This window comes from Phoenix dactylifera, chromosome 4 (assembly GCF_051530095.1).
Source record: "Phoenix dactylifera cultivar Ajwa chromosome 4, Ajwa_hap1_PhDact_Kaust_v1.1, whole genome shotgun sequence".
NCBI lineage: Eukaryota > Viridiplantae > Streptophyta > Magnoliopsida > Arecales > Arecaceae > Phoenix > Phoenix dactylifera.
The window spans coordinates 40098554-40242732 of NC_143193.1; the positions used below are offsets into that span (position 1 = coordinate 40098554).

The 144179-nt window shown below is 41.5% G+C and overlaps 2 protein-coding genes and 2 long non-coding RNA genes across 8 annotated transcripts; 2 read left to right on the forward strand and 2 right to left on the reverse strand.

Moving 5' to 3' along the window:
• The first annotated feature begins 42074 nt into the window (after positions 1–42074).
• Positions 42075–46041, forward strand: FRO8 (ferric reduction oxidase 8). 2 transcript variants are annotated; one of them, XM_008778975.5, is made up of 8 exons: positions 42075–42323; positions 42419–42512; positions 42597–42782; positions 42879–43116; positions 43918–44245; positions 44348–44606; positions 44685–45361; positions 45511–46041. In XM_008778975.5, the coding sequence occupies exons 1-8, from the start codon at positions 42164–42166 to the stop codon at positions 45690–45692; spliced, it is 2124 nt and encodes a 707-aa protein (XP_008777197.3). In that variant the 5' UTR covers positions 42075–42163; the 3' UTR covers positions 45693–46041. The 2 variants fall into 2 exon arrangements, with proteins under 2 accessions (XP_008777197.3, XP_026656948.3); XM_026801147.4 differs by having other exon boundaries at positions 42083–42323; positions 42594–42782.
• A 14009-nt stretch (positions 46042–60050) lies between these two features.
• On the forward strand, positions 60051–102714 carry LOC103697170 (uncharacterized). Of its 4 annotated transcripts, XM_039133890.2 has the most exons (3): positions 60051–62078; positions 87656–87714; positions 92024–92303. In XM_039133890.2, exons 1-3 carry the CDS (start codon positions 60243–60245, stop codon positions 92046–92048), a joined length of 1920 nt encoding a protein of 639 aa, XP_038989818.2. In that variant the 5' UTR covers positions 60051–60242; the 3' UTR covers positions 92049–92303. The 4 variants fall into 4 exon arrangements, with proteins under 4 accessions (XP_038989818.2, XP_038989819.2, XP_038989820.2 ...); XM_039133891.3 differs by lacking the exons at positions 87656–87714; positions 92024–92303 and adding an exon at positions 102099–102714; XM_039133892.2 differs by lacking the exons at positions 87656–87714; positions 92024–92303 and adding an exon at positions 76801–80904.
• LOC148714066 (uncharacterized) lies at positions 97170–97794 on the reverse strand. The gene is made up of 2 exons (XR_016400235.1): positions 97679–97794; positions 97170–97576 (listed from the first exon to the last, which is right to left on the reverse strand). It is a non-coding gene; the product is annotated as an uncharacterized LOC148714066 (long non-coding RNA).
• A 10315-nt stretch (positions 102715–113029) lies between the features above and the next one.
• Positions 113030–121501, reverse strand: LOC103702494 (uncharacterized). The gene is made up of 3 exons (XR_603317.5): positions 121232–121501; positions 115339–115517; positions 113030–113800 (listed from the first exon to the last, which is right to left on the reverse strand). It is a non-coding gene; the product is annotated as an uncharacterized LOC103702494 (long non-coding RNA).
• Between the last annotated feature and the right edge of the window lie 22678 nt (positions 121502–144179).

Below are 144179 nucleotides of genomic sequence, written 5' to 3' on the forward strand. Positions count from 1 at the left end.
CTGGCGGTGTCCTCCGGGGGGGCCTGTGAGCGAGAACGGTGGGCGGTGGATCGTCGGCGTGCGGCTCCTTCCGGGGGAACCTGCAAGAAGCCGGTGGCCGGGTTTTTTCGGCGCCGGCCCTCCGATGCCTAAGTCAGAGGGGGGCTTAATTTTGGAGAAGAGAGAGGGACTGTATGTGAAGTCCGAAAAATCCCCTTGGGAGGAAGAAGCCTCCTGCCCCCTTTTTAGAGGGAGAAGCTCCCCTTTTATAGGAAGAGTAGCAGGGTTACCTGTGATGTGACCGGGCGAATTAATGGGTTACCGCCACGATTGGACGTGGGCGTGTGAAGTAATGAGTTGCCGTGGATGGCCCGTTCCCATCATGGGAGGAGGTTGCGTGCAGCAAGAGCTTGCTTGTGGCGTGCAATGCAGTACATTCTTGGGAATGGTGAGGTGTTGACAGTCGTAGCAGGGTATGGTCCCTGATTGATATGTCGTGGCGTGGCCGGCAAGTAAAGCATGGTGCGGTAAGGCTGCTGCAGGGCATGGCCGCAGCATATAGACGATGAGGTCGGCCTTCTGAAGTCAGCTCAGCCTTCTGGTCTCGTTCTGCTGGTCTTAGCCTTCTGTGCTCGGCCTTCTGTGCTCGGCCTTCTGTGCTCGGCCTGCTGTGCTCGGCCTTCTGGTCTCGGCCTGCTGTGCTCGGCCTTCTGGTCTCGGCCTGCTGTGCTCGGCCTTCTGTGCTCGGCCTTCTGGTCTCGGCCTGCTGTGCTCGGCCTTCTGTGCTCGGCCTTCTGGTCTCGGCCTGCTGTGCTCGGCCTTCTGTCCTCGGCCTGCTGTGCTCGGCAGCCTTCTGAGCTCGGCTTGCATGAGCTCGGCTCGGCTTTCTGAGCTCGGCCTGCATGATGAGCTCGGCCTGCATGATGAGCTCGGCTCGGCCTTCTGAGCTCGGCCTGCATGATGAGCTCAGGCTTGTTGTCAGATTTGGGTGCTTTAATTGTACGAGTGGGGTGGTCTATTTTTTCCCCCAACACTACCCCCCGACTTCCGAGTTCGAGCAGCTTTTTGGCTCGGGCGAAGGAAGTAGTCTAGTCGTCGATCATCCTGTAACATAGCCAAATATATATGGAGATGTGCGTGCCAAGTAGGGTGTACCTCTCATGCAGTTGGAGTTAAGTGCTCCAGGTTGACTCAGCGGCCTTCTTTGGCCTTGTCTATTGACGATCAAGCCGAAATCGAGCCGAGCTCGATAGTCGATGGAGATCGAGCCGAGCTCGATTAGTCGATGGAGATCGAGCCGAGCTCGATTAGTCGATGGAGATCGAGCCGAGCTCGGATAGTCGATGGAGATCGAGCCGAGCTCGGATAGTCGATGGAGATCGAGCCGAGCTCGGATAGTCGATGGAGATCGAGTCGAGCTCGATTAGTCGATGGAGATCGAGCCGAGCTCGATTAGTCGATGGAGATCGAGCCGAGCTCGATTAGTCGATGTAACATGACGTTAATCCTTTAACTGGGGGATCCGAGCTTGGTCGGGAATCCGATCTTGGAGACATACGGGAGATGGACTTCATTCGTTGGCGATCGTGCGCCCTTATTCGGAGCGGGGCGACGTTGGAGATAGAGATACCCGTAGGTCATTTTTTGGATTCTCCAACCTGAAAATAGATAAAATATTGAAATTATTTGAAGCCAATGTGGCGTCCTGTACCTTTTGGAGATATTTTGATGGCTCCTGAGCTCCAAAGTCCCTCAGGACTTGGCTCAGCACCAGCCTTTTTTGGCTCAATTTTCTGGGAGGTGTTCTGCGCTCGGGCTTCTGAGCTCGCGCTTATGAGCTCAGCAGCCTTCTGGTCTCGGCCTTCTGAGCTCGGCCTGCATGAGCTCGGCCTGGATGAGACTGCTGCAGGTCGTGGCTGCAGCATGTGGATGACGAGCTCGGCCTTCTGAGCTCGGCTCGGCCTGCATGAGCTCGGCCTGGATGAGCTCGGCAGCCCTCTGTGCACGGCCGGGGCTTCGGCGATGGCGACGCTCTGAAGGAGAGCAACGTCACGAGCGCAGTCGTAAGGACTTACACCCATGAGGAGGGAGTACATAACTCTCCTTCTCCAGACCTCAGCTTTTATTTCTCTTTCCCTCCAACTCGTTGATGTGAGACTTGGGCTACTACTTCTCACTAGTTGCCCCCACGTACGTCGTTGTAGCGGGAGCCATGCCTGATTCGAGATGGCTCGGGAGAAAGTTTCTTCCTCTGCTTAACATGAACCCGTGGAGGCGGCACAGGAGGAGCCTCCACTTGTTGCAGGCTTTGGGCTGCAATGGCTAGCGCTTGGACTTGCTGCACTAGCGCGTCGAAGTGCTCGGGTTGGACTTGTGGAGCTTGATCTGCCGGAGGTCTTGGTGGTGGATTCTGGACTGAGCGCCCGGGGCTTGGAGCATGATGCCGGGAGGTATCAGAGACTCCTCTGCTCCTTAGTTTCATGGCCACAACTCGGGCCCTTCCTCTAGCGCCAACTGTTGCTGGAAATTGGACCCGGGGGCAATCTTCGGTCGAGGAGAGGGAACAGCAGGTCCTCACAGGGGAGCGGCGATCCGTCGGCGAGCGGCGTCCTCCGTCCGGGTGCCTGCAGACAAACCGGTGGCCGGGTTTTCCGGCGCCAGCCCTCCGACGCTCAAGTTAGAAGGGGGGCAAAGTGTATAAAGAGAAGAAGAACAGTGTTTGTAGAGTGTCGAATTTTCCCAACCCCCCTCTGAGGAGCAAAGGTCCCCTTTTATAGGAGGGTCGGTTTACCTGTGATGTGATGGGACGAGGCCATTGTACGGCTCGGCATGTTGCTCAAATCGGCGCACGATCGTGTGAATTATTGCGTTGATGTCGGAGGTGAAGTCGTCGTACGACCCGAGCTGGCACGCAATCGGGCGAATTATTGCATTGGTGTCGGGAGTAAGGCCGAGATCGGGAACTTATCATAGCTGATTGGACTCCACTAGGCTGACTTGCCGTGGAGAGCTGTGAGTCCATAGATAACAGGAGCCACGCGCATTAATTGTGGAGTAAGCCGGAGATCCGCATTAATTGTGGAGTAAGCCGGAGATCCGCATTAATTATGGAGTAAGCCGGAGATCCGCATTAATTGTGGAGTAAGCCGGAGATCCGCATTAATTGTGGAGTGAACTAGAGGTTTGTAGGGGTTGTGCGCAATAAATGCCAGGGCAATGGCAGGATATGGCCCTTGGCCGGACCTCGGAGGGGTATGGCCGTGGTAGGTGGCTGACAGGAGTAGACCTCGGGTGTCAGGAATTTTTCGGGTCGGGAGTTCTGAGGTCGGATGTTTCGAGGTCGGACGTTCCGAGGTCGGACGTCGGCTTCGGCTATCCGGGGTTGGCGATTGTGCGACTTTTTTGGGGTACTTGCGTCGCTGGGGGGGGGGAAATCTTATTCCCCCAACACGTCGGCTCGATTTCGGCTTGATCGTCAATAGACAAGGCCAAAGAAGGCCGCTGAGTCAAACTGGAGCACTTAACTCCAACTGCATGAGAGGTACACCCTACTTGGCACGCACATCTCCATATATATTTGGCTATGTTACAGGATGATCGACGACTAGACTACTTCCTTCGCCCGAGCCAAAAAGCTGCTCGAACTCGGAAGTCGGGGGGTAGTGTTGGGGAAAAAAATAGACCACCCCACTCGTACAATTAAAGCACCCAAATCTGACAACAAGCCTGAGCTCATCATGCAGGCCGAGCTTAGAAGGCCGAGCCGAGCTCATTATGCAGGCCGAGCTCATCATGCAGGCCGAGCTCAGAAAGCCGAGCCGAGCTCATGCCAGCCAAGCTCAGAAGGCTGCCGAGCACAGCAGGCCGAGGACAGAAGGCCGAGCACAGCAGGCCGAGACCAGAAGGCCGAGCACAGCAGGCCGAGACCAGAAGGCCGAGCACAGAAGGCCGAGCACAGCAGGCCGAGCACAGAAGGCCGAGCACAGCAGGCCGAGACCAGAAGGCCGAGCACAGAAGGCCGAGCACAGCAGGCCGAGACCAGAAGGCCGAGCACAGCAGGCCGAGCACAGAAGGCTAAGACTAGTAGGACGAGACCAGAAGGCTGAGCTGACCTCAGAAGGCCGACCTCGTCGTCTATATGCTGCGGCCATGCCCTGCAGCAGCCTTACCGCACCATGCTTTACTTGCCGGCCACGCCACGACATATCAATCAGGGACCATACCCTGCTACGACTATCAACACCTCACCATTCCCAAGAATGTACTGCACTGCACACCACAAGCAAGCTCTTGCTGCACGCAACCTCCTCCCATGATGGGAATGGGCCATCCACGGCAACTCATTACTTCACACGCCCACGTCCAATCGTGACGGTAACCCATTAATTCGCCCGGTCACATCACAGGTAACCCTGCTACTCTTCCTATAAAAGGGGAGCTTCTTCCTCTAAAAAGGGGGCAGGAGGCTTCTTCCTCCCAAGGAGATTTTTCGGACTTCACATACAGTCCCTCTCTCTTCTCCAAAATTAAGCCCCCCTCTGACTTAGGCATCGGAGGGCCGGCGCCGGAAAAGCCCGGCCACCGGCTTCTTGCAGGTTCTCCCGGAAGGAGCCGCACGCCGACGATCCACCGCCCACCGTTCTCGCTCACAGGCCCCCCCGGAGGACACCGCCAGACGACGAACCGCCGTCCGCCGATTCTCCCACCGGAGCTCCTCCTCCTCGGTTCGCGGCCGCCCCCGGGTCCAATTTCCAGCAACAATTTCAAATAACAAAACCAATGTCTCAACTGTTAGGATAATTGATCCATCAAAAATGGTCAGTTGTGGGGGCTTCCAAGAGGCTGCGCTAGTCTTAGGCTTGGCCTTTTTAACTTGACCTGGATTGAAAGAATACATATTAACTTATATCAAATAATGTTATAAATCTTTTTATATATTTCTATTTTTAATAAAATTAAAATAAAAAGTATAAAAATGAATAGGATAGGAACTCTAGGTCTCTTTTCCCGCTTCGCCTCTCTCTTAATACCACCCCATGCAAATTCGACATGTGCACAAGAAATGGGATGAAGAGGAAAGCAATGCCGCGTCTCCTAGGCCTCTTTTTGAAATTTCATTGCAATCTATATCTCAGATGACAGCTCAGTTGGTTTTTGGGTTCACAACCAAACCCAGTTGATTATTTCAGGTCAATCAACCAAAATCTTTACTGATTATTTTCTGCATTCACAATCAACCTTGTTGATTTTTCAGGCCAATCAACTAAAACCTACCCCGAGCCAATTCTAAGCTCAACACAATCTAATTATAGGTTTGGATGGACCTTTCCTCCAAGTTTCAAATTTGAAACTTATTACAATAAAGAATAGAAAGAATTAAAGCACAATAAGTATTGCTCTGAAATAAATACACAAGGTGTTCCCATGCATTTATACTCTTTGGAGAATGTTAGAATGCTCTTCTAGCTATTAGATAGTTAATAGAACCGTAGAGAGGAGAAAGAACCATTTAGATGCATGGAAAAACTAGCCGTTACAGTTATCAGGCGCAGAGGGGTCGACTCGCAGTTTTCTGAGATCGACTTGAGATTTTTAAGAGTCGACTTATGATCTTCATGAGTCAGCTCGAGCTTGCTTCTGTTTCTATTGCACTCTGTCTTTCGTCTGTGGCATTCTAGAGTCGGCTCTCTCAGTTCAAGGATTGAATCGAGATTTTTAAGAGTCGACTCATTGATTTCCGGGGTTGACACTTCAACAGACTATCTTTCGCTGCTTTCTATTTTTTCATTGTGTTTGTTCTCAGGTCAACTTGAGTATTTCTGGGGTCCAGTCGACTCGTGAGTTCCTTGGGTTGACTTGCCAATGCAGTAATTTCTTTGGCTCTCTATCTTTTTTTTGTTTCATTTTAGGGCCGACTCGTGCTAAGCTAGAGTCAGCTCAAGTTCTTCATGGGTCGACTCATTGATGTGATGAAATTATTGACTTTTCGTTTGTGTACTAAGATTGTTCTGGGGTTGACTGCAATTTGTTGGAGTCAGCTTGTGAAGGTGCATCAGTCAGCGACAGTGTTCCGGGGTCGACTCGTTACAGGCTTAGGGTCAATTCTTGAGGTAGCTTAGGATGAAATCTTCTGTGCTTGTTTGTGAGCTTCCAAAGAATATTTTATGGCCTTTTAGAGTTTGCTTCTTTGTTGACCCCCTAATGGATTTTGATGAATACAAAACACTAGAGTATAATTCCATTTATCTTAACAATTTACTTGAGAATTTTAGGTGATTAATTAAGAATATTGTTAAGAAATGTCTAGGCAAGTTCCCATAATTTTTATGAATTTATTGAAGAATTTTTTGAGTTGAAGAAAACAGATTAGGGACAGCCGACACGTCTCCGGTTTGTCCCAAAGACGTCTCTGGCACAAACAGGAAGAACTGGCACGTTTGGAGACGTCCCCGACACCTGGCGAGGCGTCTCGCAGGGTCGGAGTCGACTCTCTCAGTAGCGGAGTCGACTCTCTCAGTGGCGGCAGAAAGGCTGATTTCAAGAGATGCGCGCGAACCGTCTCCACAGGACGCGGAGTCGTCCCCGCAAGTAAAAAGCAGACTTCCCGAGTCGTCCCCGAGGTAGCGGAGTCGACTCTCTCAGGGTTTGCCAGAGGATGTCTTTTTCGGTGATAAGGCAGCGGAGACGTCCCCTGAAAGAGCGGAGTTGACTCTCTCAGAGAATTCCAGAAGACTTGTTTTTCGGAGATATAACGGCGGAGTCGTCCCCAAGGCAGCGGAGTCGTCCCCATGCAAAAAGTGCAAACAAGCCGAGACGTCCCCGTAAAGTGCCGAGGCGACCCTCTCAGAAAAACAGAAAAACAAGTATTCAAACGACTCATTTCCAGAGTCGTCCCCGTAAAGCGCCGAGTCGACCCCAAACATCGTCAAAAGTAAAATCTTACAGCCGAGACGTCTCGCGATGAAGCGGAGACGTCACCGGAGCACCTGGGACGCGACTGACAACTTTTGCAGGTTTGGTTTGAATTTCAAATCTCTTTAACTTTATCTCTAATGGCTATATTTGCTTTTTGGGCTATAAAAGGGAGCTCTTAAGTGCTTTCCAACAACTTCTCACCAACCCAACACAAGATCATTCAAGAGAGAAGAAAGAAAAAGAGGTTCAAGGGAGTCAGTGCATTCAAGTGAAGAAATCAAGTGCCTTCAATTTTTCCAACTGATTTCGTGCTCAACTACTCTCTTCCGTTCGGCATTCAAAGCTCACATTCAAGCCAACGCGATCCACATCGGAAGAACCACCATTTCCCACGCTTCCAACGGCTAAAAGGGTTCTTCCGGGTTTCATTGTTTATCAATGTTATATTTGCTTATTTAGAGCTTTCAAATCTTTTGTAAAACTTTTTCAATATTGTGCTTGTTCCAGTCAAGGAACTTGGAACAAGGGAAAGGCGTCCCAAGCCTAGGTGAAATTGGGGGTTATAGGGTTCGTTGTTAGCCCGGTGTAAAACAACGAGTTGGGTAGTGAACTCGCAAAACTACCATACTGTAATCTTGGATTATAGTGGAAATTCCCAAAGGTACTTTGGGGAGTGGATGTAGGAGCAGTGGAAGCTCCAAACCACTATAAAAGCTTGTGTTTGCGATTGTCTGTTTTCATACCTTTATTTTTACTTTAGCTCATACATTTGTGTGTTTTATTTTTAATTAGACAAAAAGTTTTAAAACACCCAATTCACCCCCCTCTTGGGTGACCATCTCTGGGCAACAAGTGGTATCAGAGCAGGTGCTCTATATATTTCTTGAAGACCTAACCGTCTTAGCTAAAGATCTAGATGGCAACACCCTTCAACAATGTTCCTGCTGAGGGGCAGACAACTAATAGACCTCCACTCTTCAATGGGACAAATTATACCTATTGGAAGACTAGGATGAGGATCTTTATTCAAGCACAAGATTATGCCTTGTGGAGGGTTATAGTTAAGGGACCACAAGAACCATTACACATGGTGAATGGCATTCAAGTTCCCAAACCTGAGGAGGATTGGGATGAGAATGATAATAGGATGGTTCAACTCAACTCTAGAGCCATGAACTCATTATTTTGTGCTCTAGATGTGAATGAGTTTAATAGAGTTTCAACCTGTACTTCCGCCAAGAAAATATGGGATAGACTTGAAGTTACCCACGAGGGTACAAATCAAGTCAAAGAATCTAAAGTGAACATTCTAGTTCACAAATATGAGCTATTTAAGATGGAACCTAATGAAACCATCACATGCATGTTTACACGCTTCACCGATATAATTAATGGTCTAAAGAGTTTGGGTAAATCTTATACTAATCCGGAACTTGTGAGTAAAATTCTCAGGTCTTTGCCGAAAGCATGGAAAGCAAAGGTCACGGCGATCGTAGAAGCCAAAGACCTCAACACTTTGGGACTAGAACAACTATTGGGCTCATTGATGACGCATGAGCTCACAATGAAGCAACATGAAGAAGAGTTGCCAAAGAAAAGGACAATCGCACTCAAGGCCACTTCGAGTGTGTGTGAAGAAGAAAGTAGTGAGAGCGAAGAAGAAAGTGAAGATGAGGATTTGGGTTTGATAGTGAGGAAGTTTAAGAAATTCATGAGAAGAAAGAAACCCTTCCCAAAGAAAAAGTTTGGAGGGAGAAATGATTGGAAAAAAGAAAAAGAAAAAGAAAGAGACCCAATCATATGCTATGATTGCAAAAGACCGGGACACATTCGTTCCGAATGCCCTCAACAAAAGAAGTACTTTGGGAAGAAGAAGAAGAAGGCATTAAAGGCAACTTGGGACGATAGTGACACATCCTCCTCCGAGGAAGAGAAGGAAGAGACCGCCAATTTGTGCTTCATGGCGTTCGAAGATGACGAGGTATGTCAAAACTCAACTATAAATTTTACTTTAGAAGAATTGTATGAAGCTTTTCAAGAACTTATGAGTGATTGTAGTATGTTAGGAGCAAAGAATAAAGAATTAAAAGCCTCCAATCTAAAACTAAAGGATGATATTAAAAATCTATTGATTGAGAAAGAGAGCGTTGAAAATGTTAACACCATTGATCTAGAAAATAAAAATTCAAAACTTAGCATTGAAAATGAAACGGCAAAAACACTAATTAAGGAATTAAATCTAAAAGTAAAATCCCTACTCGATAATAATACCTCACTTGCACAACATGTTGAATCCCTTAAAAAGGATAAGGAAGAACTAGTTAAAGAAAATTTGAATATTAAGAATGAGGTACATAAGTACAAACCAATTGTTGAAAAATTTACACAAAGCTCTGAAAAATTAAGTCTTATTCTTTCAAATCAAAGAGCTGTTTTTAATAAAGCCGGATTAGGATATAAAACTAACAAGCAACAACAGTATCTAAAGAATTTCTTTGTGAAAGCAAAAGATGTCAAAACTGAAAAACCTACATGCTTTCATTGTAGAAAAAGTGGACATAAAGCTTACTCTTGTATTCAAAGAAAGATCCAAACAAACAAGAGTACATTTTGTTGCTGGGGGTTCAAACCAAGAACGATTGGCACAGCGGTGTGAACGGGGTTCCCTTGGAATTGCTTCGGTTGCGCTCCGCCTTCCGCCGGAAAACCTGCAAGCAAGCCTCGCACCACCACCACCGGGGTAGTGGGGGCCCTCTGACGATCAAGTTAGGGAAGATCGAAGGAGAAGGAGAGGTAGCAGGTAAGATGATACTCTGGAAGATCTTGCTTACCCTCCCCCTTCCCCCCAGCCGCATATATATCAGGCTGGAGGGTTTTTTTAGGGATTGGTCATCGTGTGGCGCGATGGGGTTGCCACTGACATGGTCGTTACAGGGCGTCGTGGGGCAGCGCTGGGTACGGCTATGTCAGGGCGTAGTGGAGCTCCGCTTTGTACGGCTGTTACAGGGGATCGTGGAACAGCGCCGGATACGGTCGTTGCAGGGAGTAGTGGAGCAGGGGGCCGCGGCGTGCCTCAGGGGAACAGTCTGTTGTTGTCAGAGATTGCCGACTCGGGGTCGGATTGCTGGATCAAGGGGCAGCCGACTCGGGGTCGGGCTGCAGAGCCGAAGATATCCGACTCGGGGTCGGATCGCTCGATCAAGGGGCAGCCGACTCGGGGTCGGGCTGCGGAGCCGAAGATATCCGACCCGAGGTCGGATTGCTGGATCAAGGGGCAGCCGACTCGGGGTCGGGCTGCGGAGCCGAAGATATCCGACCCGAGGTCGGATTGCTGGATCAAGGGGCAGCCGTAGTCTTCCTGGGTGCGCGTGCCGGTCACGTGGGGCATGGTGGCTAAGTTCCCCCGTAACAGTAGCCCCCCACTTCCGAGCCTGGAACCAGGAGGGGAACGGGTGAAGGGAGTGACGCTTCGAGATTGCCGCCATCCCTCGGAAAGGCGCGCGCGCTTCGAGCTCCCCGCCTTCTTTATGGCGTATGGCGGTTGTCGCTGATCTGGCGGTCTGCGGATTTCGGCAGACATCCTTCCTTAATGGCGTCGATTCGCCTTTGGGGCGCGAACGAACCTTCGGCAGCCAGGCGTCCTCTGGCGTCACCGAGGCGTCACCCGCCTTTCCGCCTATTTAACTGGAGGCCCTCCCCCGTCCGCCTTTCTCTTCACAGGCATCCTCGAGTTTCTCCCTTGTGCTGCTGCCGTTGCCGTCGGACTGTTCGTTCGCTCCTCCTTTGACGCTCTTGGAGCCGTTCTTCCTTCCCTTCCGGTGAGTTGCCCCACTCTACAATTTAGGGCCCTCCGTACTTTCTCCTTTCATATTAGTGTACCCCAGTCGTTCCGGTCCCTTCTCCCCTCTTGACCCCGTCCTGACCGTAGATTCACTGGCCGTTAGGGATGGACGAAGTAAGAGCAGACCGCATTCAGTCGGAGCTGGTCTCCGAAGACCTAGATAGGTTCGTGGCCCGGTACCACCTTCCCGAAACCTGCAACGTTACGCTCCCGGGGCCCGAGGAGAGGATGTCCCATCCTCCTCCAGGGAAGGTCGCCATCAATGAGGACATCCTTCGGGCTGGGTTCCGCTTTCCCCTCTCGGACTTAGTCGTGCAGGTGCTTCGAGGTTTAAGAGTGGCGCCGACGCAACTGGTGCCAAACTCATGGCGTACCCTGACGGCCTTCCAGGTTCTCTGTCGCATGCACGAGGTTCCCGCCACCCTGAACGTCTTTTGGGAATGCTATGGCCTGAACGGCCACCCCCGGGACAGAGGGTGGTGGTGCTTTGCGGCGCGGCGAGGGTGCGGCCTCGTCAAGGAGGCTCCTTCCTCCATTCATGGCTGGAAGGAGCATTTCTTTTTCATCGACGTAGATCCCTCTTGGGGAATCGGGACAACCTGGGAGACGCCGATGAAGTCCCCGATCGGCCTATCGAGGTTGTCGAGGGAGGAGTCCGATGGCGTCGCCGTCTTGAGGGGGTTGGTTGCCGAGGGCCGGCTCCCCCCGGTGGCTAGCCTTATTTCCGAGGATGCCTTGGTGAACGTCGGTCTGAGCTCGGTCCCCGCCGACCGTGAGCCCGCCACCACTTCTTCTTTTTTAGCTCTTTTCTCCTCTTTCCTTTCTTCTTTCCATCGGTTTCTCAGTCTCTAACCATCTCGCCCTTTTTGCAGAAATCGACGACGTCATGCAGTCGGACAAGGCAATGGCTGTTAGTAGGGCGTCCCTACTGGAAGCGGTCCGGAGGAAGAAACGGACTCCTCCGAGCGGGGTCCCACCGGCGAAGAAGCCCCGCCAGCAGGCGACTCCGACGCCGACAGACGGGTCCGGGCCCACCGATCAGGGGGACGCCGCGGGCTCGGACCGACAGTTGACGCCGTATCAGCCCTCCGGTGATGAGACTATCGTTTTTCCGGAGGTGTCATCCGGGCGCGCCCGAGGCGGCCGGGTCGGACGTAGTCGGTCCCCAGCCCGACCTTCGACTCGGTCGGCTTCAGATGATACGAGAAGGAGGGGCGCGCCGAGGCCCCGGCCGAGCGGGACCCTGTCGATCTCTGGCGCGGCCCCTGCCCCGCGCACGGTCGGCATGACTCTCTCCCAAGCGATGGGTAAGGATAAGGCTGCAGAACCACCGTCCGGCTCCGGGGCGAAGTCGGGGTCGGCCTTCACTTTCGCCGGCGCCCGAAACCTCGTCGAGACGGTGCTGCTGGAGAGGGACCGTAGGCAGGTCCGGCAGATGAGCATCCCTGAAGTCGGAGCTGCCAGCTGCGTCTGTCTCATGTCGGTGAGTGTTCTTTTGGTCGCTTTCGTCGTTTATAGGCTCTGTTGGTTCCCGTCTGACGCTCTCATTTTTTCTATCTCTTAGCTCGCCCAGTACATGATCCGCCTGGAGGAGAGCCACGAGGAACAGGCGAGGTTTCTGGCGAGGACCGAGAGCCGACTGAAAGCTGTAGAGGAGGGAGGCCAGGCTGCGGCGGGGAGGACGACCAGGGACCTCGAAACGAGGCTCCAGGTGGCCGAAGAGCGGGCACTCGGCTTCGCCGTCCTCGAGAGGCAACTGTTGGATGCTCAGGAGCAACTCAAGGTTGCCTCGGGTCTCGAAAGCGAGATCAGGAAGGCGGAGGAGCGGGCCGAAAAGCAGTCCCGGAAGGCTGCCGACTTCCGGGAGAGGTGGGAGAAGGCCCAGTAGTCGGCCGACAACGCCCGCAACCGAACCCGATCTCTTGAAGCCAAGCTGGCCGAATTGGAGTCGGCCTTGGAGGGGACTCGTGCGAGCAACCAGGAGCTTCATTCGCGCCTGGAGGAGGCTGAGGCTGCTCGCGTCGCTGCCGAGGCGAGGCACATGGAGGCTCAGGCCGATCTGCTGAGGGTCTCCTCCGAGGCGGACGACCGGATTGTGGCGAAGGTCATGGAAGCGAAAGCTCAGATTACGGAGCGAGCGGAGGCGGCGCTGGCCGAGAAGAGCGCGGGAATCGGGCGTCAGGCGGTACAGGCCTATCGTCAGTCCGCCGAGTTCATCCGTGACATGTCGGACGCGGGGTCTGACTCCTTTGCCTTAGGCTTCGATGAAGGCCTGGCAAGGGTGTCCGCTAAATACCCCGGAATTGACCTGAGTGGGGTCTCCCTCCTCGACTCCCCTCCGATGCCATGGCCTGCCGATTCACCAACCGTCTCCCTACCCTTCGCGGACGTGCTCGCCGTTCCCGACCCAGGGGTTCCTCCAAGCTGACTCTCTGTACTTTTCTTTGTTCTTTTCTTTGTATGTTGGCGTTTTGCCATGTTGTATGGGTCTCGGCCCTGATGCAACGAAAGTTAATGCAAACAAAGTGTTTCCTCATTTCACTTTCGTCCTTCCTCTTTTTAACTCTTGGTAGCGTCTCGCCGACTCCTGACTCTTGAAGTTCCTCCGGCGCTAGGCCAGGCATCCGAGGGTTAGGCCTCAGGGAATTCTTCCGGCGCTAGGCCAGGCATCCGAGGGTTAGGCCTCAGAAAATTCTTCCGGCGCTAGGCCAGGCATCCGAGGGTTAGGCCTCAGGAAATTCTTCCGGCGCTAGGCCAGGCATCCGAGGGTTAGGCCTCAGGAAATTCTTCCGCTGGTCGGCCAAGGCTGGCGCAAGCCGAGGCGACCGGTCGGGGCTTCAGGCTAGTCTGCTCCCGGGATGATCATCGGGTTAGCCTGGCATCCGAGGGCCGAGCCTCGGGGAATTTCGCTCGTTGGTCGGCCAAGGCTGGCGCAAGCCGAGGCGACCGGTCGGGGCTTCAGGCTAGTCTGCTCCCGGGATGATCATCGGGTTAGCCTTGTTGGCGTCCGACCGCACCGGAACCCACTCACACCGGCACTGCCCACCAACGTCGGAAAACAAAGAGAGAATAACTCTCTCGCTACCTCGACACCGGACTCAAGGATCACCGCTTCGCTTATCCCTACGAAGGGCAAAAGATTACCCCGTGATATCAATAGGGTAAAACACTTGAGCACCGCAGCGGATTATCAAACCAAAGGAAGAAGAAATAGGAAGAAGATAGCAAAGCAAACACAAAGATGTAACGAGGTTCGGCTACAAATAGCCTACGTCCTCCACCGCTCCAAATCTCAACTAGGATGAATAGATTACAGAGATGGCACACACCCGAACGATCACACGAGATCGCTCTACAAGAGATTCACACAGAATTCTCTTTGCACAAGAAGTAGGATCCCAATCCTCTTCTTCTCTAGAACCCTAGCCTCACAAACAAGAGTCTCTCTCAAATATACGGCCAATCGCTATACCCTAGGGCTCTCATGAGTCCTATATATAGTCTCAAGACCTTCAGATGATCATAGCCGTCGAAACGCCAACAAAACATCAAAAGAAAACTCATCCGTATGATTTCCGCGAGCTCGAGTCGACTCGGCTTTAGTTCGAGTCGACTCGGGCACGTCTGGACAACTTCCAGTATGACTGGCACGATCTCGAGTCGACTCGACTGTGGCTCGAGTCGACTCGACGATGCTTCGAGTCGACTCGACTGTAGCTCGAGTCGACTCTGACAGTCCAGACAGAAACATGGTTTTTCGGCCTTTCTTCTCCCGGGTCGACTCGATGGACCTCGAGTCGACTCGACTGTTCCCGAGTCGACTCGACTGAAGCTCGAGTCGACTCCGACAGTCCGCCAGACAGAAAACTATGCAGAATTGATTTTTCTTCAATTCTCTTCATCACCAAAGGTCTCCACATACCCCAACAATCTCCCACTTGGAGACCTTAGGTATATCCTCTTGTTACTTGGCTCTCCTCTGTGCTCCCACTGAAACTGAATCATCCTAGTGAAATAGGTACGATGCCTCCTCAACGTCTTCAAGCATGAAGACCAGCAGAAGCTGAACAACTCCTCAGCTTCTCCACCGTGACGACCTTCGTCAGCATATCTGCAGGATTCTGACTTGTATGAATCTTCTCCAACTTGACGAGTCCCTGCTCGAGCAATGACCTCACGAAGTGGTACCGTATGTCAATATGCTTCGTCCTCGAATGGAAAGCTGAATTCTTCGCCAGATGAATTGCACTTTGACTATCTGAATATAACATGCAATCCTTCTGCTCCTTCCCAAGCTCCTTCATCAAGCCTTGAAGCCATATTAGTTCCTTGCACACCTCTGTGGCTGCCACATACTCCGCCTCCGTAGTCGACAATGCAACAACTGGTTGCAACCTGGAAATCCAACTGACGGCTCCACTGCCCAAGGTGAACAAGTACCCTGTCGTGCTTCTCCTGCCGTCCAAGTCCCCTGCCATGTCTGAGTCCACAAAGCCCTGTAACTGGATCTCAGAACCTCCATAGCACAATGACATGTGCTCCGTGCCCTTCAGATACCTCAGTATCCATTTGACCGCGCGCCAATGCTCCAAGCCTGGGCAGCTCATAAAGCGACTCACAACTCCCACTGCTTGAGCAATGTCTGGTCTTGTACATACCATAGCATACATCAAGCTCCCCACCGCCGATGCATACGGGATTTTTGACATATTGAGCTCCTCCACCCGCGTCTTCGGACTTTGCCCTTTGGAAAGCTTTAAGTGGGCACCCAACGGTGTGCCAACAGGTTTGGCACCCTCCATGCAGAATCTCCTGAGTACTCGGCTGATGTACTCCGCCTGAGATAGTCTGAGGATATGTTTAGACCTATCTCTGCTGATCCGCATTCCAAGGATCTGTTTCGCTGCTCCTAGATCCTTCATTGCAAATTTTCTTGACAGCTTCAGCTTCAATTTTGCAATCTCATGCATGCTAGCTCCTGCAACTAACATGTCATCAACATACAATAGCAAGATAATGTAAGATGTACCGAAGTCCCGGAAGTAGCAACAGTGATCCTCCTGACATCTCCTGTATCCTATCTTAAGCATGTAGCTATCGAACTTGAGATACCATTGCCTGGGTGCTTGTTTCAAACCATAGAGGCTTTTCTTTAATTTGCAAACCAAGTCACCCGTGCCAGCTGCAATGTATCCCTCCGGCTGCTGCATATATATCTCCTCATCGAGATCTCCGTGGAGAAAAGCCGTCTTCACATCAAGCTGCTCTAAGTGAAGATCCTCTTCTGCCACCATGCTCAGCACCGCCCGAATAGAACTCATCTTGACTACAGGAGAAAAGATCTCCGTGAAGTCGATACCTGCTCTCTGCTGAAACCCTTTTACAACCAGCCTGGCCTTGTATCGCTTCTTCCCATTCTGCTCTTCCTTCAGCCTGTAAACCCATTTGTTTGACAGTGCTTTCTTCCCCTTGGGCAGATCCACCAAATCCCACGTTTGATTCTGCTCCAATGACTTCATCTCATCATCCATGGCCAACTCCCACTCCTTCCTGGTATCAACCTCCAATGCCTCCGTGAAGCATTCAGGTTCGCCATTATCTGTGAGCAGCAAATAACTAAGAGTCCCATCATACCTTTGAGGAGGCTTCCCATGAGTACTACGAGTGGACCTTCTTAGTTGTGGAGGGGGTGCCAATACTTCAGGTTCTTGCTCTGACTGAGTCTTCTGACCAGAATTTGTAGACTCCTCTTCAGGATCCACAAAATACGGCTCAACAGGTTTTGTTTCTGATTCAGTGCTCTGCTGCATTTTCTCATTGAATACCACATCATTACTACGAATGATCTTCCTGTGTTCGGGATCCCAAAACCGATACCCAAACTGTTGACCTCCGTATCCAACGAAAATGCACTTCTTTGATTTGGCGTCTAGTTTGCTTCTTTGACTGGAATCAACATGGACATAACTGGTACAACCGAATACTCGTAAGTGCACCAAATCAATCTTCTTTGCTGTCCATGCTTCCTCAGGAATCCCAAATTCAAGTTTCTTTGATGGCCCTCTGTTGATCAAATAGGCAGCAGTGTTAACTGCTTCCGCCCAAAACTGCTGTGGCAATCCAGCATGTATCCTCATACTCCTGGCACGCTCATTAATTGTTCTGTTCATCCTTTCAGCAACTCCATTTTGTTGTGGTGTCCCTGGAACTGTCCTCTGCCTGACGATCCCAGCCTCTGCACAGTAGTCCTCAAACTCCCTGCTACAATACTCACCACCGTTGTCTGATCTCAGGCATTTTAACCTCCTTCCTGTCTCGAGTTCTACCATTGCCTGCCATCTCCTGAAGACCCCAAATACCTCTGACTTGTGCTTCAAGAAGAACACCCAAAGCTTCCTGGTAGCATCATCAATAAAAGTAACATAGTACTGAGATCCACCAATGGAAGAAACCGGTGCAGGCCCCCACACGTCCGTGTGCACGAGATCTAGCTTTTCTTGCTTCCGAGGTTTACCTTCTTTGTTGAATGAAACACGCTTCTGCTTTTCGAGAATACAATCCTCACAGAAGTCCATCTCAACACTCCTGAGATCCTGCAGCTTTCCCAACTGGTGCATCACCTCCAGTCCCTGATAACTCATGTGCCCAAGTCTGCAATGCCATAACTTGGCGTCCACATCTGCTGCAGCAACTCCAATAGAGTTTTCTGTGCCATTGGCGACATAAAGTGTCCCAATCTTCTTGCCACTAGCCACCGTCAACGAACCTCTGGATACCTTCCACTGATCAGCTGTGAAAGTAGTCTTGTACCCTTTGCTCGCCAACTGTCCAACAGAGATCAGATTCCTCTGCAGTTGAGGCACGTGCCGTACGTCCTCAAGCTCAAGTGAAGATCCAGAAATCAACTTCACTTCCGCGCTTTCCCTTCCTTGTATAGTGCAAGGCTCTCCATCCCCTAGGTAGACTTTGCCGAAGTCTCCCTTCTCATATCCTCCAAGAAGCTTCCATTGGGATGTAGCATGGAAGGACGCGCCCGAGTCTATCACCCATGACTCGTCACCGGTAGATAAAGATAGAACGAGGGCATCCATGTCACCGTATTCAGCAAGATTTGCCAGATCCTTGCTGACTCCTTCGGTGTGGTCGCCTTGCTTCCCTTTAGGAGATTTGCAGTCCCTCCTAAAGTGCCCCATCTTCCCGCAGTTCCAGCACTTCGCTCCCTTGTTCTGAGGTGCTCGAGACCTGCTGGATCTCGACTTCGAGTCGCTTCGAAATCGACCGTCCTTCTTTTGTCTTCCCCGGTCAGAGGTGTTTAGTGCACTTCCAGACGACTCCGCAGCTCCAGAAGATTTCCTTCTTGCTTCTTCACTCAGAAGCACTCCCACAACGTCATCAAAGATCAACTTCTCCGTTGCCGAAGAGTTGCTCACCGCCACCACCAGGCCCTCCCAGTTATCAGGTAATCCGGAGAGAATTAACAATGCCCGAATCTCATCGTCAAAACTAATCTCCACTGACTCCAACTGGGCCGTGAGTCCATTGAACTCGTTGAGGTATTCTGCTACGCTGCCGCCATTTTTCATACGAAGATTAAACAACCTCTTCATGAGAAATACCTTGTTTGATGCTGAGGGTTTCTCGTACATCCGCGACAATGTTGCCATCAACTCCATCGTCGTCTTCTCGTTTTTGATGTTGAATGCCACTTGGGATGCAAGTGACAATCTTATGGTGCCGAGCGTCTTCCGATCGAGGACCTCCCAGTCTTCATCGGACATCTTCTCTGGTTTCTTTGCTCTACCTCCAAGAGGTAAATAGAGATCCTTCTGGTAAAGGTAATCCTCTATTTGCATCTTCCAAAACCCGAAGTTCGTTCCATTGAACTTCTCAATTCGCAACTTCCCTTCATCCGCCATTGCAGAAAACCAATAGCTCTGATACCAATTGTTGGCGTCCGACCGCACCGGAACCCACTCACACCGGCACTGCCCACCAACGTCGGAAAACAAAGAGAGAATAACTCTCTCGCTCCCTCGACACCGGACTCAAGGATCACCGCTTTGCTTATCCCTACGAAGGGCAAAAGATTACCCCGTGATATCAATAGGGTAAAACACTTGAGCACCGCAGCGGATTATCAAACCAAAGGAAGAAGAAATAGGAAGAAGATAGCAAAGCAAACACAAAGATGTAACGAGGTTCGGCTACAAATAGCCTACGTCCTCCACCGCTCCAAATCTCAACTAGGATGAATAGATTACAGAGATGGCACACACCCGAACGATCACACGAGATCGCTCTACAAGAGATTCACACAGAATTTCCTTTGCACAAGAAGTAGGATCCCAATCCTCTTCTTCTCTAGAACCCTAGCCTCACAAACAAGAGTCTCTCTCAAATATACGGCCAATCGCTATACCCTAGGGCTCTCATGAGTCCTATATATAGTCTCAAGACCTTCAGATGATCATAGCCGTCGAAACGCCAACAAAACATCAAAAGAAAACTCATCCGTATGATTTCCGCGAGCTCGAGTCGACTCGGCTTTAGTTCGAGTCGACTCAGGCACGTCTGGACAACTTCCAGTATGACTAGCACGATCTCGAGTCGACTCGACTGTGGCTCGAGTCGACTCGACGATGCTTCGAGTCGACTCGACTGTAGCTCGAGTCGACTCTGACAGTCCAGACAGAAACATGGTTTTTCGGCCTTTCTTCTCCCGGGTCGACTCGATGGACCTCGAGTCGACTCGACTGTTCCCGAGTCGACTCGACTGAAGCTCGAGTCGACTCCGACAGTCCGCCAGACAGAAAACTATGCAGAATTGATTTTTCTTCAATTCTCTTCATCACCAAAGGTCTCCACATACCCCAACAAGCCTGGCATCCGAGGGCCGAGCCTCGGGGAATTCCGCTCGTTGGTCGGCCAAGGCTGGCGCACGCCGAGGCGACCGGTCGGGGCTTCAGGCTAGTTTGCTCCCGGGATGATCATCGGGTTAGCCTGGCATCCGAGGGCCGAGCCTCGGGGAATTCCGCTCGTTGGTCGGCCAAGGCTGGCGCAAGCCGAGGCGACCGGTCGGGGCTTCAGGCTAGTCTGCTCCCGGGATGATTATCGGGTTAGCCTGGCATCCGAGGGCCGAGCCTCGGGGAATTCCGCTCGTTGGTCGGCCAAGGCTGGCGCAAGCCGAGGCGACCGGTCGGGGCTTCAGGCTAGTCTGCTCCCGGGATGATCATCAGGTTAGCCTGGCATCCGAGGGCCGAGCCTCGGAGAATTCCGCTCGTTGGTCGGCCAAGGCTGGCGCAAGCCGAGGCGACCGGTCGGGGCTTCAGGCTAGTCTGCTCCCGGGATGATCATCGGGTTAGCCTGGCATCCGAGGGCCGAGCCTCGGGGAATTCCGCTCGTTGGTCGGCCAAGGCTGGCGCAAGCCGAGGCGACCGATCGGGGCTTCAGGCTAGTCTGCTCTCGGGATGATCATCGGGTTAGCCTGGCATCCGAGGGCCGAGCCTCGGGGAATTCCGCTCGTTGGCCACGCGCCTGTCACTTGCCGCTCGACGGGGTTTCTCCGTGGCCAGCTGCGATCGTGTTTCTCCTCCTCTCGAAGCGTCGCCTGGGGAACACCAGAAGGCCATTAAATGCTAATTAAGGCGTTACCTGGGAAATCGGACCGGCCAGTTGCTGCTTGCGAGGAGTGCCAGTTAAGCGGCCGCGATACGCGCGTTCTTCGAGGCGGATGCGGCCTGGGCGCGTGCGGAGATACGTGGGCCGCGGGATACACGCCGTCCGGAGTGTCCTGCACGAAGAATGCAATTAAGGAGAACGACGCTTAGGAGATCGTGGGGGGATAAACCTCGAGAGCCGAAACGGCTCCGGATTCGATGTGCCCGCATTTATTGGAGCCACCCGCATCGGAACGACCGGGGGGCCACAGTTTGGCTATAAATATAAGCGCAGGTGCGGTGGAGCCTGCCAAGCCGGAGCTGTTCAGGTTGCCATGGATCGTGGACCTCCTCTCCGGCGCATGGCTGGGAAATCCCTGCCGGAGGAACGGGAGGCGCGCCCCTCGCGACTTCCACCAACTAGCCGTTTCATCTGGGATCAACGGGAAGATTCTCCCCGGTGGAACTCCGCTCTAGGCGTTTCATCCGGGATCACATCCCCCCTCTTTTCAGTCCCACCTCCCCATGGAGCTCTGCGCTAGACGCTTCATCCGGGATCACGCCTCCTCGCGCTCTTCTCCCTTATATTCCTTTCCTCCCCTTCTCCTGGGGAGGACCGGAATATCCCTTGGAGGTGGCGTTCCTCTAGAAGCAGTGTGAACTTCTTCTTCGTCCGCGCCGGCTCTTCGTCTTTTGCGTGAGGCGTCGATGGCGCCTCCGGGGGGAAGCACCCACGGCCAGTGGGATTGCAGCTGCTTCGGGCGGAGGGTTCGGGATCCCAGATCTTCAGCTCCACGGAGTCCCCACCTCTTCCTTAGTTTCTTTACTCCCCAATCCCCCTCTGGGAATTCTTTGTAATCACACGAACACGCCATTGTAACCAGGAATTATTGAAATGAAAAGAACTATATATTTTTTTTGAACTGTCTTTCTGGCTTTGTCTTTCTACTGGTAATACACCCGCAGGTTAGCGGAATTCCAGCTCCTTAGAATTTCTCGACCATCTAGTGCCTCCAACTGGTAGGAGCCAGGTCGGTTTACCCAGCGAACCCTATACGGGCCTTCCCAATTTGGCGCCAGCTTCCCACCTTCCGCGGGTTGAGATGCTTTGGCCCGCCTTAGCACCAGATCTCCGATTCTGAAAAGTTTTGGTCGGACCTTGGAGTTATAATATCGGGCCACCCTCCGCTGATACATCGCCATCCGGACCTGCGCCATTTTCCTCGCTTCTTCCAAGAGGTCCAGGTTCCCTCGGAGCTGCTCCGAATTGGCCTCGGGTCGGTGCGCGGCCACCCGGGGCGAGGGGAGTCCGAGCTCCACGGGGACGACCGCTTCCGTGCCATAGGTTAGGCCGAAAGGCGTCTCCCCGGTAGAGGTCCGATGCGTGGTCCGATACGCCCAAAGGACGTTCTCGAGTTCTTCGACCCAAGCTTGCCTCGTCCGACCGATTCGCGCCTTAATTCCTTGGAGGATTGTCCGATTTGTCACCTCGGCCTCACCGTTGGTTTGGGGATGCGACACAGATGTGAACCGATGCTCGATCCCGAACTCCTCGCAGAAGTCACGGAAATGCTTGTTGTCGAACTGTCGACCATTATCCGAGATGAGGACCCGGGGTACCCCAAATCGGACAATGATGTTTTTCTTCACGAACTTCTGGACTTGCGCCTCCGTGATAGTGGCCAGCGGCTCTGCCTCCACCCACTTGGTGAAGTAGTCGATTGCAACAATCAAGAATTTCCGCTGGGCGGAAGCGACGGGGAATGGTCCGAGGATATCCATTCCCCACTGTGCGAAGGGCCAGGGTACGGTGATTGGTGCCAAGGGGACAGAAGGGACTCTCTGGACGTTGGCGTGGCGCTGGCAGGCGTCGCATTTCCGTACATGATCCTTTGAGTCCTCCAACAAGGTAGGCCAATAATAGCCTTGCCTCATGATCTTGTGCGCCAAGGACCTAGCCCCCGAGTGCGATCCGCAGACGCCCTCGTGGACTTCGCCGAGGATGTAGGCCGCCTCCAAGGGGCGGAGGCACCTTAAGAGGGGGGCGGTGAACGAGGTCCGATACAGCCTCCCTTCATAGAGTACGTAGTGGGCGGACTTCCTGACAAGTCGCCGAGCTTGATCTTCGTCTTCAGGGAGGATCCCTTCGGCGAGGTAGGCGACGAGCGGGTCCATCCAAGATGGCTCCGGATCAATCGCCATCACCGCCCCAGCCTCGCCGATGCTCGGGGCATCCAGGGTCTCCAGGTAGATTGCCCTCGACAGGTTGTGCGCCTCTGCGCCCACCAAGCGGGACAACCTGTCGGCCCTGGCATTTTCGCTTCTGGGGACCTGCTGGAGGTCGACGCTGCCGAGGTCGGGAATGAGTGCTTGCACCTTCCGGACGTAGTTCTGCATGGTCGGGCTTCGGGCCTCGAACTCCCCACGGACCTGCCCGACCACCAGCTGGGAGTCGGTGAAGACCTTCAAACGCCGGATGCCGAGCTCCCCGATGAGTTTGAGTCCCGCGACTAGGGCCTCGTACTCCGCCTCGTTGTTGGTCACTGGAAATCCAAACCTCAAGGCATACTCGGCTATCACTCCATCAAGACTGGTAAGGACCAGCCCGGCCCCTCCACCCTCGGGGTTCGACGACCCAACGATGTGAAGCGTCCAGGTCGGGAGGTCGAGGCTGGGCGTTTCCGGCGGTCTAGGTTCCGCCACCTGCACCGTGCACTCAGCGAGGAAGTCCGCGAGCACCTGGGCCTTGATGGCGGGTCGAGGCTGGTAGCGGATGTCGAACTCACCGAGTTCTACTGCCCACTTCACCAGCCGTCCCGCATTCTCGGGGTTGCTGAGGATCTGTCGTAGTGGTTGATCAGTTAAGAGAGTGACAGAATGGGCCTGGAAATAGGGGCGGAGCCTCCTGGTCGCGGTCAGCAGCGCGAAGGCGATCTTTTCAGCCTTCGTATACCGCGCCTCGGCATCCCGTAGGACCCGGCTGATGTAGTACACGGGCTTCTGGAGCTTTGCCTCTTCTCGAACCAGCACCGCACTGACCGCGGTTGGGGAGACCGCCAGATAGAGGTAGAGCATCTCCCCTTCTTGCGGCTTGGACAGCAGGGGAGGAGACGCCAGGTATTCCTTGAGCTGGTCGAATGCTGCATGACATTCGGCCGTCCAGAGGAAGTCTTTCGGGCGTTTTAACACCTTGAAGAATGGTTGGCAGCGTTCGGCCGATTTTGCCACAAATCGTCCGAGCGCGGCGACTCTTCCAACGAGCTCCTGAACCTCCTTCACTTTGGTCGGAGGGGACATACCTTAGATGGCCTTGATTTTGTCCGGGTTGGCTTCGATACCCCGCTGGTTGACAATGAAACCGAGGAACCTCCCGGCCGAAGCGCCAAAGGCGCACTTCGCTGGGTTCAGCTTCATGCGAAACTTCCGCAAGGTGGTGAAAGTCTCCTCCAGATCCACGATGTGCTGGTCTGCCTGGCGGCTCTTCACCAGCATATCGTCCACGTACACCTCCATGTTCCGGCCGATTTGCTCTTTGAAGATTTTGTTGACGAGGCGCTGGTAATTGGCGCCAGCATTCTTCAGACCGAAGGGCATTACCTTGTAGCAGTACAGCCCCCGGTCTGTTATAAAGGCAGTTTTCTCCTCGTCCTGTGGGGCCATCATTATCTGGTTGTAACCGGAGAAGGCGTCCATGAAAGACAGCAGCTGATGTCCGGAAGTCGCGTCGACCAGTTGGTCTATCCGCGGAAGCGGAAAGCTATCCTTAGGGCACGCCTTGTTCAGGTCGGTATAGTCGACGCACATCCTCCACTTCCCGCTCGCCTTCCGGACAAGTACGACATTTGCCAGCCACTCGGGGTAACTCACCTCCCTTATGAATCCTGCCTCCAAGAGTTTGTCTACCTCCTGGTCGACCACCCGGATCCGATCCGGGGCACAGTGTCTCTTCTTCTGCTTCACTGGCCGGTGGGTCGGGTCGACGTTGAGGGCGTGAGAGATGACCTCCGGGTCGATCCCAGGTACATCGGCCGCCGACCAGGCAAATACATCGGCATTGGCTCGGAGGAATTCCACCAACCGGGCCCGAGCTCCCGGGTCGAGATTGGCGCCGACCCGGACCGCCCGGTCCCGGCGGCCTTCCTCGAGGGGAACTTCGACCACACCCTCGGCCGGCTCCCCCTGCCGCAAGGCCACCTCGTCTCTGGCATCAAGGGACTCGACGCTTAGGGCTTCTGCGGGCTTCTTCCCTTTGAGGGTCGCTAAGAAACATTGCCGTGCGGTCGGTTGGTCACCTCGGACCTCCCCGATCCCGACCGTCGTGGGGAATCGCATGAGCAAGTGGTACGTGGAGACCACCGCATGAAGGGCGTTCAGCCCGGGTCGTCCGAGGATAGCGTTGTAAGCCGAGGGAACACGGACGACCAAGAATCCGAGTCGCACCGTGGCTTCTGCGGGTGCGACGCCCGCAGTCACAGGCATCTCAACGACACCTTCCACCGGGACAGCGTCACCGGTGAATCCTATGAGGGGGGTGGACATTTTGTGCAACAATTGTCTGGACAAGCCCAGCTTTTGGAAGGCCTCGTAAAACAAGATATCAGCTGAGCTTCCACTATCCACAAGAACACGCCTTACATCATAGTTTGCCATGGTGAGGGAGATCACCATGGCGTCATCGTGGGGGGTCTGAACCCCCTTTACATCCTCATCACAAAAAGTGATTACATTGCCGACCCTCTGCCTCTTTGCGACGGCCGCCCCTGACGCCTCCGTCGAGCCCCCTGCGTTCCTCACGGGCCGGGGGCAGCCCCCAGTGATAGTGTGGATCACGCCCGCAACGGGTCGATTCTGCTCCCGAGGCCCCGGAGGAGCCGGGTCGGCCGGACGCGGGTCTGCGGGGGGACGTCGGTCGCTCACATATCGACCGAGACGCCCCCGGCGGATGAGAGCCTCGATCTCGTCCCGAAGCTGGAAGCAGTCTTCTGTGTCGTGGCCGTGGTCTCGGTGGTACTCACAGTACGCCCGGGAGGGCCTCTTTCCAGGGATCTTCCGCATCTGTCTCGGGGCCGGGAGGTCCTCCCGCCCCTTGATCTCCATAAGGATCTTGGCCCGGAGAGTCAGGAGAGGGGTGTACCGGTTGAAACGTCGGGGCGGAGAACGAGGGCGTGGGGCGCCGTGGTTCTTCGCCGGCGACGGGCTTCTGCGCCGACGCTGGGGCGTCGGGCTCCTCCTCTGGCGTGCCTCTTTCCGCCTTTTCTTCCCAAGCTTTGGAGGGATCTCGGCGGCCTCCTTGCTCCGGTGGGCGGCCGCCTCCTCGGCGTCCGCATACTGGTTCGCCCGGGACAACAGCTCTGGGAAGCTGCGCGGCAGGCGTTTGTCCAGGGAGAAGGTGAGTCTGCCCTTCCGGAAGCCACGCTTCAGGGCTGAAAGAGCTACCTCCTGACTCAGGCTCCGGACCTCCAGCGTAGTCCTGTTGAAGCGGGTAAGATAATCCCGCAGGCTTTCTCCCTCGTTTTGCCGGACATCAAAGAGGGAGTCGGAGACCAGTCGCCGCCGGCTACTGACGGCGAAATGAGTGACGAAGAGGCGAGTGAACCGGTCGAAGGACCGGATTGAGTCAGCCTCCAGCCCGGTGAACCACGCCCTCGCCGGGCCACGGAGGGTTGCCGGGAAAGCCTTGCAGAGAAGGGGATCTGATGCTCCGTGGAGGAGCATAAGGGTCCTGAAACTCTCGACGTGATCCCGCGGGTCCGCCGCCCCGTCATAAGGCTCGATCGCCGGCATTTTGAACCCCGACGGATTCGGGGTCCGCAGGATCCTCGAGGCAAGCGCCGGCTGGGAGGAGATCTCTAAGTCGGCGAAGGGATCTTTGGAATGGCCCTTCAGGACCTGGAGTTGTCGGTGGAGATCGTCCACCCGCCGGTCCAGGAAGCGCGACCGGTGGGTGGGAGACAAGGAGCGGCGAGAGGGGGACCGACTGGAGCGCGGGTTCCTCGAGGACTGGGGGGTCTGGGAATGCGCCCGGGCCCGCCTCTCGGACCCCGCGCAGCTCCGGTGGGAAGGTCCCGGCAGAATGGAGCGTGCTCGAGAATCCTCCTTGCGCCGGCGCTCCTCCCCATGGGAGAGGAAGGAGCGCGGGTTGAGGAGGACAGGCGAACGCTCAGGCAGCGGCGGCTCCTGAGCCCGCTGCGGCGCCCGGGACATCGCACCCTGCAGATTCTGCACCGCCTCCGCGAGGGTGCGAACCTGCTGGGTTAGCTGGTCGAACTGGGCGGCTTCGACCGTCTGAACGGGCGGTGGGGAGGTGGAGTGTTGCTGAGAGTGTGTTGGAGATGCAGCGACCTTCCGGCCAGAGGCGCGAGAGGCCCCGCGACCGGAAGCATTGGAAGCTCCACGACCACCTCGCCGTGCCATTACGATCGCTCTGAGATCCAGGTGCCCTTCCTCTAGCGCCAACTGTTGCTGGGGGTTCAAACCAAGAACGATTGGCACAGTGGTGTGAACGGGGTTCCCTTGGAATTGCTTCGGTTGCGCTCCGCCTTCCGCCAGAAAACCTGCAAGCAAGCCTCGCACCACCACCGGGGTAGTGGGGGCCCTCCGACGATCAAGTTAGGGAAGATCGAAGGAGAAGGAGAGGTAGCAGGTAAGATGATACTCTGGAAGATCTTGCTTACCCTCCCCCTTCCCCCCAGCCGCATATATATCAGGCTGGGGGGTTTTTTTGGGGATTGGTCATCGTGTGGCGCGATGGGGTTGCCACTGACATGGTCGTTACAGGGCGTCGTGGGGCAGCGCTGGGTATGGCTATGTCAGGGCGTAGTGGAGCTCCGCTTTGTACGGCTGTTACAGGGGATCGTGGAACAGCGCCGGATACGACCGTTGTAGGGAGTAGTGGAGCAGGAGGCCGCGGCGTGCCTCAGGGGAACAGTCTGTTGTTGTCAGAGATTGCCGACTCGGGGTCGGATTGCTGGATCAAGGGGCAGCCGACTCGGGGTCGGGCTGCGGAGCCGAAGATATCCGACTCGGGGTCGGATCGCTGGATCAAGGGGCAGCCGACTCGGGGTCGGGCTGCGGAGCCGAAGATATCCGACCCGAGGTCGGATTGCTGGATCAAGGGGCAGCCGACTCGGGGTCGGGCTGCGGAGCCGAAGATATCCGACCCGAGGTCGGATTGCTGGATCAAGGGGCAGCCGTAGTCTTCCTGGGCGCGCATGCCGGTCATATGGGGCATGGTGGCTAAGTTCCCCCGTAACACATTTGTAAAAGCTAAAAACATAACTAAAGTATGGGTGCCTAAGGGAACCAACTACACTAACCACGAAGGACCCAAGAAAACTTGGGTACCTAAGAGCTTCACATAATCATTTTGCAGGTATGCCTTGCAGCCGAGAATAAAAAGAGAATGTGGTATCTTGATAGTGGTTGCTCAAGGCATATGACCGGTGACAAGAGTCTCTTCGTCACCTTGAAATCAAAAGAAGGAGGAGTAGTCACATTTGGAGACAATGCAAAAGGTCAAATCATTGGTGTTGGTAAAATCTCCATATCACCCTCCTCATTTATTGACAATGTATTGTTAGTTAATGGACTAAAACATAATTTATTAAGTATTAGTCAATTTTGTGACAAAAGTTTTAAAGTGTCATTTGAATCTTCACTATGCATAATTAGTAGTCCAGTTGACAATGAGATCATACTTACGGGACATAGGCATGGAAATGTTTACATGGTAGATCTTGATGATCTCACCATGAAGGATGGCCAATGTCTTGTAGCCATGGATCCCAAAGTTAATGAGACTAGTTGGTTATGGCATCATAGGTTAGGGCATGCTAGCATGGATTTAATTTCTAAATTGATTACAAAAGATCTAGTCAAAGGACTACCAAAAATAGACTTTGAAAAGAACAAAATTTGTGCTGCATGCCAATTAGGAAAACAAACAAGAAGTTCTTTCAAGTCTAAGAACATAGTCTCAACATCAAAACCCCTAGAACTAATTCACATGGATTTGTTTGGACCCACTAGAACTGCTAGTCTAGGGGGTAAGAAATTTGGTCTTGTAATTGTTGATGATTTTTCACGTTTTACATGGGTTTCATTTCTTGCACATAAAGATGAGTCCTTTTCCGCTTTTATCAAGTTTCATAATAGAGTTTCAAATGAACTCAATCTTAAACTAAAAGCAATTAGGAGTGATCATGGTACCGAGTTTGAAAATCAGTACTTTGAAAAGTTTTGTGACGAAAATGGTATCAATCACAATTTCTCGGCACCTAGGACACCCCAACAAAATGGGGTGGTAGAAAGGAAGAATCGCACACTAGCAGATATGGCTCGTACCATGTTGTGCGAATCGGATCTACCAAAGTACTTTTGGGCTGAAGCAATAAATACTTCATGTCATATTTTAAACCGTGCTTTAGTTAGATCCATCTTAAAGAAAACACCTTATGAGTTGATAAAAAGTAAGAAACCAAACATAAGCTATTTTCATGTTTTCGGTTGTCGATGCTTTATTTTAAACAATGGAAAGGACAATCTAAGCAAATTTAGTGCTAAATCAGATGAGGGGATCTTCTTAGGTTATTCCTCATCTAGTAGAGCATACAGGGTCTTCAACAAGAGAACTCTCATTGTTGAAGAATCCATTCATGTTGTTTTTGATGAAACTAATGGAGATTCTTCTAGAAAAGAAGAAGATAGTGATGCAGGTATACTTGAAGACAGAATGAAGGAATTCTCCATACAAGACAAGCAACTTGAAGATGAAGTCAAAGAAGATACAATTCAGCAAGATGAAGAAGATCAACTCCAAGCAAGAAATCAAGATCTTCCTAAGGAATGGAGGTATGCACATGGTCATTCAAGGGATCTAATCCTTGGTGATCCTTCGCAAGGGATAAGGACAAGATCCTCTCTAAGAAATACTAGTAATTATCTTGCTTTCGTTTCACAAATAGAGCCTAAATCACTAGAAGAAGCCGAAAAAGATGATAATTGGATGAATGCTATGCAAGAGGAATTAAACCAATTTGAAAGAAATGAAGTTTGGACTCTAATAAAAAGACCCCCTAATGTTTCAATTATAGGCACCAAATGGGTATATAGAAATAAACGAGATGAAGATGGAATAGTAATAAGAAACAAAGCTAGGCTAGTGGCCAAAGGATATAATCAGGAGAAAGGAATAGATTTTGATGAAACTTTTGCTCCTGTTGCTAGGTTAGAGGCTATTAGACTACTTTTGGCATATGCATGCTTCATGGATTTTAAACTCTATCAAATGGATGTAAAAAGTGCATTTTTAAATGATTATATAATGGAGGAAGTTTATGTAGGACAACCTCCAGGGTTTGAAAACCACTTACATCCAGATTACGTTTATAAATTGCATAAAGCATTGTATGGACTTAAGCAAGCCCCTAGAGCATGGTATGAAAGATTAAGTAATTTCCTAATTGAAAATAAATTTAAGAGAGGAAATGTAGACAAAACCCTCTTCATTAAAAGAAAAGAAAATGACTTATTGCTTGTACAAATTTATGTGGATGATATAATTTTTGGTGCTACTAATGATAGCCTTTGTCAAGAGTTTGCCAAGCTTATGCAGGGAGAATTTGAAATGAGCATGATGGGTGAGCTTAACTTCTTCCTTGGGCTACAAATAAAACAATCAGAGGAAGGCATCTTCATCAGTCAGTCCAAATATATCAAGGAAATGTTGGAAAAATTCAAGATGAAGAATGCAAAGGAAATCAGCACACCCATGGGCTCAAGTTGCAAGCTTGACAAAGATGAAAAAGGTAAAAGTATAGACTGCAAATTGTACAGAGGTATGATAGGCTCTTTACTTTATCTTACTGCTAGTAGACCAGATATATTATTCAGTGTTTGTATGTGTGCTAGATACCAAGCATGTCCTAAGGAATCACACCTGCAAGCTGTTAAAAGAATTTTTAGATATCTAGTAGGGACATCTAATGTAGGCTTATGGTATTCTAAATAATCTGACATAAATTTAATTGCTTATTCCGATGCTGATTTTGCCGGGTGCAAACTCGACAGAAAAAGCACAAGTGGCACATGTCAATTCTTGGGTGCTAATTTGATTTCTTGGTTTAGCAAGAAACAAAATTCAGTTGCCTTGTCCACAGCTGATGCTGAGTACATTGCAGCTGGAAGCTGTTGTGCCCAAGTTCTTTGGATTAAGCAACAACTTGAAGACCTCGGTATCAAAATGGATAATATACCAATTAAATGTGATAATACAAGTGCAATTAATTTAACAAAAAATCCTGTCCAACACTCTAAATCAAAGCACATAGAGATTAGGCATCACTTTATTAGGGATCATGTGCTGAAAAATGATGTGATGATTGAATATGTATGTACTGAAAATCAATTGGCCGATATCTTTACAAAGCCCCTTTGTAAAGATAGGTTCAACTTCTTAAGGAATGCTTTGAGCTTGTATGATCCTAGCAAATAAATTCAATTTGTATTGCAATGCTTGGCTACACAAACTAGTAATCCACCTCAAGGTCCATAAGTGAAAGCATGAATCCATCTAAGCTAAATGACGAACTGTTTGACTTTCCGGAGGATGGTTACCCTCCCTTGGACTCTTCATGGAGATATTTTCAGAGCCTATTTCATAGGTATTCGAAATTTGGTCAAACATTCCTCATTTCAATATTAATTATTCAAAAATCATTATCAAACTTTTATAGGATGTATTATTAAGGGGGAGGATCACAAACAAACTCACTCTGTATTCACCAAAAGAAATCATGTTGATTAATGTGGTTAAATAAAATAAATTGGGAAAAGGTTACAAATCAGTCTGAAATTTTTCAGTGCCGGAGACGTCTCTGGCAAATCGCAGAGACGTCCCCCCGGCGAGACGTCTCGCATCAGTCGCGGAGACGTCTTGGGGACCGAACGAGGGTTTTTAAAATAGGTCGAAACAGCTCGAGCCGACCCGAGCTATCCCTTTCATCCCCGACAAAAACAAAAACCCTAGCCTCCATTTTCTCTCCAACACAAACCCTAGCCTCTTTCTCCTCATTTCCCTAGGTTTTCCATTCAATGGCACCTAAAAGAGCTAGGAGGACTGGTGGGAGGCATCCTAGGGCAGCGACCGACGGTGAGGAACGGAGGGAAGAGCCTTCCGTGCCGTCTCCTTCGGTTGCTCCACCAACCGCGACCATTTCCTGTGCGAATCGCACAGTAACCACTGGAAGGTACATAGATTTTCATTTTCTAGATAGTGAGGGGTTCTCTATTGGAGAGAGACTCCGTGCCCAAGGTTGGGAACACCTTTGTACCCTCAATACATCGACCTACCCAGGCCTAGTTAGAGAACTATTTAGCAATATGGCCTTAGGGGACTTAGGGTACACTGCACATGTCCGGGAGACGTTGGTAGAGATTAATGAAGATGTCCTATCTAGCATTTTGCAAATCCCTAAGGACGGTGAGGCTCCTACCTCACATCCCCAAAGGAAAATAGCCCTAAACTTGCTTTTAGGACGAGAGGACTGCGGCCCTCTTGATGTAGTGAACTCACAAGACCTAAATGCCGAGATGAGACTACTTTTGAGTATTGTCAACCGGGTCTTGTTTCCAAAAACCGGTCGCTTCGATTTTGTTTCGGAGCGAGACCTAGTTATCATGCACCACATCCTACTAGGGATTCCCCTAAACCTCCCTAGACTTATGTTGAACTACATTGCTACATGTCATAGGTATTCTAGGTTTAGCATACCTTATGGGATGATCCTTACCCTACTCTTCAAACATTTCAAAGCAACCCATTCCAGAAAATGAACCTGCAAAACCCTTGAGAAACACCGACTATTATAATGAGAGCACAATGCGAAGAATGGAGTTTCACAAGGTAGATGGGTCATGGGTCAAGGTACCAAAGAGAAAAGCTCAAACCCTAGAGCCTGAGATCCCACTTCAGGAGCCTGACCACCACTCTCCTCCACATAGCCACATGGACTTTCCTGATGTACCCTCCAGCTCAGCTGGACCTTCCACATACATGCCACCACCTCCTCCAGTCAGTGGGCCCTACTCCCTATCAGAAGACCAGATGCGCACTTTAGCATCTGTAATTTGCCAGCAGATGAGGGAGGAGATGAGATCGATGATCTCTACTGAGTTGGCCCCCATCAGAGCCTCACATGAAGGGATTCTACAAGAGCTGAAGGAAATTAGAGCTCAGATAGAAGCTACAGCGCAAGAACTAGTTAGTGTGAATGCCACCCAAGCCTTCAGATCAATTGAGCTACAAGACAGCTTGAGGACCATTTCAAATAGCCTTCAAGAACTGACAAGCCCTGGAGGTAATGTGGGCACTGTGGTTGCCCAACTTCGAGGAAGAATTGAAAGGGCAAGCATTGAATTTGAAGCACTAGTGGCAGCCTTTCATCAGTCCCAGGAAGAGCAGATCAAAATATTATTAGATTCCATCAATGCATTTATAGATGCAGCTTGTAGGGCTTATGAGCAACGTCGCCGATGAGGGACATTTTGTAGACATCTAGGGTTCTTCTTTTGTAAACCCTAGGCTCATTTTGAAACACTTTTTGTATTAGAGATGAATACTTGTAATGATCTCCTCTTTTAACTTTGTAATGACTTCAAAGGTTTACAATGATATATGAATGACATACAATTTCTTTTGAAACCTTGTGTACATTTCTGACTCTGTGTATGTGACTCTATGATGTGCCTTAAAGATCTCATAACATACCTTAAGTGCTCAAATTTGACACAATTTATGAATGCATACAAAACAGGGGGAGCACAATTACTTTTACAAAGGTCTGAAATGAATTACTTTTACAGGGGGAGCACAACCTGAATATCAAAGGGGGAGTGAAATGAATTCTGAATTCATTAATAAAACAATAGATAGTGGGAGCATAACTTGAATATCTTTGAGTGATTCATTGTAATATGCTGAATTCCCCTAAGAATTGTGTTTTAAGTACCTACGTATAATTTGTCCCCTTCATTGTTGATGACAAAAAGGGGGAGTAGATATATAGAACTTATATATGGAGTAGAACCAATAGGGAATGCAAAATTGAAGAATATTGGCTTTAAGATAATTGCCCTTCTGGAAAAGAAAGGGGGAGTCAAAAAGAACTTAGCTTTCAATTATCTTTAGCATCAATATCTCATTTTAACTTGATTCAAATTCAGTTGATATGCTAAAATTGCTTAAGAGCTATTAAGATCAATCTTATGCATAAGGATAGAACTGAAAATTGACTATTTTGAATTATGCACACTGTATCTAGCTCTAATCAAAACATTATACTTGTACATCTGATCAAATACTGTGTATATGTTTAAATTTCAAATTTTGCATATACTCAGTGTTTTGTCATCATCAAAAAGGGGGAGATTGTTGACCCCCTAATGGATTTTGATGAATACAAAACACTAGAGTATAATTTCATTTATCTTAATAATTTACTTGAGAATTTTAGGTGATTAATTAAGAATATTGTTAAGAAATGTCTAGGCAAGTTCCCATAATTTTTATGAATTTATTGAAGAATTTTTTGAGTTGAAGAAAACAGATCAGGGACAGCCGAGACGTCTCCAGTTTGTCCCAGAGACGTCTCTGGCACAAACAGGAAGAACTGGCACGTTTGGAGACGTCCCCGGCACCTGGCGAGGCGTCTCGCAGGGTCGGAGTCGACTCTCTCAGTAGCGGAGTCGACTCTCTCAGTGGCGGCAGAAAGGCTGATTTCAAGAGATGCGCGCGAGCCGTCTCCACAGGACGCGGAGTCGTCCCCGCAAGTAAAAAGCAGACTTCCCGAGTCGTCCCCGAGGTAGCGGAGTCGACTCTCTCAGGGTTTTTCAGAGGATGTCTTTTTCGGTGATAAGGCAGCGGAGACGTCCCCAGAAAGAGCGGAGTCGACTCTCTCAGAGAATTCCAGAAGACTTGTTTTTCGGAGATATAACGGCGGAGTCGTCCCCAAGGCAGCGGAGTCGTCCTCATGCAAAAAGCGCAAACAAGCCGAGACGTCCCCGTAAAGTGCCGAGGCGACCCTCTCAGAAAAACAGAAAAACAAGTATTCAAACGGCTCATTTCCAGAGTCGTCCCCGAAAAGCGCCGAGTCGACCCCAAACATCGTCAAAAGTAAAATCTTACAGCCGAGACGTCTCGCGATGAAGCGGAGATGTCTCCGGAGCACCTGGGACGCGACTGACAACTTTTGCAGGTTTGGTTTGAATTTCAAATCTCTTTAACTTTATCTCTAACGGCTATATTTGCTTTTTGGGCTATAAAAGGGAGCTCTTAAGTGCTTTCCAACAACTTCTCACCAACCCAACACAAGATCATTCAAGAGAGAAGAAAGAAAAAGAGGTTCAAGGGAGTCAGTGCATTCAAGTGAAGAAATCAAGTGCCTTCAAGTTTTCCAACTGATTTCGTGCTCAACTACTCTCTCCCGTTCGGCATTCAAAGCTCACATTCAAGCCAACGCGATCCACATCGGAAGAACCACCATTTCCCACGCTTCCAACGGCTAAAAGGGTTCTTCCGGGTTTCATTGTTTATCAATGTTATATTTGCTTATTTAGAGCTTTCAAATCTTTTGTAAAACTTTTTCAATATTGTGCTTGTTCCAGTCAAGGGACTTGGAACAAGGAAAAGGCGTCCCAAGCCTAGGTGAAATTGGGGGTTATAGGGTTCGTTGTTAGCCCGGTGTAAAACAACGAGTTGGGTAGTGAACTCGCAAAACTACCGTACTGTAATCTTGGATTATAGTGGAAATTCCCAAAGGTGCTTTGGGGAGTGGATGTAGGAGCAGTGGAAGCTCCGAACCACTATAAAAGCTTGTGTTTGCGATTGTCTGTTTTCATACCTTTATTTTTACTTTAGCTCATACATTTGTGTGTTTTATTTTTAATTAGACAAAAAGTTTTAAAACACCCAATTCACCCCCCTCTTGGGTGACCATCTCTGGGCAACATTCTTGATGTAGGGCTTCAGATGGGTGATATTCTTTTGAGAGTGGCCAAAGGCTTTCTTCTTCTTTACTTTCTAAAATTTTATCACTTAAACTCAAAGCAAATGGATTAGTCAACTTTTAACTCAACTATTTTGCATCATCTAAATCAATCCTTTAGGTTCATCAACTACAATGACCACTATAAGGAGTACCAATGCCTCTATCCTCCTACCAGCAGTATATACATTTTCCATCATGTGTTGTTTGATGAAGGAGTTTATCCTTGCCAATTTCCATCTTCCTTGGACAAACTACTAGATCCTCAGGTGAGATTATTGAGTATAATAAATGGATAAATCCCTTAACTACTACTCACAATAATTATTCATCTTTGATTATTCATACTATTTCTAAAAACCACTTATCCAATAACCAAGTAACCATCACACATACTATTTTACGATTTCCGACCTCCAATGACTCCATTGGTGATGCCTTTGCCCTTATCTCCATACCAACATCTAGCTCTTTACTTGAAACTACAACGCAAGATGTAATAATTGTGTAGAGAATTTTTGGTTGCTCAGTGATGAGTCACCCATAACATTTGTCCTAAACCAAAGATTAAGCAATGATGATTGGTTGGGTTATTTCCTGAATGGCTTTTCAAATAAGTTAAGATATATAATACATTAGGTTTTTTATAATTTCGGTGGATATTTACATTGAATAATTAATCATCAGTTGTATCATGTTTTTTAGGTATCAATGATGATGGAGAGAAATTGTTCCGATAAATTAATAGTCATTGCTTGAGGTTCAAACAATATTGTCAACAGATATAATGAGTTTATTATCAATAATTTTTGATTTCATACTAAAGAGCGTGAGAAATAGTTATGGTGGAAGTAGATGGAAAATCTTATTATGGTGCCCTTACAAATATTTATAAGTTAGATTATTATAAAAATATTAAGGTAGTATTATTTTAATGTGATTGGGTAGATATAAACTCATCTAGAGGTTTGAGGCAAGACACAAATGGGTTCATATTTATAAATATTTAAAGGTTGATACATAATGGTGTGTTATTAAAGGATGACCCATTCATTTTTTCATATCAATCTCGACAAGTATTTTTTTGTGCAAGACTCAAAAGATAAAGAACGGCTTGTTATCATTAAAACTAAACCTAGGGACTTGTATGATATGAAAAAAGGGTTGGAACAAGAGGATGATGAGACTTATACTCACTGTATGCCTTATAATATTGTGCCAACTGATGAACTAAATACTATAATGAGTTTGGTTAGGACGGATGTTGAAGGAGAGAATAATAATGCTTGATATTGTCTTCTTTTATCATGTTCAGTTAATAAATATTATTTCTTATTAGCAATTCATTTAGTATTGATTTTTATTTAACTGATACTGATTTTTTTTTACACATACTAGATAACATCATGTGCCGAGAGAAACAATTCAGAGATATGGAGTTTCAATATTCTTAGGCTGGATCATTTTTTGATCAGTTCCTGCAGTCCCAGTAACCCTATGAGCCCCAGCAGCCCGATAAGCCCCAGCAGCATGAGCTCCAGTCCCAGCATGAGCCTCAGTCCCAGCATGAACCTCCTGCTGATTATCCAAGTGAGGAGATTATTATGGATGACTTATAGATCCAAAATAATTTAATTAAAATATTATATTTTAATTTCTATTATGATTTAAATATTTTATTATATTTGACTTTATTTTATTTAATGCATTTTTAATAGGTTTGAATATGGTTTTTCTTTTATGTATTTTTCATAGATGAATAGGGAAGAGTGAGGACAAGACAGAAATCCACTCAAGTAAGAGATGTGTGGCAGCTTTGTGAGGGTGAGAGGATCGTCATCCGATGCAACGAAATAGGGCAGCCCATTAATAGGGCTGGAAGTATATTAGCAAGCTTTCTAGGTTTAGTTGGGCAGAAAGGTCAGTTGTGTTCACTCATTTATGCAAATAGAAAAAATTTAAGAAAAAGTTGAAGATGGATTACAAAAGAGGGTATGATAGGGAAAGAAGTTGCTCGTAATTATCCTTCGATGTATACCCTCATTAGTGGATGGAGCTTTTTTACTACTGATTTTCTGAAAGAGGATAGATTGTGTATACTCTCTCAATACCTTATATTTTAATTATTATTAATATAGATTGCATATATACGCATCGAATATATTATATTATTTTTTTTTTTGGCAGACATATTTCGATATTGGTAAAGCTGCACGAGAATCTCAGGCAGTTTTTCACACATCAGGCTTTATGAGTATACTAGATGTAGAGATACATTCGTATGTTTCCTTGAAACTTTTTGTCATATTTCAAACTTCTTGTTATATTTATTTGTTTTTTATTGAAACACTTATGCTTCTTAATGAAACTATGAATTATGTATTGCGTACCATTTATCATGATACTTATGAGTCTTATTAAAACTCTCTGACTTCTTTACATCAAATTGAAACTTTAATCTTCATATTGAACTATCTATCATGTCTCATGTATCATATAATGTATATCATGATCCATATATTGTCTATCATATATCATGTATTGTGCATCGTATATTATATAACATATACTTTTTGTTGTAGATGCAAGAGCATGGGAGGGAGCCTAGTAAGGTGGAGTTCTACAAAATGACTCATATCCATCGAGATGACAACTTTGTTTGGAAGGAGTCAAGAAATATAGTCGTATGTATTGACAATCGATTTGTACAACAATTTATAATTTTATTTTTTAAAACATTAATATGTGACTTTTTTTCTTAAATATAGGAGAGAGCTACATCCCTTATTGCAAACACTGTTGGGGACTCATCATCATCTTAAGAGACTAGTCGCGTCAAAGCTCAGGTGTTCACCGAATTGATGGAATCGAAGCATTATGGTCGAGTGAGGGGTTATGGAGTTAGAGTTATCCCCACTCAATTATCTGGAGTGAGTAGATATACTCAGGATGCTAGACATAGTAGCAGCACTGTAGAGGTTCATACGCTGGAGGTAAAGATAGAGGAGATACAATCTTTGAGGGCTCAGGCTCGACTAGATTGCATCCTTGTTAACTACATCTATTTGAATATTTTACATAATTATCATGTATATTTTTGCATGAGCTTAATGATTTATAATACTTTGTGATTTTCATATTATCAACTTCTAAAGTTTCTATCTTTTTCTTATAGGTTTTTGATACTTCCAAAAGTCGTAGAGATGATGATGATGATGCCATGAACCCCTAATAACCCTTAGACTATTTTTTTAAGAATTTTATGTGTACATTTTTTATGTTTTTCGAAGCATAGAGTTGTAATAGACATTCAACATGTTTAACAATATAAATCTAATCATATTTGACAATATAAATATTTGCTATTTTTATATATGATACTTGTGTTATTATATGACTTCTGTTATATGTGTTTGGTGTATATTTTTGTGTATATATTTTTTAAAAATAATTAAGTAATTTTTTCAAAAAAATGGTTTATACTTATAATCAAAAGTGTCGTAAAATTATTTTTCTACGGCTGGACTTCCGACACTTATGCGGTGCTTTACAAAGCGTCGGAGATATTTCATGCGCACTTTTTGCATTAACAAATGGATTAAAAAAGTATCGGCAATTCCAAATATTCCTATAGTCACTACAGGAAAACCAATCTATGCTAGCTCAAAAGCGAGACAACATATTTGATTTTGCATCGTAATTTAGCATCAATAGGTAGATGCATCACATAATATATATATATATACACACACACACACATATGCATACATAAATATGATCTTTGTGATATGATGCATGCATCTATTTATTTATTTAGGTTTCCATCAGCTAACCTTATCTAATGGTGGAGCATCTATTTAGGTTTCCAAACAGGGGAAGGTTTCTATACATAACTTTTTCGACATTTCTGTATGTCCATCACTTCTCTGATCTTCTACATAGGGGTGGCAAAATATGACCCGACCCGCCAACCCGACCCGTGTTCGACCCGCCATAAACAAGTTTGGGTTTGGCCTAAACAGGTTCGGGTCGTAAACAGGTCGACCCGTTTAACCTGTTTATTAATTGGGTCGGATACGGGTTTTAGATGTCTGACCCGTTTAAACCGTTTAACCCGTTTAACTGTTGGGCAGGTTAAACAGGTCTAAACAGGTTAAACGGGTTCAACAGGTTAAATGGGTTAAACAGGTTAAACAGGTCTAAACAGGTTAAACGGGTCTAAACAGGTCTAAACAGGTCGGGTTGGGCAGGTTAAACAGGTTGGGTTGGACAGATTAAACAGGTCTAAACAGGTTAAACGGGTCAGGTTGGGCAAACAGGTTAAACAGGTCGGGTCGGGTTGGGTAAACAGGTTACCTGTTTATTAAACAGGTTAAACGGGTCGGGTCGGGTTATCTGTTTAATAAACAGGTCAGGTTCAGGTTTGTAATTCCTGATCCGTTTAATAAACAGGTCGGGTTCAGATTTATAGTTTTCTGACCCGACCTGTTTATGCCTGACCCGACCCGATTGCAACCCCTACTTCTACAGCATCTGATGCCTGTTTGGTTTGACATAAAGTAAGGTAAAGCGAATAATAAAAAAACAGAGCAAAAACATCAAAACATGATTTTTTTTTTTTTTTTTGGGATATCACAGTCGAACCATTCACCCTAATGATGTTGTTTGCTCCTTTGGGATCTCGCTAATCAAACGTTAAAGTGAAAAAAAAAAAATACCAACCTAAAAATTACACCCTCCTATTTAAGAGTTCCTATTGGCCCTTTTTCGGTAAAAAAGAAAAAGGAAAAGTGGAAACTGTCTGTGTGTGCGGAAACTGAACCATAAAGCAAAGAACAGAGAGGGATTCTTAGAATTTTTACACATAACCTGAATCAAGAAGTTTACACCCTGACAAAGAAAGTTCAACAATGTTTGAATAGTTCTCGGTCAGGATTGCCAAATCATTATTTGTCATCCATGGAGTTACCCACTCTAGCCTCAGTGACCTTAACATTGGCATGCTGGTCCAAAAGCTAAATGAAGTGAGTTCACCATAAAAACCCTAATCCAATCCCTTCTACGGATCCACAAAAACAAAAATCCAACAAAACATTTCTTCCCAAATGATCAAACACAAGAGGGATTCAATCAAACATACCAAGAAATTGATCAAACCGAACGCAAACAATGGAATCAAAAAAGGGGAAGAACAATCATACCTTCAAGGCTCTCTCGGTCGACGCCACAGAGGAGGGAGTAGGATAGGAGGTTGCGCCGCAAAGGAGGGAGGAGGAGAGAAGGTCACTTGGCGCCGGAGAGGAGAGAGAAGGACGGGACAAGGGTGGCGCCGGAGAGGAGGGAGGAGGAGGGAGAGGAGGGTCGGCTATTAGGGTTTGATATATCGATCGAGGATAGAGGAGGGGGGCGGACGTGGGTTTTGATGGGATTTCGGGTTTCAACGATGCGAATAAGCGCCGTCTTAGCCCAAGTCTACGACGATGCTAATAAATGTCGTATATTGCCGACGCTTTTAAAACGCGTCGGCTATTTTTGGCGCTATACGGAAAATTGCCGACGCTTGTAGAAAGCGTCGGCAAAAAAGCGTTGTTAAGACCCCTTTTTCCTATAGTGAGTGCGTTTTCAAGATTGTACTCAACATGGTTTGGCATCCTGCAACCATATAAAGACTAAAAACCTAAACTTTTGTAGTATTATAATGTCCACCCTATGAAACTATTATTAATTATTATAATAGTTATAATGGCTGATACTTGTCCCATAGAGCTACTTTTAAATTTTTGATATTAAAATGATTGCTAAAATAATAAATGGCTGTTATAATGGTGTCAAAACAGGAAATAACATGCATTACAGAAATAAAATGGTATTTTTTTAATTGCTCGTACAATCAATTTTGGAGATGATTTTGAAAAAATTAAAAGTTTAATAAAATATTATTTTATTGAAAAGATAGGACAAGAGAAAAAAAGCTGTTATTTGTGCTAAATGGTATCTTATAATGGTAAATAACGGGATCTAATGGAACATAACGGTGATGTTTTTTATGTTATTTATCTTAATTACGCAAACAAGAGTGCCCAAAACGTTAAAACATCTGTTATACTTTGTTTGACATTAGTCGTTTTTGCATTGGCTGTAACAAAGCTGGACTACTGGTATTGACTCAGATGTGATCATGAATAAACAAATATAAAAACATGCTTGCTATTTCTATATTTCTAACATGACCATTTATACTGCAACCTTTCTTTGTGAAGGTAAGATTTGATCAAGATTATCCATTAACCTACTCTTCCATTGTTTTCTGCCTTTCTAGAGAACCAAGCGAAAGTAGGCAAAAACATGAGCAAGCTTGCCTCTGCGGTCACTATTTTGATATATAGCATTGTGCCCACACGTAACCAGTTGACCGGCAGTAGTGGAGTGATAATATTATGTGGTGGATGTGGTGGTTTTGTTGATGCAATATCTCATCAAATAATTGCAAATGATGAAAACAAGACCAAAATATCATAGCATACAACGATAGCTCCATTGCCACCCACGGAAAGTGCGCACGGAAATGAAAGGAGGACACTTATCCCTTAGAATGTGCCCACAGCTCTTATCCCTTAGAACCCACTTACAGGCTTGCACCATCTTTCCATTTACGCTGACACTACTTAAAGGAGGGCTCAGCTATCATCTCCCTCATCTCTGCTAAAGGTTTTCCCAAGGTTTTGGAAAACATGGCTCCAAATTCCACCATTCTTTCTTCCCTCAAGCTAGCAATGATTCTGGTGCTCGCAGCCTGGATCTGCATGTGGATTCTCAGGCCAACGCAGTTGTGGAAGAAATCGTGGCACGTGGCGGAGGACCGGGCAAATGCCACAATCCTCGGGGACTATGGTGCTAATTTTATGTAGACTTGTCCAAAGCAGTTCAGCTATGTTTGAATTTGATCTATTTGTAAGGTCTAATGTTTATTTTAACCTGTTGTGCAGGTCTTAATGTGGTGGTCTTCTGTTTCCCAGTTTTAGCTGTGGCCACCCTTGGATACACCTACTTGCACCTGTGTGTTAGTAAGGGGAGACTAAGGTTTGCTTTCTCAGCTAGCTGCTATTGCTTATGAGCTCATTTACATTTCCTATTATTGTGTCGGTGATCGAATTATCTCAGCAGGCAGAGAATATCCTTGATGACCAACTTCTCAAGTCCACTTATTATTAGTCGTCCTGTAGGGATACTGTCAGGTCTTGAGCTTCTTTTCGCAGCTGTGTTTGTACTTTTCCTGGTATGGACCTATTACTCTAATGTCTCGGGCGACTTCAAGAAGATGCCACCATACAAGCCTCTGCAGTTGAATAGGTGATGTGATGATATACACAACAAGTGGATGATCACTGGATCAGTTGATGGTATTGTTTGTTTCATTCCATGATTATAGCTTCTTTTCTTTATCAGGTGGCAGCTGAAAATGATGCGCATGGGTGTTCGGATTGGTTCCCTAAGTGAGGCATGCCTTGCCCTCCTGCTTCTGCCAATTCTAAGAGGGATGGCAGTATTTAGGATAGTTGGAATTCAGTTTGAAGCTTCAGTTAGGTACCATATGTGGATCGGTAATGCGATGATACTGCTCTCGGTTTTACATGGCATCACTATCATGTCTGTGTGGGCAGTCAAGAGAAGTTTTTTAGAGGAGGTATGTGGCGACTTTTGTCTTTCAGACTTCCATTAGATTCTTTAACTTGAGATTTTCAGCAAAGGGGATACAGGTAAGATCAAGCACTAGGTTTTGAAAGTATTGCTGAATACTAAGAGCTGGTTCTCAGTAGCCAGGATTGCCCAAGGAATTCAAAGGCAATAGTAGCATGAAGGCTTGTCTAGCCCCATCTTACTAATTTAAAACTTCTCGTATGCCTTTTGAGCAGAAGATTATGCATTAAATGTACAATTTTTTTGACTTGGAAAATTTAGTTTTCCAGTTATTGTTTGCCACATGTTTTGCCAATGGTCCAAAATTGCTCATACACAAATTCTTTATACCCATATGCTGCATAGAATATTATCAGGCCTTTTTTTGCTAAATCCAAAGAAATGAAGGTTTACTTTCATCCATGGTTGCTCAAGTAAAGTGATGCTCCCCCCTCCATTGTAGACTGCGAAACTTCTCATCAAAAATTCTTGTAATGCGCCAAATGCTAATATAAGGCACGGGTTCGAACACATGAAACAAGAGAGCATATGATTAGTTAAACTTGAATTTGTGATCATATTGATGTCTTGTTTCCTGAACATATACAACTATATGAATTGAAATGGATTCTATGCTGAATTCGAAGCCACTAAAATTCCTACTTGGTACACGCACTGCATGGATCAGTATGTCAAATAAAGGAAAATTTTTCCCTGCTTTAAATATGTATCTTTATTATCACCTTTTAATTCATGCTTTACATGGCATAATTTGCTTTTCTCTATTGTTCCACCACTTCAAGGACAGATAACAAAATGGCAGAGAACAGGGCGTGTCTACATTGCAGGAGCAATTGCTCTGGTAACAGGAGTGATCATCTGGTTAACTTCACTTCCTCCAGTAAGAAGGAAGCAGTTTAAGCTTTTCTACCTAGCGCACCACTTATATATGGTTTTCATCCTGTTCTTCTTGCTGCATGCTGGAGCTGGGCATTTTTATTTGGTAATTGCTGGTGTTCTTCTATTTGCCCTCGACAAAATTCTACGTGTCATGCAGTCAAGGAGAGAAACATGTCTTATTTCTGCGTGCGTACTGCCATGCAAAGCAGTAGAACTCACTCTTCCAAAGCATCCAAGTAAGCCTGTGGCACAAATCCATACATCGCTGCACAGACTTCTTTTTGTATGAAATCTAATTTGAGTTTCTTTTGCTATCCATAATCACTCTTCTACCACAGGCATGAAGTACACACCGACAAGTTCGATCTTTATAAAGATACCAGCAATATCAAAATTCCAGTGGCATCCTTTCAGCATAATTTCAAGCTCCAACATGGATGACGATAGATTCTCAGTTCTAGTCAAATGCCAAGGACAGTGGACTAATGCACTCTTTGACATGGTAAACTCGATGGCAGATGCAGGATCTGGTAATATGAATAGCCTCTGTGTTGCAGTAGAAGGTCCCTATGGGCCTGCTACTTTCCCCCACCAAAGGTATGATCCGTCATAACAAAACAAATTCCTGTTTGCTTTATGCTTGTTAAAATACTGAAGATGAATCTCTTGAAGCAGGTATGATAGCTTAGTTTTAGTTGCTGGTGGATCTGGTATAACTCCATTTCTAAGCATTTTGCAAGATGCTGCGTCGAGAAATGGTAATATCAGCAAGTATCCTACAAAGATACAACTGATATATGTTGTGAAGCGACTGCAAGACCTCAGCATGCTGACCCCAATTTCTCCATTGCTGATTAACCAGTCTGGGGAGCTTGGACATCTGAAATTAAAAATATTTGTGACGCAAGAAGAGGGAACAACTACCATAGTCAGAGAAATGTTTAAGGATTTGCCTCAGGTGAAGACGATCGTCATGGATAGGAATTCGTCTGTAAACATCATGGCAAGACCAGAAGGGCTACTGTGGAAGGCGACAATTACAATGTTGTCCTTTCTTACTTTTCTTGCTTCTTTGGTATGTTTAAGCCATATTTTCATCCATCAAGGGAAGAAGTCCTCAGAGAGCATGCATCCCTCATGGGTCAACGACTTATTGGTGCTCTGTTCATTTGTAATTGCTACTAGTTTTTGTTCAGTGGCCACAGTTCTTTTAAGATGGAGGAAGTCAGCGAACAACGTCCAATTACTTTCTCGGAAGTACACCGAATCTGCTGAAATGCACTACTCTAGGCAACTAAAAGGTGCATTAGAGGAACATGAAATAAACTTTGGAAGGAGACCAAACCTCATAGGTAATGGATAATCATCGTCTTTTCTTAAAAGATTACGAAAAAAAACTGCAAGTGCAACAAAGTAAAGCTTTCAGCATCAGCTCAATCGTTATAGTTTACTTATTATACGTACTCAAAATTAAGCTAAATTTAAATGTTGAATTGTGCAGATATACTTTCAGAATTGTCCGCTGAAATAGAAGAATCAAAAGTAGGAGTCTTTGTTTGTGGTCCATATTCCATGCGGGAGTCAGTGGCTACATTCTGTAGAGCATACTTGCAAAAGTCCAATGGTGGTGATAGAAAGCAAAAATGTCACTTCAATTATCACTCAGTCAACTTCTCTCTTTAGCTATGCTTCCTCGCAGTGAAAGGTGATAGCCCGTGTATATATGTTTTACTATAGACTGGGAGATGCAAGGTTAGAAGGGCTTTCCCAAGTGTGTATGCCTGAAATGCCATGATCATATCTCAGGCCTTTCTGTTGGCCCCCGAGAAGAAATAGAGCAAGAAATGGACATGCATTACCGTTGCTATAATATTAGTGGTGATTGTATCAGTAAATTGGAGAACTTTAATTTCTTTGGTGGGTATACAGTTTATCAATGTCACATCAACTGATGTGGAGATGATTGACTCAGAAAGCTGAACGAATGACTATTCTGTGCAAATGGAATATGATTAGCATTATCACCGTTTAACAACTTCTACCAGTAAAAATTGTGAAACCATTGTATCTCCTATTACTTTGTGGAGCCAAATATTTTGGAGATCAGTAATATTGTCATGTTAACCTCTATACCATTTCAAATACCAAACGTCCACTTGTGCTCATTTACCATGCATGATATTTCTGGCATCTGTAACTCAGTTGATCTTATTCCATGAAACTTCTACCTCGACCTTTAATAGATTGCAACTGTTAGTCAAAGAACTTCAGCATTCACTAGACTTGAGGTCAAAAATTTTCAGCAGTCTGGCCCTTTTAACTGCAAAGTTTGTTCCCCATTACCAAAGCTTGAGCAGGCATTTTGAAAATAAAAGGTCCGGATCCTATCCAGTTCTGACCTGAGCTGGATAGTGCCAGTTCTCCAATCATGGCTGTCCACTATTGCCCACTATTGGAAAGTAAACCCGATTTTGTCTGCGTGGATAGTCCTACCTCTGATCCTATGGAGCGAAGTCAAATCTACCAGTCAATGGTAAAAAGTCACTTGGTAGCTGAAGTGTCGTATTAACTACCTAGTAGATAAAGAGTTGTAATTATTAGTGGAGAAGTTAAAGGTGTCCACTGAAGCCTATATGTAGTGCTGTATGTGGTCCAAAGTTTTCAAGTTGTGAAAGAAAAACTAAGATTCACCACCTACATTTGTCTCCTGCATTATTTCTGTTCCATTTCCACTCAAACACTTGACCCTTTGTTCTAACAAATTGGCGGCAAATGGGAAACTTATAACTATTCCTTAAAGGAATACTTTGAAAGATGCTAGAAAAGGACAAGAAAGTTCCCTATCTCATATATTGAAGCATGGAAAATGTAATCGGGAGGCTTAGCCTCCCTTTCAATCAAAAGAAAAGAAAAATATAAAAAATAAAACCAAAAAAACATTGAATCGTGGATGAAGCTACTTTCAAGAAACCAGATTGTACAATAACATCCAAGCAAGAAATAGAGATTCTCCAACAACAACAACAAAAAAAAAAAATCACAACATGAGAAGGTTTCGGAGCAGTACATATGAAGATTAGAAAGAGAAAGTTATACTTTGGATTGTTTTAAAGAAGAAGATGGAGAAGCTGCTTATCGAAAATCTTTCAAGAGTGGGATCAAAATATAAGCTTTGGAGGAGCTGCTTGAGAGGCATTACAGAGTCGAAAGAAAGAACATAAAACAAATAACGAACCATCATTTTTTTTTTTAATGGAAGGAATATTATAAAGTCATCCCAATCGGAACTCTCATCACCTAACTTTTGACTCTCGGCCATAAGTGAGTATTCTAAGGTGTGCATTCTATTTGTTCTCTCCTCTTCAAGGGGAAAGTTTTGTAGGGAAACAGGCCTTGCATGTACATCTGATTCCATTTTGATTTCTAGTACTGCTCTAATCTCTTTCAAGAGAGATGGCCCAAGGAAAGCTATAAACAGGTTTTTTCTTTTTTTTTTTTTTTTTTGTCATTGTTGTTATTGGAAGCGATCTGTGCTATCCTTGATTCCTTTTACATTCTTCGACTGTTCCAATGAGATATGTAGTGGATACATAGTTTACTACATTAACTATTCCAATGTTTTGTCCAAAAATTGGGTACAACTAGTTTTTTTTTTTTCTTTCCTACTAGATTAAAAAACCAAATTTTATATAATTATCATTGGGGAAACACACATTACCACCACGTATAAAATGCTATGTATAGATATGCATTGTATGGGTCAATAATGACGATTGGTAATTATAAAAAAAATTTAGTATTGTTGTTGATTTTCTTTATCTCATGGAAGGACAGAGGCTTACTTAGCAAAATGTGATTCTTTGGCAAAAGTACTAGTTGATGCTTCTATGAGAATGGCAGCATGCATGTTTTAAAAAGGCAAGAATGGCACCTACATTAAATAATTGGTTAAATTGATAAAGGGATGGGCTGCTTTTACTCAATTATTCTTGCAAGGATAAATTTTGACTCGTGTGGAGTGATTGATTAAAACCCTATTTGATTTTGATGAGCTCAAAGCATTTGAGTATATCTTTTGTTTACTAATGAATTCAATTGAGTGTTTCAGTGAAAATCTTGTCTAAGTGTTTCTAGACTTGGTTCAAGATATTTTGGATAAGTTAAGAAGTCAGTTTGAACCAAAGTCTGAGACTCGAGTCGACTCCGGGATATTACGAGTCGACTCCAAGCGTATCAGAATCACTGGCACGGGCTCGAGTCGACTCCGGATCATTACGAGTCGACTCCGACTGAGAACTGACAGACGAACAGAAAGACTCAACTCAAAACCTGTCAGCGAGTCGACTCCTGAAGTGCGCGAGTCGACTCCGATGATTACCGAGTCGACTCCGGAGTAGTATGAGTCGACTCCAAGGAGTTACAGACAGAAAAGTCAGAGATCGATTTTCGACCCTGAGATTCGAGTCGACTCCTGTGGAACGCGAGTCGACTCCGATGGTTGGCAGGTCGACTCTTAGTGGTACACAAGGCAAAAGTCAGAGAGCAGTTTTCGGACTCTGAGATCCGAGTCGACTCCCGCAATGCGCGAGTCGACTCCGAGACAGCGCGACCCCAAAAAGACAGAAGACCGAATTATTGTCTCTGGGAGCCGAGTCGACTCCCAGATAGCTCGAGTCGACTCCAAGGCAGCGCTACATCAAAAAGGCAGAAGGCTGTGTTTCGGAAACTGAGAGCCGAGTCGACTCCGGAACAGTTCGAGTCGACTCCAAGACTGGACGAGCCAAAAGACAGAAGATCGGGAGTTCGGGCTCTGAGCGCCGAGTCGACTCCCAGGATTGTCGAGTCGACTCGAGTGGGCCAAGTTGAAAAATTAGCTCCATGGACTTCATGGGATGAGCCGACTCCGAAAATGGCAAGTCAGCTCCAGAAGTTGGCGAGTCGACTCCGGGTTAAGTCGAGTCGACTCCCAGTCACGGAGGTCACTTTAATTCAAATCCGGAACAGTTGCCGAGCCGACTCCAGAAAAGTATGAGTCGACTCCCGCTACAGCCGAGTCGACTCCAGATCGCGCGAGTCGACTCCGACCCCAACGGACATATTGTCAGGATGTGCAGAGTGTGCAGAACGGGCAGAAAAAGGTGTCTAACGGCTAGTTTCCGTGGGGGATGGCTTAAATAGCCACAGAGGACTGTAGCAAGGCAGAGAAGCACTATTCCACTCAAAGAAATCAAGCATCCTATCTCTGCCAACTGGTTTTCAACAGAAAAGAAGGAAGAGCGCCATTAACTCCATCCAGCTACCTCTTCCCAGCATTTAAAGAAGTCTCCTCCTGCCTTCAAGTGGACCAGACATTCAAGAGGAGACTCACAGTTCAAGAAGCCCTACTCTACTCCAACTCAAACGTGTTTGAGGGCTCTTAACTTCTCTCTAGTTTATATTGCTGTATATCTGTTTTTTAGAAGCTCTGTTTTTCTGTTTGTCCTTGTTCTTTCCATCTTGTCTTTGCTTGATTCAATCAAGGGATTGAATCAAGAGTGTAGAGGTTGGTTGGTGAGCCGAGGGTAAAACCAACGTGTAAGGGTTCGATTGTGATCCCGGGAAAACAATCGGGGTGGTTCTAATCGGTGAGCCTGGGAAAACCGACCGAGTTCGTTGTGAGCTCGTAAAACAACAAGTTGGGTTGTGAGCTTGTAAAACAACCGGCTGTAATCCAAGGGGTTATAGTGAATTCCCAAGTGAGACTTGGGGAGTGGACGTAGGAGCAAGGGTTAGCTCCGAATCACTATAAACATTGTGTTTGTGATTGCTTGTGTGTCTCTCTCTCACTCTCATTTCACTCACAGCACATAGCAACTAATTAATCATCTTGCAAAAGTATTAATTAGTCATCCACAAACGTTTTAATTGCAAAATTATTTTAAAACCCAATTCACCCCCCCTCTTGGGTTGTCTATCTGGGCAACAACTCGTTTTGCAAATTTAACCAAATCTGCTACTCAAGCTTGAAAAGGATAAAATTCAAAATTAGATATCCCTTAATATTGACATCCTTATATTCATTTTTGGATCTAATTGACATCTTTTGAAGTTTTAAATGATTCAACTCAAAAGGTCGATGCAATAAACTTAATTAAATGGTAGAGCATTTGAAGTCTTCAATTGTGTAGAGGCTGCAACAAGTGCATTCCCCCCTTCTACCAAAATTTTGATGTATATTCTCTTGCTATGGAGGGGCTAAGGATACTCCTAGAAAGTGCAATACAAGTTACTGACTTAGGTTATGGTTCTTCTTGACCACCCAATGGTTTTCTTAAGTTTATTTGCTTCACCGTTATCCCAACTGTCCTTATTTATTCACTTCTTTATTTGCTATCCCTATTTCTGATATGGGATTATGCAATAACTAGTACTGCGTATGTATCATTCACACAGTGGCAGAGATAACACTTGGAAGGAGAGAATAAAATAAAGATCAATCACTAGATCCTCTCTCCTCTTATTCCCTTCCCTATTAATCATAATAACTAAACTTTATTTGAAAATAATAATTTAAAATAATTTGAAAAAAATAGATATGCAAATAATAAAATTTGTGATATTTTCAATACAATAGATTTTTTTTAAAATAAAAAATCATTCTTTGCACCTGAATCTAATTTAGTCAGCTAGCTCTGGTAGGTCTCTATAAGCAACTACCATCCAACTGATCATTTTTAAATTCTCATTAGCAAACACATATCTCCATGATTAATTATAATGCAGGTATATGATCATGAATGTGACATCTACACAATCCACTAGTTTATAACAAATTTAGATTCGCATTGCTTCATCACCTTCTTGTCCCTTCTAGATCTTTTTGTTTTCTAAGTTTCCAAATATAAAATGTACCTAGGAGATCTCTAAGGCTATGCTTGGTTCTTGGATAAACCTGTTTAAGTCCTAGTTATCCACTTAATTAGCTAAACAGCCCCATTTTTTGTATAGTTAACTTCAGTCAGTCAAAGCTATTTTTATTCCCAAACCACCTCTCAGTTGGTTAAAACCCATTCCTTGCTTTTTACCTTGGCTAGGGTAGGCTCGGTCCCTTTTTTTCTTCTTTAAAGCGGATGAATTATACAGTTCTAGTACGGATACATCCAATAAGGTCAGAAAAAAGCAAATTCCGAAGTACTCTAGGCAACTCTCCCTCTCCAACCCACAAAATACCCCAGGAGTGACTAGCACTAGGCTCAATCCCCATTAACTACAGACCTCTTCTTCCCCTTCTCCACTCTAAAGCAGTGTTGTGTTGTTTAAACCATCCTAGCCGGCTCCAAGTGACCAATATAATGTCACTAGTAATGCTGGCATAATTTTGCTTATTTTCTTTCTTTTCTTTCTTTTCTTCTTCCATTATTGTTTCTCATTTCCCTTTTCTCTCACTAGTTCCCTTCCCACCATCACTGGTAGCAAAACTGCCCTCTTTACCTCACTAAAAGTCGATTGGTGGGTCTGGGCTCCACCTTGGGGCTTAGCTTGAGGCCCACCTAATTGATCATCATGGTCTCTAGATTGACCACTGATGGAGTGATGGTGGTAGCTGGTGGCCTATTATGGATTCAAAACACTACAGAAAAATTTGTCTTTACTAACGCTTTTTAAAGCATATACCGACGCTTATAAGCATCGGTAATTTTATTGCCGATGCTTTCTAAAACATCGCAAAAGCGTCGGCAATGTGAGCATGCATGAAAATTTTATTTACCAATGCTTTTAAAAAGTGTCAACAATAACGAACGCTTTGCCGATGCTTATAAGCCTATTAAAAATCTTGGGGCTTGCCGATCTTGGTCACTTTGAACCCTAACTCCATCTCAACCAAAGTAGGGCTTCGAACCTAGCATACTTTGAGGTGCTCGCTTGCTTGTGCCAAGGACTCATTACTAGCTGGCACAGAATATGATGTTTTCTATGCTTTTGACTGTAACTAGCTAGCTTGATGGCGTAGCCATTTTCAATCAGTGGATGGATTTTCTTTGTACCATCTACCTAATTTTATGTTGGCATGCTTGAAATTCTTGTAGATTTGTGTAGGCTCGTGATTGATGTGCTCCCTATTTTCATGCCGGCATCCTCTTATTTTGGTCATTACAGGATCTTTATTAATTATTGTGATCAATTTGGTCGCCACTCTCAAATCCGTGGTTGATTAAGTTGTGAAAAAAGAAACAAAAGAAATCATATCATGATCTAGGGACTTGTGGAATTATTTCTTTGTCCTCTGATATTTGAGCTTGAAAATCATCCATCATGCTCCAAAAAATGTCTGGAAATAGAACATAATATTTGCTGAAAATGGTGATTCTATGATTTATGTGTTCTAATATTTGTCTAAAAGATCATTTATCATGATCCATGACTAGGTTGCTCAAATTAACATTATGGGTTGCTACCTATGGATTATGAATTGTTGATCCTGTGAATGACACGTTCCAATTTGTCATGTTTTGCTGGTTCTTGCTATTGTAGAAAATTTATCATGCATAATTGCTCGTTTTTGGTGTGGACAGATGCTTAAGAAAGAAGCTAAAGTCACTCCTAGAGGGAGAATTGGAGTCCATGGATGGAACATATGTTTCTTTAATTGTTGCAAGAAGAGTACATGTCATGCTCTGCTGAATACCTCGGTTGCTTACATCACATAGCCACATGCTCTTCAGAGAAAGTCTTAAAAATTTATTACAGCACTAATATTACTGAACAATAATGATCTCAATTCATAACAAATAATAAAACTTGTATAATTATAAAATTTAATCATCAGATTGGTATCAATGATAGTTTATCTATTCATTCTTTCACCTGTGATCCCAACCATATGCAAGTGCCAAGCATTCTTCAACTCTGAAAAGAAAGGAAAGACATGGTGTGAGCTTTACATCCCAAGAAGAATTTCCACACATCCACACCAACCAACAATATAAGTTTGAAAATAGTAAGTAATTATTACACAAATATCATGAAATCAAAAACCAACTATCAACAATGCTCAAATAAACGGTATACATATGTATATCAAATATCAATAAAGAATTTCCATATATCCACACCAACACAACAATAGAAGTTTGAAAATAGCAAGTAATCGTTACACAAACATCATGAAATCACAAAATAACTATCAAAAATATGCAACTAAATGGTATACGTATATACATCAAATATCAATAAAAATTCAATCACCCAAGAGTAATATATCGTACAATATCTTATAAATCTTCAAATAATATTTTCAAGTAGCTTATCATTCAGTTCCTTTTTAACCTAATCTGGATCCAAGATCAACTATTTTTTCAACTTTTGGCCAAATCTCGGTCATGTTTTACATTCGTAATGGGGCAATCAATAGTTGTCACGTGCCCCACCTATAATAGGCCAATCAATAGTACCACATTTTCAGCTAGTGACGAGGCAATGGATTATATAATGAGATCATCCCAGAGTCCTTATTCATTCAATCAAGTTTACATCCATATATCATTTTTTTTAATTTCCAACTTTAAACTGACCATGGTCATGTTTTCGGTCCATGACAAAGCAATCAATAAATGTCGCATTTTCCACCCATGACGAGGCAATCTATAAAATATGGCTAGTCTAGAGCATACATCTATTAGTCCAATTATTCAAATGTAAGTTATACTCATATATGCATACATCATGCTATCAATCATAAGCATATATGATCAAAACATAATTTAATTAAAAAACCATCATAAAAAAATTTTTCCATCTTACTCATATATGCTCTCTCTCTCTCTCTCTCCTTCCCAAACAGACGAACGTTGCCTCAGCCGGCAGTAGTCGTCGGTGGATGGCGACTCCCATTGGCCGGAGACCCTCCATGTCAACAGCGGCAAGCCACACCTGATGGTGGTTGGCAAAAACAAAAGGAAAAGAAATAAATAGAGGAGACCCTGTTCACTATTAATCCAGCAGCTCACCGTCCGAATTTAAAGCAGAAACAATGGCTCAAGAGTCGAAGAAGGAGAAGAGAAAGGTTTAGCAACCGAACTTACCTCCAATGAGCTCCCATGGCTGGATTGACGGCAAATACTCCAAGCAATCCCTACAAAAAATCTAGAGATCTATGGCTCGATTCAAAGATCCTCAAGGTGGGTTGCTAGAGAGGAACATGGAGGTCTCTTTTATAGATGTAATCATAGGTTTGGAAAAGAAAAGAAGAAGATGGGGAGAAGTCTTCTTCCTGCGCCCAACGGAATAGGGAGGAAAACATGCTCCTAGTAGGAGTCCTCTTTCCCTTTTTTTTTTCTTTCCATGTCAAGCTCATGAGTTCCCAACTCACGGTGGGGCTGGTGGGCCAAAAACACTAATGGGCTGGTCAAATGGACCAAGCCAAGGCTAAAAGGGGCCGGGTCTTACATTCACTCCCTAAAACACCCCACCCCCCCCCCCCCCCCCAAAAAAAAAATAATAATAATAATAATTTCATCCTTAAAATTAACTTATTTGAGGCCGGACCTTTGAAAGTACTTAACCCTCACGTCATCCTTGAGCTCCCAAATAGTCTTCCTCTTAGAGTGCTTGCTTCACAAGACCTTGTCATAAAGAATTATGACACACAAAATTATTGCATCTCAAACCTTAACCCTTATATGCATATCAAATTTTCTTGACTCTTTCAAAAGAACACTAACATCTCGACCTTAGATTAAAATATATAATTCTTTGCCCATGAAATTAATTGCTCTTGATTAATTCTGCATGAAAATCATAATCAACCGAATCCACTATTAACAAAAATAGAAGAAGGCTCCCGTATTAGATTCTCTTCATGATCTGCTATCTTTTTTCTTCCCATAACTTCCCCCCATGATTTAACAATTAAACTTTTATCCCCAAAGTTCTCCCTAAAATGATCAATAGTAGGAGAGCCCACTAGTAAAATTATATAACTATTCCCAATAGCCAAAGAATCAACAATATTCTCCTTCCCTAACTCAAACGTTCTATCATAATACCTTCCAGATCAAAGAATTAATGTTTCTAACCTGTTTCAAAATAATTCAAACCACCACATTTTTGTTGCATACTCTGATCTAAATTTACCAAATTCTCTAGATTCACTAAACAATTTCTAGCCAAAATATCACTCTGTGTTGGAATTAGAAAAAATCCAAAATTTAAAAAAAAAATTCAAGTAAAAAAGAGCAAAACTTTTGAGTCTCCTTATTCTAAATTTGCATCGAGCGTACTTATCACAATTAACCCCCAAGCTAACAACTGCATTAAGATCATTGCATGATCTCCACAACCCTTTAAGAACCCAATAAATCTGGAACTAATCTAAATTGAATTAACCCTAAGTTTCTTGACAATTCAATTAGACAATTCCAAATTGACTTTCCTCTTTGAAAGTTAACTCCAAACTTTAGCAAATTAGAAGACTTTAAGTGGCCAGCCTTATTGAGCTCATGTTGTAATATCCTTTAATCTACATGGGCTATGGGCCAGATCCACTCTAATACCTTTTGTAACAACCTAGGACTTCACCCAAAAAGGCTAGCTGGATTTGGATTCTTTAGTCCTGTATAAGTATCTAAGATCTCCTTGGCGAATAACCGATGTAGGTCTAAACAGACGCTCGCACGGGTCCTCATATGGTGGTCGGCAAAAACAAAAGGAATAGAAATAAAATAGGGAAGACCCTGTTCACTATTAATCCAGCAACTCGTTGACCAAATTCAAGGGAGAAACAATGGCTCAAGAGTTGAAGAAGGAGAAGAGAGAGGTTTAGCAATCAAACTACCTCCGGCAAGCTCCCATTGCTAGATTGATGGCGAAAACTCCAAGCAGTCCCCATGGAAAATCTAGAGATCTATAGCTTGATTCAAAGTTCCTTAAGATGAGTTGCTAGAGAGGAACATGGAGGTCTCTCTTATAGATGGAATCATGGGTTTGGAAAAGGAAAGAAGAAGATGGGGAGAAGTCTTCTTCCTCCGCCCCATGGAATAGGGAGGAAGATGGAGGAGCCCTCTTCCCCCCTCCCGCCACCCCGGTCTTATGGTCTTTTCTTTTGGTGATGTCCATTTTCACTTAACACACGGTTGGCACGAGCATGATTGTTATCTACAAAATTCTTCACTTTAAAGTGTGCAAAATTATCTTTTTTGAAGTAGGGCCCCCCTCGAAGTTAGGAGAGAAGGGTTTGGGGGAAATAGAGTCTCGTTCCCTGAATTGTGAAGAAGGTGCATGGTTGTCGAGCAGCCAGCTAAAAGAGAGAGACGTGATGACTCGATATCCCTAGCGAAAATAGTGGCTACTACTTTTTTGCTTTTTCAAAAAGGGTTTGCCTAGACCAAATGATTCGGTCAACAAGAAAATCTTTGCCTACTCGAACTGTTGGCGAGAGCTGCACCTCTCTTTCTTCGCTGAGCGAGACCAGCTAGAGTACATTTCAGCGTCACAAACTATTCTTTTCCACACCAGAATTCTCTTTCTAATATTTTTGTTATGATATATATATATATATATATATATATATATATATATTCCGAGTGAAGCTCATGAGTTCCCAACTCACGGTTGGGCTAGTGGGTCAAAAATACTGATGGGCTGGTCAAATGGACCAAGCCCTAGTGAAAGAAGCAGGGCCTCATAGTAAGTGTTGTCGGTTCCTAAATATCTGAGGTTTAGGCTTGAGTGGTGGAGGCTTTTAGGTTCTAGCCTAGTAGATGATGGAGAGAGAGCACTATTCAATAGGCTAAGAAACTTGAAGAAGTTGTTCAGTTTGTATCACAACCTCAACATATGCGGAGCAGTTAGAGCTATCATCTAGAAAAGAAAACAGCATATCCTGGAGATATTGCGGCCAAGATTGAGTTGATTTTTAAAATATTATATGATTTGCATTTGCAATGACAATGTGCAAATTAATATGAAGATAAGTTGTTTCCCAATTACGATGTTTTGGAGGAGCTATGTGCAAAGAACATTGCGGTGGGAAAGAAGGGGGGGGGGGGGGGGGGGGTGCATTACGAAGCATGGGAACCTAAATACTCTTGTTCCAATATCGGACAAGGACTTGCCATCTGATGACATCGAGGGCATATGGATGACCAAGGTCAGTAACGGGGATTCCGTGCATCGTCGTTCATTGTTAAAGCTTATGCCAGGAAGGTAATGGCTGAGTTCTCTGAGGTAGTAGATATTAGGTAGTATAGGTTAGAACTGTCACTTGAGTTTTTGATGTAGAGGCCCAAATCCTACACCCCGGAGGATAGCCTAGGGGAGTTGGCCGAGGAGATCGTTCTCACATGCTATGATCTCTTTGAGGATGAGGAGAAGAGGAGCACTTTCTACGAATATGGTGTAAGCTTATACCACGGTGGATTGCTCGATTATTTCGTGCATCCCCCCCTCGGAACATCGATCTGTTAGTCTGATGTTGTATTTGCTTGAGACTATTGAAGGTGGTACTCTTATCATTTGATTACTTCCTATTCATGCCATGATTATGATCATAGAGATAGAGACACATTCCATTTTGACCTTTTTTTTGTCATGGAGTGCATGTATGCTCCTTTTATCCATGACATATTATGATGCCTAGTATAGACTTCATTTGTTATATCATACCACCTTTGCTTGCAAATGGGCAGGTTGTGTTTTCCCTTACTGCAGCTCTATATGCCTAACATGTGCTTGTTCAAGATCATGTAACTATGCAGAGCCATGGATGAGATGGATTCCCTTACCGATCCCATGGCCATGTTGGATGAGGAGGATCAATTATGGGATCTTGGCCATTATCCTACAAAGGGGCATAGCCATTTACAGTACCTCCAACAGGACTAGACCATTCACAGGGTGGGTATGAACTAGTTTCTGACATACTGTGAGGACACCTAAACAAAGAATATCAAATAGTTTCGGATGACCACCACAAATTACCAAGTTATATATGTATACCCTAGATAGGAGGGTTCGCAGCTATCACATGCGAGTGCTGTGATGGCACATCGAAGAGGCAAGCTTCACCATTCCACATAGTGTATGCCTACTCTAGCAGTTTTTGTATGACATGCCTTGTTGCACTTTTCTCAGCATCATTATGCACAATTTCAGGAAAGGTACTATCGCCTTCGATTGTGCCTACATAGATAAGTTCATATAGCTCCCTATCAAGGGCTAAGGTACTATTTAGGTGAGTACCAATGACCACAGAATAGGATATATCAAAATGACAAAGATAGGTTCACTTGCATGCACAGCTCAAGAATGTTGTGGAGAAGGCAGGATCCTTCTCTTCGAAGCCCATTCAGCCTCTAAAACCGTAAAAAAAAAAGGAAAAAGAAAGAAGCCTCTCTCTCCGTGGACTGGACGACGATAACTAGGGACTAGACCAACTACTGAGAGTCTCGTTCGAAGGATGATATCAAGCGTTAATGATCCCTAGCTCAGCTCCTCTAAGAATCTTGAGGCTTCGAAGGCGCGAGCCCACAACCCCGGCATGGGGACGAGGAGCACCAAACAGGGACGAGGAGTCGCCTTCTAAAGATGATAATACCACGGTCTTTGAGCCGTTGAGGATAGGAGGAGGAGGACCGCTGAGATTTGTTGTTGAGCGGGTTCTCCATTAGGCAGTGGAGATCAGGTCAGGCACGTCCTTCGGAAGGCGAATTAAGCTTCTGACTGAGTCGCCTCCTTCGTTACTTATCATTCAAAAGAGTTTCTATGGATCCAGTAGACTCTAGTTCCTTCTGATTTTACTAGTATTCTTGTTAGTGATGTAGCTGTTGTGCTCGTGTAAGAGCAGTTTGAGTAGTCGAACAAAAAAAAAGAAGAAAAAAAGAAAGAAAGAAAGAAGAAAGAAGAAGAAGGAGAAGAAGGAGGAGGAAGAAGAAACACGAAAGATGATAAGGCCTTGTTGTTTTGTTTTTGTAACACCGCAGCATTGGGACGAGGAGCAACAACCCCAGCTAGCCTGCTTTTTTCTGGTATCAAGTCGGTTTCTACGTAATCTCGTCGTGTCTAAACCCTTCGAACTCTCGTACCTTTCTGACCCATCATTTATCTCCCAGCCTGTACATGACATATACAACTTCGGCCAATTGATGCAAAGATCTTTCTTTGTACATATTTACTTCAGTATTAAAATCCTCAAGACAAACACCTTTTCCCCTTTGCATTCAAAGGAAAAAAAAACAAAAGGAAAAGAAAAACTACAATTATTTGTTCCATTTTTTAACTTCTTGTCCAATTCTAGGGATCAGACTTCATATTATCCTATTATTTGATTGGACGACTTATTATTGCTCCCTTCGAGGTTGCCCCTCCTCCTAGCCATGGGCAAGGTGGAAATCCACGCGATGCTTATGCAAAATTTCATACTTGCAACTTCATGCTCTTCGTAGTGCAGGAATGTATTCATGGATAAGAATGGCAATGATGATATAAAAGTTAGTAGAGATCCATGTTAAAAATTGCGCTGCATTCTTGCGTCAGACAATTATATGAATACCGACGATGACCTTCAAAACTAAGCCATGGACATATTGAACATTTCCATAGACTTGCCTATCTATACACAATGTCTAGTATGCTACAAAAAATATATTTATAATGAAAAGAAGGAAAGCAATCATCGAATGCCACCTATTCATATCAACTTTACAGTCATATGTACTAGAAATTATTTTGATAATTTTTGGTGGATAAAACAATGTGGTGAGCAAGGATGTATTAGGCAATCAGTGTATAGTTCATGTGATGGATGAAGTCTTAAAACCATTTTCAGCCAAACATCGACAATGCACGAGAGCAATGTTGTCCATATAGCAAAAAATAAGGCTTCACAATATTTTTACTGCAACCAAACACCATTTCAATCATGGCAGCAAAACTTGTGGTTAACCAAGCGTCCAACAGTACTTAACCAGTCTCATAGTTACCTAATTAAATAGTGGTTATCGATGCTTAAATTTAACCACATCCCACTAAGCTATCCAGAGCCAAACGGTAGCCTGGATTTACCGATGCCTTTTTTTGTCAGCGAACTATTTACCTTTCAGCGTGGAAATGCAGAAGAAATGAAGAAGAGAGGAGAAATCTTTTCCAATTTTCGTTCTCCTTTCTCAGAAATAACAATGCAAATGACTCGCATGAAATGCGAATCCCTCCATCTCTGCTTCTTCTACTGCCGCTGCTGATAAGATCCAACAGGCAACGATGTCCCGGCGCAAACGTCCTCCTCCTCCTCCTCCTCCACGTAAAAAGAAGCCACAGCAGCAGAAGGAAAAAGAGGAGGACGATGACGAGGAGGAGGTCGCGGGTCTGGGCATGGGCAACTCCCTGTCTCGCGACCCCCAGGTGTGCCTGGCCCTCTACATCGCCATGGCGCACGCCGGCCTCGCCCTCTCCCTCGCCCTCCTCTACGGCCTCACTCGCCTCCTCCGCGACTACTGGCGCCCCATCCTGTGGGCCCTCCTCTGCTCCATGCCCCTCCGCGAGCTCCACACCGCCATCGTCTCCTTCTGGTCCCACCCCCTCCGCCTGGGCCTCCTCGAGACCCTCCTCGCCATCCCCCTCGCCGCCTTCCGCTCCGCCGCATCCTCCCTCATCGACTCCCACGCCGCCGTCCTCCGCCTCCTCCACCGCCGCGCCCCCCTCCTCCCCACCCCCACCGCCCCCGTCGGCTTCTCCAAGCTCATGCAGTGGCTCGTCTCCTTCGGCCTCTTCGTCCTCCTCCACGAGCGCGTCGGCCCCCTCTCCCTCCCCGTCTTCGCCGTCCCCGCTCTCCTCGCCTACGCCAACGGCTCCCGCCCGCCCCCCGTCGCCGCCACCCTCTCCCGCATCCACAGCCGCCGCCGACCCCGCCCCGCCCGCACCCCCGTCCTCAGCCGCCTCTCCCGCTACCTCACCTCCGGCCTCCTCTCCCGCCTCCACACTCTCGTCGCCATCAGCCTCATCATCTTCATGATCTTCGGCACCCTCTCCGGTTTCCTCTTCTTCTCCTACAAGATCGGCATCGAGGGCAGGGACGCGGTTATCTCCATCAAAACCCACCTCCAGCACCACAATTACTCGCAGTGGATCGGGTTTCAAAAGTGGATGGATGACAACGATGTCCCCGTGCTCATCGAGTCTTACACCTCCAAATTCTACGAGAGCATCTCCCAGTACATCGACTCCCTTGCCCTCCAATACAATGCCACTGAGATAGTGGATGGTTTCAGGCTCCACTTGCTCAAGCCATTGGAATCTTCCAATTCCTCGGCCATAGCTGAGCAACGAGAACATCATCATGCTTTCCCCAAGAAGCTGCAGATTTTCCTCCACAGGGTCAGGAACCAGGAGTGGAGGTTGATTTATGCCGAGTCGGATGGGGTTTTCAGAGAATTCCTGGCTGTGATTGCGAGGGACGACTTGATGGAGAAGATTAAGGCCATCGCTCTTCAGAGCATCGATGTCTCGAAGCGGGTGTTTGCTAGTACCACCATGGTTTTGGCAGGGAGTGCGAACATCTTGTTCTCTGTCACTCTTTCGCTTCTCTCTGGGGCTGTGGAATTGCTGAACTTTGTTTCCCAGCTCACACTTTTCTTCTGGCTTCTGTATTATCTGATCACTTTGGAATCAGGGGGTGTCATGGACCATGTTCTGGAGATGCTTCCCATCTCCAAGTCGACTCGTGTCCGATGTGCAGAGGTTCTCGACCATGCTGTCAGTAGTGTGTTGTTGGCCACTGCTAAGGTGGCCCTGTTCCAGGGGTGTTTTACTTATCTTTTGTTCCGGTTCTACCGCATACATTTCCTCTATGTCTCGACTTCCCTTGCATGGATGAGTGCTGTTTTCCCGATAACCCCATTTTGGCTTTCGTCCATCCCTGCAGCAGCTCAGTTGGTTATGGAAGCTAGATATGTTGAAGCTGTTGGATTAACAGCGGTTCATCTTGTACTTTTGGATTATGGTACATGTGCCATCCAAGATGAGATACCTGGGCAGAGCTCTTACCTGACAGGGCTTAGCATTATTGGTGGCATTGCATTGTTCCCATCTGTCTTGGAGGTATGCATTTATTCTGTTCTTTCCTTGAGTGCTTTTTCTCAATCAAACTATTAAAAATTTCAGTTTGCTGAAAAATTTATGTTCTCAACTTTGATATAGTCTAGCAAATCATCGCCCTTGAATTCTTTCATATGACTGGCATATCGGACTGGGGATCCTCAGCTTTCATGATGATTCTTTTTCCATGACTGGCCTGTCTAATTAAGCTGAACCTTTAGAAGAGAGAGAGAGAAAGTGAGAAAAGAAAGCTATTGCACTCCAGCTTCACCATAAATATGCTGTTTTTTTCTTCTGCTCCTGTTTATGCAATAACACTCTTATGGTTTGTGAATTTTAATTATTGAAGCATATTCCAAAATATTATGATGGTAATATAGAAAACCAGACAAACTAAGAAATTTAGGAATGACAAAAAGGTAGTTAGAAGCTATTGATTTACATAATGTTACACCTGCTAATAAAGCTTTTTCGAGAAGGGACACATTGATTTGAAGAACTTTGCCTGTTAGGAGGTAGGCCTTTAAGGATTTGCAAAGAAGGATTCTTAAAGCCAGCAGTGAGTTTTTAGTGTAAGTTTGTTGTCTTCATTATTGACATGTCAAGGAAATTATTGATTTTGTATGCTGTACCATAGTATAGAGTTTGCATGTTCAATTATATCATAATGAGGATCGTCAACATATTTATCAAAGGGGAAACTTCGATAAGATTTTTTCTTACTCAAAATATCAGATTGGCGGAGAAGGATATGACACAAAGATTGGTAGTTATGGGGAAGGACATGAAGCTCATGAATTAAGCTAAGTTTTGATATTTGGATTCTGTTCTATACTTTGCAAGGTGGGACAAGGGCTTGCTTTTAAGAGCTTCACAAATTCAAGTTTCCTTTAAGAAATATGCATTAACAACCAGTATATTGCCAATAATTTTGTTGGCTGAAGGGGCATATGAGTTTTGAACTCTAGGGATGGCCTTTACAAGTCAAAGCACATGCCGCCAGGATAGGTTGAACACAGTAGTTCAGTCAACAAGCCTAACGAACCTCGCTAAAAAGTATGAGAAAAATGTCGAAGGACCTAATGATCTGGATTAGCACACTTTAGACCAAAATTAGTAATCGGTTTTAGATAATATGATATTTGCCTCACAATGGTGCAATACACTTTAGTTGGTCCATTATAAGTTCATAAATTTTATGAACTAGAAAGTAAGTTTTGACCAGCTAATTGTGATTGCCAGAATGCTCACTTAGACTATGACATAAAGTAACATCTGATTGCCCAATTCATGCATTACATGTTTCTTCCTAAAACACCAATCTTGTAGTGGAAACTTGGTTGGTGTGACATACCTCACTTCCAGTGTAATTTTTAGTGTCTGGACAAAATGAATTAAAACTGATTTCTACTGTATTAAGTAGTAGGTAGTCATAAAAGATCAGGACATTTTAACTATCTCCATAATTGATCTTGAAGAAACTCTCAAAATATAAAACATGATTCTTGCATGGCTACTATGAATTGCCATTGCGAGTTCTATCTTATGTTCCTTCAAATTCAAATACAGACTGTAATGTATTAAATTCCGGAAGCCATAAAATTTCATTAAAATGAGGCTTTAAATCCTAATTTAAATGCATACAATCATAAATCTTAAGCTAGGTGCTTGTCATGCATTACCTACAATCTTAGGATTAATCTGGTAGTTCACTTTTATTGAAAAGTCATCTGATCTTGAAATTTCATCAAGCCACTAGATCAGCCTTAAGCGTTTTAAAGATCTCTTTACCCTAGAAGAGCCATGGATCCTACCCTGACCTACATTACATTTTGTTGTGGGAGTGCCTTCAATTTATGCCTGGTTCAGAAATAGTAAGATGATTACAAGATTGTTGGTATGTAGTTGTAAGATGGTCACAAGTTATTTTATCAATACTTAATGAGTCTTTGGTGAGTGTTGGAAGTCACGGAATTGTTTGCTTGTTGAATTCTGCTAAGTATTAGTTGTTCAAGAATTAATGATTTGCTATTTGAAAAGGCTAATATGAGAAGTGATCTAGATTTGCTATTGTTGGTTTTGAAGTGCCTGTGTTTTTTCTTTATTTAATGGCATAAATTACATTAAAAATTATTAAGAATATATTTTAGTTTGTGAACTTTATCTTATACATCTAATGTTGCATTTAAGGCTGCCCTTTCCACCTTCTTTCTTTCCATTTTGTATTCAAGATCAACTAAGTTATGGAGGCCATATCCTTGGGTGCATTGGCATCATTTCAAATTGCACAAACAAGCTAATTGAATCATAAATGAATTCCAAGGTGGCATTTGGATGCGAAATAGCTAACCACCCTTTGAATAACTTTAACCATTGGTGTTGACACCCTAAACAGCTAACAAGCGAATAACTTTATTTGCTCCATGGTTAGTGGGATAAAGTTGTGGAAAACGTAAAAAGGTAGGGGGGAGAGCTTTGGTTTGTTAAAGTTATTTTGCTCTCACTCCAAAAATAAGTTTAAAGTGGTTAAATACTGATATGGCCTAAATCTGATCCGCCCATCATGGGTCGACACATGGCGAGCATTTTGAAAAGATTTGAATTTCAAATCAATTTGAATTCTTGGCAGGGTCTAAACAAGGAAAGAGATTACAACAAATTTGAATTTAGATAAGAAAGTTACGACAAACCCTTGATTTTCACCTCCAAATCATGATGGATCCATGCTCCCTCCTCATTATAAACAAAGCCAAGGGATTCCAAAGAAAAGGGAGGAGCAAGCAGAGGCTCCCAAGCACAGATGGTGAGAAGCTCCCAAGGAGAGGCACCCAAGCTTTCATCGCGACAAGATCCAATGGCGAGAGGCTCCTACAAAGAGGCTTTCAAGCTCTCGTAGCAACCTCTGCACGTGACTCCTCTTCCACGGCCATTCCCGCACACTATTTCATCTTCAAATGGGATACACGTCCCTGTAGACTAGGGATGTGCATCCCTGAAGGGCACCCATCCTTGCCAGCCGAGATCCAAGCACTATGCGTACAGGATCCGCATCTTTAGACACCAGGATGTGGGTCCCTGGAGGCCACCCTTCCATGCCAGCCGAGTTTCGAGCACTGTGTACAGGATCTGCATCCTCAGAGACCAGGATGCAAGTCCCTGGAGGCCACTCTTCCATGCCAACCAAGATCCGAGCACCATGCATACAGAACCCATGTCCCTGGAGACCGGGATGCGGGTCCTTGGAGACTTTCCTTTCATGCCAGTCGAGATTCGAGCACCGTGCGTATAGGACCTGCATCCTTGGAGACTGGAATGCGAGTTCTTGGAGGCCGCCCTTTTGTGCTAGCTGAGATCTGAGCATCATGCATACAGGACCCATCTTTGGAGACAAGGATGCGAGTCCTTGAAGGCTGCCCTTCCGTTTCAACCGAGATTCGAACACTGCATATATAGGACCCACATCCTTGGAGTCTAGGATGTGAGTCCTTGGAGGATGCCCTTCTACGCTAATAAAGATCCGAGCGCCGTGCATACATGACCTGCATCCTTGGAGATCAGAACGCGAGTCTTGGAGGCCGGGACACACGACTGTTGACCAGAGCCATCCCGAGCTCTCGGGCCGAGCTCCTATTCTGCGCTTCTAGTCCGCGCATCGTTGGAGATCAGGACGCGAGTTTTGGAGATTGGGGGATACACAATTGCGATCTAAGCCATGTTGTGCTTCCGGGCCGAGCTCCAAGTCTGCGCTTCCAATCCATGCGTCCTCGGAGACTAGGACGTGAGTCTCTAGAGACTGGGATATGCGATCGCTGGCAAGAGTCATGCCGAACTTCTAGTCTGCGCCTCCAGTTTACGCATCCTTAGAGACTAGGATGCGAATCCCTAATGACCAGGACATGCGACCGTCGACTAAAGCCATGCTGAACTCTCAAGCGAGCTCTTTGTCCGCATTCTCAGTTCATGCATCTTTGGAGGCCAAGATGCGAGTCTTTGGAGATTGGGGCGCACGAGCGCCAACTAGAGCCATGTCGAGTTTTCAGACTACGCTTATAGTCCACTGTTCTTGGAGATTAGGATACGAGTCCTTGGAGACTATGACGTGCATGGAATGCCGTACCGGCCCGTACCGGCCGGTACGGGCCGGTACGTACCGGTCCGGCCGTGGACCGGTACCGGAACGGATAAAAAACCGGTATTTTCCGGTTTTTTATCCGAACCGGCCGGTTCGGAGCCCGTACCGGCCGGTTCGGAGCCCGTACCGGCCGGTTCGGAGCCCGTACCGGCCGGTTCGGAGCCCGTACCGGCCGGTACCGGCCTCGTACCGGTGCGAACCGGCCGGTTCGCACTGGTACGATTTTTTTTTTTTTAGAACCACAGCGCCGCGCGCTGTGGTTTTTGAAACCACCGCGTACCGGCCGGTACGGGACCGGTACCAGCCGGTACGTACCGGACCGGACCGGTACCGTACCGGTCCGGCCGGCCACCGGTACGCCGACCGGTACCGGTACGCCGACCGGTACCGGTACGGCGGACCTTGATGACGTGTGACCCAGTAGAGTCATGCCGAGCTCTCAAGATGAGCTCCTAGTCTGCACATCCTCAGAGATCAGGACACGAGTCCCTGGAGATTGGGATGCATAATCTTTGACTAGAGCCATGCCGAGCTTTCAGTCCGTGCATCCTCGTAGACTAGAATGTGAGTCCTGAAGACCGAGACGTGCGATTATCGACCAGAGCCATGCCGAGCTCCCAGTCTACGCTTCTAGTACGCACATCCTTGGAGATCAGGACACAAGTCTCTGAAGACCGAGACGCGAGACCTCCCACCAAAGTTATGCCGAGCTCCCAGGATGAGCTCGCAGTCCGCGTATCCTTGGAGCTCAGGACATGAGTCCTTGGAGGCCAGAACATGTATCCGTTGACTGGAGCCATGCCGAGCTCCCAGGACGTGCTCCAATACCGAGCACTCCAGGTCAAGTTGCCATGCCAAGCACTCCATGCTGAGGTGCTATGTCGAGCACTCCAGGCCGAACTGCCATGCCGAGCACTCCAGGCTGAGTATGAAAGAATAGATGCCCTACAAGCCAATCGCAATATGTATTGCGAAGGGTTTTCTTTTGATTTTCCAAATCATATACATAACATTTAAATATGAATAAAGGCATTGTGTTTTATTATATGCTGTTGATTATATTTGTGATAAACTCCTTAGATTAGGGCAATAGTTTTGAGGCTATGATGAGATCATACTAGTGAGACCTAAAACCCTAAAATCCTAATCTTAAATATTTTCAGTCATTGGTATATTGAGTCGGGGATCAATGTTTACCGGAAAGACTGGCACATCTTATGTATGCTCGATGCAGAGGGTGATTGATCTTACAATCACTTGTGTGGAGACACTAATACAAAGATGTGGGTGCTCATTAGAGGAATGAGTTCACTGAATTGACCTACAAAGAGAAATCTTATGAAGTCTTACTTACATGTCAAAAAATGATTCTCTTAGTAGGAGTTGTGCAACTGATCCTTTGACCTGAGATCACCATAGTATCTTGTGCCCATAAATCCATATTTTAGTTTTCGCTCATACATGACAATAAGTTATGTACGAGGTCTTCTGGATATGGTGGATTGTGTACGAAGGTTATGAGTAGGTCAACAAAGAATTAATCACTTCTAGTAAGAGAAGATCGCATCCTATTTATTCTAATCATATGATAATTCAGGAAGCCTTTGATCAAAGCACAATGAAAATTAGAAAGAGTTTCTAATGTTTCATTATTCGAATTATCATTAGAAGATTGAGAAATATATAAATATGAAATTGAGTTTGACATATATTCATACTCATATATATATTCGGGATGCAGTTTGATTAAAGGATTGAATTGCACGGTAACTTGCCACTGAAGGGTATTTTTGGTATTTCTACCAAATTCCATATTTTCCGAGTAGACATGACACGTTGCTAGACGTCAATCTTGTCTTATAGGTTTGATCGAATTAAAGAGTTTAATTCGATCACCAATTAGAAAGGATTCTAATTGTTAAGTTCGGGTTTGCGCAGTTTGGACTTAAATCGATTAGAAGAGTTCTAATCAAGTTGGGTCAACTCGCACTCACACCTATTGCTGGCTAAGTATGGAACCCAATGGGTCACACACAAGAAAACTTATCAAGGGTCTAATTGGATTAGATCATGTTTGCAAGATAAACATCCTAGCAGGTGTTGCAAACCCTAGCTCCTGATTTAAATTAAATTCGAATCTGATTCTTAGATTAGGTTGATCTAATATGATTAGATCATGACCTAATAAGGGTTAGCCAAAAGTTGGAACGCGTTTGGCTTTAATACCTGATTTGATTAGGTTTAATATTTTCTTTAAGTTGGTTAAACCCAATTGGATTGGGTTTGATAGGGCCTTCACTTCTGGACCATTGATCGCTCCCTGGATGAAGGATTTGGTCCACTGGTTGGCGCCTTCATCTGGACCATTGGATGGCTTCCTAGATGAAGGATCTAGTCCACTAGTTGACGCCTTATTCTGGACCATTGGATGGCTCCCTGGATGAATAATCTGGACCATTGGTCAGCGCCTGAATCTGGACCACTGGATGGCTTCCTGGATGAATAATCTGGACCATTGCTCAGCGCCTGAATCTGGACCATTGGTGATGGCATCTTACTTTTGGACCATTAGATGGCACCCTGGATGATGATGCCTTGATCGGACCATTAGATGGCTCCTAGATCTGGACCATTGACTTTGGTTCCCTGCATTTGGGCCCTTGGATTATCAGGGTTTAAGAGGGAGACATGAGAAAGAAGCGTATCATTAGATACGGCTTTTTCTAAAGCTTGATATGCCTCCCTCTCTCTCTTGTTGGCACCCTCTTATCACACCCTTTGATGCATGAAGGGATGGCTAGGATGCATCCCTTCACATCTATAAATAGGGAGCCATTCCACCGTATTCTTCATTCCAACTCCACCGCATTCTCTCTCCCTTATCCCTTCTTTCTTACAAGCCTTTGTCTCTTTCTAGCATTGCTTCTAGAGTGTCCTAAGCCAAGACAAGAAGATCTTCTTTAGGACAAAAAGATTAGAAGTGATTTAGAAAGGTGAAAGAAAAATAAGAGAGGAGAGAAAGCAAGCCAATTTAAATCCTTTAGAAGGATTCAGCATTAAGGATCAAAAATCTTTGTAGCTAAAGTCTTGATCGAGTTTCCGTGTGGATCACCGTTGGAGGGCGGACACTTGGACGCCTTGTGGAGATTCTACAAACTTGAATTTAGCGTTACAGGTATTCTTCTATTTCATCATTTATATTTATATTGTTTGATTGTTACCATTAAGGCGATCTAGGCTTATAAGGGTTTCATGTTAAGGGACTTTATTAAGAAATTTTTAAAATTCCTAACTTCCGCTGCCCATTATGACATGCCGGAACCCTTCAGTGGTATCAGAGCAAAGGTCCAAGAGTTGTGACCGATCTCCGGGAACTCTCACGCGTGATCGTGTGACGAAGCGTGGCTCTCCGTCCGGAGGCGTATAGAGATGCGTGCTCTGATAGGTATACATGGGTGTCACCCTATTTTTAATAGGACCGAACCCATGTAGGAATGGAGACTCCCCATTCAGTGGTATCAGAGCCGTCCTTAATTGGTTCAATCAAATAATTATGTATGATGTATGATTATTAATTTACTATGAGATAGTAATGTTATATGCTTAGTGAAATGCTGAAATGTATGATTGATATATGATATGATATGTAATAAAATGTCATGATATGAAATTTTTCATATGAAGATATGTTGAAGCATGTTAATTGATTCAATCAATTGCTTATGATTTATACATGCTATGAGATAGCCATGATGTATGATAGTTTATTTTAGACATGTTAAATATATGTTACAATTAAAAGAATGTGCTAGAGACCAGTTAGCCCTCAATAAAAATTATATTAAGTCATAGTCTTGAAAAACTTTGAGCTAACCCATTCTAGAACAATTAATCTAATTGGTGTCTAAGGAAAGCACTAAAGGTGGTTCTCTAATTAGGACCTTACTCTTTGAGTAAGAGGAGCCTCCCACCTGCTTACCTGGCCAATTGTTTGATTGCCTATTATGGATTAGTTTAATGTTGATATAACACTATTAATAGCCTCCTTCATGCCTCGACATTATTATGTCAAGATCCATGCTAGTTTGTTGTGCAACTACAAGACTTGCAATGGGGACTGATGTTATACTGTCTTGGTGCATAGAGATGCTTATGGCATATTTTAGTATGTTGCTTTGTTGTGCAACCACAAGAGCAATATTATTTGAATATGACTGTATAGAAATGAAGGGTTTGACTTAACTAAAACATTATAGTTTGTTGTGCAACCACAAGGCTATAAGTGTTTTAAGAGGACAAGATAAAGTTGAGAATTGCATGAGATGCAATTGGAAAGAGTTTCCTACCTTTGAACTCATAAGGGTTTGTTGTGTAACCACAAGACTTTTATGAAGAATTAGGATCTCAACCCTACTAAGAAAAATTAAGTTTTCTTGTTTATCATAGGAGAGGGCTATGATATTCGATAAAATAGTGGGAGTAATAATTAGATAAAGTCCTAGTCTAATTGAATATATGTCATCATGATTGGTCTGTTTATGTTAGTTTTGTTCTTTATATATGTAGAATAAAATTATGCATTAATGGCATCTTCACTATCACTAAGAGGCATCTTAGATGCCAACAAGTTGACCGGTCCGAACTATGTGGATTGGTTGAGGAATCTTAAAATTGTTCTCACTTAGGAGAAACTTTCTTACATCCTCAAAACTCCTGATCTTGGATCAATAGGGGATGATGCTACTAAAAGTAGTAAGATAAAGAGGAAGAAAGGAAAGAAAATCTCCGGATCAAGTGTCTGTTTCCATTGCAGCAAGGAAGGCCACTGGAAAAGAAATTGCAAGAGTTTTCTTGCAACTGTAAAGCCTGATGCAAGAGTTGCATCAGAAGGTATGTTTATATTACATGCCAGTTTGTCATCAAGTTCTTCAAATTCAAATTCATGGATATTGGATACCGGCTGTGGTTTTCATATATGCAAGACATTGCATGGACTACAGAAAATTAGAATTTTGAAGAAAGGTGACTTCGAGCTTTATGGCGCTGGAGGAGAGTCCATCCAGGCTGAAGCCGTTGGAACCTACTTATTGGAGTTGCCGTCGGGCAAGCTTCTGGAGTTAGAAGATTGTTATTACATGCCCAAGATTATTAGAAATGTAATTTCTATTCTTTTGTCCTTAAAGAAAGGATTTGAGATTAATAGAAAGGGCAATGGTTGCTCTATTTCTTTTTCTAATAAGCATCTTTGCAATGGCATTATGAAAAATGGTCTTCTAGTTCTATCACTTAATGACAATATTTATCATATTGATAAAAGTAATAAAAGAAAGAGAGAAGAGGTAAATAACACCCTCCTTTGGCATTGCCGTCTAGGTCACATAAGTGAATCAAGAATCAACAAGTTATACAAAGAAGAGTTCTTTGATCCTTATGATTATGAATCATTAGGAACTTGTGAATCTTGTCTTATGGCAAAAATGACCAAGTCTCCATTCACTGGACATGGAGAAAGGGCAAGTGTGTTATTAGGACTTATACATACAGATGTATGTAGTCCTATGATAACTCCAGCTAGAGGTGGATACTCTTACTTCATCACATTCACTGATGATTTATCAAGGTTCGGATATGTGTATCTTATGAAACATAAATCCGAAGCCTTTGATAAGTTTAAAGAGTATCAAAGTATGGTTGAAAAACAAACCGAAAAGTGTATTAAAATCCTTCGATCTGATCGAGGAGGTGAATACCTTTCTAGTGAGTTTTTAAATCATCTTAAAGAAAAGGACATTCTCTCTGAATGGACACCTCCGTGTACACCACAATTAAATGGTGTAGCCGAACGGAGGAATCATACTCTATTAGATATTGTAAGGTCCATGATGTGCTTTACAGATCTTCCTATTTTCTTCTGGGGTTTTGCCCTAGAAACTGCCACATATGTGCTAAACAGGATACCTTCAAAATCTGTATCTAGTACTCCATATGAGATATGGAGAGGTAGGAAGCCCAATCTTAAATATTTTAAAATATGGGGCTGCCAAGCATATGTCAAAAGAAATTTTGGACATAAGCTAAGTGCTAGATCAGATAAATGTACATTTGTAGGTTATTCCAAAGAAAGTATTGGATATCTCTTCTATCACCCTACTGAACAAAAGGTATTTGTTAGTAGGCATGCCACTTTCTTAGAAAAAGAGTTTATCTTAGAAAAAGGCAGTGAAAGAAGAATTGAACTTAATGAAGTTCAAGACCTACAAATAGAAACACAAGAAATTCTTCAACCAGATGTACCCATAAATGAGGTACAGCCACAACACACATCTCCTCTCCGAAGGTCAGATAGAGTGCGAAGAGCACCTGAGAGGTATAGGTTTATCATTGAGAATGATGAAGCCCACATTGTTCAGAATAATGATCCTCTGACCTATTCGGAAGCTGTCATGAGTAGTGACTCTGGCAACTAGAAGCCATGAAATTCGAAATAGATTCTATGTATACCAACCAAGTATAGACTTTGGTTGATGCACCAGAGGGTGTAAACCCTATAGGTTGCAAATAGGTCTATAAGAAAAAGATTGGAGCAGATGGCCAAGTAGAAACCTACAAGGCTAGATCGGTGGCAAAAGGTTTCAGGCAAAAGCAAGGAATTGACTATGATGAAACTTTTTCACCAGTAGCTATGCTCAAATCTATTCGGATTTTGCTTGCAATAGCTGCATACTATGATTATGAAATCTGGCAGATGGATGTCAAAACCGCCTTCCTTAATGATCATCTTGAGGAAGAGGTTTACATGACACAGCCAGAAGGATTTGTCTCAATAAGAGAGCAAATCAAGTATGCAAGCTTAAGAGATCCATTTATGGATTGAAACAAGCATCGAAGAGTTGGAACATCCGTTTTGATATAACAGTCAAAGAGTTTGGTTTTATCAAAAATGTGGATGAACCATGTGTGTACAAGAAGACTAGTGGGAGTGCCATTGTCTTCTTAATATTGTATGTAGATGACATACTGATCATTGGAAATGATATTCCAATGTTACAATCGGTCAAGACTTGGCTATCAAAAAGCTTTTTCATGAAAGACTTGGGAGAAACATCCTATATACTTGGTATAAAGATCTATAGGGATAGATCTAAAAGGATGCTAGGCTTGTCCCAGTCTAGGTACATAGATCATGTGCTGAAAAGATTCAGCATGGAAGAAAGTAAAAGAGGTTACTTGCCTATGAGTCATGGCATACGTCTCTCTAAGAAGATGTCTCCTAAGACATCTGAAGAAAGGAATAGAATGAATTCTATTTCCTATGCTTCGGCAGTAGGATCGATTGCTATGCTATGTACCAGGCCTGATGTTGCTTATGCCTTAGGCATAACAAGCAGATTCTAGGCTGATCCTCCAGGAGAGGATCATTGGATAGCTGTGAAAAATATTCTTAAGTACTTGAGAAGGACTAAAGATATTTTTCTAGTTTATGGAGGATCTGAGTTGAAACTAGAAGAATTTTCTGATTCTAGTTTTCAGTCAGATCCAGATGATAGCAAGTCCACTTCAGGGTATGTCTTTATTCTAAATGGTGGTGCAGTGAGCTGGAAGAGTTCCAAGCAGCAAACTGTAGCTGACTCAACTACTGAGGCAGAATACATTGCTGTAAGTGAAGCTGCTAAGGAAGCTGTCTGGATGAAGAAGTTCATCTCTGAGTTAGGAGTAGTTTCTGAGATTGCTGGACCAGTCCCAGTTTATTGTGATAACACTGGAGCTGTTGCTCAAGCGAAGGAACCAAGGTCTCATCATAAATCCAAGCACATTCTAAGACGCTTTCATCTTGTTCAAGAAATTGTCGAGAGACAAGACATAGTCATTGAATGAGTAGACACAAAGAACAACCTAGCAGACCCGTTTACTAAAGCTCTACCACAGCAGCAGTTTGATCGCTATCTCGATTGTATATGGATAAAATATAAAGACGATTACTTTAGTGCAAGTGGGAGATTGAAAGAATAGATGCCCTCCAAGCTAATCGCAATATGTATTGCAAAGGGTTTTCTTTTAATTTTCCAAATCATGTAAATGATATTTAAATATGAATAAAGGCATTATGTTTTACCGGCTATGGTTTTGAGACTATGATGAGATCATACTAGTGAGACCTAAAATTCTAAAATCCTAATCTTAAATATTTTCAGTCATTGGTACATTGAGTCGGGGATCAATATTTACCGGAAAGACTGGCACATCTTATGTATGCTCGATGCAGAGGGTGATTGATCTCATAATCACTTGTGTGGAGACACTAATACAAAGATGTGGATGCTCATTAGAGGAATGAGTTCACTGAATTGACTTACAAAGAGAAATCTTATGAAGTCTTACTTACATGTCAAAAAATGATTCTCTTAGTGGGAGTTGTGCAACTGATCCTTTGACCTGAGATCACCATAGTATCTTGTGCACATAAATCCATATTTTAGTTTTCGCTCATACATGACAATAAGTTATGTACGAGGTCTTCTGGATATGGTGGATTGTGTACGAAGGTTATGAGTAGGTCAACAAAGAATTAATCACTTCTAGTAAGAGAAGATCGCATCCTATTTATTCTAATCATATGATAATTCAGGGAGCCTTTGATCAAAGCACAATGAAAATTAGAAAGAGTTTCTAATGTTTCATTATTCGAATTATCATTAGAAGATTGAGAAATATATAAATATGAAATTGAGTTTGACATATATTCATACTCATATATATATTCGGGATGCAGTTTGATTAAAGGATTGAATTGCACGGTAACTTGCTACTGAAGGGTATTTTTGGTATTTCTACCAAATTCCATATTTTCCGAGTAGACTTGACACGTTGCTAGACGTCAATCTTGTCTTATAGGTTTGATCGAATTAAAGAGTTTAATTCGATCACCAATTAGAAAGGATTCTAATTGTTAAGTTCGGGTTCGCGCAGTTTGGACTTAAATCGATTAGAAGAGTTCTAATCAAGTTAGGTCAACTCGCACTCACACCTATTGCTGGCTAAGTATGGAACCCAATGGGTCACACACAAGAAAACTTATCAAGGGTCTAATTGGATTAGATCATGTTTGCAAGATAAACATCCTAGCAGGTGTTGCAAACCCTAGATCCTGATTCAAATTAAATTCGAATTTGATTCTTAGATTAGGTTGATCTAATATGATTAGATCATGATCTAATATGGGTTAGCCAAGAGTTGGAACTCATTTGGCTTTAATTAGACCTAATTTGATTAGGTTTAATGTTTCCTTTAAGTTGGTTAAACCCAATTGGATTGGGTTTGATAGGGTCTTCACTTCTGGACCATTGATCGCTCCCTGGATGAAGGATCTGGTCCACTGGTTGTCGCCTTCATCTGGACTATTGGATGGCTTCCTAGATGAAGGATCTGGTCCACTGGTTGGCGCCTTATTCTGAACCATTGGATGGCCCCCTGGATAAATAATCTGAACCATTGGTCAGCGCCTGAATCTGGACCACTGGATGGCTTCCTAGATGAAAGATATGGACCATTGCTCAGTGCCTGAATCTGGACCACTGGATGGCTCCCTGGATGAAAGATCTGGACTATTGCTCAGCGCCTGAATCTGGACCATTGGTGATGGCATCTTGCTTCTGGACCATTAGATGGCACGCTGGATGATGATGCCTTGATCTGGACCATTAGATGGCGCCTAGATCTGGACCATTGGCTTTGGTTCTTTGCATTTGGGCCCTTGGATCATTAGGATTTAAGAGGGAGACGTGAGAAAGAAGCGTATCATTAGATACGGCTTTTTCTAAAGCTTGATACGCCTCCCTCTCTCTCTTGTTGGCACCCTCTTATCACACCCTTTGATGCATGAAGGGATGGCTAGGATGCATCCCTTCACATCTATAAATAGGGAGCCATTCCACCGTATTCTTCATTCCAACTCCACCGCATTCTCTCTCCCTTATCCCTTCTTTCTTACAAGCTTTTGTCTCTTTCTAGCATTGCTTCTAGAGTGTCCTAAGCCAAGACAGGGAGGTCTTCTTTAGGACAAAAAGATTAGAAGTGATTTAGAAAGGTGAAAGAAAAATAAGAGAGGAGAGAAAGCAAGCCAATTTAAATTATTTTGAAGGATTCAGCATTAAGGATCAAAAATCTTTGGAGCTAAAGTCTTGATCGAGTTTCCGTGTGGATCACCGTTGGAGGGCGGACACTTGGACGCCTCGTGGAGATTCTACAAACTTGAATTTAGCGTTACAGGTATTCTTCTATTGCGGCATTTATATTTATATTGTTTGATTGTTACCATTAAGGTGATCTAGGCTTATAAGGATTTTATGTTAAGGAACTTTATTAAGAAATTTTTAAAATCCCTAGCTTCCGCTGCTCATTATGACATGCCGGAACCTTTCAGAGTACTCCAGGCCAGACACTTAAAGCCTAATGATCCAGGGTGATCACTCTACTCTGATGCTTTTTATTCTCTTGCTATTTAATGTTGTTATTCCAAGCACTACCTGACTTAAGCATCGGAGGAGGGCCGGTCGGAGCCATCTTGATGGGCTTTTCTCTTCTCTTTGTGTGCAGATCTACGACTCTCCACGGTAGTTAGCTTTCTGTCTTCCACCTTTATGGACCGAGTGGGTTGATTTGCGCCCTTTATGCCTCCAGATCATCAGAACATGGTTAGGCAGGATTTGGGCATCAATAAGTACCTTTCTCACCAATTGATCAAATAAGTTATTCACCACTTTTTGAATGGTATTTGTCCAGTTAGCTAAATAGACTTATGTTATCCATCTTTTAACCAACATCCAAACATTGCCTAAGATTTAGAAAGGTGCAACATCATGTGTCTGAAGAGGAATCGCATTTAGTTAGTTGGTATCTGATCTCTTTCCAACTTTAAAGCAAAATCTCTAGATCTGAATCATCTGATCAGAATTCCATTCAGATACACAAAAAAATGTGAAAGTAATCTGACGTTTGAAATCAAAGAAAAAAATGTGAGAGAAAGTTGATGTTTCAATCCAATGTGATAGAGATGCATGAATAACTAAAAGGGGGGAGAGCAAGAGTACTTCAAATAGCTCTTTGATTAAAATGCTAACTCTAGCTTAAATGCCATCTTAAATGATGTTTATATAGGTTGGCTTGTTTTGAGACTCATATGACTGTTCGGGCAATATCTTGAAGTGTATACATATGCTTAGACTTGGTGGATTGATCCATGGAAGGTTATAGAGCATTAGGAGTAGGTTTGTGAAGTCTTAGACCCACTTGCTTGTAAGAAAATCCAACTAGGAGGTTTGCTTATAAGAGGACAGAAAGGCACCTCACTTACAATTAGACAAAGAAAGCAGAGTTGGTCTCTAAGAGGTCCTATCATAAGCGAGGAGGTTGGCCCTAAGCATGTTAAATTAGCAATAGACCAGGACAGGTCAGATCAAGTTAGGACAACATAGAAAATCTTAACTGATGCCCAAACCAACTCAACGTTGGGTCAAGACCCCTAGACCTATTACCACCTATTAGTCGACACCATGACCTGATGTGACCCATTTGACCCACAATCTAAGCTATTTCGCAGGGCTCAATCCCTAGTCGACGCAACCTCATATGTATAATCGAATTCTTATAATATTTAGTAAATTACTTTCAAGATGGTTTAAATGACTAGTATTGAAAAAGGACCAACCATCAAAATATACTTACCTAAGGGTATGATTTGACCTGACCTCGATTGTCCTAACCTAGACAGGACCCTATCATCATGATTCAAGTTAACTTAGACCTAACCCATTTAAGATTCATCAAAAAATTTGAACTAAAAAGCCATTGACTGATGCACATCATGGACTTGGCCGAGATGTACTTGAGCCAACGTATGTCAAAGGCTAACCAAAGGAGCAAAAGATTTGACATTGGGTTTACGCCTAAGTCAATTCTAGAAGGCTGCTACATATTGGAAAATATTTTTGGAGATCTAATTAAATAAGGTTAGTATTAGTAAAATCTAAATAGACTTGGAAGGACCCCACATAAAGATTAGTCACAGATTTTATCCAATCAGGAGGCACATCATAGCATATATTCTTTATTCCAGCAACCTCTTTCCATATGTGCACCAAATTAAATTCTAGCATATTATGGAGAATATTTTCTTCTTATTTGTAAAACCCTTTTACCATTTCAAGATAAAATGAATATGTACACATTTGTGGATAGGTTCAAGGGGTCTTACAACTGTAAATAGGGGTGCTCAGCCATTATAAAAAACATTTTGAATTGCTTGAAATTTCTAGTTCTCTTCTCCATTTTTTTATTTCTTTCTCCTATTTGGCTACTCCATTATAGGTAGATTTTTCTCAAGGAGAAAGATCACTATGTGCACTATTTTGGTATCAGAAGGGATCTAGTTTGCTTATGATATTCTCCATTGACATTGAAGCCATGGTTCATCGAAGCACCAACAATGCCCCAATACTGGAGATCATTCCAAGAGGCATGGAGATAAAATAGTTGCGAGAATAGATAGCATAGCTACTGGTGGGGCATGATCGTGCGGTTGGTCGTAATCACCACCTTCTGAGGATTGGATCAGAAGCTAGAAGGATGATGTACCATCAGATTCATCTTTTGAGCATCTCATCAACCTTTTTCCACTGCCTTGCTCTAAATCAAGAACCAGTTCCTCTTTCCCTGCTTGATGAGAGTCTCTTGCAAGATTGTGATAAACTCTTCGGTATCAAAGCCAAGCTTCTTGAGTTTCATGGAAAGCTTAATCTAGAGGACTTCCTCGATTAGATAACCAGCATCAAGAGGTTCTTTGAATCTATAGGCATACCTAATAATAAGAATATGAAGATCTTGACTTTGAAATTATGAAACTATATATCTATATGGTGGGAGAATATCTAGTGGCCTCGACTGAGCATTGAAAAAATGAATATCATTGATTGACTCTAAAGATGGAGAAGTATCTAAAGTCGCCATTTCATTCTGGTAGATCACTCTCTCGCTCTATTTATCAATCTTATATGAATCTTATGCAAGTCTAAAAGAGCATCACTGACTATACAAAGAGTTTTTCGAACTCTCTACTTTGGCATGCTTGCATGAGCATGAAGGAACTCGTGTGAACTATCATCTCAATGGTTTGTAAGTTTCAACATATGATGAGATCACTGATCATACTATATGGCGTGTGAGCGATGCTTATCACAAGGTGTTGCACATAGAGAAGAAGTTGCAACAGGCCTAAATAGCAAGAAGGAGATCCATTGATACACATGCCATAACTCGTGCTTCCCTTTTCTCCTCCAAGGATGCTACAACCACCCAATCTAGCATAATTACGAGACCACCAACCATTCAACCATCATGTGGTTTGAGTGAGGTGAGTCCTCACAAACCATGCCACGCGACATGCTCACTTTCCCGTGCTACCCTTGTGGACATTGAGAACACCGTGCTTTTGAGTGTCCTTGTCGACGCCTCACTATTGAACTCCACTTTGCCGATGCAACAATGACGTACCAGATCATGAATCCTCCATTGAGCTTGAAGCAAAATGACACCAAAGCCTAATCATGTGGTGGATGACGCATGCAGCTAAAATTTGAAGAGTATGCTTTGAACCAACGTTTTTTGCACTCGTTGCACCATCAATGGACATGTTATCAATGTTATCATCAATAATGGGTTGTGCAAAATATTGTATCTCAAGAAGTCATTAACAAGCTCAATCTAAAGATGAAAAGCATTTCTGTCCATACAAAATTGCTTGGTTCAAAAAAGTAATAAGGTAACCATCTCCAAACATGTCTTGTCAATTTCTCTATTAGCAACACTTATGTTGATAGCGTATGGTGTGATGCAACACCAATGGATACTTATCAATAGATTATTTGGTTTTCCTTGACAATATGATCGAGGAGTTATCCATGATGGAACATATATTCCTTCCGTAAAAATGGAGTATAGATTGTGCTCCAATCCATAAGGAAGGAATCTCCACCAAAGAAGGAGGAACTGAGATACCATATTATCAAAAAACTTTCTCGGTGAAAGTAAAAGTCTCAGGTTGCTTCTATATAGTCATCCATAAGATAGAGGCTAGTGTAAATCCAATGCCCGATGACATGAAACCACTCCTTTAAGAGTTTGATGATCTACTACCCAAACAGCTCTCAAAAGGTCTACCCCCTATGGATGACATCTTGCAGGTGATATGCATGGCACCAAAGCAGCATGAGCTACAAGGCAAGCAAATGAGTTTTTGCAGAAAGGCTTGATTTGTGAGGTCTAAGGCCCTGTTTGGGGGAGCTTTTGGAGGGCCAAAAGCACTTTCTGGCCCTCCAAAAGTACTTTTAGATAAAAAATGGTGTTTGGTAAAATTTTCGAAAAGCTGTTTCAGCTTTTGCGGAAAGCTGAAAACAGCTTTTGGAGAGAAGCTCCAATTTGGAGCTTTTCGAAAATGCTGTTTTCAGCTTTGTTGGAAAGCTGTATTTTTGACCAAAATGCCCATATTAAAATATAATAATAACATAGTTTGTCCCTTTATAAACTTAAAAATCTGCTGGAGCCAAGAATCCTAGCCGTCAGACTCCCTTCCGCAAGAAAAATTGTTATAGAGATAAATGGTCATTCGGAGGATGAAAAATTAATGTACACTAATAATTAAAATATTTTATACCTTTATTATTGTATTATACTATAAATATAATATTATATTACATTACATCATAATACATTAATATGTTATTTTAAATAATTTAATATTATGTTATATTATGAAAAATTAATTTATACTAATGATTATAGTATTTTATACCTTTATTATTGTATTATACTATAAATATAATATTATAATACGTTATATCATAATACATTAATATGTTATGTTAAATAATTTAATATTATGTTATATTATGGGAAATTAATTTATACTAATAATTATAATACTTTATACCTTTATTATTGTATTATACTATAAGTATTATATTATATTACATTACATCATAATACATTAATATGTTATTTTAAATAATTTAATATTATGTTATATTATGGAAAATTAATTTATACTAATAATTATAATATTTTATACCTTTATTATTGTATTATACTATAAATATAATATCATAATACGTTAGATCATAATACATTAATATGTTATTTTAAATAATTTAATATTATGTTATATTGTGGAAATTTAATTTTTTTAATAATTATAATATTGTATACCTTTATTATTGTATTATACTATAAATATTATATTATATTACATTACATCATAATACACTAATATGTTATTTTAAATAATTTAATATTATGTTATATTATGAAAAATTAATTTATACTAATAATTATAATATTTTATACCTTTATTATTGTATCATACTATAAATATAATATCATAATACGTTATATCATAATACATTAATATGTTATTTTAAATAATTTAATATTATGTCATATTATGGGAAATTAATTGTTACTAATAATTATAATATTTTATACCTTTATTATTGTATTATACTATAAATATTATATTATATTACATTACATCATAATACATTAATATGTTATTTTAAATAATTTAATATTATGTTATATTATGGAAAATTAATTTATACTAATAATTATAATATTTTATACCTTTATTATTGTATTATACTATAAATATAATATATATTACATTATATCATAATACATTAATATCTTATGTTAAATAATTTAATATTATGTTATATTATCAAAAATTAATTTACTCTAATAATTATATTACTATTATGCTATATTATAATAATATTATTTTATATTACAATAATATTATACTATATCATAAATTTATGTATTAATATATGTTATGTTTTATTATGGTCTGTTGTATAATACTATGCAATGTCCTTTATGGTAATTTTGTCATATCAAAGTACTTTCTCAGTTTGTTTACCCAAACATATGTTAAAGTGCCACAGCACTTTACAAATATATTTACCAAACAGCAAACAGCTTTTTATAACAGCTCTACTTCAGATAGTTCTACTTTCAACAGCTCTACTTCCAGCAGCTCTACTGCCCACAGCTCCCCCAAACAGGGCCTACATCCCTATGCTTGCCTTGCTTACTCCAAAGAAGGTCAGAACTTGGAGAATGTGCTTAAACAACTGTGCCATCAACAAGATCACGATTAATCAGCCATTTCCTATCCCTCACTTGGATGATATATTAGACCAGCTTGTAGGAGTGTACATCTTCAAGATTGACCTTCACTTAGCTATCACCAAATTGTATTCCACCTAGGTGATGAATGAAAAACTGTATTTAAAACACAAGACAAGCTTTGCAAGTAGCTCATCATGCCATTCAATCTCTCCATGCCTTAAGCACATTCATATGAATCATAAACTAGGATACTCCAACCTTTTATTTGAAGATTTGTACTCGTGTATGTTGGTGATATACTTGTGTATAGTCTCAATGCTTGCAAGTAAACTGAGCAATTGAGATAGATGCTTGGAACCTGTACCAAGAGAAGCTGTATGTGAACTCTAAGAAGTGTCGTTAGATGGTGCCCAAGTTGATCTCCATGGGATATGTCATATCCAAAGATGGCATCTATGTTAACGAGGAGAAGGTCAAAACCATTAAAGAATGACCAACTTCTTGAAACATCTACAACATCCAAAGCTTTCATGGCCTTGTATAATTTTATAGGTGCTTCATCAAGATTTTTTCCTCCATCATTATCCATATCACCGATTGAATAAAGCAAGGGGAGTTCATTTGGATGCTCGATATTGAGAAAATCTTCCATAAATTGAAGAAGTTATTGACAAGCACCCCTCTTGGTGTTACTGGACTTTGACAAAGTATTCGAGATAGAATATGATGCATCCAATGTCGGCATTGGTGTAATTCTCTCTTAAAAATGGCAACCAATGGTCTACATCAACAAAAAGATGAGTGGAAGCCACCTCAACTACTCTATCCATGATGTAGAGCTTTGCTATTGTGCAGGCCTTGCAACATTGGAAGTTGTAACTCCAACAACATGACCTTCTACTCTGCTCATGAAGCATTGTCCTTCCTTAATAGCAATCACTACCTTAATTACCAACATGGAAGATGGGCTGCATTTCTCCAACAGTTCAATTTTGTGATCAAGCACAAGATGGCATGACAAACCAAGTAGCAAACACAGTCAGCTGTCGACATATTCTACTTGGTACACTCTCTGTAGAGATAGTGGATTTGACCTACTAAAAGACCTGTACAAGGAAGATACAGATTTTAGAGCCACCTGGTCTTCTTTTTAGTGTGGAGATCTTTTTGACTTCTATAACGATAAGGATGATGAGCTAGCTCCACCTCAGTTGCCAGCAACTACACTAAAACAGTCCATCATCACTCAGACCACATCTTATGCTTAGTACTTGGTCTAATGGAAGGACAAGCCAACCAACGAAGAGTCTTAGATGTCAAAAGTTGAGTTGAAGAAGCTCTCCCTTGCTTTGTTGGATAAATACAAAGCATTCAACTTCTAAATGAGTTATGTCTAACTCGGGAAATGATGCACATGTCACAAACTTAGCTAATATATACTTGAATCAATGTACATCAAAGGCTGACAAAAGGAGCAAATTCGTTCGACATTGGATTCAAGCCTAAGTCAGTTCTAAAAGGATGCTATAGATAGGAAAATAATCCTACAAACCTAATTAAATAAGACTACTGCAGTAAAATCTATGTTGATTTGGAAGGAGCCAGCATCAGAATCAGACAGAGATCTTATCCAATCAAGAGATATATTAGAGAGAATATTCTTTATTCTTGCAACTGCTTTCCATATTTGCACCCAAGGTCGGCAGAACCGTCTCGAATCGGACAGTTCCGACTGTTCCGAGCCGTCCCGGTGACTCACAGGGATGGTTCCGACAACAAAAATGGAAACCATGAGGCAGAGAAGAAAAAAAAGAATAAAAGAGAGAGCAAGTGGGGGGGGGGGGGAGGGAGAGGGAGAGGGAGGCCGACAGAAGGTGGCGGACTTCACTTAAAAATCGAAAAAAAATTTAATGGCCGGACCCCTATTTTGAATGAAACAGAAAAAAGGCCGCGACCTCCGCTGCTGCCTTTCCGCTAGCCTCCCTCCCTCTCTTTGCCTTCTGTCTCTCTTTTCCTCTCCTGTCCTCTCTCGTGCCTCTTCTACTTTGTCAGTACGGGCCGGCATGGCACGGCACGGCACGGGCCCATACCGACTTATCCTGCTGGGCAACTGATACGGTGCCCAATATCGGTTCTGCCGGTGTTGTTAGCACCAAATCAAATCGTAGTCCTTATTGTTAAAATTCTTTTATCTTTTTAACAAGAAATGAATGTGGACATGTTTATTAGTAGCTTCAAGTGATCCTATAATTATAGATAGGACTACCAAATTGGAACCAACATCTTGAATTGAATGAAATTTTTAGTTCTATTTTCATTGTTCTTTGAGAGTTCTTTATTTCTACTTCTTCCTCCTATTTTGCTACTCCATTATTGGATAGATCTTCTTTCTTAAGGAGAAAAATCACTATATGCACTATTGACCCATACCTGACCCAAATAGGACAGGTCGAGGCAAGATGGGTTGGGTCAGTTTTTGCACCCCTAGCCGCTTGCACCTTACTTGCTTAGGCTCTCTCATTTTCCACTCTCTTGCTCTTTCTCTTTTTTTCCTTTCTCACTCATGATAGCTAAGATTTAAATTCTTCAAGGTTTTAAGCACCAGTCCATGTTAGTTGGCAGGCATATACTGTGCCCGATTGGTGTTAGTAAGGTCCGCCATACCGGTACCGGTCGGCGTACCGGTGGCAGCTCGGACCGATACGAACCAGTCTTGTACCGGTCCGTACTGGTCCCGAACCGGACCCGTACCGGTCCAAACCGGTTCTCCAACAATAAACTACCGGTATCGGATTCCACGCTGATCCGGTACGTACCGACCCCAAGCCGGACCGGTACGTACCGGCTCGTACCGGCCGGTACGGACCGGTACGGCAGACCATGGTGTTAGCTCTATGAATGGGATGGAAAGGCATTTTTAAATTCTTTTTTAACTTTTAAAAAGAATTTTTAACTTTTGTTCTTTTCTAATATTTTTCTGCATTGCACAACTCAGTCTTGTCATGCTGGCTATTGGTCCATATGCCCATACCAATGGCACTTAAAATCCTTGGTTGTTCATGTGGGTGCATGATCTAAGCAGAAACTTGATAGTAATTCAATGACTAGATTTCTTTCCTTGATAGAGTTGGGCATCTGATTGTGACATCTGCCATGGATCTTGTAGGTCAAACTTCGTGACCATTCATGACACTCAACCCTTGCTGTTTCAAAATTTTTTTGTCGGTAACCTATCTTTCGGAACATTATTTCTTATCTATTGGGTCCGATCTAGCATGCTTTAACAGAGGAACACCAGCACTTTTATAGGTTTAGAAATCATAATGAACGTTAGCTTATGGAAATATCATTGAATAAGATTTGATCTATTTATGGGGATTCTATAAATATCCAACTTCAAAAATAGAAAGTTCGAAACAATGGAGAATTTTTCTGAGATTGGATGTAGTTACTAATTCATGCTAATTCATGATCTGGCATGTACAGGATGAAAATTTCATTCTCAATTCTACGAGAATTTTTATGAAAGCGTTTCATTTGCTTCTTATCCATAGAAGTTTCATTTTTCTAGAATGTTCTAATAACAAAAATATTTTTTAGAAGAAGAATTTGCCCCCTCTTTCACTTCTTCAATAAAAAAGAAGTTGGTGTGGTAGTATTTGCATTGTAGCCAGCAATGGGTCTGTCGGTGGCGAGGAGGTTGAGATTAAGCATGGGCATAGCCATGTTTTAACCGGTCATTCCTCTCTAGAATTGACATTTGATGATTCATTGCTTGAGACTAGTTTATGACTCCTTGCGACTTTTATCCCTAGAATAGAGCTCCTTTCTGCCTTTATCAACTCCTCTCACCCATTGTGTGACGCCTCTGCTAGCTTTGAGAAAAGCTTCTCTGTTATTGTCAAGTCACTTTGTGTTTTATGTACCAAAAAGTCACCTAGTGTTCTGTACATTTATGGGTCAAATAGTTCTGAAGAAGTTCCACCAGCATTGCTCATACATCATTGCTTCCTTGCTAGAACTGTTGATTCTATGGTGTTGAATAATCTTCCTCCACCTCAGAGGCCACCATTCAGGACAATATCTTCTTAGCACCTAAAGTTACTCACTGAAGCTCTAGTCACTGTGTCAGTTTTTCTCTGTATTCATGATATCTTATAATTACAAAATACTGGATGCGTGTGTGTCAGACCTAAACCTCCTCACTTTCCTGCTACTTTGTCTCAGCTTTACTCTGCATCCGTTATGGGTGTTATAATTACAAAATTCTATCTGCAGGCATGCTTGTATGTATGTCAAACACATAGATATACACACATATACATATATATTGTGTGTGCACATGTGTCTTGTTAGCTTTTAGATGTCACATAATATCTGCCTAGGTCAGTTTTGGATTTGTTGTATTTACTATGTAAAGCAATATTTTAAATTTAGTGGCCTGTTCCCAACTGTTTTGTCTGCCAAATCACAGGGCAGCGGTTGAACCAGAATTCTCAATTGCAGCTGCCCCAACCCAAATCCACATATTTATCATGCACATGTGGTGATCATCATTCTCTTCTAAATCTCCATAGCCATTTCTCTCTCCATGTCCCTTCCCACTTGGTCATCATCCTCAAAATCCCCAAATTTCGTGCCTGCTTGTCCTAGATCTGATAACACTACATAGAACCAGTGGAAAATAATTTGAAGAGGTGAAGGAGAAGGATGCTCCACCTGGAACCAAATATGCCAGGAGGAAGAGCTCGGATCTGGGTATAGGATGAAGAGGAGTCCCTGCTGCCTCAGATCTTACCGAGAAGAGGACAAACAGGGGAAGTTTCCTTCCTTCCTAGTTTCTTCCATATGAGTTGGTGAACGATTCATGTATAGTTGGCCTTACCCAATTTGTTCCATGATATGTTATCAAATAACACTTCTATCTAGGATGAACTGAGGCTTGCTGGCAAAGCCTAAAGTAAGTAGTAACATTGTTACCATGTCGTCACTAAGAAACTTAGTTCTGTCATTAAGAAACCTAGTCTTATGCATCTTCTGAGCTCAGTATCAAATAACCAAATATTATAGCTCAGCAAACTGCTGTGATATCTTTTGTTCTTCTCATGAGCTATTTGAGAGTGAAATTAGAAGATACATTTTTTTTTTAATTTTCTTTTTTCTTTATGAGATTTAAAATAGATATGTGGTGTATCTTATTATATATTATCTTCTTTGCATTTATATTTCCTAATTACTTGACTTGACTGCTCCTCTACCCTATAAACAGATGATGCTATCTACTATAAAGGAGAATCAGTTTTCAAATAGAAAGGAAAAGAAATCTGGGTAAATTCTTCTTCATCATCATGTTAACTTCTCTTGCTTCTTCAGATATTGTGCAGCCAGAGCTGAACATATGCATTTTGTATGTGTCATCATCTGCTTCTTTCCTTGATATCTTCTTCTCCTCTTTCCCTTCTTGCCTCTAGTTTCTCTCAGTGTCTTCTTTTCATATTTGGATATCAAAGCTGATTTGAAAATCAACTCTTTTTCCCAATTATCTAAATTAGAAAGTATATCAGATATAAACAACTTACTTCATATTGGGAAGAAATCAACTCTAGTCAGGGCCCACCAGTTGTGATTCCTCTTCTGATTGCATCAGTCTGGCAAAATAGCCAAGGATCCTAGAAAATATGCATGCAGCCTAACAAAGAAATTTCTTTGTGGGGATAAGCAATTGAGAAAGGCAATAATGCTGGACATCTAGAGCATACGAGTATTGATAGAGAATCAAGATCCGAAAAAGGAAAAACAATCAAAATTGGAAAGTCAAGGAAATGGAGGGTTGGCAACTTTCATTGAGCCATGTATACTAGAGGCATATGGTCTGGCATAGAACATACTAACTTTGAGCCGGTAATGGAGGGTTGGTACCAAGGAATGCCGTACCGGTCCGTACCGGCCGGTACGGGCCGGTACGTACCGGTCCGGTCCCTGACCGGTACCGGACACAGATGAAAACCGGTATTTCCGGTTTTCTTCTGTGAACCGGCCGGTACCGGCCTCGTACCGGTGCGAACCGGCCGGTTCGCACCGGTACGGTGTTTTTTTTTGGGGGGGGGGGGGGGAACCACAGCGCCTCGCTGTGGTTTTTTTTTTTTTTGATGGGAAAGAAAGTGGTCCGGACCGGTACGGTACCGGTCCGGACCGGTACCGTACCGGTCCGGCCGGCCACCGGTACGCCGATCCGGACCGGTACGGCGGACCTTGGTTGGTACGCCCTATGCCGAACCAGTCTTGTACCACTATATTTTCCCATATTAAGGTGTATAATAGCATATCAAGCCTGAATCTGCCACCTAGCACACCAAACAAACTATGATATTACTTAGGATGGACTTTTAGCGTGGGAAGAAGGGGGCGGGGGTGACTGCATAAAAATAAATTTGTATAAACCACTCTATATGATTGGATGGCTAGCTAAGTCTAAATAGACTGCTTAGTTACTTTGGGAACTAGTTTAATTTTTCATTCATTAGGAATATAATGGGTTACTGCAAGCTTAACTGTCAAAGTCTTAACTAAACCTATATGAACATCTGAAAAGAAGCTAGGATGGGGGAGAAATTAGGAACCATTGAAGGGATTAATTCTTGCAAAAACATGAGATTAAGATAAAAATATAGGAAAAAGGAAAAAAAAAATAATTTGGAGGATCAAATAGACCATACCATATGTATGCCAACACCAGTCCCTTCGTCGATGCGATATGTATCTACCTATTCTTGTTAGATACAAATTTGATACTTGATATTTCAAACCTTGTTGTATGAAGATATATCCTATGCCGCCTACTTCATGTGCCCAATATCACAAAGTTGTTCAAACACAATCCCGTGAGTCAACTGTGATGAAGTTTGAAAATACTGGCTATTTTTGCTAAGAGATGTAACGTTGAAGAAAAGCTGTACTTTCATTGAGGACTATAGTTGAAAAGTGAAAGGATGCTTAGCATCAGAAGGAAACCAATATATTCAGAATTACAACAACTTATGGTGTATAATTTTGGGAAATAACCAATTATGGGGGAACTCCAAAATGTTTTTTCTCAAAAGTGGTGGGAAAGTTGAAATTAAAGTTAGAAGGAAAACAATCTTGAATCAGTTTCCTATGGTTAAAAGATAATGATTGACTAATTGTAAAGCATCAAACATGATATCACTTTTTCTATTGGAAAGTATCAGGATCATGGTTATGTCATGCCATCTTAATAACAACCACGCACATCTTTATAAGGTGAACATGGTTATCCAATCAAAACAAAAAGCACTAGAGCTAAAATTTATTATTTCCAATAATCAAGGCACAAAGTACACATTTTTGCTGAGAGGCCTTTTTGATCCCGACCATGCACGAGTCTTTTCTTCTTTTTTCTTAAGTTTGATGTCAAAAGATCCAATGAATGCTCTATCTCTTAAAGAAATATTTGAACTTTTTCTGTCAGTGGAGCAATCAGAAGGATGACAATTTTGTAACTGTGTTGCACTCATATGATGCAGCACATACCGGGAAATCTCTTAGGTTTCTCGTAAGCTTCAACCAGATTCAGTGTAAGAACATAACAGATCCAAACAGGCCTTAACTTGCTAGTTGAGTTCATAAGAAAGATTACTGAAGATGTATTTGGATTTTTATAGACTTTAGAGGATTTTATAGGATTCTGGGGAATATTAAGAAATCGTTTCTGGTCTGTACTTGGGTTTTGGATTCTTTAGATCTAGGATATTTAAGAAAATACATGGCAATATTTTTGTTTCTCTTTATTTCTTTAAAGGGATTTGGCGCATGGTTGATAGATACAATTATGCTTTTCTTCTTTATTTATAATTAGTTTGCCCTGATAAGTGACTGACTCCACTATCCTGAAGAACGGAGAAGCTGGCTATTATGTAAGGAGATTTGGAATCAAAATGAAAGGAAAAAAAGGTTCTAGTTGCATTCCTTTGTTTTTTTCTTTGGCATCCTTTTCATGGACCCTTTTCATGGACAGGTCTTGTGCATCCAGAACTAAACAAAAAATCAGATATGAGAGCAGCTCTTTTTAGAGCCATGTCTGAATAGGAATCAGATTTCAACATATAAATTCCATTTTTTCTTCTTCAGTATGGTACAATTTCAGTTCACAATAAATAAAAAAGAACTACTATGTACTGACTCCAGGCTTGTCCCAGCTATCGGTACACAGTCGTTACAGATTGGGTATGATCAACATGGTATTCGTTCAACCTGTTTCGACATCCCACTGTTGGTACCGGTATCATTTCTTCATAAATATTGTCCCGTTCTGATAGTATATGAAACGTTGGTTTTGAAAACTAAGGATATGTTTTGATTGTAAATGATGTTTGACCTCATCTTTAATGAAGCTATTATTGAGTGCAATCACTATAAATTAGTCAATAAGGTGATGACAAACGTATAGACAACTTCTAGCTTCCTTTGGGAAATTGATCACTATTACTAGAACTGTGGCATGAGCATAAACCTCAGCCTAAAATTTTTGGGGACGTGGCAAACTTTTCAAAGTTTATATTTGATCTGATATTGATCTGGTGAAATTGTCCAACAAAGGCATGAAGGCATGAGCACAAAGAGGGTAATATGTAAATCAAATTCAATATTGGAGGTAAGTTATATGCAATTTGATCATTCTCTGGGATTATCATGGAAAGACAACTTTCTGAAGCTTCCATAATGTTGTACATAAAGAACAAGAAGTGGAAAGAAGCATGAGATGGGGAATGTCCATTTCTAAAGGGAAATAGTGACAAAAGAAGAGACTTATGTTAGGCAAACCTTGCTAATGTATGTCCTAGGGGCTTGTTTGGATGCCAGACGGTGAGGAGCATAGAATATGATGAAGAAGAATTTGAAGCTAAAGGAGAAGCTTGAGCGATCTGATGATATAGTGGACAGTTAATCCTAATTTGTAGGGATTATGTAAGTCATTTGCAAGGTTTTTTACCTTATTTGAGAAAAACCAAAATGAGGGGATCGAAAGTTCTCCTGGTTCCTCAGACTCCCTCTTGTTCTCGCCTAATTTCAGAGCAAAACTTCCATCATGGACAACTAATCCACGAACAGGTAACTTCCGGGGGTTCCAAACATCCCTTAATTGTTGGCTTAGCAGTCCTATACACAGTAAATGCTGCTTTCAGTTTGGGTTGGAAAAGCAAGCCTGAAACATTGAAGTTAGTTTTAATTTGTTAGAGTTAGATTGAATTTAAGTGAAGTGATGTTGACAATTTCCAAATTCATTTTAGTTTATTTATCTCTTGCAAGAAAGTGTTCTTGTCATGTGTGAATGTTGCAATTTCGTTCACAACATAAAATATGGTCAATATCACTGCCAAGTTTTGTTAACCATATTGTTGATTGAACATCAGTTCTAGCATGCAGTTCTACATTTTAACTTGGAGTTACTGATTTGTTCATAATCTATCACAAAACAATGCGATTCAAGAAGCTTGGTACTATACAACTTAACAATTTTTTGTAACTGAGAATATCTTTTCTGTTGCTGCTTCTAGGAATTACCTAATTTTCACACTGCACCACTCACTGGTTACTAAGTTGTGCGCATTTGGTACAGGGGGCAATCATGGGACCATTATTGATGACCATCATGATTGCTGTAAAAAATTTGTATGTTGAATTTGTGCTGTTATCTGGAAAATAGAGTGGTCAGTAACTATTTTTTCGGAGGACAGTATTTGATGTTCACAGGAAGAGGAGGTGCATTCTTTTCATATAAACATGATTTTTTTAATCAGACATTTTCAATTATATAAGATATGTCCATGAATAATTTTTTTTCTAGTCAACTGGGCTTTGACATATAATGGTACAGTTCATTCTTTCTAGAAAATAAATATCAAATTTTCAGCAGTTTGATTTATAAATCTTCCCATGTTTTCTTCTACTCTAGGTAGTTGAGAAGTTGGTGGGATAATTATTTCACTTAACAACAAAGACAAGAAATTCTAAATTTTTTCAAGATGCATTCTGAAGGTAATTATTTACCTGACCACCCCTTTGATATTGTTATCACCTTAGTCTTAAACATTATATTTCACTTTGTTGGAGACTATCAAGATATATATGAGAAGCTTAGAGAACATCTAATTAATCGTAAATGCAAAATGATGTCATATTTTAAATGGTATAAAGACAAATATTTGTCCTAATTATATCACCTCCCAAATCTAGATCAAGAATTTTGGAAAAAGAAGTTTATATCTGGTTTGCTGCTACTTTTTGCTAAGAAGGTTAGAGCGCATTTAAGGAATGAAGGTGAAGGAAGTATAAATTATAATCAACTGAAGGGATAGTCAAAAAATACACAGGGTGGGTGATGAACTATGCAGTGACCTAAAAATAAGAGATCAGTTGAAAAAGCAAAATATGTTAGGGAGAAAAGAGCCAGGTGATTTCTGCTATCAATTTGGTTTCCAGTTAGATAAATCCTATTGCAAAAAACCTAAGAAAACAAAGGAGTATAGAAAGAAGTATCATAAAAGAAAAACTTTGAAACTTCAAGGAACCTTACAGAAAACCTCGGAAGAAAAGATATAAAACGAAATAAGAAAAGAAGAAAACTTCAATCTACTATGAGTGCAAATAGAAGGACACTATGCTAATATATATTTTTAGAAGAACATCAAAATTCAAAATTCAAGAAATCATTGAAAAAAATAATTCGAAAGAAATGAAAGAAGAATCAAGCATGATGGAAGGCTACTTGTGTTGGGATAAATACTCTAGGAAAGAGCAGTCAAGCAATAATGAGATTTTGGTATTATCCAGCTAAGAACAATTCATAATAGATCTGATAGATTACCTAAAAGATCTTCAAGAGGAAAAGTGACAGCTTACAATATTCATCACTTCAGCCAAGATTGAAGAAGAAAAACTTCTCAGAAAATAAAAAGAAGACAAGATTTTACTCTCTTGATGAAGTGTTCAAAGGCTAAGGCAAGCTCAGAAAAATAGTAAAAAGGTAAGTATTGAAAACTTATTAAGAGAACAGAAAAATATAAAAAAAGAAATAAAATATTAAAAGAAAGGTTCAACTTCTAGGGATGCCAACTTATAAGAAAACGAGGAACAAGAAGGGGACTTTAATGCACTCCTTGAAACAAAGGGGAAAAACAAATTTAGTAGTAATAGAAAAAAAGCCTTCAAAGTTTATAAATTCTATAGAACGGGTTATTACGCAAAAAATGGTATTGTGAGATCTAGTGTAAAATAAAGGAAAGTTACAAGTTCAAGCATAGGACATTAATTGATTCAAGAGTGGATGTAAATGGTACAAGGGAAGGATTAATTCCCATAAAGTATTTTGAGAAGTTAATGCATAAAGTCCATATAACTCATGAAGGAGAACTTAAGGTTGGCTATAAAATTCTGGAGGTTCATGTTTGTAATAGCAAAACCTATCTTAAAACATCATTCTTTTTGGTCAAAAACCTCAAGGGTAGTTCTAAATACACCCCCCCGATTGCTCAGGACACCCCCCAAAAATTAAAAAAAAATTAAATACTCTCTACACCCCCCCATTTGCTAAGGACACCCCTAAAAAATTGAAAAATCCTAAATTACCCTTCACCCTCCCCACCCCCTCACCTAAATTGCTCTCTACACCCCCCAAACCCCCCCCCCCCAACCCCGCTCTTCCCCTCCAAAACTCCACTCCAGCCGGCTTCTCCCTTCCCCCCAAAAAACTTCGCCTCAAGAACCTCAAGCACCTCGCCGGCGGCCAAACCCCCTCCGTCTCCCCCTTCTCCCTCGCCCAAAACCCCCCCGTTCCCCCTTCTCCCTCTCGTCGCCGGCATTCTCCCCTTCTCCCTCTCGTCGCCGGCATTCTCCCGGAACCACCTCCCCAGCCATCTCCCGAGCAACGAGCACCTCGCCGGCGCCTCCACGACCACGTCGAGGTAGCTCCCCGCCCCCCCGCCTCCAGTGCTCCGTTCGGCACTGGATCGCCGAACAGAAGGGTTCTGTTCGGCTGAACAGTGCCGAACAGAAGCCCTCTGTTCGGCAACACTCAACCGAACAGAAGCCTTCTGTTCGGCTGCACGGTGCCGAACAGAAGCCTTCTGTTCGGCTGCACGGTGCCGAACAGAATGGTTCTGTCCGGCTCTGAGCAGCCGAACAGAAGCCTTCTGTTCGGCTCTGTGAAGCCGAACAGAAGCCTTCTGTTCGGCACTGTGCAGCCGAACAGAAGGGTTCTGGTGCGTGCCGTGCTGAATTTTGTGCCGAACATTTATGTATGCAATTGAATTATTTTCTTTGATATAGCCTAACATTGAATTTCTATATTTTCAGACATGGATCCCCGTCCCGCCAGAGTTAGACCTACGGCGTCAGCTAGGAGACGTCGTGCTAGGATTGCTTCTCCCGAGCCTGCTCATATGCCATCGGACTCTCCTGAGTCAGAGCATGATGATATGCCCGCTAGGGGCGAAGACGATGAGTCCGTTGGACCATGTCCAGGAGGTCCAGAGGATGAGTCCGTCCTGATCAGTTTCAGGACGCATATAGCAGCTTCCATCTGGAGGCAACAGGTATTGTTTATTTGTTATAGCATTATATTTTGTTTATTGATGTTTTATAAAGTAGTAGTAATTATACATTTATATTACAGGAACGAGCTCCACTAAAGTGCATGAACCATACTGCCAAGGTTGGTGAATGGAAGTGGTGGTCTTCAAACCAACCAAATACCAGGTTCAGAGCACTATTGAGGCAGTCGGGCCTCGTAGAGTTAGTACAGTGCTCTTATCGATTCATCGATAAGATTCTGATTTCGGGCTTCGTAGAGAGATGGCAGCCCGAGACGAACACCTTCCATATACCATTTGGCGAGATCACTATCACGTTGGATGATGTATCCGCCATTTTAGGGATTCCTGTCGCAGGTTCCTCAGTATCAGTTTCTCCTGAGAGGATGAGTGATCGGGATGCTGAGGAGCTACTTGTGGAGTTGTTGGGGGTGTCAGCTGGAGACGCGCGTCAGGAGGTACTGTCATCGCGCGGTCAGTCTGTGAGGATGGAGTGGCTGAGGACTCAGTTTCACTCTGTATCTGATAGAGACAGGCAGCAGAGGATAGAGTGTGCAGCACGAGCCTATTTGTTATTTTTGTTAGGCTGCACACTCTTTGCTGATAAGAGTGGGACCAGGGTGCCTATAGCGTATCTGTGTTTACTGCGGGATCTGGATAGGGTGAGCACATATGCCTGGGGTACAGCTGCCTTAGCATATTTGTATCGGCAGTTGGGGATTGCGTCGAGGTCATCAGTGAGACAGATCAGTGGTTATATGACGCTTCTGCAGGCATGGATTTATGAGCATTTTCCAGCACTCAGTCCTCACCCGTCGCTCGAGTATACTGATGCCAGTCCCCGCGTGCACCGCTGGATGCCCGGTACTCCATCCCGTACCACGATGGACCATTTAGTGGTTCTACGTGAGTCATTGGACCTTTTGAGCATCGATGAGGTACGTATCATATTACCATTTGCTTGTGTTTGTCAGTACATTTAATATGCGATATAGTATAAAACTGAAATGGACCTTTTGTTTTACAGGTTATTTGGGATCCCCATCATCGGCTTCGGGGAGATCGCCCATATATACCCGTCGCATTTTTTAGTGGCTCCATCAAGTGCCTTGATATCGTAGAACCCTATCATCCAGAAAGGGTTCTTAGACAGTTTGGTCGTATTCAGACCATCCCTCGAGCGCCACTAGCCCCTACGCGAGCCAACAGAGGTTCCACAGCAGGCTCGTACCGGATACATTACTCCTATATGGATCAGCTTTGGGAGCGGTGGGAGGACCACGTGCTGAGCCAGGCGAGCAGGAGCCACCCAGTTACCCGGCCATCAGACAGCGTACCGGGATACATGGAGTGGTATCTCCGTATCACGCACGTTGCAGTTCAGCCTCCTCATCTGCGCTCGAGTACTCATTCTGGAGCTAGGGGAGGTCATGATGATGCTGACATGCACCGGCGGCGTAATGCAGCTGCACTCGGTATCAGTACCGACATTGTACGGATGGGTCCCTCAGAGGCTACATCACTAGGTGCCGGGCACCTATATGATGCTATTTCTCAGATGCATCAGGTACTTCTGGGTGATGAGCCTGGCCCGAGTACAGCACCCTCTCATTTGGATCCAGGACCCTCTCATTCGGACGTACAGCAGTACACGCGTCGACGATGGCGTCATAGGGATTGATGATGGAGCCTTTGTAATCTTTGTAAAGCCTTTGATATTAATGAAAAATATATATTTTTGGTACATTTACGTGTAATCTTTGTAAAGCCTGGCCCGTTCTATTTTACATAAATATAACAGTGCACATAACAATCAATCTAACAATGCGAAGACAGATATTTTTTGATTTATATTGATGATGGAGTTTCAAAAATTGTACATATATAAACAATCAATCTAACTCTACTGTCTTGCCTCCACCTCCCCCTGAGGAGATGGAGTCCCGTGGGGGGTTTGACCCTGAATCTGATACGACTGATGTTCTGCCTCCACCTCCCCCTGAGGTACCTCCAAATGTTGTTCCAATCAAAGCTGACCCTGGACAAAGTTCCCCTCCAAAAAAGGCAGCAAAGCCTAAGAGGGTGCCAGTGGCAAGACCTGGCCTTGCAAGGAGAGGGCAGCCGATTAACCTCTTAACCAAGAACATCACAGAGCCCTCTTTTCCAACAAATGTGTTAATCATCTGCTCAAGCTTGTCACCGTTAAGTTCTTGTACATCAGAAAGGTCTATTAGTTCCCCTGTTTGATTTGTTTGCTCCCACCAGCTCTTAAGTATGTTTCTGTTTACATCTGAAATCTCAACGGAAACAACAGTCGTCATATGTATTCCCAGCTGATGATGGAGTTTCACAGTACATGACTCTAAGAGCCCCAAAAAATTTACAACTTTCAAAAATTGTACATATATAAATAATCAATCTAACTCTACTGTCTCGCTAATTATAACATTAGGTGAGATGCTCTCTTTGAACTGTTGAATCCGTGCTTCATATGAATTTTTCCATCCGGTAGCACAAGGAAGATGATATTTTCGCCAGTTGGTCGCTACTGGCGGAACGGGATGTCCCGGCAACAAGAACACCTTCAAAATTAGAAATAAGAAAATATTAATAGCTACAAAATTATAAATAAGCAAAATTAAATAAGCAAAATTAAATATTCGCAAGTGTTGTGAACGTAGTACCTCAACAAAATGATTTCCATTTACGAATCCGATAGCGATATCTTTGCGGGATAGAAGAGGTACTGGCACAGAACGGAGAGGTAGAAAGGTCAGACATTGTTGCAACGAGAGATGGTATAGGACAACATTATAGCAGGATGCTATAAGATGACCCATGTCCGGCATAGTCATCCATCTGTCATATGGTGGACAATCATCATAATATGATAATGCATGAGTGATCTCAGCAATCGTCCCTTCCACACCATATAATGTGCGATAGTGGTCCGAATGACATTGCAACTCTTGCAATAAATCCTTCCTAACACGCACCCAGTCATCTTCTCCAAATCCCAGTAAGTCAGCTATTGCCCTAAATCCGCAATTCCCATCAGCTTTTACATCCTTGATATGCTGGATGTATGGTCTCAAGGCAGAAGGAATAGCATCAATATAGATAATGGGCGTATGTGACTGGGCTCTAGTACGAAAAATCTGCAAATAATATCAAATGATAGAAAATATGTAACAATGGCAGAACATGTCCCGTATCGGCACATCTCGGTACGAAATGGTACCTGCATCGGATGATTTGATTACAACAACAAAACCATTTCGCCTCCCAGCTTCACGACACCAATTACACAAGTCCTCTCTACTCTTGAAGATCTATACATTAAACAATTTATGTAAGTACACAGTTGTAAAAATAGCTCGCTAAACTAATACAAAATTGCACAATATATTATAATACCTCGTAAGTTGTAAATTCGCTTGTGTAATCCAGTACAAATTCTGATCCAATTATACTAGATTCGGTTGTAGCATAGCCCTACATATAAAATAATTTATCATCAAGAATTAATGAATCAGAGGATCTGTTCGGCACAAAATTCAGCACGGCACGCGATTTGGCACGAGAAGGCTTCTGTTCGGCTGCAGAGTGCCGAACAGAAGCCTTCTGTTCGGCTGCAGTGTGCCGGACAGAAGCCTTATGTTCGGCACTGTGCAGCCGAACAGAAGCCTTCTGTTCGGTAGAGCGTTGCCGAACAGAAGGCTTCTGTTCGGCACTATGCAGCCGAACAGAAGCCTTTTGTTCGGCGATCCAGTGCCGAACGGAGCACGAACCGTGAAAAAAAAAAACTTTCGAAACAAGGTGGAACACGTACCTTTGCGGCCGATTCTTCGTCCCAAATCACTAGTTGCTTGTCCATGCTTCGAATGGGGCTTAAATCTCCTTCAAAGATCGCCTAAACGATGTAAATGGATCGAGGGGTTTAAGGGGGGTTTGAGGGGTGGTTTTTTTTTTCCTTTTCAAAACGAAACGGAGGAGGAGATGGAGGAGGAGGAAGGGGGGTGTACTGAGAAAATTTCAAGGGCAATATGGTAATTACACTAAAGGTTAGTTTGGGTATTTTTTTTTTGGTTTTTGGGGGGTGTCCTGAGCAATTGGGGGGGTGTATTTAGAACTACCCAAACCTCAAACAGAAAGTAATCCCGGAAATTCCCTTTTTATCCCTGACTTGGCCCTTCATTGTCTTAGAATAAGAGATAATGACCTAAGGCAATGGATAAAAAGTGATGTTTGAGTTCTGTACAAAACCTAAAGAATCATTTCTAAACTAGCTTAAAGAAGCAATAGAATATAAAGAAAATTTATAAATAAATTATCCTATGAAATTCAGAATTCAAGAATAGACAAAACCCTATCCAATCCCAAATTTCAAGAAAAAATATACTCCACAAAACAAATTTGAAGAAGAAATATGTTCTGAGCTACCCTCAACCTTCTAGCATAGGAAAAGACATGAAGTTAGCCTGCCCTATATGTAGAGGTGGGCATTGGGCTGGGCTGCCCATGATCTGGCACGGCCCGACACGAAGCGGGCTGTGCCAGGCACGGCTCATAAAAAGGGGTCGGGCTGGGTTAAGAATTTCTGGCCCGCGGGCCGAGCCCGGCACGGCCCATAAGGGCCTGGGCTGGCACGATTCGTGGGCCAAGCACAGCACGGCCCGCGGGCCAGCCCGGAACGGTCCATAAGGGATTTTTTTTTCCAAATTACCCCTCAAATTAGCCGTTTTATGGCTGTTGGGAGGGGCAAAATGGGTAAAAAGCCACAAATAGCCATTATGGGCCCAAAAAATAGCCGTTATGGGCCACCCATAACGGCTATTTTTTTTTGGACAGAGGCACGGCTCGTCTCGTGTCGGGCCCGACATGGCCCGCCACCCCACGGGCCTAGGGCCGGGCCGGGCTTAGCCTTTAGGTTAAGTAGGCCGTGCCAGGCACGGCCCGTTTAGTAACAAGCCGGGCCAGGCACGACCCGTTTGGTCTGTGGCCCGGTGGGCTTAGGCCGGGCCGGGCCCGGCACGGCCCGATGCCCCTATATGCTTGACTTTGATGAATAGAAAATCCCCACAAAGGCTGGACACCTCCAGATGAATAAAAAATTATTAGACATATGCAAGAAAGAAATTTAGTTTCTACTCGAGAAAAAAACAATCAGAAAAAGCTCCTCTTCTTGGACTTATGATGCCTTTTACGTACAAACTGCAGCCAAAAGAGAAAGAGGAGTCCTAAGACTAATGATAAACTATAAAATGCTCATGTAACAGATAAGATACTCAATCTCAAATAAACAAGATTTGATACGATGAATTCAAGGATTGCAAATTTATTCTAAGATCGGCATGAAATGTGGATTTTAGCAGATATAAATAAAAGAAGAAGATAGATACAAAACTACCTTCACTGCACCTTTTGGGCATTATTAAAGGAATTTGATATCTTTTTCTTCCATATACTGACTTTATAATAGAATATATTGATGATGTTTAATATTTTTAGAAAACATAGATCAATATTAAAAATACTCAAAATATCTTTCTTAAAGTAATAATCAGGAATGGATTGACCATTTCTACAATGATGATGAAAATGTTTCAAATAGAAATTTTATTTTTAAGATTCAAGATAAAATATGATAAAATTTCCTCAATTAATAGTCATTCAATTTGCTGACAAAATTTTTTGATGAAATAAAAGATAGCAAAATATTGCAGAGTTTTTTGAAATGTCTTAACTATGTGCGAGAATTTATAAATCTTTTGCAATGAACAAAAAAATCCTTACTGACAAACTAAGAATCCTAAAAGAGAAAAATTGAAATGGTAAGAAAAATAAAAGAGAAGGTAAAATGCCTACCTTGTATTAATATAGTCCTTCAAGATGCATTCAAAATTGTAGAAATAGATGCATTTGATTATAGCTATGGAACTGTCTTAAAAGAAAAACTTGATGGAAAGAGGCAATTGGTAAGATTTTCTTCTAGCATATGGAATGATACTCAAAAAACTTATTCAACCATTAAAAAAGAAATACTTGCCATAGTCAAGGTAGTTTCCAAAGTTGAAAGAGAATTGTTCAGCAATTTTTTCTTCATATCGACTGTAAGATAGCCAATGATGCCTTACAGAAAGCTGTGAAAAATCTAGTTTTGAGACGTGTTTACTGGATGGCAAGCTATATCTTTAGTTTTCACTATCAAACAAAGAGGAACTCAATTGTCTTCTGACAGCAAATTGGTGGAGGAGAAATTCATCAAAATAAATTGTGTTCCAGGAAAATCTCTCTCTAAGATTATCTCCAATTCAAAGCACAAAATCTCTGTCCACATCAATAACTCCTTCCATACCAAACTCAAGGAACCACCTTACCCTTATATATTCAAAGCCGAAGAAAAACTTTTTTCTTTGGAATTACATGACCTGAATGCTACCACAAAAGACCTTCTAAAATATGTATCCATGGGAAAACTTTATATCCCTAAATCAAGAGAAAAGGATCAAGCGTTTTATGAGTCAATCCTTGCTCAGATATAGAATGCTAATATCCGTCATAATTATAGAGGGCATAATGAATACGCATTTTCTAAGCTTTTGATAAAAAGAATTTATTCTCTGAATATTGGGATCATTTTCTTAATCCTAACACTACTAAAAATGTAGTGGTAAAAAATCATGGGATTGAGTCTTATAACTAATGGAATTATCAAGATGCTTGGACAAATGTATTTTATATTCAAAATATTGATTTCAAGTATTCATAGTTTGTAAAATTCACAAATCATATCAGCATTTTACCAATATGGTTCTATCAAAATTGTGGCTAAAATTTAGAGCAACACTAGAAATGCTCTCAAATAAAATTAGAAAAGTAGTTTCCAGAGTTTGCTTTAACCTTAATGTATTTAGCCTGGGAAGATTTTGCGCTAAGATAAATGATCAGTTCCTGATTTCTTTGCCCCAAGGACATCAAAAGATGAAATTTATTTGGCTAAGATAAATGATCAGTTCCTGATTTATTTGCCCCAAGGACATCTTAAAAGATGATCAGTTCCTGATTTTGCGCTAAGATAAATGATCAGTTCCTGTTTCTTAGGTACCCCCACCCCTTGGGCCCTTGGCTATCTCAAAGTAAACTTCAACGGCAGTAGGTCAGTGGATGGTGTGACTGGAGGAGTTGGATTTGTGATCAGTGACCACTGTGGTAGGATGCTTGCCGCAGGAGGGCAGCGTACACCAGGGCTTACAGTAGTTGGGGCAGAGTTGCGGGCTGTCTGAGAGGGCTTATCCTACGCCAGGCAGGTGCTTGGTGTCGAGCGGGTGCACCTTGAGGGAGACTCAGCGGTGGTGATCGACTGGATTCGGGGGGCGGACAGGTATGGTGATGGTCACCTCCTTATCCGGGAGACTCATAGGATGGCTCAGCTGATGAGCGGCTTTCAGGCAGATCACGTGTTTAGGGAGGCGAACAAGGCCGCAGACTGGGTCGCCTCTTTTATTGTCCGGCACTCCAAGGATGTTTTGCGGACGTCTGCATCAGATGCTCCTTTTGCTTTGATGTCATTTCTTTCTTGTGATTTGGCTAGTTGTACTCATGTTAGACTTATATGAATGAGTAGCCGTTTTTACCACACACAAAAAAAAGATGAAATTTATTTAATGAAAAGCCAATTATTCAAGGATACTAATTGGAAAGAACTCCAACAAGGAGCAACGATTTGTATCAAATTGAACTACAAGTAATCCAAGGCTTGAAAAACAAAAATCTAAATTTGTCTGAAAAAGATCTCGAATTATAAGTTCATAAAATAATGCTTAAAATGTTACAAGAGTTCACTCAGCCGCTTAGTTAATGTGTAGAGATCTCTACTATCAACATGCAAACAGAATAGAGACGTCTACATCGGCCTTATACTCAGGACAATAGATATTACTGCAACATTCTTTATCATGAGCCATGTACCACATTACTCGCCTATCAAGCAAGTAGAGGATGAAGAAATCACTAATCTCTTGACACGGTAGACTGCTCAGGATAAGACTTAAGGCTGAGAGATTAAAACGACCAGAAGGACAAGATACCTAAAGTTAGGATTTGAAAAAGTTAAAAAAAGCACGAAGGCCTTCTATCGGGAAGATTCCAACGGAAAAGCTTCGAATGACAGCTACAATCAGATTTCAAACAAGAAGTGATCTCTATGGTAGAATGGATCATGGGTTAAGCCTCAGGCATAAACTATATATTCTTTTTAAGTTGGGCTCCAGGGAAGGCCTATGTAAAATTTGATGTTTTCTGTGCCCAAGCCCGGCCTATGATAAGCCTTTCTATAATTATGATTCTAAAATAGGAAGTAATGGAAATGACTACCACAATCAAATTCCCAAAGGACTTCAAGATGAATTAAGTTTGAGAGGTGACTCTACTCAAGGTTCTCTTTCGATAAATAGACCTCCAAAGAAGGCTCAGAGAGCACGATCATCGCCACTGCCCCACCATCTCTACCATGTGTTTCTTTCTGAGTCCTATATAAGGTACATATAAAGTCCTAAGTCCTATATAAATCTGAAAGGTCATCTATCTAGTATCATAGTACATATTCTGCTTTTGTAAAAAAAGCTTGAGTGAAACCTAGAGTACTATTTCTATTGAAGTACAGTCTAAAGTACTATTGTAAGAAGACTGGAGTGCAATAAAGCTTTAGAACTTGCAAGTCCTCATTCTGGTTAATGTAGTCTTCTCTTGGACATATCTCATAATTTTTTTGGATAAAATATTTATATACACAAATTTTTTATAGAAATTTATTCTTATTGCAACAAGGTGGATGGCACTGTAGCAACACTACTAAATAGTTGATTTCCTGGGATATATGTTTATATATACACATATATGTATGCATGTATATGTATGTATACATATATACATATGCATATATACGTACATGCATGCATGCATTTACATACATAAATACTTACAGATAGATATTTGTAGCTCTGAGCATGACTAAAAACTTTGCAGCTACATTTATTTGAGCTGAACTCTACCCTTAATCTATCCATTTGCATTAGAATTATGCTATCCTGGGCCTCCATTTCGGTTATGTTGCAGGAGAGGTGTTCCTAATTTATGTTTAGTCTGTTTCACTTACTAGCGTGCTTCAGATGATAAGAATATTGCAGTCATTCTGGGTTTATCCCATAAACATCTGTATCCATAAACATCTTTAATTATAGGTACAGTAAGAATTCTGCGTAGACACGCTCCTTTTTCATGAGACTTGTTCTGCCCAGTCATCCTCTTATTATTATTTTTGACTGAACTTTACAAATGCACCATTAAACTCTTGTTTGTGTTACACTTTGAAGTGTGCTTATTTTTCCTTCTTTTTTGCGAATATTTATGATATAACTCACCATGGAAAGTCTTTTTTGTACAACTTTTTAAATAAAGCCTTTAAGAGAGGTTCTTGGAAGGTGACGAGTTCCTTTCTTTGTTACAAATGATTAACCAATAAATTCACGTCAAGGTGCTTTCCGATGCAACAAGACCAAATCAGAGTCCACAAAAGAATATGAATAAATTACTGAAGAATTTGCTGATCAAGAAAAAAACGGATGTATTCTCTCAGTTTAGTTACCAAGACTATCTTCATGTGCACGCTTTGGACTGAAAAATATCATCTACTAGGAGAATCAACAAACTTAGAAACTAGTTTAAAGTAGTACTAAATAATTTTGCACTATAAAAGCATTAAAAGGTTTTCAGTCCGAGGATCATGTAGTTGAATGTTCTTCACGCGATATCTGTAAAAAGGATATGATGTGGTTGCTGAGGAAAATCAATTTTAAGATAAGAGCGCAACCATGAGCTATCAACAGGTGACAAAACTAGGCAAAAACAAGAAAAATGCAGAATATAATTAAAAAGATGTTTGTAATATTAGAAGTCAGAATTATGGACCAAGTTTATAACCTATAAGAGGAGACTAAAAAAGTAAATGTAGAAATAAAAGTGAGTGGCTGAGAAAAACAAATAAAGGCATCTCTTGTCCTCAACGACATCAAAAGATCTGGATACCATGTACAGTAATAGAAAAATCACTTAGGAAGCTGACTGATTTGAACTGCTGCACAAAGTAGACACCAAATCTACCATGTTGCATATGAAATTTTCACAATGATGTAATATTCGAACAACAAATTAGTAGATTTTGCTGGTTAATCTAGCCTCTTTATTGTCCTCCTGAAGGCTACCTTTGCAGAAGGCTCTATTTGACAGCTAGTCTTCTCCATCAAGGACCTCGGTGATTGATCGGCTTGCCATGCTTCTGCAATTGAGATTCAAAACCATATCACTGTATTGACAAAAAAAATTCGTCAATAAATGATGAAGGCGTGCACAAACACAAACTCAAACTTGTAAACTATATATGACTGAAAAAAAAGAAATAGAAATAGGAAAAACAATCCCAGTATCTATGGTTGGCTTACTCATAATTAACTTTTACATATATTGGTATAAGCATTGCAAAGTAATGCATCTCATCATGGGCATTGTGGATGTCCAACGCTCCACAATGGGGCATCATTATGCCCAGGTTTGGTCAGTTCAATAATTGTAGTTGTAGGATAAAAAAAAATTTGTGATATCCCATGATCCCTTTATTCTCTTAACTTTCTTCTATTTACCTGCTGAAAGTCTATCCAAGTATCAATCTTTATAATAACATCTGGATAATAATATGAAATTGAATTTTAATAATGTAGCAAGGTAGTGTAGAATACCAAGGATTGGATTATAACATAGTTTGTTGTTTTTGTCATGGTCATAAAGAAATGAAAAATTAAATTCATCAATTTAATGTTAGGAACATTGGAGTAGAATTTAATGGATCGCCATTATCAAGAGCCAGTAGCCCAAAGACATTATTTATACAAATACACAAGATCAGCGTTTACTGAACCAACCCAAACAGGATAGCTCTACTTGTTCCGAACCGAACCGACAACAGAACAAGATAATATGTTGTTAAAGTCATTTCATTACAAAATCTTCACCAACCCCACTCGGCTGAAGGTTTCAGAGAGCTCTTGAATTCGAGCTCTTGAGTTCGACATCTCTCAATCGCTCACTCTCTTCCCCCATTTGATGTCAACTGGCACCTTTCTTCCTCTTCAACATGGACTGGTGCCTCTCTTCCCTCTTCGACGCCGTCTAGTTCCACTAGGTTTGCCCTCATCTGTCTCTCTTTGAAGGGGTTTTGCTACCACTCTCTTTCAAGGGGTTCTATTGCCGATCTCCTTCTCCCTCTCCCCTTCTCCATAAGCCCCTCTCTCTATCTGCCCCAGTTTAGTATGCCCTAGCTCAATAAGGTACATACTGGTACTGTATCGAATTGATCGCCAGTCAATATGAGCTCCAATACCAGTTTAGTGAACCTTGCACGACCAAAGAAATCATGGTAGTAAAACTAACATGATTGCATAACCTTAGTTACTAGAAGCATGTTAGATGCAAGTAGGTGGAAGCAAATCTCTTAAAAATTTATTGAGAAAACATTTAGAGGGTGTGGGGACAAGTCGCCAAAAAGAATCAAAGCAGGTGAGCCACTGTAAATGGAATATTTCCGCCACTAAGGAACATACACAATTTTACAACTTAGGCATTTAAATTGCAAGTCATATATGAGCTGGATTTCTTTGTTCATCGGCCAAAACATAACTCCCATTAACATCTCATGCATGCTATCCCTCAATTTCAACATGGAGCCTTCACTGGAAAGTATCTTCCAGTGAAAACTCTAATGTTGCTCATAAGGAATCAGGATATGCTTACTTTAGGTATACGGTATGGTAAAAAAAGATTGTTTATCATCAGTTCCCAATAGACCATCTTGATTGAGAACTTAAAAATGTAAATAGATACTAGATTTAGATTTAGCCATTATTGATCTTTCATCCTATTTTTGGTTGTTGTTTTATTGAATTATTTAATATAATTAATATATTTGCTGCAAACAAGCCTAAACTCAATGGGCTTGCAAAAGTAAATAGAAGTTTAGCGATATCCAGCCTAGTCAAGCTTTGTTTGTTAAGCAAACAAGCCTATTCTCAAAATATGTTCTCAAGCTCAATTTTTCGACTTGTATAGCCCTTTCATGTGCCAAGGCTGAGCAGTTCAGTATTTTTCTCAACTCAATCATTTTCATTTTCACAACTATATGTAGGCCATAACTGTTATTTTTTTCCCCTACAAATTTCTTCACTTTATGGGTTATTGCTAAAGTAGGTTTTATCCAAGGATTAGTATCTAAAAGTCATACTTTAGGTATACCTTAGATCAAGAAATTTTATGCAAAATGATAGGACTAAACTTTTTGTGACTTTAGTTATGAGAAATTTTTGCAACCCAAATAGATGGCAAATTTTAATAGTCTATGCAACTCTTGCCCAAAAACTATTTTCTAGGAAGGTTGGTTTTTAATGAAAAGAAAATCACGTCAAGATTCTTTTTTGGCCTATCAAAATCTATCATGTATCCAAGTTGTAGGGATTGTAGGATCCATTGCCAGTTAGATTTTAATGAGAAATTTGAAAGCTTTATGGAATCCAAACTACCTTGTTTTTAGAAATTGCTATATTTTAGGAAGGATTTGGAAGTCTCATAAATATGGTCCCATTAAATTATTTCAGTTAAGCTTTGTGATCGAAAAGAAGAGAGAAAACAATGTAATTTGAGTAGCTAATCAACCATTCCCAAAAGTATTTGTACATTACATGGTCATTTGAGTAACTAAGCATGTTCTAGAGATGTCTTCTCCAATATTATCGATTTCATACCTAATTGTGAATGGTGATCGACTGCAGTGTCATAGAGAACCTTTAGCATATTGATCACTTAATTGGCACCCTGCAAGGGTACAACATCATGACATATAATGTGGTGTGAGTAACATGTAATGTAATTATAGACAAAGGCCAAGGCATTAGATGGCTACAGAGAAATAAAGATCTTGTGAAGGCTTCAATAAGATCATATCCTTCCACCTAGGACAAAAAGATGCAACTTCAACAACCAAAAATTCATCACATAAAAAAGGTTTGACTTAGATTTGCCAAAAAGACTCTAAAGATGAAGATTTCACACTTGAAAAGACAAAAGCCACCATAATAAGGAGGCCATGTTTTAAGATCTAATAGGCAAAAGGACCATCCACTAGTCAAAAGAAACCAATGGTCCAGATCAAGGTTTGCCTTCTCAGTATCGGAATCCGTATCGGTGCCACACTAGCATAATCTCAGTACAATATGGTACAAGATTTTTTTGGTGTGCAAATTATTAGTACGCCATCCATGCCAGGTACCGATACCAAACTGATATGATATGGTACACCTCGTACCGTTTGATTCAAACCACTATAACGTATCTTGGTCCATATTATATTTTACATCGCAACATGAAGTGGATCACAACATCTGAACATTGTACTCACACATAAGCTAGTAATAGTTTTGGCACCCAATGATTGACTTCTAGTTATAAAATGATGCAAATCAAGATTTCTAGGATTTTGGTAATTTTGAATGTGTTCATATGTAGCTAACATCATTAAATTGAACCGAATCTAATCAATGTGACCTAGTTAGGCTATGATTGGGACAAAATCAAATTATGCACATTTACTAAACATTATAAATTATAATTAAACATGCAGAGCTAGCAGAAATATTCGTTTTTCGATTCATAACATATATCAACAGTAAAATAAGTTATACGTTGCCAAACTTATATTCTAGAAATAGAAGGCTAGGGATCAAACTCTGAGCCTCAGTGTTGCAGCTATTTGGGATAGTGCCCCCAATAAGATTCAGATGTCCTTCTAAATAATTTAGCCCTTCGATTTTAGCTAGTACCCACAACAATCTATCAAGTATTCGTTGTGCATATTTTTCAATTTGAATCTCAAAAATCAACTAGCTAAAGTACTAGAAAGAAAGAAAGAGATAAAGATGTAATCTTAGATTACTCTTGATCACTTTCATGAACAATGCCACAAATGGGAGATGAAAAATAAGATTATGCAATGTTTCAAAGCTCTGTTTTATTTTTGGTCCAGGCCGAGTTTGTGGAGCTTCGGTTCGAGCAGTTTTAGTGTTTTAGAAGTTTTGCTATAAGTTCCAAAAAAATTGATTTTTTTTGAAAATACCAAAGAAAAATAAAATAATTCAAGTTATTAGATAAAATTTAATATTTTGTGTTATATAGTTTTCTTGTTTATGATTCCACAATCTTAAGCTAAAGCCACTATTGCATATGAGTGACTGTGAACATATTATATATAACATGAATTTCCTTCGTGCATTTCATATGTTAGAAAGTTCATGATTATCAAGTTTAAAACCTTTTAGGTCCTAATACATTCCAATATGTTTCTTCATTTTTTTTGTAGAACTTACAAATACATCAAATTCTTAGAATTTTGAAGCACCTACTTAATCATTCGATGTAGTTAAAGAATGCTATTTATTTAATACGAAACAAAATACTATATTCTTGAAACATCTCATATTTCGTTGTTCAAATTAGTCATTGCAATGTGCTGCAGTAAGGGCCTTTTTTTAATAAATTAGCTTGTTATAGTTAAATTCATTATCTATTTCATTTTGAACTCAATGAGAAGAAAGGAAAATCAATGAAAATTATATTACATAGCCTATGTATCTAAATATAGGAAAGGGTCCAATATAATTATAAACACTAAAAGCATAACTGAAAAAAGCATCTAGAGTTTGCTTATCCGTTTTGGCTATAATCGGCCATAACCACTGAAGCCAATAAGTTTCGAATAAAACTAGCTGAAACTAATCAATTTCGATAGAAATAAGAATTATATAGGATGAAACATAAAACTTTTGATTATTGTTGAGGGGTAAATATTTGCCATCAGAACATGATATGACAGATGATCAAAACTAAATAATGGATTGTAGGATATCTTTTCATACGATTTCATTATTGAAGCAAAATATGAAAGAATAAGAATGCTTGGGAAACTCGGCAAATTCTAATCAATGACTTCTTTCGGAAACTTTCAAGAGTGGCATGCTATAGGCACCAAGAAAATGAACCTTCGTTGCTAGAAACAGATAGGGTGCCAATATAGGGAAGTCGGACTCTTAAAAAAATTAGTAAGAAGACATTTAAGAAGTAGGCGTTTGGATGAGTTTCCAAGGGTTCAAGAAGTGGGTTCGTGACCATAAGTGGAAAATTCTAGCTACTAAGAAATGGATGCCCTTTCAATAGTTTATCAATGAAGGTTTCCTCCATGCAAAACATAAAGTTTCACACATATGATAGGAATCACTCTAGAATCAAGAAAAGGAGAATTTTTAGATATTTTTCTTCCCAATGATTAGTTTTAAAGGACAAGAGGACCGGTATACGTATGGAATTGCACAATATTTCAATGTACTAAAAATTTGTAATATCTCTTATCAAAAAAAGGGAAAAAACTAACTTAATTTTTTAGGGGTGCTAAAAATAAAAATTCTTGCACCCTTTAATATTATTCAGGAAAGAATGTACATCCCAAAGGAGTCATGATCACAGTAACCATATTTTCTAAATTATTGAAAAATCTTGAATCAGTCTTGATTTTTCCCATGGCCAAATGATTTCCCCCTAGACCATAAAAGGGGTCAACCGATTGGCCTAGTTAGGCCTTTTCACAAACTTGCTTTTTAGTTATCCAAATTTTGACCAATATGTTGGATTTTTTCCAAATTCGAAATCTTTATCTCTAGCTGAAATATTCATGAGCACCAAACTAGTGATTGTGATAGGGAATATTTTAAGCAAATTTTGTAGGAGTAGTAGATAGGTTGCTTCAATTATAGCTAGGGATGAAATATTTTTAGTTTACCAATTATAGGCATCTTGGACTGAACAAACTAAAATTAGGTATAATACAAGCAAGGTTCCTAGTTTCAGTTTCTGACCCCACAGTGATACCATGTTGAGAGTAAAGATATACTTGCTTTAGGGTCAGTTTGGCATACTAATACCTGGTATGCCTCCATACCAAATATCGATAAAGTACCAGTATGTACAGTACACCCAGTATGGAGCTATAAGCACTGGTACTGCGAACCTTGAACGAAAGCCTGGAAACTATGAAGTACGAACCATTTTCAAGATGAAAAAATTATAGATTTATTGTTCTCCATTTTCATATATAAAATGGTCATTATTACTGAGTTCTAATGAGATATGCTAGGATGTGTTCAATAGGCTATAATATATGGTAGTAGATCGGACTAACACATAATATCATATGTTTAAAAATGCTAAAGAATGATCAGTTAAGTCTACATGTAAGTGAAAATGATGTACAAGTAACATATAGCACACTATTTCCAATAGTAAGTGAGACCTATACAAATTTGATGTAGGTCCCACTGTTGAAGAGAAGTTGTGGGTCAAAATGCCTCTAGGCAATTATTGCCGAAACTAAGCTCAGAGAGATCACGTTTCAGTAAAATTTTGTAACATGGAAAGTTAAATTAAAGTATATAAAAACAAACATAAGAAAACAATTCTCAGGCAAGAATTTTTCCATACAACTCTCTCCCTTGTACAAGAAAACTTGACAAAGATGTTATATTCATACAGTCCAAAATGCAGAGACTTCTTTTCAACTACTTCCAGATACAAAAGAAGAAAAACTAATGAAACAAGCCTCTTATTTCCAATAGATCATACATTCAATTTTCAACTTAAATATATCTACGTAAGAAGTTGCACTTCAATACGTAAGAAGTTGGTAATGTTTTATTCATGATTCATCATCATTCATGGTATGTATAAATAATAACCGCGAAATGCCATCCAAACAACCAATTGTAGCATGAGCAGGCGCCCCAGCTAAATGACAGTTTTGCTAAAAACGAACTAGCTTTTGTAATTTTAATTGACATGATCTGGAATTTTTTTTAGTTTTTTACAAACACTGCTAATACTAGGTCTGAGACTACCAGAACTGCTACAATAGAAACTATACTTGACATTGATCCCAAACCAAAACTGAGTTTTCAGATGTTGTCAAATAATGCATTCTTGAGAAACTTGTAGATCCCAAGCTTTGACATTGACATTGATCTAATTTCCTATTATACTTGCTATTATTGAGTCTTAGGGAGTCGATATTTGATTCCTGGAGATCTTTTCTGCTTATCTTATTTTATAAGGGGTGGTTTTTTAAGTTTTTGCATGTTGATCAATAATTATTATAGTTTGACTCTTACCTATGATCGCTTGTTGTACAGATTTAGCATCTAATCTCAACTTCGGATTTATGCTAAACCACAACATTGATACGAGCCCACAAGCCCACCTTCTTAGTTTCTTGACTATTTCATAGAAAGTCTTCTTAAGTCAAAAAAGATAGCTTAAAGTTTAATTCCTGAAGGAAATAGGTTTTTGGATGAAGCATATTTTACATGATATAAGTTGATTTAGATGTAGGGGCAGGGGTGATTTATGGTTCTTCTACGCTGATGGAGCTTTTCCAATATAATGCATGATCCACTGACGTTTAAAGATTCCCCCTTGGTGGAGGCTCCTTTGTTGTCGATTTTATCCCTAAAGCATTCATTATAAAAGATAAATGCACATAAGATTCTTCAAATGCTTGATCAAATCATGGTCAAGCTAGTAGATTGTTTTCTGTTGATTCATAATTAGATTTACAACGTAGAAAGGCATTTACAGATCTGAAACCATTGCAGCTAGACCAACTAGTCTGAGTTCGCTAAAGCCGAAGTTTAATAACAATAACAAAAGATCTTCCTGAAGAGCCCTAAATCTATAATCCACAATCAAAACCTGGGGATCCAGAAGGGACGCTATCAGTGTACGGTAACTATTAGTCACTGCTTTTGGAACCTTTAATAGAAATATAACTACTGCTAAGCATATTTAATCAATCTACAATGCACATAATTGAAACATAAATAATCTTATGGAAATTTTCACAATCAAATAATGCGTTTCATACTGGAGATATAGTTAGGGGCTCATCTCTCCTCAGTGAACAACTTAATAATGGAAACATATTAAAGTTATTCTTGAAATGTCTGACTAGAAATCTCCTGCAAGATATAGCAACTTTGAACACCCTCAAAATCCAAACAGCACTTACAAAACTAAATAAAAACGAGTGAAATATACAGTGACAACACCTAGAAACTTTACATAGATATCCTTTCTGATGGTTTTGACTCTCTCTACAAAAATGAATTATAAGGTGATCAAGATTGTTCTGCTCAAGATTCACCATCATGGTACCAAACCCCATAGCCATACCATCCTGGTACAGTGTCAATACATGCGGTACTGTGATCGGTCTGGCATACTGAAACTCGTTATGCTCCTGGCACCACATAATAGTTCGACACCATGCTTCTGATGTTTTCTTATAGCACTTTCTTAGCTTTAGAGGATTTATCCATTGTCTTTAAGGTGATTAATATTGTTTTGCTCAAGGTTCGCCATTTTGGTACTAAACCCCATACCCATACCATCCTGATACAATGTCCGTACATGTGGTACTGTGGTCGGTTCGGCGTACTGAAACTCATTATGCTCCTTGCACCACGTAACATTTCGGCGCTATGCTTCTGATGTTTTCTCATAGCACTTCCTTGGCTTGAGAAGATTTATCCACTTGTCTTCTTCAAGAGCATATGATTTTGGGCCAATCATCCTCTATATCTAATTTCCAGGCAGTAACCTCAAACCTGTATAAAAGTTTTCAAAGGACACCATTAGTGATTCTATTCAAGAAACCTTTCCTTCTAGCAACATCCATTTTTCTGCATCATCAGGTTGGATAGGCAAGTCTGAACAAGATTTGGAACTCATCATCATCTAAAATATAAAAATTTTTGGCAAGCTCTTGCAAAATCAGCTGTCATTGGCTGAAAATAGCATGATTTACTTGTCATCCAACATAAATAAAGCAAAAAATATAGAGTACAATGCACCAAATTAGCCCCCTGAACCATAAGAATGGGTCAATCCCTATACAAAAAATTGAACCTCCAAATCACTAAGAGAGGTTAAACTTAAACAAAGCAAATGCTTCACTGTTAAGACTTGTAATTAAAAAACTAAAAAGAAAAAAAAAGAAAAAACAATCAAGGGACCCGTTGTGCAAATGAAAGTGTCAGATAAGGGGATAAGAAAATGTAAAGGAAATAGATTGAAGTATAAAATAAAGAATAGGATCCAGAAACCCAGCATAAACATCCACACAGAAAAAAAATGCAAGCATGGGATTAATAAATGAATATATAAGATGTTCATTTTCATTATTGAGCGGATGAGGATGTAAAAGGGAAACATAGTGAAGTACAAAATTAAGACCCAGAACTAGAAACATAGCATAGACATACACACAAAGCATAACAGCTACAAAATAAAGATTATTTCAAAAAAACAATTCAAAGACTCTCAAGGTCAAATATGCTCTTGGAAGCAAGCTTTTCATCTCAACCGAGATCCGACCAACATGCTGCTTGAAAACAGTCTCAACCATCCACAGAGATGATATTGCCGACATCTCAGACCTTATAATCTCAGCTATATATCAGCCTATATCACCTATTCTGTTTTATTATCATATGAAGATAATTCTTTAGTTACCAAATATCCAAGTAGTTTCTTAAATAGTAGCTAATCCTTGATTTGTTTTATCTACTAAGATTTTGATAATGAAATTCCTAAAATATTGGCCGAGATCCTGGAACATTTCCACCACCTATTTTTTAGTTGAAGTTCCCTTCTCGGCCAAGGTAGTCTAAGATCTTGGTCTTTCACAGTATCAGCCACATCACAATAGCTAAGATCTTGGCCAGGACATATTTTCTTTTGAACATATAATAAATTATAGAAAATGTTTGCATACACTTATACTATAAACAAAAAATAGATTGTCATACTTAACCTTTATCTTGCAATAAAGAGATTTTAGACCATTACAAGCTCCTAAAAGTTAACAATGCAAAAGAATAAAGTTTGATCAATTTGAGGCTTGACATAATGGAAGATCCAACTAGATTAGGATCAAACTGGGTTCACATATTGCTAACATTATTAAATTGATCCATATTGAAACAATGTGGCCTAACTTGCATCATGGCTGAGTCAAAATCAAGCCACATGTATGTTTATTAAAAATTACGAACTATATGTAAGCAAGTAGAGCTAGCAAAATATCTGTTTCCAGATTCTTAACATATACCAATAGCAATGTAAATTATATTGCAGTTCTTACCTTTAGGATGAAGGCGAGTGGGGATCGAACTCCGAGCCTCAAGGTTGCAGTTGTTTTGCATGGTGCCTGCAATAAGATCTGGGGTCTATCCATAAATAGTTTAACCCTAGAAATTTCACCTTCCACAGAAAGAACACAAGCTTTTAGGTACCTATTCTGCATACTTTTTCATTTGAATCCTGAAAATCGAGTAAGTAAAATATTAATTAGAAGGAAAGAAAGAGCTAATATCTTGCCCTTAAACTACTACTCTTCATCAATTCGATGCACAAAGTCACAAATGTGTTACTAAGAATAAGATTATTGCTGTTTGATAAAGGTATGTCATGAAAATATTATATGAAAGATGACTCAAGACCACAGAATAGATTTAAAAAAGCTTTGATCAGATTTCATTATCAAAGCAAGATGAATAATGCAATGCACAACAACAATGTAAAGAATAATGTGAGATGCTTGAGTAGCTTGGCCAATTTCCTTTAATGCCTTCTTCAAGAAGCCTTCCAAAGTGACAAGCCAATGGCACCAAGGAAATGAACATCCTTGGAATAGTTTATCAGCGAAGCTTGCCCACACTAAGGTTGCTTCAAAAGTGGAATAAGGCGGAACAAAAGTATCTTAACCCCCTTATTCCAGCTTTTTTCAACAATACAATCATTTGAGCACATGGCAATAAAGTAATTTTTGGAAAAGCAAAATGGATAGTTAAGGAAAAAAATAGTACATCATAAATGGTTTACTTTTTCTCCTCCTTACCCATTTACACCAGTTAATCTATGCATAACCTACTCCAATAAGAAGGTGGGATAATTTAACCCTCCCTTTTCCCCTCCAACTTACTCCTCTTAACCCGCTACTCTGATTTATTATTCTGTTTCTAAGTGCAAGCTAAAGTTTTAAACTCAGTTTCAGATACAGTTCCGATTACCTAGGTAGAGTTTTTGTTTCAAAAATTCAAAAAACACAAAACAATCAAAAAGTAAAAATAATCAAAAAATAAAAAATCAAGGCAAGCTACTAGCACACCATCTTATTGTTATTTAATAAATCTGAGATCACAATTCTATGATTTGACTAGCTTTCAGCTGAACTTAAACTATATTGAAGCTTACTGTATTAAATACATTACATCAATGTACTAATCTTATCTATAATGTAATAAATATCAGTCAACCAAGCAAACATAACAAGTATACAAGGCCACAAAGTTAATTCAGTATATCTGTTTAATATTAGATACCATTAAGAGGTGGATCCCACAAAAAGTGGTGGTCATCCATATCCTCGTGACATGGATAAGAGTAACAATTTGGAGAACAGAACACATCCAATCCACTATCAGATTTGAACCTTAGCCATCATTACTAGAACATTAGAGCCTTAAAGACTGCTTAATTGTATTGTATTCACAAACTCTAGAAAACATTAAATATTTTTAATTGTTAAACTCTCCAAAATAAATCAAAATAATAGTTTTGGTCTGTTTCAGCTGAAACCACCCGAAACTGGCTAAAACCGATCAAAACCATAAACTTCAATTAGTTCAAATCAGTATCAACTGAGACAGATTGGTCTTATCTGAAACATTAAACCATGGCCCAAACAAAATTCATTAATATCCTATATGTACCGATATCCTATAGCTCTAATTGATATCCTCCAAAATAAGTGGAAATAGAAATTTAAATAGTAATATGTGATTTGTATTTTATCTGCTTTTATCCAATATTGCATAAAGCATATGTTTCATATATATGTCATACCATACCGAATCGGGTGGTACGTGACATACCGTACCGTAACTGTTTGGTACTGGTACATGATATGGGATGGGGGAGGGGGTCTACCGACACTCAATATACCGAAGTAACCCTTGCACCAAATGTACCGACACAATGACAGGGTGGCACTAGTACTGGGCCCAGAACCAAGAAGTCGTACCTTGTATGTTTCAATTATTTGTTTTACCTAAAACATGCACCGCAAAGCTATGCTAAAGGAAATGGACGATTCTTGTGAATCTAGTTTGTCGTAGCCAATTTCTTTATCAATTCATGCATTTCATATATTTGTGTTTGCATAAGAAACCCTGCCAAAGGAATGTAAAAGTCCTATTCTTATTGCATTATTAATTTGTTACAACCACCAGTTCTAATCACCATCCATCACAACGTGCATCTCAAAAATCTGCTGGCTCTAAAATTTGATAATTCATAACAAGCGTAACTGCCTTTGCATCAACATAAAAAGGAATTTTTTGTGTACCACTAGAATGTATTTGCTTTATAAAATAACTTTCTCCAAAGCTATTACATGCATAATGGCCCATGTAAAGCTGTTAAGCTTACATGTAAGCCCTATTTTCAATAACCCTTCTATATATAAGAAACAGCTAGGTTAGGACTCAAATAAAGTGAAAAATGACCTATTTTTACTCCAAAATAACCCACATTGTGCCTAAGGTAAAGCATCTATTGCCTTTCCTATAAATGAAATTTTAGAAAGAATAAGAAAATTGATGCATGCAAATCCATTTTTATTTAAGAGCCTACTTTAGTACAATATGACAAGTTCACCTATAAATGTACTAGTATTTTTATATGAACTATGCCCACACATTGGGCATGTTAAGCAACGAACAAATTTAAGAATTTTCAAATAAAGAACCAAAAGAGGGGAGCCCTTGTGCAACGGTAAGGTTGTTCTATTATGATCTGAAGGGTTCCATTATGACCTGAAGGTCAGGAGCTCGAAATATAGAACTAGCCTCTCCACATGTCAAGAATCTCATGCACTAGGTTGCATATATCCGACCCTCCGCAAAAAACCTTGTAATGGATTTGCCGACTTCACTTAAAAATCGCAAATTTTTTCAGCGGCCGAAACTCTGTTTCGAACGAAACAAGGATCCGGTCGCGGCCTCCAGCACGTCAGACCCTGCCCATGACCATAGATCATCATCAGCATTTCTTACTTCAACAATTTTATGGGTGTCAACAAGACAAGCTAAACTCAAAACCTAAAAGCTAAGGTTAACTCAAGCATGGATCTTTTAGTTTTCCTCAAGCTCAAGCTCGATTACCCCTTTTAAATTTATAAAAGCTCATGGTGAACTAGACTCATATGATATGGCGCTTACTTTGGGACCTATGCCATGTCTAATATTTCCAAGCTCCATAATCAAACATTCAAAAGTTACATAATAACAATACAAAGGTATTTATAAGACAAAAAAGTAAATGATTCCAATTTCCTCTCTCTTAATGAACTACTTGATTAATGGTTGCATTAATAATTTTAGCATATAAAACAAATAAATTCAAGCTTGCACCAAGCTGCAACCAACCATGCATGCTTGATGTAAGCCAACTATGCTAGGGAAGCAAAATGCAAGCTCTGTATTAGCTTTCAAAGCACATAGTGGAGCTCAATCTCAGCCAAGTTACCAAATGGCTCATGAGCCCTCCTAAAATTCTTTTGGGTTCAGTTTTTTGTATATCCATTTTTTGCCACAAACTCACAAAAAGATTTATATACACCAGCTAAACCAATAGCTAAATTATCAGCTTCCAACCTTAAATCCAATTCAATATTGCAGCAATTTCTCTGTATGTGCTACCAATGATGAAAGCACATAGGTCAGAATCCTTTGTCTCATGTTAGAATATTATATAAAGCCTAAAATTCTTAAATTACAGTAACCAGCCTTAAGCAAATCATGAGAGAACGACAACCCTAAGAAAACACAAAATTGTCTTTTCCTTTAGAGATATGACGTAAGAAGCAACCAGCAATAGAAACTACGATCTCAAGCAGCACTTGGTTGTGGAACAAGTTAACCAGAACTCATAAACTGCTCCACCCAAAAGGATGAATAGTTTACTCGGTTAAGGAGAAGAAAAAACTTGTTCAACTTTTCAAAAGAGTACATATGTCCTTTTGAATAAATTAGATACTTTCCCATTTTCTAGTCGGTTAAAGTGCCCCAACCAATCACAGACTTGAGGATTTCAAGCCAAATAATTTTGAACATGTTACCTGCTTTATCGGGAGTAATGCTTCTTTGTGCATTCAATTTTCATAATTTTTACACACAATTATATAAAAAAAAAAAATCAATGGTAGATAATGTTGTAACATATTTAATTTGAATTTCACAAAATATATAATTCTATTATTTTCAAGATATTGTTAATTAGATCTTATAAAAAGTATAGACAATAGGCAAAAACCATAAGTTGTTTAAATGTAAATCAGCAAGGAAAGGCGAGGACAAAATCCAAACATGTTGTCCACAGGATATTACACAAAACAATTTCTCTATTATAGTATGAAACAACAAATATTCATAAATTTTGATGTGCAAAAATAGATGTAGGTCCCCTAGGCAAGCATTTTTAAACAAAAGTGGCATTGTGTAATAGACCTAGACTTAAAAAAATCGGATTTCCAGATCAGATGAATAATGCCAAAAGTTACTGACTTTGGTGAGTCAGCCCATATATTTGGATAAGTTCTGATGAGTTTTGACATAAATATATGACTAAAGGAGAAAGGAAGGAATTACTAGTACTCACTATACAATCAAATGACCAAGGGTTTTGTAACTAACTTTTCTTTCTGAGAAAACTTAAGCTGGTTACCACCCATCTAGCCACCTGGATGTAGGTGGCATTCGAACCCACGAAACTGGGTACAACAGCCCCACAATTTACAAAGTAGACTAGTTGGCACCAGTTTTCATAACTGTTATATATAAACATAATAAAGTCTTAAACATCCTTTATATAGTTCATAGTCCATCAATACCACAAGAATGTGCTTACACATACAAGATAAAACTCTATTATTATATTTCCGCAAGTGTATGACACATTTGTGCATGAAGGTGTTAGAGTGAAAGGTTATTGTCAAGGGCTATTAAAATGGTTTCCATTGTCCAACAATATGTCAACAGTGGTCCAAGCATAAACAGCTTCTACTAAGGCTTTAGGGTTAAAAGATGCTTGAAGATACAAAAACAGTAAACTGAGTTACGAAAATGTGATATGACCTATAAACATGAATGTCACAGAGAGATCAATCCAGAGATTCTGTAACTCGATCCATCAAACAACTCAAGACTCAGATGACTAAAAATTCAGATCAAGCGAATCTTGTACAATCTGATCCATATTAATCTATAGATTATAGGATTTCAGTTCATCCAATCAGACTTAACCTGCATTTTGACATAATCTGGCAAGCCTCAAAAAAAAACAAAAAACTAAATCATGCGCCTTCAAACAATCAATGCATGAACCGATATTAAATTATCATTTTGTCCCCCCCCCCCCCCCCCCCCCAACAAAAAAAAGGTTCTTCAGAAGTCAAATCCAATAACACCTACCAAGATTTTCCAGTTATATGATTTGTGAAAAAAAAAGACTAGAAAAACTTGACAAACCAGTACGGATACTTTATAAATCTGCAATAGCTAATCCTTCACTGCTTGTGCGACTTTCAGCAATCAGCGATTTTACTATTCTGATGGGTAAGTACTACGTTTGCATGAAAAGCTACTATTCAAGACGATGCTATTATGCAGCCCACTTTATTTTATCAAAAACTTTCCAAAATCCAACCAAATCTTCAAGAAAGCATTGGTATAAAGCTTGATCCTTATAGATACAAAGATTTTATTCTTGGTAACGACTCGCCACCTTTTCTCTCCAAATTTGGGATCGTAAAGAACCACAGCGAGAACTCCTCGTGCTGAATTTTTCAATTTCCATATAAATTCGGGAAAAGATAGAGCTAAATCAGCCAATCGACACAACATTTGTTACAGTTGATCGAACATTGGTTACAGTTGGGATAAAGAGAGAGAATATACTCCAAACGAAATCCAGACCTGCCTTTGTGAGAGAAGTGGACCGATTTAGTTCTTCCTTCCACTTGCTCTTCTCCTCCTCCAATTTATCTTCTGGATCTCAAAACCAATAATCGGATCGCGCTGCCCCTCGCTGGGGATTTCGATCCTCGAGAAACCCTAGCTCGCCTACTTTGTGTCGATGGCCAGCGACTATTGAACCATTTATATAGGCCTTGTAAGTGGTTCCACGGGCGGAAATCTGTGTGTCCCGCCGGTGAGTGGAAATGTGGAATGCACCCGGACGTGCACACCGACTCACGCACGAGCACACAGAAATTTGAACAGCTGCTTAACTTACTTTGCTATATGAATGGATGTGATATCATCAATCGAGTTATAGTGCGCTCTTGATTTATTATTTGCAGTTTTTGAGGTAGTCAATTTTTAACCATGCAAGAAATTGTTATATTTATTCGAAGACAAATATAGGATATGTTTATTAGAAGAAGAATATATATATATATATATATATATGATTTTTATTTTATTTTTGTTTTATGGAAGGAGAGGGTAAATCCGGTCATTTCATTCTAGCATGGTTACCGTTCATGGTATCAACCATCATAATCATAGTCAAAATAAAAATAGAAATATCAATCGCGAGGAAGGGCCCAGTGAAGGTTGCTATGTGGGTAAAAAAAGGAGCTCAGATTATAGGGCTTCCCCACTTTAACGATTGTTGTAGGATAATGGCATTAGAGAGTAGCATATTTCTTTATTTAAGCGAAATCTAGATTATCTGACTTAAGATGAGCAATATAAATGGATCATCAGCAGATGGAAATTCACTTTTTTTTTTGTTTAAGATCGGTTATCAACGAAACTACCTATATTGAAAATTTTGCAAATTCTTTGCTCGTATCCAGTGCGAATAGCATCTCTGCTCAATTAGATTTCTCACCTTTACACCTCAGGAATGCTTAGTTTGAATGACTTTCAAGATATGCATTGAGGATTTGTTTATGTTGCCTCGCTATACAGCCCAAGAAAGGAGTGAATTGAGCTTTTCAAAAACTTTAAGTAAAATACAGCGGAATAGAACTTGATAAGCGTGTGTGATTTGTAATGAGTAATTAACAAAAGTAAATATACAATAGATCAAAGTATACAATTTATGCACCATAAATGCAGCAAATTTATAGTGGTTTAGTGCCAATCATGCACCCACGTCCACTCCCTAAGACATCCTTCTTAGAAATTTTCACTATAATCTTTCTAAGATTACAGTCTGATTGTTTTGGCCGTGCTCACAATCTATCTAGTGGGTTTTTACTAGCAATCAATCAAAACTGCACCCGAGACTTTTTCTAGCATCAATACAATGTAATTCAAGATTTGGATGGACATTTTCTCCAATTTCAAATTCAGAAACTTGTCACAATAGAATATGAAGAAAATATAAAACAACATTATTGCAACTCCTTAAAGTAAAATATACACAAAATAAATGGAGTCCTGAATCAGTTGGTTGGCATGTATTAAACTTGAATGCACTTTAGCAATTCTCTTAATTATAGAAGATGTAATCTTTTAGCTTTTAATGAATACACTTGAATATTTTTCTTTTTGAAGCTCCTTTCTTTTTCTTGGCTATTCAATTTATTCTATTTTTCATGTCTTATTTTTTTTTAATATTCTCATGCATTTATACCACCTACAAATGGTTGGAAGACTCTCCTAGCCATTAGACAGGTCGAAAGAGCTGTTGTAAGACAAAAATGGTCGTTCTGATTTACAAAAAAAGTAGTTGTTACTGTTGTCAGGCGTAGAAAGTTAACTTGACGTTTTCAAGGGTCGGCTCATGATCTCAAAAAGTCGCCTCATAATCTTCAGATGTCAACTCGAACTAGCTGTTGTTTTTGTTGCGTTCTATCTTTCTTTCATGACCATTGTGGGGTCGACCTTTTTGGTTTGGGGGTGGACTCGTCCATTGAGAAGGATCGACTCGTTATCTTCATGGGTCAACTCTCCAACAGACTGAATTTTACTGCTCTATGTCTTTCATCTGTAGTCATTCAGGGATCGACTCGTTTGCTTCTAAAGTTAACTTTTTATCTGACTAGAGGCGGCTTGTGTTCTTTATGAGTTGATTCGTCAATATGGTGAATTTTACAGTTCTCTATCTGTCAACTATTGTCCAACTATAGTCAGCTCATATTCTTTATGGGTCAAATCGCCAATATGATTAATTTTACAATTTTCTGTCTGTCTTCTAAAACTGTTCTAGGGTCAACTCATTATCTGCAGGAGTAGACTCGTGAAGGCGTATCAGTTTATATCAGTGTGCCGAGGTTGGCTCGTTGCAATCTAATAGTCGACTTTTAAGATAGCCTAAGTCGGAATTTCTGAAAAATAGTTTCCAGAGTTTACTCTAACCTTAATGTGTTTAACGTGGGAAGATTTTGTGCTAAGATAAATGATCAGTTCCTGATTTTCTTTGCCCCAAGGACATATGTTAAAAGATGAAATTTATTTAATGAAAAGACAATTATTCAAGGATACTAATTGAAAGAACACCAACAAGGAGTAACGATTTGTATCAAATTGTACTAGAAGTAATCCAAGACTTGAAAAACAAGAATCTAAATCTGTTTGAAAAAGATCTCGAGATAGAAGTTCATAAAATAATGCTTAAAATGTTACAGGAATTCACTCAGCCGCTTAGTTAATGTGTGGAGATCTCTACTATCAACATGCAAACAGAACAGAGACCACTACATCGGCCTTATCCTAAGGACAGTAGATATTATTGCAACATTCTTTATCATGAGCCATGTACCACATTATTCGCCTATCAAGCGAAGTAGAGGATGAAGAAATCACTAATCTCTTTGACATAGAAGACTGCTCAGGATAAGACTTAAGGCCGAGAGATTAAAATGACCAGAAGGACAAGATACCCAAAGCTGGGATAAGAAAAAGTTAAAAAAGCACGAAAGGCCTTCTATAGGGAAGATTCCGAGGGAAAAGCTTCGGAATGACAGCTACAATCAGATTCCAAAGGACTTCAAGATGAATTAAGTCTGAGAGGTGACTCTACTCGTGGTTCTCTTTCGATAAGTAGACCTCCAAAGAAGGCTCAGGGAGCATGATCATCGCCACTACTCCACCATCTCTACCATGTGTTTCTTTCTGAGTGCTTGCTTATAAGAAAGTCCTAAGTCCTATATAAATCTGAACGGTCATCTATCTAGTATCACAGTACATATTCTGCTTTTGTGAAAAAAGATTGAGTGAGCCCTAGAGTACTATTTTTATTGAAGTTCAGTCTAAAGAACTATTGTAAGAAGACTGGAGCGCAATAAAGCTTTAGCACTTGCAAGTCCTCATTCTGGTTAATGTAGTTTTCTCTTGGACATATCTCATAATTTTTTTGGATAAAATATTTATGTACACAAATTTTTTATTAAAATTTACTCTTATTGCTACAAGGCAGATGGCACTGTAGCAACACTACTAAATAGTTGATTTCTAAGGATATATGTATATATACACATATATGTATGCATGTATATGTATGTATACATATATACATATGCATATATATACATACATGCACGCATGCATTACATACGTAAATACTTGCAGATAGATATTTACAGCTCTGAACATGACTAAAAACTTTGTAGCTACATTTGTTTGAGCTGAACTCTACCTTTAATCTGTCCATTTGCATTAGAATTATGCTATCCTGGGCCTCCATTTCGGTTATGTTGCAGGCGAGGTGTTCCTAATATATGTTTAGTCTATTTCGCTTACAAGTGTGCTTCAGATGATAAGATTATGGTAGTCATTGTGGGTTCATCCTGTAAACATCTATATCCATGATGATCTTTAATTATACGTATAGTAAGAATTTTGCCTGGACACACTCCTTTTTTCATGAGACCTGTTCTATCTAGTCATCCTCTTATTATTTTTTTTTTGACTGATTGATGCAGAAACACGAGCCCAAGTCATGATGGACGTACGTCGAGTTTGGATCCTTGCTTGGGTGTGCCCGAAATACATTGAGTTATTGATTTCCAGCACTAAATTATATTGAATTGAGTCTATTTTATGTTGGTCTATTAGGTCACATTGAGTACTTTTATTGGGTTTATTTGAGTTCTTGTTTGGGCTTGTAATTTGCTGAATTGAGTCCATGTGTGAGAGACTTGAGTCCTTGTATGTAAGAATTGAGTCTTTTAGTTTGGGGTGTTGAATCATATTGAGATTGAGTCCAAATTAGGAAGAGTCTTTGATCTTAGTTGGCTTGTTCACTTGGTCCACAAGGGGCTGAGATTAGGATGGAAAGAAGGTGTGTGCATGGACTCCATCCAAGGCATGCGTGAAAACTTCGTGACGTGCGTAAGTCTCCTTAAAAGTCTCCACGTTTTCCTCCTTCTATTAGTTGTTGACTTGGTCCAAAGAGGACTTAGTCCACTCCTACTTTGATTAGGAGTCTTACTTGGTCCCTTGACTTGGTCAAATCCTATTTTGGTTAAGAGTTTTTTAGCTCTTAGTATTTGAATTTAGTCATGAATCTTAATCTGAGTTTTGTCATAAGATTAATTTTCTATTATGTTCCAACGCCTTATCTATTTAATGACGTAAACATGATGAATAAATCAATACAAAATTAATTTTGATTTTCAATTGCTCTTGAAATTGAAAGGCATGAAGCTTTTTCTTCCTCCTTTAGTGAGACTCCAAAGGTTTCTTCTTTATAGGTGAGATGCCGAGGTTCTTCATTGGTAGAAGCTGGAAAGGTGAGACTCTTTCTCCTTCTTCATGCCATCTCCGGGTTCTTGAGCGAAGGTAAAACTCTTTCAATCAAGACCTAGTTATCTTCCTTATATCTTCCTTGCATCCATCATCACCACGCTCCAACTTTAGCAATAGTCTAATTATTCGCCACTTCCTTAACTTGGCCGCCATCCATAAAACCCAATCTCCTCATCATTATTATCTTCTTCTTCTTTCATTTTCATCAATCAAAACCCTAACCGCCACTTGAGAAAAACAAAAGAGAGAACAAAGATCAACCCTTCCATCCGAGTCCACCACATAAACCCTACTCCCGTTCTGCATCACTGATCTTTACAAATGCACCATTAAACTCTCATTTGTATTGTGATCTTGAAGTGTGCTTATTTGTCCTTCTTTCTTGCCAACATTTGTGATATAACTCACCACGAAAAGTCTTTTTTGTACAACTTTAATTATATAAAACAAAGCAGCAATTCAGATCTTTTAAATAAAAGCTTTAAGAGAGGTTCTTGGAAGGTGACGAGTTACTTTCTTTGTTACAAATGATTAACTAACAAATTCACGTCAAAGCGCTTTCCAATGCAACAAGACCAAATTAGAGTCCACAGAAGAATATGAATAAATTACTAAAACAATTGCTGATCATGAAAAAAAAGGATGTATCTAAGAGTTGCAAATCTCTCAGTTTAGCTACCAAGACTATCTTCAGGTGCATGCTTTGGACTGAAAAATATCATCCACAAAGAGAATCAACAAGCTTGGAAACTAGTTTAAGGTAGCACTAAATAATTTTGTGATGGGTGCTCCAGACCCTGACGAGCCCGGGAGCCGAACCCATGCTATCTGATGTCTCTAAACCATATCCCACGCACGGCATCCACTGCTCGGAATCGTGGGGAGCGAAGGGCAGTTTGGGGATGAGGCAAGCACGTGGAAAGGAAGAGGGTCGCGATGGGAGCGGAAGGAAGAATAGTTCAGTTGCCACGATGACGGAGGAGGAAGCGGGAGACACTCGGAGGGGGCAGAAGCCATGCATGCAGACTTGGCACGAAGTCGTGGACGTGAAAAGTGGTTCGATGCCATGCATGTTGGTTCGGCACGACGTCGTGGACATGGGACGAGGAGAGGAGATAGATTCCGAAGCATAGGGGGGGCATGGATGAGGGAGTGGATGAGTGATGGCGAGGAGTTGATAAGTAATAGCCTGGGTCTCTCGTGGGGAGAGGGAGGAAGTATTTAATGGAGTGAACTGTCTTAGGAATGATGGACGTGAAGTATAGCATTTACCTTGCATGGGTTTTCTCTCACTCAAAGAAAGTGTTGTGGGAATAAAGGGTCTCGAACTTAGTCCCACATCGGCTAGGTAGCGGAAAGGTCTATGCCTTAAATGGATGGGGGAACCCTTTTCCTCACACTTTTGTGCAGCAAAACCATGAGGGGGAGAAGAGACTATGAAAACCCTCCCCAAAGTAAACAATACCTTGTGAGGGACGCAACCGTTCTTCTGCCTACAATCGGTGGGACTGAGATCTGAGGCCGGGGGATACCCTCGACCTCATCAATGGTGCTTTCGTTAAAAGCCCTTGACCCCGGCACAGACCTTTCCGCTGGGAGGGCTGATATTGTGGGAATAAATGGTCTCGAACTTAGTCCCACATCGGCTAGGTGGCGAAAAGGTCTGTGCCTAAATGGATGGGGGAACCCTTTTCCTTGCAAGGCACCTTTTGTAGGGCAAAACTGTGAGAGGGGAAAAGACTATGAAACCTCTCCCTAAAGCGGACAATACCTTATGAGGGACGCAGCCGTTCTTCTGCCTACAACCAGTGGAACTGAGATCTGAGGCTGGGTGATACCCTTGACCTCATCAGAGAGTTATTTCATTTGAATGTACAGTGGTTCGCTTTCACCGCTATAATCTACCAATTCTTTCTCTTCTTCTTTACGACTCCATCTTTGGTTGGAACCTATCAACTGGTATCAGAACCATGACGAATGTTGTCGGCTATCTTTTTGTAGACCTGAGGATGACTTAAAAAGGATGTCGTTGTCAAAATCTTAACCAACAAACAAATATTTTTATATTAATCTTACCATCCTCTATTCGATGAATAGTAGTTGTAGAAGGTCGATCCACAGGGAGACGGTTGGAGCACACAAATAAAGAGTAGAAACTCCATTAAGATTCATGGCAATATTTTTTTTTCTTTTTAAAATAATTTCTTGAGGATACTTGATTAATCTTTAACCAACCGAGCTAGTTTTCTCTTCAAAAATAAACAAAGGAAAGAAAGAAAACTTTGCAATTGAAATCTGATGCAGAGTAGGGGTCAATTCCTGAAGACAGAATATAAATGAAAACTGCAGATCGAACAGCAAAGAAAAATTTTAGAGTTCTCTTAAAACTAAGAATTCCAGAAGGCATAAAATAAATTGCAGAAATTCAACTGAAACTTAAACACGGATTTCATAAAAGAAAAATGATAGATTTCATAAAAAAATGACTACAAAAGTAAAAATAAAGATTGGTAGCTTGATGTTGCCTTTCTTCTGCAAATAAAATAAAGAAAAGAAAAATAACAAGACACTTCTCTTCTCCCTTTCGGTGGAAAACCTTTTTTTTTTTCTTTCCTTCAAAACAGAGCATGATCTGCTCGTTCTTTTTTTTTCTTCCCCCCTTCCCCCCATTTCTTGGCCCCAACCGAGAACTCCCCCTTCTGCCCTTCCGCCGAGAGCCTCCCCTTCCCTCTTATAGTCGCAGGATGCTGAGATCTGGGGGAGCAATGATTGGGACGCGGATTGCAGGCTGGGATTGATTGCGAACACTGGAATCTGGGGGAAGAATCACAGGCGGCTGATTGTGGACGGATGCTGGAACTCGGACGGAAGAAGATGGATTTCCTTCTTTGGGCCACGGAGGGATGGGAGCGCTGGAAGGTTGGAACGGAAGGCTGGATCACGGCTTGATTGTTGGGAGGAACGCACAGCATGGCTGATTACAGATGCTTGGGATGAGATGCGGAAGAGGCGGTCATCCGGGTTGAGACGGCTGGATTCTTGGATGCATCACGGCCGGAAGTAGAGGCGGATGCGATGCAAGGAGATCGCGATCAATGGGGCGCGGGAGGCTGGGATTCTCCTTGATGGCGAGAATCGGAAGGCTAGATGCAGCTTGGAACGGACGGAAGAAGCTGGGAGGAGCCGATCGTCTGGGTCGCATGATCGATGGGAGGGAGTTGATCACGGATGAGGTGCTTGGGGGATCCGATTGCAGGGACATGGAGCAGACGCATGATCGCTCTAATTTGCAAGATAGTATCATATAAATGAGTGGCTTTCACTTACTTCCAACATGATCACTCTAATTTATAAGACTTTCTAGAGTTAAATGGTAATGAACACCCAAGATTTAATTTTTAATCAGATTGAATGCTAAGAAGAATGACTTGTACAATATTTAGCCTTATTAAGCTTTCTAGCTAACCCATATAGTGAGTGTTAGGCCAATGACTCTCGATCCAGATGGCTCAGGGCACTAGGTGTAAAGATACCTAACAGGCTTAATAACTCAAATCAACTAGGCCCCAAGGCCGAATTAGTCACTTAGAGTTTAATCTCAGTCATCCTCACCTTTTTACGCGAACACTCGCTGCTTGCCAGGCAAGAGGCCCGGTTACTCAGTGAGAAGACTCAAACTCATTTTATTTTCTTCTTCTCTTTTTTTTTAGGTTGTTCATCATACATATAACTTTAAATTATCCAGAAGATTAAAAGTATTTATAATAGTTGCAAGTTTACATACCCCACTATTCATGTGCTTATGTGTAGGTGCTAAATCATCTTCTATCATGTTAGCAGAAGACAGGTGGGACAAAAAACTCAAGCTAGAACTGCTATCATGTTCCTTAACTCGAAGCTATTGTCAAAGCAATTCGTAGTTTATACAGCCAAAAGGACTAAAATTTGAGTTAAAAATTTGAAATCCTCCATATTTTTCTTTTATTTTTATTTTTTATTTTTTATTTTTTTAGGCACAAAAATCTTTTTTAGGCAAAAAAATCAAAAATATTCTTACCCCCATACTTAAATTCAGCATTGTCCTCAATGTTGAGAAAATTAAAACAATAATAGGGCAGAGAAGACATTACCTGATTTTTGGACCTTGATATGGCTAGATAAATTGAAGATTGGGGAAAATACCCCCAAACCTACATGTTAGTAATTTTACATGTTGGGTTGCCTCCCAAGAGCGCTAAATTTTATGTCTTCAGCCAAACAATTCTAATTCATTCATGATAAACAGGATCGGTCAGAAGTGTCTTCTTGACTTCTGAACTCAGATACTCAAGGTATGGTTTTAAACGATGTCCATTGACTTGAAAGAACCTACCATCCTTGGTATTGCATATTACTACTGCACCATGCGGATGCACTTTCTCTACCGTGTATGGGCCAGTCCAGCGAGATTTAAGTTTTTCAGAGAATAGATGTAATTAAGAATCATATAGAAGGAATTTTTGTCCTTGGTGAAATTTCTTACGAGTGATCATTTTATCATGCATGACCTTCATGCGATCCTTGTACTTCTTAACACACTCGTAAGCATCGTTCCTAATTTCTTCAAGCTCATCGAGTTGAAGTTTTCTATGTTCTCCCGCCTTGTCGAGACCAAAATTTAGGCATTTGATTGCCCAATAGGTCTTGTGTTCTAACTCGACAGGTAAATGGCAAGCCTTGCCATAGACAATCCTATATAGGGACATTCCAATTGGTGTTTTGTAGGCCGGACGATATACCCACAATGCATCTATTAACCTAAGGGACCAATTCTTTCGAGATGAATTGATAGTTTTCTCAAGGATGGTCTTGATTTTCTTGTTGGAAATCTCAACTTGTCCACTCGTTTGTGGATGATACGGTGTACCGACCTTGTGGGTAATGTTGTACTTCCTAGCAAGGGCTTTAAAAATTCTATTGCAAAAGTGTTTCCCCCCATCACTAATGATAGCACGAGGGGTGCCAAAGCGAGCGAAGACAGACTCCTTAAGAAACTTGATCACCACTTTGTGATCATTGGTCTTACACGCGACAGCCTCAATCCACTTGGAAACATAGTCAACAACAAGGAATATGTATTGGTGCCCAAACGACATAGGAAAAAGATCCATAAAATCAATACCCCAAACATCAAAGATTTCTACAATTAAGATCGGGTTCAGGGGTATCTCATTTCTTCTTGAAATTTTTTCTAGTCTTTGACATCGATCACATGTTTTACAATACTCATGTGAGTCATGCAATAGTATGGGCCAATAGAATCCGCACTGCAAAATCTTTGCAGCCATCTTTTTTACCACTGAAATGACCACCACAAGCATGGTCAGACAAAAGGAAAGGACATTCCTTTGTTCGTATTCAGGGATACACTGTCGGATAATCTGATCAGAGTAGTATTTGAATAAGTATAATTCATCCCAAAAATACCACTTCACACGAGCTAGGAAGCGAAATTGCTCCTGCTTGGTTCAAGAGCTGGGCATTTGTTCAGTAACGAGGTAGTTGACTATATCAGCATACTATGGAACATTGGTATGGAAAATCATCATTAGTTGTTCATCCGAAAAAGTTTCGGATACAGGTAAGGATTCTGCATATGATTTAACAATCAGTCTAGACAAGTGGTCATACACTACATTTTCAGATCCCTTTTTATCTCAAATTTTGAGATCAAATTTCTGGAGCAATAGGATCCAACGAATGAGCCTTGCCTTGGCATCGTTCTTTGTGAGAAGGTACTTAAGGGCGACATGATCAGAATAAATAAGAATCTTAGATCCTATCAGGTAGGAACGAAATTTATCTAGAGCAAAAACAACCGCCAACAATTTTTTTTTAGTGGTGGAATAGTTGAGTTGGGCGTCATTCAGGGTTTTGCTCGCATAATGAATAACATGGGGAAGCTTTCCCACTTGCTGACCCAAGACGGCACCTATGGCATAATTAGATGCATCACACATGATTTCAAAAGGATGACTTCAATCAAGAGACCTTATGATGGGTGCTGAAGTCAATTCAGACTTCAGTCTTTCGAAAGCAGCTACACAAGTTGGCGAAAAATTAAAAATATCACATAGAGTCTCAATTTTTTCTAAAATCCTTGATAAAGAGGCGGTAAAAACCCGCATACCCTAAAAATGATCGAATTTTCCTAACAATCTTGGGAGGTGACAATTTAGCAATTAATTCTACTTTGGCCTTATCTACCTCAATTCTCCTTTGTGACACAATATGTCCTAAAACAATGCTTGATTCTATCATAAAATGATACTTCTTCCAGTTAAGAACTAAGTTTTTCTTTTTACAGCGTTCTACAACAAGTATCAAGTGGTGCAGACATTCATCAAAATTGGATCCAAATACAAAAAGTCATCTATGAAAACTTCTAAAAATTATTCCACAATGTTGGAAAAAATACTCATCATACACCGCTGGAATGTAGTCGGTGCATTGCATAGCCCAAAAGGCATGCGACGATAGGCAAAAGTGCTATAAGGACAGATAAACGTGGTTTTCTCTTGATCCTCACGTACAATAGGAACTTGGTTATATCCAGAATAACCATCGAGGAAACAGTAATGAGAGTGGCCAGCTAGACGTTCTAGCATTTGATCGATGAAGGGTAGAGAAAAGTAGTCTTTTCTAGTTATGGCATTAAGATTCCTGTAGTCGATGCATACTCGCCATTCCGTTTGGATTCGAGTAGGGACTAACTCATTGTGACCATTTTTTACTACAGTGATGCCAGACTTCTTGGGTACGACTTGAACTAGGCTTACCCACTGATTATCAGAAATAGAATATATAATCCCTGCATCTAAAAGCTTGATGACCTCGGCTCGAACTACGTCCTTCATGACTGGATTAAGTCGTCTTTGTGGTTCTCTAGAGATTTTTGCATCCTCTTCTAGATGGATCTTATGTTGGACCACAGAAGGATTAATCCCCTTAATATCAGCTATAGACCAACCGATAGCTTTCTGATTCTTCCGAAGGATACTTAACAACTTCTCTTCCTGTTGTTTAGTTAGATTCGTTGCAATTATAACAGGTAAGGTCTTGTTGTTTCCAAGAAATGCATACTTCAAGTTTTCGAGAAGGTCTTTAAGTTCTAGCTGGGGAGGTTTGACATTGGATGGCACTAGCTAAGATTTCGAAATAGGAAATGATTCGTACTTGGTAGCCCATAAAGCTAGTATCCATCACAGGAATGGAATCTAACAATGCATTCACCTCCTGACTTGATTCACAATCTTGACCGAAATTAGCCAAAAATCTTTCTAATGGATCAGAATAACTTGACTCTTCAAAAAAACTGCTAATTATGTTCTCGATCATATGAATTTCTTCCAAATCATCCATCTCAGTTGACTGACTACTACTGCGAAAAACATTGAGCTGGGCAGTCATGTTCCCAAAGGCTAGAGTCATTATTCCATTTCGACAACTAATCACAGCATTTGAAGTGGCCAAAAATGGTCTACCTAGGATTACCGGGATGTGACTTTCTAAATTTTTTACTGGTTCAGTTTCAAGGACTACAAAATCCACAGGGTAGTAGAACTCATTAACTTTTACAATCACATCCTCCACAATTCCTTTGGGGTACTTTACAGTCCTATCTGCTAACGAAAGAGTGATGTTTGTGGGTTTTAATTCTCCCAAACCCAACTCTGTGTACACAGAATAGGGTAACAAGTTTACACTAACTCCTAAATCTAGGAGGGCTCTCCGGATAATGGTTTCTCCTATTTTAGTTTCAACGGTGGGGCAACCAAGGTCCTTGTATTTTGGGGCAATCTATTGTTGAATGAGGGATGAGGCTTGTGCCGCCATCACAGCTTGCCTAGGAATACTGGTTTTCCTTTTTACCATGGTGAGGTCTTTTAATAATTTCGTATAGGAGGGGATCTGTTTGATGGCATCTTGAAAGGGTAAATTTATTTGAACATTTTTAAAAACCTCCATGATTTCATCATACTGAGATTTTTTCTTGGAGTCTTGTAGTCTACTAGAAAAGGGAGCTTTGGGTGTGCATGTCTCTATTGGTTTCTCCTCTATTCCTTATGTTTCCTATTCTTGTCCCTTTTTCTGAGTGGGGTTCGGTTCATGCTTTTTTTCTTTTTCTTATACGGAAAGTTGGACCTTGTTGTCCACTTGCTTGCCAGACCGTAAAGTGGTAATTGCTTGGACTTCATGAGTTGGATTTTTATTTGAGTCAATCTGAAACTGGCCTCTCGGCCCTTGATTCTGTTGCCTACTAAGGTTAGGCACTGGCTGACTGGGTAATTCACCTCTCTTTCTATCCCCTAGAGAGTTATCTATTTTACTCCAACTAACCTCAAGTTTTGCAATTGCTTGTGCATGGAATTGGTTAGTCTGGGTTTGAGCCATATTGGTTTGTTGTTGATGTTGGATGAAGTCTTGTTGCTGCTTCATTATGTTAGCCATCATGGCTTCCAACGATGTAGATTGCTGAGGGATAGGGGCACTATAAGTAGGAATATGTGGATCCAAGATTAGTTTATCTGTGATTTACCTATCCTGGAAAAATTCTTCTGAAAACCTGGTGGATCATCTTGATGTTGAATAGGTTTAGTCTGCCTGTATGAGAAGTTCGGGTGAAACCTATTATCAGGGTGATAAACTGGGCTGAATAAGTTGGGAGTGGGTTTCTTAAAGGCATTATATGAATTTAGAGCATTTGCCTGCTCGACCTTAATATTGGGTAAACTAGGACAACACTCCACTAGATGTTCAGAACTGTTACACAAGATACATAAGCCTTGTGGCTCATGTTCCACTTTCATGATGGATGGAATTTGACTCTTTTTGTGAGTTTGAGTTAGTGGAAATAGTGAAATCATCCAACTTTTTGCTCAGGTTGTTCACTCCATTCATCAGATTGGACATGACATTCTTGAGTTCTGGATCTGTTTTTATTCCGTAGGTACTTAGTTCTCTAGACCCATAATCATCTCTATCTACCTCCTGACCGTAGTTACTCCAATTTTGGGCATTTTCATCTAAGTCAACAAGGAACTCATAAGCTTGATCAGGGGTTTGGTTCATGAACCTACCCTTATGCATGGATTCAATCATGTTCCTGTGTGCTGGAGGTAATCCTTTGTAAAAAAAATATACTAGATTAGCCTTGTCAAGCCCATGGTGTGAGCACTTGACCAAAAGATCATGGAATCTTTTCCAAAGCTGGAAAAATTCCTCCTCAGATTTTTCTCTAAAAGTTCTGATAGCATCCTTAATTTTTTCAGTCTTTACCATAGGATAGAACTTAGCCATGAACTTTCTAGATAGTTGTTCCCATGATGTGATAGAATTTGAAACAAGAGAATACAGCCATGCAGCAGCACGATCCTCTAAAATAATGGGAAACAACCTTAATTTAATACCCTCTTCATCTAGGTTTTGATTTCTGAACGTTTGACAGATTGTCAAAAATTTGTTTAGATGAATATACGGTTGTTCACTCTCAAACCCATAAAATTTGGATAACATGTTTATTGTTGCAGCCCGAATCTTGAATTGGGCTGCATTATTAATTGGTAACACTATGCAAGTAGGGGGACAAGCGGATGCGGGTGCGAACAACTCATTCGAAGTTCTAATATGTTCACCCATTGTAGAGATTAACGGTTAGCTTACAATTCGCTGGTTGTGATGAAAAGTTCTATCAATCTCAGGATCAAATGGTGTTAACTTACCCCTTAATGACCTTCTACCATGCATACATTATCAACAATTCATTAGATTTGACTCCTAAAATGAACGAGATCCTAAGAGAAAAGAAGGGCTAGACACACATCACTGCACAACAATTTGGCTCTATTAGTCTTAAAATTAAGTGAGGTTTAGTAGCATCTTAAATCTAGTTGCATGGAGAATTATTAGGTAAAAATTTCTAAAATTCTCTCCTAGATTAGACAGCTCCTAATCTCCCTTTCAGATTAAACTTGAGCATACCAGTTAATGTTGCCCAAGTAGACAACCCAAGAGGGGGGGGGGGGGGTGAATTGGGTTTTAATTAAATCTTGACTAATTAAAAATATAATGAGTAATTAACTAAATCGATTGCAAGCAAATTAGTTAGTTTACTAGATGTAGTGAGTAAAGAGAGAGAAAGAGACAACAACCAATACAAACACAGAAAAGTTTATTGTGGTTCGGAGCCAACTCTTGCTCCTACGTCCACTCCCCAAGCCGCACTTGAGTGTTCACAATAATCCCTAGGATTACAGCCGGTTGTTTTACAAACTCACAACCCAACTTGTTGTTTTCACGAGATCACAACAAACTCGGTCAGTTTTCACAGGCTCACCGACTAGAACCACCCGATTGTTTTTCCGGATTCACAGTCAAACCCAGTTGGTTTTCTCCGGTTCACCAACTACAACCTTATACCATTGGTTTTATCTTTGGCTCACCAACAAACCTTACAACCCTTGATAAGTAAGACAAACAAAGTTTGGGAGTTCACAAAGAAAGCTTCTAAAAAAGCAAGTGTGAGAACAATATAAGCAAAGTAGAGTTAGAAGCCCTCAAACATATTTCAGATGAGGAAGTGGGGGCTTCTTGATTTCTGAGTCTCCTCTTGAATGTGCCGAATGATGGAGGACAGTAGTAGAGCCTTGAATGTGAAGGAAGCACTTTCAGATTTGAGTTGAATGCACTTCTTCTTTCTTTTTCTTGGATTTACTCAACGGAAGCTTTTGGTGGTTGAAATGCTTTAATGCTTAGATGGAATAGCTCTCTTGTTGTCTACTACTGTTCACTCTGGCTATTTAAGTGGTTCCATTTGAAAACTAGCCGTAGAGAGTGATTTGGAACCGTTCTGTCCGTCTGCACATCCTGACAATGTATCCGTTGGGATCGGAGTCGACTCATGCGATCTGGAGTCGACTCGGCTGTTGCTGGAGTCGACTCATGTTTTACTAGAGACGACTCGCCCATTGTTCAGAATTTGAATTAAAGTGCTTGCCCCATCCTAGAGTCGACTCAGACCAAACCTCGAGTCGACTCGCCAACATCTGGAGATGACTCAGGCACTTAGGAGTCGGCTCGTTCTCAGGATTCCAGAAATCCATCTTTCTATTTTTCTTCCTCGAGTCGACTCGAGTATTCTTGGAGTCTACTCGGCTCTCTTGAGAGTCGACTCGGCTCTCTTCGAAAGATGGCTTGTTCTCAGAGTCCGAAAAAACTGATTCTCTATCTATTGAACTGATCTACCTCGGAGTCGACTCGCGCTTTGTTGGAGTTGACTCGGCTGACTTGGGGGTCGACTCTGGAACTCTTGGAGTCGACTCGTTCACAGAATTTTCGAGATTGGTTCTCTGCCTTTCAGACTACTTTCCTCTAGGAGTCGACTCGGACATAACTAGGAGTCGACTTGCCAAACATCGGAGTCGACTCGTAACCTTGTGGAGTCGACTCGGTAATAGGGTCTAAAATCCATCATTCTGTCTTTCTGTCTGTTACCCTTTGGAGTCGAGGGAGTTGACTCGGCAAGCATCGGAGTCGACTCGAGACCTTTTGGAGTCGACTCGCTGACAGGGTCTGAAACTCTTCTTTTTGTCTTTCTGTCTGTTCTCAATCGGAGTCGACTCGTAGAGTACCGGAGTTGACTCGAGCTTGTGTCAGAACCTTTAAACCACTCGGAGTCGACTCGTAATCTTCCGGAGTCAACTCGGGATGCATACTTTGGTTCAAATTGAGTCCAATACTTATCCAAATTACTTTGAACCAAAGCTTAAGGTACTTAACTAGAAATTCACACATATTTGCTTGAAACACTAGATTGAATTCATTAGTACAACATAAAATATACTCAAATGCTTTGAGCTCATCAAAATCAAATAGGGATTTACTCAATCACTCCACAATCTTCCCCTTTTTGATGATGACAAAACATTGAGTATGTCTAAAGTGAATTGCTCAATCAAGAAGTAAATTGTAGTAAAGTTTCGAAATGAATTCAAATGTCAGTCATTTAGTGTATCCAAAATTGAAAGGTATGAGTCAGTATACTTTGAAATTAAAGCTCCTCCTTGCATTTGGAATTATATAAGCCTTCAAAACATGCAATCAATTATTTAGCTTATATGTTTTTAATGAATTTGCTTTCTTAGAATTTCAGATTCTCCCCCTCAGCATGTGCATTCAATTTTGTTTGAATTTTGCTCGAGTTTTTTGAATTTTCGTTCAATGTTTTAAACTTGAAATTCTTAATTCTAGAAGGAAAAATCTGATGATTTGTTCTTGAATATAATTCAACTAATCTCCGAATATCCTTTGAATAGATTCTGAAGATTACTCTTTAAGGAGCCCCAACAGAGAGATAATGAGCCTCGAGGTATCGAATCCATAAAGACAAATCATATTTTGCTTAAGAAATTTTCTTGTTTAGAGATTCCTTTTACATTCAATGTATCATATTTTCTCCTCCTTTTTATCATCATAGAAAAAAGGTGAAGTATCAAAGAATCAATGTAGAGGCACATAACACACAAAGTCATAACACAAAAGACACAATGCTCAATTTTTCGAAAAATGACTTCTGTTCATTGATTACAAAATTTGAGTACATGATTGAAAATCCAAAAGGACTTTAAATGATTACATAAAAGTACAAATCTAAGGACGTCTAGCAGAAGAAGATGATGCGCACATGCTCCATTGATGAGCCTGCAAAACTAAGCTCATTCCTTCAGACACATTCTCTAGTTGTGCAATAATCTCTGAGGTCGTCGTAGCGTGTGTCTGGGTCAATTGGGTCACACTTTCATTGATTGTATCAAGCTTGTCTATCAATACATTTGCAAGCCTTTCTACACCTTGACTTTGCCTTAGCAGCTCTGATCTAATATTATCTCGCATTTGCCTCGTGTCCTCTTTAATAGCTGTGAGGCTCAAGTACTGACCTTGTACTAGACTCCTCAAGCTGGATAGTTCCTCCTTAACTTCGACTACCATCATAGAGACTGCTACTGTGGAGGGGGTGAGGTCAGTGGAGGGTGCACTGGAGGTACCTCTGAATTCCCTCACTATGTCATCCCTCAACTCTCGGAGCTGTTCAAGACTAATCCTGACCTCTAGTGGCTGCTGAGGTGGTGGCACTGTGGAAGGTCCAACAGAGGTCGAGGGCTCTGCAGTGAATGAGGGACCAACTGTGGATGGGAAGGTGGAAGGTTCTGTGGAGTGGTCCTGATCATGGTCAGAGATAGGTGAGTGATGAGTAGTAGGGTCAGATGGTGTGGATGTGGATGACTTCCTAACCCAAACACCCTCCACCTTGTGGAAACCCATCCGATGGAGAGTCCCCTCACCCATATGATCTGTATATCTGAGTAAGCGAGAGGGTTCCCTCTTAGGGATAGGAACTTCTAACTCCCTAAAGATGAGTGTGAAGAGCATGCTGTAGGGGAGACTCAACCTAGGCTTATCTAGGGGTTCACAGATGTAGCTATAGATAAGTTTTGGGAAGTTTAGGGGAATGTCATGTAGAATGTAGAACATCAAGTCTAGGTCTCTTTCAGAAATAAAATCAAACCTACCGGTCTTAGAAAAGAGAGTCCTAGATATGATGCTCAGGAGGAGTCGCATTTCAGTTGAAAGCTGATTTGCAAACACCTCCTCTATGGAAGATTGAGGTGGTCTCCCTAGGATGGCCGTAAGGGCCTCACTCCTATCAGTGGGATGTGTGGGAGCAATCCCCTCTCGAAAGAGGTGGAGGACTCGAGCAATGAGATCCTCCGAAATAGAAATAGGGACATTTGCTGCAGTCCCTTGAATACCACCGCCACCCCGTGTGACGGTCCCATAGAATTTCCTAACTAGCCCTGGGTATGTAGGGAGGTCAAGGGAACAGAAGTAATCTAGGCCTTGGGATCTAAGGTGATGCCCTAAGGTGAACCCTTCTCGGGAGAGGAAGTCGAAGTTGACCTTCCTCCCGGTGGAGACAACCCTTCCGGCGCACGGACGCGAGGAAATCAATCTAGGCGGAGAAGGAATCGGAGGTGGAGGCCTCACGGGTTCGTTTCGCGCCTTGGACCGTCTCTCGGTGCCGCTCACGGTGAGAGGTCTCTTCCGGCTCGGGACGATGGCTTTCCTAGGTATTTTTGACCTAAACACGAATGAAATGACGGAAAAAGAGAAGAAACACGGGGGAAAGGATGAGGAAAGGGGTCGGAGACGAGGTAGGAGACGACTCTAGGATTTTTGAACAGTGGCGGCCGAAAAAGAAGTTTGGAAAACATCATTTCGATTAGGGTTAAAAGATGGATTCCCGACCTCGAGTCGACTCCAGTAAAGCCGAGTCGACTCGACCTCGAGTCGACTCCTGAATATGCGCGAGTCGACTCGCCCACGAGTCGACTCGCCCACGAGTCGACTCTTAAATTCATTCAAGTCGACTCGAACTCTGGCACATACTCAAAATCTCAGTTAATTCCATGCCAAAAGAGAGAAATATGGAAATCTTTAGAACTTAAGAAAAGATTTGATGATCACAGACGTGAAATCCTATATCCAACATAAGCTAATCATCTATCAATGAATTAAGGAAGAGTATCACAGGAATGGATCAATCACTCCTAACCCTCTTCTAAGAGTACAAAATCGATCTTCACTCAAGGATTTTGTGAAGATATCAGCAAGTTGATCATCAGTATAAATAAATTCAAGTATCACATCACCATTTAACACATAATCTCTTATGAAGTGATGTCTTATCTCAATATGTTTAGTTCTTGAGTGCTGAATTGGATTTTTAGTTAGATTTATGGCACTTGTATTATCATAATTTATGGGAATCTTATCTTGTTTAATGCCATAATCTTCAAGTTGTTACTTGATCCATAAAATTTGAGCACAACAACTTCCGGCAGCAACATATTCGGCTTCTGTCGTAGATAGTGCAACCAAATTTTGTTTCTTGTTAAACCATGAAATTAAGTTTTCTCCTAAAAATTGACATGACCCGCTGGTGCTTTTTCTATCAAGTTTACAACTAGCAAAGTCGGAATCAGTGTACCCTATTAAGTTTATGCTTGATTCTTTAGAGTACCATAAACCTATGTCTTTTGTTCCTATTAGATATTTAAAAATTCTCTTAACTGCAATTAGGTGTGATTCCTTAGGATTAGATTGATACTTAGCACACATGCATACACTAAACATGATATCAGGTCTACTTGCTGTAAGATATAATAATGATCCAATCATACCTCTATACAGCTTTTGATCTACTGACTTACCTGATTTATCTTTGTCTAGTTTGCATGATGAGTTCATGGGAGTGCCAATCGACTTGTTTCCATCCATATCAAATTTCTTCAGCATTTTCTTGATGTACTTAGCTTGATTGATGGAAATTTCTTCCTTAAATTGTTTGATTTGAAGTCCGAGGAAGTAGTTCAATTCTTCCATCATGCTCATCTCAAATTCACTCTGCATTAATTCAGCGAATTCTTTGCAAAAACGATTGTTAGTAGCACCGAAAATAATATCATCTACATAAATCTACACTACTAACATATCTTTATTTTTCTTTTTTAAAAATAAGGTTGTATCAACATTTCCTCTAGAGAATTCATGGTCTAATAGAAATTTGTTAAGTCTTTCATACCAAGCTCTAGGGACTTGTTTTAGACCATAAAGTGCTTTATTTAATTTGTAAACATGGTTGGGGTATTGATGATTTTCAAAACCAGAAGGTTGTTCTACATAAACCTCCTCATTAATATACCCATTCAAGAAAGCACTTTTTATATCTATTTGAAATAATTTACAATATTTAAAACATACAAATGCTAGTAACAATCTAATTGTCTCAAGTCTAGCCACAGGAGCAAAGGTCTCATCAAAGTCTATACCTTCTTCTTTTTTATAGGCCTTTGTTACTAGTCTAGCCTTATTTCTAACCACAACTTCATTTTCATCAAGTTTATTTTTGTATACCCATTTAGTTCTAATTATTGAGTATTCAAAGGGTCTTTCAACCAAGTTCCATACTTTGTTTCTTGTAAATTGGTTAAGTTCCTCTTGTATAGCATTTATCCAATTTACATCACTTTCAGCTTCTTCAATGTTTTTAGGCTCTAATGTGAAACAAATGCAAGATAATTATTTAAGTTTCTAAAAGAGGCTCTAGTTCTAACAGGTTGAGATGGATCATCTAAGATTAACTCTTTAGGGTGACCGTGAGCATACCTCCAAGCCTTTGTAAGCTCATGTTCAGCAATTACCTCTTGACTTATTGAAGTCTTCAATTTGCTTCGGTTCATCCTCTTGCAAGGTCATGTCATCTATCTTTTCTTCAAATATCCCTGCATCATCATCAAAAGCTACTCTCTTGCTAGAGAAAACATCATTAGTCTCATCAAAAACAACATGAATAGACTCTTCAATAACAAGTGTTCTTTTGTTGAAGACTCTATATGCCCCACTTGATGTAGAGTACCCCAAAAAGATACCTTCATCAGATTTGGAATCAAATTTTTCTAGGTTATCTTTGCCATTATTATGAATAAAACACCTACAACCAAAAACATGAAAATAGTTTACTTTGGGCTTTCTATCTCTCCAAAGTTCATAAGGTGTTTTCTTTATAATTGGTCTCAATAAAACTCTATTTAGTATATAACATGATGTGTTAATAGCCTCACCCCAAAAATACTTTGGGATATCACTTTCACATAGCATGGTCCTAGCCATTTCCTCTAGAGTTCTATTCTTTCTTTCAACCACTCCATTTTGTTGTGGAGTCCTAGGTGCAGAAAAATTATGAGTTATCCCCTTTTTACTACAAAATTTTTCAAATAGATAATTTTCAAATTCTGTTCCATGATCACTCCTAATAGCTATAACTGAAGCATTTCTTGCATTAGTCACTTTCTTATGGAATTTCTTAAATACTGAAAATGCTTCATCTTTATGAGCTAAAAATATGACCCATGTATATCTAGAAAAATCATCTACAATGACAAGATCATACTTATTTCCACCAAGGCTTGTGGTCCTAGTTGGTCCAAAAGGATCCATGTGAAGTAGCTCAAGGGGTCTAGTAGTAGAGACATAATTTATAGATTTAAAAGAGCTTCTAGATTGTTTTCCAAATTGACACGCTCTACAAATTTTATTTTTCTCGAATTTTAGCTTTGGCAAACCAATCACAGAATCTCTTTTAACTAATTTAGATGGTCTACCCATACTTGCATGACCTAATTTACGGTGCCATAACCAACTTGCATCATTGACCTTAGTATCACTAGCTACTAAGCAGCGGCTATTTTTGGCAAGATCTTCAAGATCTACTGCATAAATATTGTCACGTCTTAGTCCTTTGAATACTAAGCTATTATCAATTGAGTTGGTTATGATGCATAAAGATGGCTTAAACAGAACATCAAAACCTCTATCACATAATTGACTAACGCTAAGTAAGTTATGCTTAAGACCATCTACAAACCGAACATTATCAACAAAGGTTGAAAGTGTGATTTGTATTTTACCGATATCAATGATGTGACCTTGGTTATTGTCTCCAAAAGTCACCGCACCTCCTTTTTTAGACTCTAGGATGAAGAATTGCTCCTTGTCACCCGTCATGTGTCTTGAGCAGCCACTATCCAAGTACCAACAGTGTTTATTGAGCTTGGCTGCAAGACACTCCTACACAAAGAAATCATACAATCTTAGGTACCCAAGTTTTCTTGGGTCCTTCAAGGTTAGTTATGTTGGTTCCTTTTGGAACCCTAATCTTTTTAATCATTCTTTTAGCTTTTGTTTTTCTATAGTTACATATATTAGTTTTATGTCCTACTCTACCACAATAAAAACAAGTTACATTTTTAGTTTTACTTTCACCGGCTTTTACAAAGAAGTTTTTGAGAAATTTTTGTTTGTTCTTGGGCTTATACCCCAACCCGGCTCTATTAAACGCAGCTCTTTGACTATTAAGGCTCATATCAAGTTTTTCAGAGCTATAGATAAACTTCTCAACAATAGGTTTATATTTTTCAAGTTCTTTTATTAAGTTTAGTTTTTCTATTTTTAGTAAGCTTAAATCGTTTGTAAAGTTATCTTTTAGAGTTTGATTGCTGTTTTT

Bases quoted from the DNA above. Each gene is read 5' to 3' on its own strand.
- LOC103697170 (XM_039133889.2), top strand. From the start codon at position 60,243: ATGTCCCGGCGCAAACGTCCTCCTCCTCCTCCTCCTCCACGTAAAAAG. The intron at 62,079-92,023 runs GTATGCATTTAT...CATTTGGTACAG, and splicing joins TGTTCCCATCTGTCTTGGAG to GGGGCAATCATGGGACCATT.
- FRO8 (XM_026801147.4), top strand. From the start codon at position 42,164: ATGGCTCCAAATTCCACCATTCTTTCTTCCCTCAAGCTAGCAATGATT. The intron at 42,324-42,418 runs GTGCTAATTTTA...CCTGTTGTGCAG, and splicing joins CACAATCCTCGGGGACTATG to GTCTTAATGTGGTGGTCTTC. The intron at 45,362-45,510 runs GTAATGGATAAT...TGAATTGTGCAG, and splicing joins AAGGAGACCAAACCTCATAG to ATATACTTTCAGAATTGTCC.